Raw genomic sequence first — 125356 nt, forward strand, 5'->3', positions numbered from 1 at the left:
AGTCAGTGTAGTTCTTACCACTTGGCCCTTTGCCTTGAATAAAGTGCTAGATTCCCTATCTGGGGATTCTGCCCTTGGCTGGAAAGATGAGTTGCCCGGATGATCTAATCATTTTTCCTCCCTTTGCCAACCACTGTATGTAATCCATTGTTATCATTATCAAGCAACATGCACTGTCTTTCTCTGGGAATGGCATAGGAAGTCAGAAATGCAAACACAGGGAATACAGCTTTCCCCAATGATGTCAGCTTCTGTTGTAGTTTAAATATTTTTAGAGGATATCCCAGTTAAGCCAGACATCTTGTTTACAATGGGGCAGTATTGCAGAGTGTGAGAGAGAGGACAATGCACTTATAGTACAAGTTACCACCATGCAATCTTGTCAGAGTTTCATGTTACATCTGGTTAACTGGCTGCTTCCAATACGGCCAAACATGACAAGCTTCTCTGCCCTGAATCTACAGACTGAATACCATTTAAAAGGAGGTTTGTATAGGTAGCTAGCTCTTTGGTACATTACCACAGATCTTATGAGAATGAATGCTATTTTTATTCATTAACCTTTTATGTCATAGCAACACTTGATAAAGATGACTATTACCCAAATTTCCTTGTGGATTTTTCTGCCCCTTGTAGCAAATGAGGAAGTGAATGCAGAGGCCTTGCCTTTATATGACAAGTGAATTGGATTATTAGGGAAAATTCTCTGGAAAAACCAGCGAACCAACAAATTAGCAGTAGTGGCTCTAGAATTTCCATAAAGAGACAACTTAAAAGTAGCACCTTTTCTGGTAGGGACAGCCAAAGAATTTGTCTTGAAGGTGAATTTGCATAGCAAGTACACCATCTTTACTTAGATGATATGTTTTTGGGGGGTGACGTGGTGAATGTTGTAGAGAGGCAAGCGATTCCTGATCTCTTGGCAGTACCACTCTGTGTAAACTTAAAAAACCTAGGTAAATAAAGAGCAAGAAAAGATTTTATCTAAATTTACTAAATTCCTGGCTCAGATCTCCCCTAGGTATGAACCTGCCAATGTCGCCATTTAGGTATTCAGGTTAAGCAAAGCCAAGAATAAATCCCCACAGTTCGTTGACCTAAGTATTATTGTTCACATCACGGCCAGTCCCCCTCATATCCATCCTGGTGTAAAGTACGATCCAATACACTTGCCATAGAGCAAGTTGGTGGGTGTAGTTTATTAATTCTGTAAACCCTGTGATGTCTCAGGGATAAGGCCGTTATGCAATCATAGATGACAAAAACCTAGAGAATAATACTTGTCTCGTTTAAATGTGAAAGGAACTCTTACGGATAAATTCAAAAGAAGCCTCCATCTTTAGTTGCTCTGTGAGTTGGTTTCCCTGTGAGAATAGTGCCCTCTGGTGCTTCTTTAATGTTCTAGGCTTCAAACAGGCTGAGGAAGAGAAAACCTTTACAACTTGACCAACCAGAAAGATTTAGGTAATAGGACTGGCTGTCCTTAAAATAGCACTTTTCCATTAAAGACTGTTCTTTTCTGTGCATTAGACCTACCCCCGCCCATTGCTCTAGTATAGCATAAAACTAGGACGGAACGCATTAGTTCACACAGGCAGATAATGCAGGCAGTAGCCAAACAGACAAGATATAAATTTATCGCAGCTCGGCAGCGATGGTTTGCAAATCAAACATTTCTTAAGAGAAAGAAGATAGCAAGCCTTCATTTTTAAGATTTAGTTCATTATTTTTACATCCAATGTAGCTACAGACATAAGTTCACCTTCCATGGAGGCATCTAATTTAGTTTAGTTTAGTTTCCTTTAGTTTAGTTTGGGTTATGGATGGCACAGTTGTTGGCAATTTCTATATATGGAAGAAAAAAGTGCTATTCCCTTCTCATGACAGTTTTTCAGAAATCAGGTGGTTATTTGCTTTAAGGATTTCCTTTTTTTTTTTTTTTTTTTTTTTTTTGCTTGTAGCAAGGAATTCCAAGCTGGTAAAGATGTGGTACAGGTTTTTTTTTCCATAAAGATTTATTACAACAGCTCTTGTAAGCTCCAACTCACCAGAGAGGGATGCTAGTCTGAAATTTTGGTGGTGAAACTAAATACAAAACTATTGCTCCAACCAGTTAAGTCTGCATCTGGTTGCTTCATTCTTTGAAGATCAAGCTGATGAATGAGAGGGGAAAGAAATTAGCTGTTTCGGTTCATGTCATCCAAAATACTCAAATTCGTCCATCTTGCCAAATTGAGTAGTATTTTCCTTAGTTCTCCTCTTCCTCCCTCTTCCCTTTCTCTTCCTTTCTGGGGGACCCCCAGTAGATAATGCAACTGTGTGTAGAATGATTAGGGCTGAGAAATACTGCTTTAAAACAGAGAAGATACACTAGTAGCATTCATGCCTGTAGATGTGTATTATTTGGTTAGAACAGTGCAAGTCCACACTGTGTATTATGGGATGTACCTGTTTTTGCGAGGGAGAGTTTACACTTTTTTGAATTATGCCAACAATTGAAATTCCGGAGATTTTTCCTTAAAAATCCAGATTTGCAGCTTCTCCTGAAATACTTTCCAGAGAAAAAAGATTTTCAGGTATCTGTTAGAAAGGTTCTCCACAAGCCCATTATCTTCCTGCCCCAGGAGGCCTTTGAGTTCACAGCACTGGATTTAGGGGTCATTCTTTTTTTTTTTTTAATTTTTTATTGAAGTACATTGCTTTACAATGTTGTGTTAATTTCTGCTGTACAACAAATGATTCAGTTATACATATATATATATATATACATTCTTTTTAAAAACTCTTTTCCATTACAGTTTCTCACAAGATATTGACTATAGTTCCCTGTGCTATACAGTAGGACTCTGTTTATTCGTTCTACGTATAATGGTTGCATCCGCAAATCCCAAACTCTCAATCCATCTCTCCCCCACCCCCAGGGCCATTCTTCATTGGATGGCTTTCTGTAAATTTTCAGACCCCTGGGGGCTGGTGCTGAACTTCCGAAGGGTCCTATCAAAATACTCCTACTGCTCCTCCCAACCATAATACCAAATTTCATGCTTTCCCTTTGCACTCTTTTTTTCCTAGTAGCCCAGGAAAGAAATGCTCATGGTTCAGAGATGATGCACCTTCAAACGTCTCCACCTACCTCGCCCCATAGTGGCATTCACACCGAGCAATCCGGGTCAGATGTCTGGAGGTGGTTATGCTACAGCTACTCAGAAGAAAGTTGCCAAAGCTCCCACCCAGAACCTCAGATGTCCCACAACAACCTTAAAATTAGAAAAAGCATCCTTTCCTCTAACTAGATGAGGCCCCAGCACTGAGGCTCATATCTTGGAAATTAAAACAGTGTAAATTTCAGCCCTCACCCAACCTGCCACCCAGTTCCCCTTGTGCAGTGAACAAACTGAACAGCTATCCTCAGACGCCCTGGTGCCAGCTAACCTTGTTTATAATGACTCTTCTACAGCATCTTTTTGTTCGGGTTATTATCTTCACTGTCCAGAAGGATGCCAATCCCAGTCCTGTGTCAGCATCTTACTTCTTTAGGCAGGCTGAGCATCATCATCCCTTCCCTGATTGAATATGGTTCTTTCATCCTTCACTTTTTCATCTTAACCATGCCTCCTGGATTGTCTGGGCACTTCAGTTCATTTTGGTCTTTAACTCTTCTGAATTCCTATGGCATTCATGCTTAGTATTGTAGGTCAACTGAGGATGTATTGGTCTCATACATGCTTATGTTGTCTTCTCTGTCAATTTGATATCTCCTCCTGGAGATCCCTCCCTAAATCATTCTCATTCTGATGACCACAGTGTAGGAGCTGAGTAAATATTTCATACTGAAGTGAGCGCATTTCCAAACAAGTGTACAGCTCCAGCACCTAAAAGAGTCTCTGGGGACTTCTGCTTTGGACGTGATGAATTAGTAGGGATTAAGGTTGCCAGGTAAAATCCAAGAAGCCCCATTAAATTTGAATTTCAGATATAATTATACTATAAGTATGGGTTATAATAAAAAGTATTTGTTGTTAGTGTGACATTCAGATTTAAATGAGGGTCTTGCCTTGTTTTGCTAAATCTGGCAAAACTTCCAGGGGTGGATTTACTCTCCTGCCTTAAACAACTTTGAAAAAAACTGAGAAATATGTGAAACAATGGTTTTCAGACATTGGTGAACAGGCAGTGCAAGAGAATGATCCCTGAGAAAAGTGAAGAAATGAGGCAATTTTTATGATTGCCCTAGCTTACTTTTTGGAAAAGGTTTCCAGGCTGCAGCACAGGAAGAGGGAACTCAGAGCCTGGCACCCTCCCTGGAGTTGAGAGCTTGGGGAGGCCAAGTCGGCTAGAATCCTCAGGGCAGAGCACCAGAGTGGAGACTGCAAAAGTCTCCCCATGATTCTTCAGCTGAGTACTGATCACGTAACTGTGTGTGAAGGAACTACCCAAATCTGGGGGAAAACCACTAGAAAGGAGAGTGTGGGACAATTTCTGAAATTCACAGGGCTAGGCATAATTCATATTCCCAACAGCCAGAGCGGAGGAAGCCCATGATACATGATGAAGGCAGAAATTGGCAAACTGGATAAAAAAGCAAGACCCAATTATAGGCTACCCACAAGAAACCAGCTTCAAATATAAATAAATAAGTTACAAGTAAAATAATAGGGAAATGATATGCCATACTAACATGAATCAAAGAAAGCTGAAGTGGCTATATAACTATAAGACAAAGTAGACTTCAGAGCAAAAAACATTATTATGGATAAAGAGGGATTTCATAATGATAAAGGGAGAAATCATCAAGAGGACAAAATAATCCTAAATGTTTATGCACTTAATAGTAGTGCTTCTAAATACATGAAACAAAAAAAGAACAGAACTGGAAGGAGAAATAGACAAATCCAGAATTATAGCTGAAGATGTCAATACTCCTCTGATAATAATAGATTGAATAAATGGGTAGAAAATTAGAAATGATGTAGAAGACCTGAACAATACTATCAACCAACTTGACCTAATTGATCTTGTCAGAACACTCTACTCAACAGTACATTCTAGATATTAACCAAGATAAACCATATTCTATGCTATAAAACAAGATTCAATAAATTTAAAATAATTCAAACATTAAAAAGTATAATCTCTAACCATAATGGAATTAAATTAAAAACACATAACAGAAAGATATCTGGAAAATCTCCACATATTTGGAAACTAAATGACACACTTCTTAAAAAAAATCCATATGTCAAAGAAAGAATCACAAGGAAAATTAGAAAGTATTTTCAACAGAATGAATGAAAATTAAAATACAATATATCAAAATTTGTGGGATGCAGCTAATGCAGTGGTAAAGGGGAAATATATACATGCTTATGTTAGAAAAGAAGAAAGGTGCAATTGATGATCTAAGCATCTACCTTAAGACACACAAAAAAAGCAAATTGAAACCAAAGTAAGCAGTAATAATAAAAGCAAGAGTAGAGATCAATAAAATAACAGAAAAACAGAGAAATCAATGAAACCAAAAGCTTGTTCTCTGAGATGACCAATAAAATTGATAATCTTCTAGTCAGATTGTCTTGGAGAAAAAAAAGACATAAATTACTGATATCAGGACTGAGAGAGGTGACATTACTACAGATTCTACAGATGTTAAAAAGAGCAAAAAGGGAACATGAACAACTTTATGTCTATAAATATAACAACTTTAAAATGGATACATTTTTAATGGAAGTATAGTAGATTTATAGTATTGTGCTAGTTTCAGGTATATAGTAAAGTGATTTGGTTACATATATATGTATATATTTTAATTCTTTTCCATTATAATTTAGTACAAGATCTAAATATATTTCCCTGTGCTATATGGTAAATCCTTGTTGTTTATCTATTTGACATATGGTAGTGTGCATCTGTTAACCCCATACTCCCAGTTTATCCCTCCCCCACCCCTTCCCCTTTGGTAACCATAAATTTGTTTTCTATGTCTGAGTCTGTTTCTGTTTTGTAAATAAATTCATCTGTACTATTTTTTAGATTCCACATGTAAGTGATATTATATTTGTCTTTCTCTGCTTACTTACTTTGCTTAGTATGATAATCTCTAGGTCCATCCATGATGCTGCAAATGGCATTATTTCATTCTTTTTTTATGGCTGAATAGTATCCCATTGTATATATGTACCATGCTTTCTTTTTCCATTCATCTGTCAATGGACATTTAGGTTGTTTCCATGTCTTGGCTATTGTAAGTAGTGTTGCAATGGACATTGGGATGCATGTATCTTTTAGATATAGTTCTCTCCAGGTATATGCCCAAGAGTGGGATTGCTGGATCATATGGTAAGTCTATTTTTAGTTTTTTTAAGGAAGCTCTGTATAGTTTTCCATAGTGGCTGTACCAATTTACATTCCCACCAACAGTGTAGGAATGTTCCATTTTCTCCACACCCAGCATTTATTATTTGTAGACTTTTTAATGATGGCCATTCTGACCTGTGTGAGGTAAAAACCTCATTGTAGTTTTGATTTGTATTTCTCTAAAGTTAGTGATAATGAGCATCTTTTCATGTGCCTGTTGGCCATCTGCAGGTCTTCTTTGGAGAAATGTCTGTTTAGGTCTTCTTCCCCTTTTTTGATTGGGTTGTTTGTTTTTTTGTTATTGAGTTGCGTGAGCTGTTTGTATATTTTGGAAATTAAGCCCTTTTAGGTCACATTGTTTGCAAGTGTTTTCTCCCAGTCTGTAGGTTGTCTTTTAATTTTGTTTACGGTTTCCTTTGGTTTGAAAAGGCTTGTAAGTTTGATTAGGTCCCATTTGTTTATTTTTGCTTTTGTTTCTATTGCCTTGGCAGACTGACCTAAGAAAACATTAGTAAGATTTATATCAGAGAATGTTTTGCCTATGTTCTCTTCTAGTACCTTTATGGTGTCAGTTCTTATATTTAAGTCTTTAGGCCATTTTGAGTATTTTTGTGTATGGTGTGAGGGAGTGTTCTAACTTCATGATTTACATGTGGCTGTCCAGCTTTCCCAACACCACTTGCTGAACAGACTTTTTCTCCATCATATATTCTTGCTTTCTTTGTCAAAGATTAATTGACCATAGGCTGTGGGTTTATTTCTGGGCTCCCTATTCTGTTCCATTCATCTATATGTCTGTTTTTGTGCCAGTACCACACTGCTTTGATTACTGTAGCTTTGTAATATTGTATGACGTCTGGAAGGGTTGTGCCTCCAGCTTTGTTTTTTTTCCTCAGGATTGCTTTGGCAATTCTGGGTCTCTTTTAGTTCTGTATAAATTTTAGGATTATTTGTTTTACTTCTGTGAAAAATGTCATGGGTAATATGATACAGATCGCATTAATGGATGTTTTTTAAATGATACAAACTATCTAAGTTCACCCAAAAAGAAATAGATAACCAGAGTAGACCTATATCTAATAAAGAAATTGAATTTTTAAAAATTTCCTGCTAATAAAACTCCAGGTTGAGATAACTTCATTGATGAGTTCTTGCAAACATTTGAGGAAGAAATAATGCCAATTCTGCAAAATCTCTTCCAGAAAATTGAAGAGGAAGAAACATTCTCAACCCATTCTGAGACCAGCATTACTCTAATAACAAAATCAAGCATAGAGATTACAAGAAAAGAAAGCTGTATACCAGTATCTCTCATGAAAATAGATGCTGAAAATCCCTCTAAGATAATAGCAAATTAAATCCAGCAATATATGCAAAGGAATATATCAATATATCACAACCAAGTGGGGTTTAATCCAGGAATACAAGAGTAGTTTAACATTTGAAAATCAATTTAATCCATCATATTAACAGACTAAACAAGAAAAAACATATGGTAATATTGAGAGCTGGAAAAAAAACATATTTGGCAAATTTCACACTCATTCATGATAAAATTCTCAAAAAAATTCTAGGAATAGTAGTGAACTTTCTTTTTCTTTTTCTTTTCTTTTTTTTCCTTCACTAGTTTGTTTTATTTTTTATATTCCACATGCAAGCAATATCATGTAGTACTTGTCTTTCTCTTATTTTACTAAGTGTAATACCCGCCAAGTTCATCCACGTTATTGCAAACGGCAAAATTTCATTCTTTTTTATGGCTTAGTATAGTATTCCACTGTATAAATATACTACATCTTCTTTATCCATTCATCTGTTGATGGGCACTTAGGTTGCTTCCATATCTTAGTAGTTTTAAATAATAATGCTGCTATGAATATTGGGGTGCATATGTATTTTGAAATTAGTGTTTTTGTTTTCTTCAAATATATACCCAGCAGTGGAATTGCTGGATCACATGGTAATTATATTTTTAGTTTTCTGAGGAAACTCCATACTGTTTTCCATAGTGGCTGCACCTTACATTCCCACCAAAATTACCTTTTCTCCATATCCTCGTCAACATTTTTTTTTTTTTTAAGCTTCATTCCCTTTATATTTTTTATTTTTTTAAGCTCTTTATTGGAATATAATTGCTTTACACTCTTGTACCAGCTTATGAGGTACACCAAAGTGAATCAGCTGTATTTATACACATATCCCCACATCCCCTCCCTCCTGCGTCTCCCCCCCACCCTCCCCGTCCCGGCCCTCTAAGGCATCACCCATCATTGAGTTGATCTCGCTTTGTTATACAGCAACTTCCCACTAGCTATCTATTTTACAGTTGGTAGTATATATGTCTATGCTACTCTCTCACTTAGTCCCAGCTTCCCCTTCACCTCCCGCCCCCCCAATCTTGTGTCCTCCAGTCCATTCTCTGCATCTGCATCCTTATTCTTGTCCTGTCACTGGGTTCATCAGTACCTTTTTTTCTTTTTTTTTTTAAGATTCCGTATATATGAGTTAGCACACAATATTTGTCTTTCTCTTTCTGGCTTACTTCACTCTGCATGACAGACTCTAGGTCTATCCACCTCATTACATGTAGCTCCATTTCATTCCTTTTTATGGCTGAGTAATATTCCATTGTATATGTATGCCACATCTTCTTTATCCATTCATCTGTTGATGGGCATTTAGGTTGCTTCCATGTCCTGGCTATTGTAAATAGTGCTGCGATGAATATTACAATACATGTTTCTTTTTGGATTATGGTTTTCTCTGGGTATATGCCCAGTAGTGGGATTACTGGATCATATGGTAGTTCTATTTGTAGTTTTTTAAGGAACCTCCAAACTGTTTTCCATAGTGGCTGTACCAACTTACATTCCCACCAACAGTGCAGGAAAGTTCCCTTTTCTCCACACCCTCTCCAACATTTGTTGTTTCTAGAAGTTTTGATAATGGTCATTCTGACCAGTGTGAGGTGATACCTCATTGTGGCTTTGACTTGCATTTCTCTAATGATTAGTGATGTTGAGCATCGTTTCATGTGTCTGTTGGCCATCTGTATGTCTTCTTTGGAGAAATGTCTATTCAGGTCTTCTGTCCATTTGTGGGTTGGGTCATTTGCTTTTTTGGTATTAAGCTGCATGAGCTGCTTGTATATTTTGGAGATTAATCCTTTGTTTGTTGCTTCGTTGGCAAGTATTTTCTCCCATTCTTAGGGTTGCCTACTTGTCTTGTTTATGGTTTCTTTTGCTGTGCAAAAGCTTTTCAGTTTCATGAGGTGCCATTTGTTTATTCTTGATTTTATTTCCATGATTCTAGGAGGTGGGTCAAAAAGGATATTGCTTTGATGTATGTCATAGAGTGTTCTGCCTATGTTTTCCTCTAAGAGTTTTATAGTGTCTGGCCTTACATGTAGGTCTTTAATCCATTTGGAGTTTATTTTTGTGTATGGTGTTAGGAAGTGTTCTAATTTCATTCTTTTACATGTAGCTGTCCAATTTTCCCAGCACCACTTATTGAAGAGGCTGTCTTTTTTCCATTGTATATTCGTGCCTCCTTTGTCAAAGATAAGGTGCCCATATGTGCTTGGGTTTACCTGTGAGTTCTCTTTTCTGTTCCATTGATCTTCCTTTCTATTTTTGTGACAGTACCATACTGTCTTGATCACTGTGGACTTGGAGTATAGTTTGAAGTCAGGAAGCCTAATTCCACGAACTCCGTCTTTCCTTCTCAAGATTGCTTTAGCTATTCGAGGTCTTTGTGTTTCCATACAAATCATAAGATTTCTTGCTCTAGTTCTGTGAAAAATGCCATTGGTAATTTGATCGGGATTGCATTGAATCTGTAAATTGCTTTGGGTAGTACAGTCATTTTCACAATGTTGATTCTCCCAATGCAAGAACATGGTATGTCTCTCCATCTGTTTGTATCGTCTTTGATTTCTTTCATCAGTGTCTTATAGTTTTCTGCATACAGGTCTTTTGCCTCCTTAGGAAGGTTTATTCCTAGGCATTTTATTCTCTTTGTTACAACGGTAAATGGGAGAGTTTCCTTAATTTCTCTTTCTGCTTTTTCATTGTTAGTGTATAGGAATGCAAGAGATTTCTGCACATTAATTTTGTATCCTGCTACTTTACTGAATTCATCAATTAGTGCTAGCAGTTTTCTGGTAGAGTCTTTAGGGTTTTCTATGTATAATATCATGTCATCTATGAAGAGTGACAATTTTACTTCTTCTTTTCCAATTTGGATTCCTTTTATTTCCTTTTCTTCTCTGATTGCTGTGGCTAACACTTCCAAAACTATGTTGAATAATAATGGTGAGAGTGGACACCCTTGTCTTGTTCCTGCTCTTAGAGGGAATTCTTTCAGTTTTTCACCATTTAAAATGATGTTGGCTATTGGTTTCTCACATATGGTTTTTATTATGTTGAGGTAATTTCCTTCTATGCCCATTTTCTGGAGAGCTTTTATCATAAATGGATGTTGAATTTTGTCAAAAGCTTTTTCTGCATCTATTGAGATGATCATATGGTTTTTATTCTTCAATTTGTTGTGATGTATCACGTTGATTGATTTGTGTATATTGAAGAATCCTTGCATCCCAGGGATAAACCCCACTTGATCGTGGTGTATGATTTTTTTAATGTGCTGTTGCAGTCTGTTAGCTAGTATTTTGTTGAGGATTTTCGCATCTATATTCATCAGTGATATTGGTCTGTAATGTTCTTTTTTTGTGACATCTTTGCCTGGTTTTGGTATCAGGGTGATGCTGGCCTCATAGAATAAGCTTGGGAGTGTTCCTCCTTCTGCTATATTTTGGAAGAGTTTGAGAAGGATAGGTATTAGCTCTTCTCTAAATGTTTGATAGAATTTGCCTGTAAATCCATCTGGCCCTGGGTTTTTGTTTGTTGGGCGATTTTTAATCACACCCTCAATTTCTGTACTTGTGATTGGTCTGTTCATAGTTTCTATTCTTCCTGAGTCAGTCTTGGAAGATTGTATTTTTCTAAGAATTTATCCATTTCTTCTAGGTTATCCAATTTATTGGCATATAGTTGCTTGTAGTACTCTCTTATGATCTTTTGTATTTCTGCGGTGTCCATTGTTACTTATCCTTTTTCATTTCTAATTCTGTTGATTTGTGTCTTCTCCCTTTTTTTCCTGCTGAGTCTGGCTAATGGTTTATCAATTTTGTTAATCTTCTCAAAGAACCAGCTTTTAGTTTTATTAATTTTTGCTATGGCTTCCTTCCTTTCTTTTTCATTTATTTCTGCTCTGATCTTTATGATTTCTTTCCTTCTGCTCACTTTGGGGTTTCTTTGTTCTTCTTTTTCTAATTGTTTTAGGTGTAAGGTTAGGTTGTTTATTCAATATTTTTCTTGTTTCTTGAGGTAGGACTGTATTGCTATAAACTTCCCTCTTAGAACTGCTTTTGCTGCGTCCCATAGGTTTTGGGTTGTTGTGTTTTCATTATCATTTGTTGCTAGATACGTTTTGATTTCCTTTGATTTCTTTAATGATTTCTTGGTTGTTTAATAGTGAATTGTTTAGCCTCCATATGTTTGTATTTTTTGCAGTTTTTTTCCTGTAATTGATATCTAGTCTCATGGTGTTGTGGTCAGAGAAGATGCTTGATGTGATTTCAGTTTTCTTGAATTTACTGAGGTTTGATTTGTGACTCAAGATGTGATCTATCCTGGAAAATGTTCCATGTGCACTTGAGAAGAAAGTGTAGTATGTCGTTTTTGGATGGACTGTCCTATAAATATCAATTAAGTCAAGATGATCTAATGTGTCATTTAAAGCTTGTGTGTCCTTATTTATTTTTTGTTTGGATGATCTGTCCATTGATGTAAGTGGGGTGTTCAAGTCTCCCACTATTATTGTGTTACTGTCAATTTCCCCTTTTATGGCTGTTAGCATTTGCCTTATGTATTGAGGTGCTCCTATGTTGGGGGCATAAATATTTACCATTGTGATATGTTCTTCTTGGATGGATCCCTTGGTCATTATGTAATGTCCTTCCTTGTCTCTTGTAATAGTCTTTACTTTAAAGTCTAATTTGTCTGATACGAGTATTGCTACTCCAGCTTTCTTTTGACTTCCATTTGCATGGAATATCTTTTTCCATCCCTTTACTTTCAGTCTATATGTATCCCTTGGTCTGAAGGGGGTTTCTTGTAGGCAGAATATAGAAGGGCCTTGTTTTTGTATCCATTCAGCCAATCTGTGCCTTTTGGTTGGAGCATTTAATCCATTTACATTTAAGGTGATTATTGACATGTGTGTTCCTATTACCATTTTCTTAATTGTTTTGGGTTTGTATTTGTAGGTGTTTTCCTTCTCTTGTGTTTCCTGCTTAGACAAATTCCTTTAGCACTTGTTGTAAGGCTGGTTTGATGGTGCTGAATTCTCTTAACTTTTGCTTGTCTGGAAAGCTTTTGATGTCTCCTTCAAATCTCAATGAAATTCTTGCTGGGTAGAGTATTCTTGGCTGTAGGTTTTTCTCTTTCAGGACTTTCAGTATATCCTGCCATTCCCTTCTGGCCTGTAGAGTTTCTGCAGGAAGGTCAGCTGTTATCTTTATGGGTTTTCCCTTATATGTTATTTGTTGCTTTTCTCTTGCTGCTTTTAATATTTTTTCTTTGTGTTTAATTTTCATTAGTTTGATTAATATGTGCCTTGGTGTATTTCTCCTCAGGTTTCTTCTGTATGGGACTCTCTGTGCTTCTTGAACTTGGTTAATTATTTCCTTTCCCATGTTGGGGAAGTTTTCCAGTATAACCTCTTCAAATATTTTCTCAGACCCTTTCTTTTTTTCTTCTTCTTCTGGGATGCCTATGATTCGAATGTTGGTGTGCTTAATGTTGTCACCAAGGTCTCTGAGACTGTCTTCCATTCTTTTTATTCTTTTTTCTTTTTCCTGCTCTGTGGCAGTTATTTCCCCCATTCTATCTTCCAACTCACTTATTCATTCTTCTGCCTCAGTTATTCTGCTGTTTATACCATCTAGAGTATTTTTTAATTGCAGTTATTTTGTTGTCCATTACTGTTTGTTTGCTCTTTAGTTCTTCTGCGTCCTTATTAAGTGTTTCTTGTATTTTCTGTATTTTGTTATTGAGATTTTCTATCATCTTTACTCTCATTACTCTGAATTCTTTTTCAGGCAATTTTCCTATTTCCTCTTCATTTATTTGGTCTTGTGGTTTTATTTCCTGCTCCTTTGCCTGCATGGTATTTCTTTGTTTTCTCATAGTAGTCCAAACTTCAGAGGTTGCTTGTCCCAGCAATAAAGGGGTTTAAAGAAGACTGGCTGAGCCCCAGACTAATGGCAGAGTGTTGAGTCAAACAAATACTAAGTCAAGGAAACACATACGTATAAAAGACACAAAAATACTGAATCCAATAGAACATAAGGCACTAGAAAGGCCTAACAGAAGAACCCCAGTATGCTATCAGACAATCAAAGAGAAAACCAACAGAAAATAAAAACCAAAACAGAACAAAACAAAAACAAAAACAAAAACAAACCAAGACCCCAAAAACACCACATACACACACAAACACAAATCCAGGGAGATATTGAAAGCTAGGATCAAATATAATAAAGAGCAAGAGCACCACCAGACAGACTGAAGATTCTCAGAATGAAATCAGACAATTATACTTAGAACTAAGATAAAGACAAAAACCTAATAATAAGTACCAAAGCAGTGTGTCAACTGGAGAATAAAGCAAGGAAGCAGAGCAGACCGATAATATTGCTTATAAGTGTATTAAGATAAACTATAAAAGGATAGAAGACAGGGCAACAGAAGTGCATAGTGTGACTGGACATATGAAAAGAAAAAGAAAGAAATAGAAATGTATAAAAGATAGAGATGAAAAGAAGGTAGGAGAGATACAGTCAGCACTACAAAAAACAGCTAGAAATAGAAATATATAAAAAGGCTAAAAAATAAAAATAGAATAAAAAATATGTTATGAAACATGTAGATCCCTTAGGACTAAGATTGTAATTAACAACAACAACAACAAAACTAAAACTGACCCCAGAATAGATCAGAACAATAGAATTAATAGTAATATTTCTGTTTCCTTGGGGTCTCAGCTGTAAGTGTCCTTCTACCTGCCTTGGGCTTTTTGTATTATTCTGTGACCAGCAGAGCTTCCTTTATTATTCATCTGTAAGCACTGGTATGTGGAGAGGGAGAGGGTACAATTGTGGCTCCTTCCCCTGGGAGTGAGTGAGCAGTGGTGCCCTGCCTGGTCACAGAGGCTTGGGCAGCTCCGGCCGAGAGTGCGACTCCACCCGCGGCTCCTGCCCCCTGCTGTGACTCCGCCAGGGCGCCCTGCCTGGATCACGGCAGCTCAGTTGGCCATGGTGGTGCCTGTTGCAGAGGGACTCTGGCGGCTCAGGTGTAAACAGAGTGTCTCCAGAGCTGGGCCATCCTGTGGACTTTGGCTCTCAGCTGCAGGCACTCTAGGCCAGCCCAGCCTGGGGGCCTTTATTATCCCTGTGTTGGTTAGCTAGGCCCACAGAGTCCTTCCTTTGTCCCTCGCAGGTGCCGAGAGAGAGGCTACACTCACGGCTCCTCCCCCCTGCTTGTGAGTCAGCAGTATTGAGCTGCCGCTATGGCCATGCAGCTTTCTGTTGTAGGCACTCTCCACTGCAGGTTTCTTCCCTCCTGTCCTCTCAGTCCGTCTCCCCACTGCCAACAATGTTTCTCACCCTGAACCAGTTCTCCAGTTGCCACATTTCAGCTCCCAGACCCCCTGTTCAGCTGTGAATCAACGCCTCAGTCTGGACACGCTGAGCCATGGTGCAGACCCTCCATGTTTCTCACTCTTTCCTGTCTGCCACAGCTCAGCCACTTCACCCTCTTTGAACAGTCCTAAATGCCTCCCTTCTGACCCAGGGAAATTCCCCATTGGAGAAGGGGATTCCCCGTCAGATAAGGGATATTTCCCTGAATTAGGCAATCTCCCCTCTGTTTCAGATCCCCCCACCCTACGGTGTGGGACCCGTCCCTTTCCTTTCTTCTTCTCCTCTTTCTCCTTTTTTTTCCTCTCTGTCCTACCCAGTTATGTCAGGATTTTTGCAGTCCTTTCTGGTGTCCGAGGTCATTTGCTGGTGTTCGGCTGGTTCTCTGTGAAAATTATTGTGTCTTTTGGTGTATTCCTGATGCATCTGTGGAGAGGGATGCATTCCACATCCTTCTACTTCCCTGCCATCTTTCTTCTCAGTAGTGAACTTTCTTAATCTAATAAAGGGTATGTATGAAAAACTAGTTAACATTATACTTAATGAGAGGAAATGTCTTCTTCCTAAAATTAGGAACAAGGCAAGGATGTCCTCTCTCAGCACTCCTGTTCTACCTTGCACTGAAAGCCCTAGTTAGTGTAATAAGGCAAGAAAAAGAAGTAAAAGCCATATAGACAGGAAAGGAATAAATAAAACCGTTTTTATTCACAGATGTGATTGTGTACACAGACAGTCACAAAGAATCTGCAAAATAACTGCTGGAGAACTAATAGGGGAGTTTAGCAAGGTCACAGAATTTGCATTCTGTCAGTGTACTAAAGTTAATTGCAATGAACAGGTAGAAGTTGAAGTTTTTTAAAGACCATTTATAATCACACCCAAAAAAAGAAGCAATTTAACATAAATCTAACAAAAATGTATAGGATTTACATACAAAATACTAATGAAAGAGATCAAAGAAGGCTGAAATAAGTGGAAAGATATACCACACTTTTAAAAATACTCTTTTCGAGAGAAAAAGATGGCAGCGAAGTAGAGAGACGTGGAGTGCATCCCTCTCCACAGATGCATTGGGAATGCACGGAAGGACGCAGTCATTCCCACAGAGAACCAGCTGAACACCAGCAGACGGCCTCAGACACCAGAAAGGGCTGCGGGGAGCCCGACATAGCCGGTAGGGAGGCATCTACGAGGGCTCAAAGAGGGTGAAGCGGCGGAGCTGTGGCAGACGGGAGGGAGTGAGAAACATACGGAGGGTCCGCAGCGCAGCTCAGCGTTCCCGGACCGAGACATCGATCCGCGGCTGAACAGAGGGTCCAGGAGCGGGAGTGTGGGAACCGGAGAGCTGGTTCAGGGTGAGAAACATTGTTGCCGGTAGGGTGACGGACCGAGAGGACAGGAGGGAGGAGGTCCGTGGAGAGGAGTGCCCGTTCCTGAGAGCTGCCCGGCCATGATGGCGGCTGGAGGCTGCAGGCTCCCGGGCGGGGGGGAGGAGCCGTGCGCATAGCCTCTCCCTCTCTTTCGGTGCCTCTGCAACAGGCAGTGGAGAGACACCCTGCCGGCCACCTAAGGCGCTCAGGGATAACAAGCACCCTCAGGCGCTCGGGCGGGGCTAGATTAAAACTCCTTGCAAAACCAGCAGCAGGGAGGCTGCCGAGAGAAAAAAAAAAACAGCATCAAAAAGAAAAAACCCCAAGAGAGGCCCAACTCTAAGACTTTCTGTGTACGCCTGAGCCACCAGCGCCCTCTGCAACAGGCACCTCCAAGCCTGACTGAAACAACAGTGCGCCACTGCTCACTCACTCCCAGGAGAAGGAGCCACTATTGTACCCTCTCCCTCCCCACACACCAAGGCTTACAGACGAACAATAAAGGAACCTCTGCTGGTCACAGAATAACGCAAAAAAAAAAAACCCAAGGCAAGGAGAAGGACACTTACAGCTGAGATGCTAAGGAAACAGAAATAGTAGTATCAATACCTATTGAACTGGTCCATTCTGGGATCAGTTCTGGATTTTTTTTCTTTTTTTCTTTCTCTCTCTCTCTCTCTTTTTTTTTTTTTTTTTTTTTTTTTTTGATTTATTAAATACAATCTTAGCCCTAAGGTATCTACAAGTTTTACAACATAATTTTTTATTCTTTTTTTTTTTGCCTTTTTATATACTTCTATATCTAGCTAAGTTTTTGGTAGTACAGACAAAATATCTTTCATACTTTCCTTTCATCCCTTTCTTTTATACGCTTCTATTCCTTTCTTTTTCTTTGCGTATTTCCAACCACATTACGCTCTTCTGTTCCCCTTTCTTCCAGCCATTTTAAGTGTATTTTATCTTAACATACTTGTAAGCAACACTATCGGTCTGCTCAGACTCCTTGCTCTATTCTCCAGATGATGCACTGCCTTGGTATTAATATTAGGCTTTTGTCGTTATCCTAGTTCTTAGTACAGTTGTCTAATTACATTCTGAGAATCTCCATTCTCTCTGGTGGTACTCCAGCTCATTTCTATATTTGATCCTAGCTTACAAAATCTCCCTGGATTGATGTTTGTATGTGTAGGGTGTTATTTGTTGTTTGTTTGCTTTTGCTTTTGTCTCTGATTTGTTCTGTTTCACTTGTCAATTTCCGCTGGGTTTCTCTTTGAATATCTGATAGCACACTGGGGTTCTGTCAGGTCTTTCTAGAGCCTTATGTCCTAACGGATTCAATAATTGTGTGTCTTATACATGTATGTGTTTCCTAGACTGAATATTCATTTAATCCAATACTTGGACATTAGTCTGAGGCTTGGACAGTCTTCTATAAACACCTCTATCACCAGGACAAGCAACCCCAAAAGCTTGGACAACCATGAGGAAACAAAGAAACCCCTTGCAGGCAAAGGAGCAGGAAAAAAGCCCACAAGACCAAATAAATGAGGAGGAAATAGGAAAAATGCCTGAAAAAGAATTTAGAGTAATGATAGTAAAAATGATACAAAATCTCAATAACAAAATAGAGAAAGTACAAGAAACAGTTCATAAGAACTCAGAAAAACAAACAGCAATGGATAACAAAATAACTGAAATTAAAAATACTCTAGATGCTATAACCAGCAGAATGACTGAGGCAGAAGAACGAATAAGTGAGTTGGAAGATCGAATGGGAGAAATAAACGCCACAGAGCAGGAAAAAGAAAAAAAAAATAAAAAGACTAGAAGACAGCCTCAGAGACCTCAGTGATAACCTTAAACGTACCAACATTCGAATTATAGGCATCCCAGAAGAAGAAGAAAACAAGAAAGGGTCTGTGAAAATATTTGAAGAGGTTCTAGTGGAAAACTTCCCCAACATGGGAAAGGAAATAATTCACCAAGTCCAAGAAGCACAGAGAGTCCCATACAGAATAAACCCAAGGAGAAATACACCAAGACACATATTAATCAAACTAACGACAATTAAACACAAAGAAAAGATATTAAAAGCAACAAGAGAAAAGCAACAAACAACATATAAGGGAAAACCCATCAGGATAACAGCTGACCTTTCTACAGAAACTCTGCAGGCCAGAAGGGAATGGCAGGATATACTGAAAGTCCTGAAAGAGAGAAACCTACAGCCAAGAATACTCTACCCAGCAAGAATCTCATTCAGATTTGAGGGAGACATCAAAAGCTTTCCAGACAAGCAAAAGTTAAGAGAATTCAGCACCACCAAACCAGCCTTACAACAAGTGCTAAAGGAACTTCTCTAAGTAGGAAACACAAGAAAAGGAAAACACCTACAAATACAAACCCAAAACAATGAAGAAAATGGTAATTGGAACACACATGTCAATAATCACTTTAAATGTAAATGGATTAAATGCTCCAACCAAAAGACACAGACTGGCTGAATGGATACAAAAACAAGACCCTTCTATATGCTGCCTACAAGAAACCCACTTCAGACCAAGGGATACATATAGACTGAAAGTGAAGGGATGGAAAAAGATATTCCATGCAAATGGAAGTCAAAAGAAAGCTGGAGTAGCAATACTCATATCAGACAAATTAGACTTGAAAGTAAAGACTATTAAAAGAGACAAGGAAGGGCACTACATAATGATCAAGGGATCCATCCAAGAAGAACATATCACAATGGTAAATATCTATGCCCCCAATATAGGAGCACCTCAATACATAAGGCAAATGCTAACAGCTATAAAAGGGGACATCAACAGGAACACAATAATAGTGGGAGACTTGAACACCCCACTTACATCAATGGACAGCTCATCCAAACAGAAAATAAATAAAGACACACAAGCTTTAAATGACACATTAGACCATCTCGACTTAATTGATATTTATAGGACATTCCATCCAAAAACGACAGACTACACTTTCTTCTCAAGTGCACACAGAACATTTTCCAGGATAGATCACATCTTGGGTCACAAATCAAACCTCAGCAAATTCAAGAAAATTGAAATCATATCAAGCATCTTCTCAGACCACAACGCCATGAGACTAGATATCAATTACAGGAAAAAAACTGCAAAAAATACAAACACATGGAGACTAAACAATTCACTCTTAAACAACCAAGGAATCACTAAAGAAATCAAAGAGGAAATCAAAAAATATCTAGAAACAAATGACAATGAAAACACAACAACCCAAAACCTATGGGACGCAGCAAAAGCAGTTCTAAGAGGGAAGTTTATAGCAATACAGTCCTACCTTAAGAAACAAGAAAATGATCGAATAAACAACCTAACCTTACACCTCAAACAACTAGAGAAAGAAGAACAAAGAAACCCCAAAGTGAGCAGAAGGAAAGAAATCATAAAGATCAGAGCAGAAATAAATGAAAAAGAAAGGAAAGAAACCATAAGAAAAATAAATAAAACTAAAAGCTGGTTCTTTGAGAAGATTAACAAAATTGATAAACCATTAGCCAGACTCATCAAGAAAAAAAGGGAGAAGATGCAAATCAACAGAATTAGAAATGAAAAAGGAGAAGTCACAACGGACACCTCAGAAATACAAAACATCATGAGAGACTACTACAAGCAACTATATGCCAATCAATTGGATAACCTGGAAGAAATGGATACATTCTTAGAAAAATACAATCTTCCAAGACGGAACCAGGAAGAAATAGAAACCATGAACAGAGCAATCACAAGTACAGAAATTGAGGCAGTGATTAAAAATCTCCCAACACACAAAAGCCCAGGACCAGATGGGTTCACAGGCGAATTCTATCAAACATTTCGAGAAGAGTTAACACCTATCCTTCTCAAACTCTTCCAAAATATTGCAGAAGGCGGAGCACTCCCAAACTCATTCTACGAGGCCACCATCACCCTGATACCAAAACCAGGCAAAGATGTCACAAAAAAAGAAAACTACAGACCAATATCACTGATGAATATAGATGCAAAAATCCTCAACAAAATACTAGCTAACAGACTGCAACAGCACATTAAAAAAATCATACACCATGATCAAGTGGGGTTTATCCCTGGGATGCAAGGATTCTTCAATATACGCAAATCAATCAACGTGATACATCATATCAACAAATTGAAGGATAAAAACCATATGATCATTTCAATAGATGCAGAAAAAGCTTTTGACAAAATTCAACATCCATTTATGATAAAAGCTCTCCAGAAAATGGGCATAGAAGGAAATTACCTCAGCATAATAAAAGCCATATATGACAAACCAAAAGCCAACATTGTTCTCAATGGAGAAAAACTGGAAGAATTCCCTCTAAGAACAGGACCAAGACAAGGGTGTCCACTCTCACCACTGTTATTCAACATAGTTTTGGAAGTTTTAGCCACAGCAATCAGAGAAGAAAAAGAAATCAAAGGAATCCAAATTGGAAAAGAAGAAGTAAAATTGTCACTCTTCATAGATGACATGATATTATACATAGAAAACCCTAAAGACTCTACCAGAAAACTGCTAGCACTAATTGATGAGTTTAGTAAAGTAGCAGGATACAAAATTAATGCCCAGAAATCTCTTGCATTCCTATACACTAACAACGGAAGAGCAGAAAGAGAAATTAAGGAAACTCTCCCATTCACCATTGCAACCAAAAGAATAAAATACCTAGGAATAAACCTGCCTAAGGAGGCAAAAGATCTGTATGCAGAAAACTTTAAGACATTGATGAAAGAAATCAAAGACGACACAAACAGATGGAGAGACATACCATGTTCTTGGATTGGAAGAATCAACATCATGAAAATGACTGTACTACCCAAAGCAATTTACAGATTCAATGCAATCCCGATCAAATTACCAATGGCATTTTTCACAGAACTAGAGCAAGAAATCTTACGATATGTATGGAAATGCAAAAGACCCCGAATAGCCAAAGCAATCTTGAGAAGGAAAAATGGAGTTGGTGGAATCAGGCTTCCTGACTTCAAACTATACTACAAGGCCATAGTGATCAAGACAGTATGGTACTGGCACAAAAATAGAAAGGAAGATCAATGGACTCGAATAGAGAACTCAGAAGTAAGCCCAAACACATATGGGCACCTTATCTTTGACAAAGGAGGCACGAGTATACAATGGAAAAAAGACAGCCTCTTCAATAAGTGGTGCTGGGAAAATTGGACAGCAACATGTAAAAGAATGAAATTAGAACACTTCCTAACACCATACACAAAAATAAACTCCAAATGGATTAAAGACCTACATGTAAGGCCAGACACTATAAAACTCCTAGAGGAAAACATAGGCAGAACCCTCTTTGACATCCATCAAAGCAACATCCTTTTGGACCCACCTCCTAGAATCATGGAAATAAAATCAAGAATAAACGAATGGGACCTCATGAAACTTAAAAGCTTTTGCACAGCAAAAGAAACCATAAACAAGACTAAAAGGCAACCCTCAGAATGGGAAAAAATAATTGCCTATGAAACAACGGACAAAGGATTAACCTCCAAAATATACAAGCAGCTCATGCAGCTTCATACCAAAAAAGCAAATAACCCAATCCACAAATGGGCAGAAGACCTAAACAGACATTTCTCCAAAGAAGACATACAGATGGCCAACAAACACATGAAAAGATGCTCAACATCACTAATCATCAGAGAAATGCAAGTCAAAGCCACAATGAAGTATCACCTCACACCAATCAGAATGGCCATCATCACAAAGTCTGGAAACAACAAATGTTGGAGAGGGTGTGGAGAAAAGGGAACTCTCCTGCACTGTTGGTGGGACTGTAAGTTGGTACAGCCACTATGGAAAACAATTTGGAGGTTCCTTAAAAAACTACAAATAGAACTACCATATGATCCAGTAATCCCACTCCTGGGCATATACCCAAAGAAAACCATAATCCCAAAAGAAACTTGTACCATAATGTTTATTGCAGCACTATTTACAATAGCCAGGACATGGAAGCAACCTAAATGCCCATCAACAAATGAATGGATACAGAAGATGTGGCATATATATACAATGGAATATTACTCAGCTCTAAAAAGGGATGAGATGGAGCTATATGTCATGAGGTGGATAGAACTACAATCTGTCATACAGAGTGAAGTAAGTCAGAAAGAGAAGGACAAATATTGTATGCTAACTCACATATACGGAATCTAAAAATGGTACTGATGAACTCAGTGACAAGAACAAGGAAGCAGATACAGAGAATGGGCTGGAGAACTCGAGGTATGGGAGGGGGCGGGGGGTGAAGGGGAAACTGAGAAGAAGCGAGAGAGTAGCACAGACATATATATACTACCAACTGTAAAATAGTCAGTGGGAAGTTGTTGTATAACAAAGGGAGTCCAACTCGAGGATGGAAGATGCCTTAGAGGACTGGGGCAGGGAGGGTGGGGGGGACTCGAGGGGGGTCGTCAAGGAAGGGAGGGAATATGGGGATATGTGTATAAAAACAGTTGATTGAACCTGGTGTACCCCCCCAAAAAAAAATAAATTAAAAAAAAAATACTCTTTTCATTTCCTTCAAAACCACCACAACAAAAACCATATTGGTCATTCATGAAGACTGGGGGGATGGAGGAGGTATGCAACAGAGACAAAAAATAACTTGATATAGATAATTAGACATGGGTCATTAGACCCCACTACTTGAAACTTTCCACTGACCCCCATTTTGAGGCTAGTTTTGTCATGTTTTGTTCTCTCTCCCATAATTTCCCTATCTTCAACTTCCTTTATCTTTCTGTATCTTCCTCTTTCCCTTCCTTTCTTTTTTTCCCTCCTGTCTGCTCCAGTCTCCCAACTTCTATTTATGTCTTTAAGTGGAGTCCTTTAGCTGTTTTGTTCACTTTTTCCTACCACCCCAAACAGCTTAACCAGTCTTTTCCTAAGTAAAGATCATTCTCTCTCCAAAATATTTGAGAGAAAGAGAGAATGAGAGAGAGAAATTGAAAGATAACTTCCTCTTCCCTCTTCAACTTGGTGTTCAGAGAGAATTGATGTACATTAAATCATTATATCAATTTATATAACTATTAATAAATGTATAAATGTGAGATATAATTATAATTATCAAGTGTAGTGAAAACCTTGGTAGGAATTAAGGGACTGAACAAGAAAAGTCATCAGAAAGAGCCCTTCTCAGGACAGACTATGATAATGGAGCCCTTTATTAGCCCTGAGCTGGACACTAAAACACAAAGAAAAATAATATTTAGTCCTGACCCCCTAAATATTCTGTCCAGAGAGAGAAAGAATTGCATATGAAAAATACATAAAATAGAATAGGGTGGTTAAGGGCTAGTTAGCTGGCCACACAAACAGAACTTTTTTTGGAGGCGTCTACAATTCAAATATCCTAGGCCTGCTGTCAAACTTCATTTTCTAATTTGTGGCTCAGCAGAAACAGTCACCTCATATACAGTATAAACAAGATGCTGTAGAAGCACATAATCTGCTACGTGCTTTGGAACTCTATTGGCAATATGTGTACCATCGTGGTACAGCAGGCCCTTTAAAGGCACGGCTAATTGTCCATGTGCTCCATGGAAACGCTGGCGGACCAGGGCATGTGCATCATCTCTGACCAACAGACTGTGTAATGAGACTCTCTATTTTGGAATTTGTGTTTAGATCCTGAAATTCACCTCTTCTGTAGCTGTCTGAGCAATTGCTTCCTTTTGTTATCAGAGCAGATAAGATTTTTAGTAAAGCTGAATGGTTACAAGTGTTGTTTCTGGAGCCAGACAGTCCTGTGTTTGAATCCTAAATCTGCCCCTTACCATCCAGTTAACACTGACAAGTTCCTCTAGCTTCATTAAGCCAGCTCTCCTTGTCTGTCACTTGGAGATAAGAATGATACTTAATCCTGGGCTGTGTGGTGAGGATTAGGTGAATCAGTGTATGTGAAGTTCTCAGCACCTTGCCTGGCATGGAGTTAGGGCTGAAAAAGTGCTATGAGAGGAAAGAAGGCTAATTTGTAAATTGCAATGCTCCTGAGGGGGCAGTAGAGGGAGCACTGTCATTGGGAACTGGACTTGAGAAATCTAACTTAAGATAGGCAGTAAGCCCTTTATACTAGACCTTGCCTCTATTTTGATGGATCTTGAGTGACGTATACACAGATGAGCTGGTAAGACCCACACCACACTCCCTTGTCCCAGGAATCCTGCTGTACTGCTCATTTAACAGCCGTTACCTCGGAATCCAGTGATCTTTCTGTATGTATGGATACATGTTCTGTCAGTCCAGCATCCAGTTTTAACTCCCCCTGCCCCCCACATTTCCTTGGGACACACAAAAGAAAGGAAGCTTGGACAGGAGCAGTAAGGTGCCACTACAAAAAAAAAAAAAAACCAAACAAACAGATGTTTATATGCTTTGTATACGAATTGGAAGACGGTGGAGCCCGTGGCAGGGAGAGTGATACCCCTTTTCTTCCTGTCTCACTGCCTCCAAAATAAGCAGCTCTACTTAGCACAGCGGAAAAAGCAGTCACAAGAATTGACCGAATCCTCTCTGCCTCCAATTTACAGGTGTGAGCCTGCTTACCTCACTTTAACTCTCTTCATCTCATCTCCATTTGGAACTCCGTCTGGACAGCAAGGGGGAGGAGAAGATGGAGGGTTAAGCTAGTGACCTCCAAAGTTTCTTATAACCTAGTTATGTTTATTATTCTATTAACAACAGCTACTGAGCATTTTTCCTTATCTCATTCCTGACATTAGATCTTTGAATCTTCCCAGCAATATTGTATGGGCTATAATATCCCCATTTTTATATAGGGATATGGGCTTGGAGGTTAGGTAACTTATCCAGCTTTGTACTAGTAGAAACTGGCAATATTAGAACTAGAATCTATTTTTCTGAAAGTCTATAATCTGGTATTTCCTTTTTAATATGAGGCAAAAAAATTAGCAGTACAGCTTACAACGAGGGCAATTAGGGGATCATTTGTAGGGGAAATCTCTGAAGGTCTTTGAGTTTGGGAAACTTTATGGGGATTGCACTTTCGAGTATTTTCGTTTGTTTTGCTTTGGACTCTTTTGGGGGGTATTTTTGCTTTTGGGGTTTTTTGGGTTTTGTCTGGTTTCGTTTTGGGGTTTGATTTTTTTGTTTGGTTGGGGTTTTTTTTTGTTTTGTTTTTTGTTTTGTTTTGTTTTGTTTTCCTGGCTCTGAGGCTCTGATGAGGCCAACGCCAGTGTAGGGCCAAGAAATTGGGAACCTAGCTTTTTAGACTTGATTCTAAGAAAGAGAAGCAAAGTGGATATAGAGATATCCTTTCTTAGAAGCCTAGCTTAGTTCATGAAACAGGAAAGGAAACAGAGGTTTAAGCATATGTTTCAACCAAGAAAAAGTGTTCATTTGGGTGGAGATTCTCTCATGATCTCTACCACTGGGTACCTGACTACCAGGAGATGGTGGATGGAGTGGGGCTTCTGCAAGTGTTGTCTAAGAACCCCTGAGGATAGTCCCCGAGGTCTTTTCGGGGGGTCCGCCAGGGTGAAACTATGTTTGTAATAATGCTGTTTTGCCTTTTCACTCTGTTGACACTTGCACTGATGGCACCAGAGCAATGATGGTTAACGTTGGCGCCTTAGCATGAATGAAGGCAGTGGTGCCACATTACCCTCGTGGCCATTGCATGCTTCACCACCACGCACTTCAAATGTTTTCAATGCCAGTTTGAGTTAAAAGAATTTTCAATGACGCAGGAAAACGTATTAATTGTACTAAATCTCAGACCTTGACTGCATGTCTGCTTAATATTCTATGTGATGAAATGGCACGTACACATATTAATATATGACGGTCACTTCAAGGAAAACACTTGTGTGGTTCCCTGTGTTGCCCACACGGTCCTGGCCAGTTTTACTTGAAAGAATGACTGACAAGCTATGGCTATACAGATGTGGGTATGTGGAAGACATTTTCCTGAAAACGAACAAAGTGAGTCTATGGCTTCAAGGGAAACAATTGGCAATATCTGTTGCCAATAACAAAATTGGAGCTTTTAAGCAAAAACTAGAATTTGGGAAAGTTATGTCTGTCATCATGAGTTTAACAGCTTCCTAATACTTAAAATACTTTTGTAATGAGATCAGGGGTGATGTTAACTAATGTGATTTTCTGAGAGTGTATGATGAAGTGTGTCAGCATTTGGAAAAGCTGCATAATTCAGCGAGATGTATGATATTACAAAACTATGAGTGGGTAAGAGTTGAATTCAAAATACAAGGTATACCAATGGATGTTAATGTAACAGTGTATGTAAAGTCTGCTAAGATAGTTTCACATCCCACAATACAATTAACTATTAAGGAACTACTACTTGTTGAGTTTTGACGTGGTATCAAAGAAGAATATCCACATTATCTGAAAAGGCTGTTAAAATGCTCTTCCCTTTTCCAGTTACAAATCTGTGTGAGTCCAGACTTGTCTTCAAATACTTCAACCAAAACAATATTTTGCAATAAATTAAATGTAGAAGCAGATAGAAGAATACAGCTGTCTTCTCTCAAACCAAACATTAAAGAGATTTTTTTAAAAAGTAAATCAATGCCACTCTTCTATTTTTTGTGTGTATTGGAAAATATGCTTGTTTTCCATTTTTAAAATGTTTAGCACATAATGGGTTTATGGCTATAATTTTAAATGAATAGATGTTTTAATTTTTTCTCAGATTTAATTTTGAGTACAATAAATTAAAAAATGAATACAGAATATACAAAAATTCTTTGGGGTTGTCAACAATTTTTAAGAGTATAAAGGTGTCTTGGGACCAAACAGTTTGAGAACTGCTGGGAGCATCCCAAAGTGAGGTCCTTAAAAGGAAGAAGGGAACAAACTCTCTGCTTCCTACAGCAGTCACTCAAGAGTTCAATGTAATGATAAAACCAATGTGACTAATACTAGAAGGCAGGAAGTGAAAAGTATTAAATGAGTGGGCTAGGTCTCCACTGTCCAATATGGTAGCCACTAGCCACATGTGGCTACTATGCTCTTGAAATGTGGCTAGTCCTAACTGAGATATCCTTGAAGTGCCAAATACACACCAGACTTCACAGATTTAGTATGAAATAAGTTTTTAAAATTGAAGTACAGTTTATTTACAGTGTTGTGTTAGTTTCTGCTGTACAGCAAAATGATTCAGTTATACATATATATCCATTTTCTTATTCTTTTCTGTTACGGTTTATTACAGGATATCGAATATATTCCCTGTGCTATACGGTAGGACATTGTTGTTTATCTATGGAATGCTCTTTCTCATTAATAACTTTTTATATTGATTATATGCTGAAATGTTAATATTCTGTATTTTTAATATGGCTACTAGAAACAAACATCTGCGGCTTGCGTTTTGTTTCTCTTGGACTGCACTAGTTTGGACGGGACGTATGATGAGAATTCAGAGCAGGGAAACGTTGCTTGTGGGTTGGGCTCATCAGTGGCCTCACTCAGGAGGAGAGGATTTCAATCAGTAGATAGTTGAAGGGAGCATCAATATTGAAATATGAGAGGTTCATCTAGGGAGCAGAGGAGACTGGTCTTTATCAGATCATAGGCTCTCTTTGGGGGGGGGGGGGAGGTGAAAAATTTCCAGGAGAGGTTAGGACCAGGTTGTACAGAACTTTGAGTGCCTAGAATCTGGAGTGTTTCCTATAGGCAGTGACCGCTTCCCCAGAAGAAAACCAGGCTTTGCCCCGTAGTTCATGGACCAGCCCAAAGGAGACACTTTCTTCAGGTGGGGACAGAGCAGCATAAGCTCCTGGAAACTGCCCAGGGAGCAAGCAGCCAGGACCAGCTCTACCTGACGCGTGAATTTAGAGTGATGACTTTGAATTTAGATGTGTGGCTTTGGGGTCGATTGACTTCTTTTTTGTGAGTGAGGGAGAGGGGTGGTAGATTTACACATGATAATAATGTCCCCTGAAAGAGGGCCCTCCGTGGTGCTGGTCAGGATAATGGTGAAGCCAGGCCTTTGACCTTGGCGGGTGGCTCTAGGCAGCGCATAAGCAGATCGAGCCTACCGCCTTCAGTCTACCTTCCTTTAGTTTTGCCTTTATCTTCCTGAACTTTTGTAGAACTGTTACTGCGCGTCAGGGGGTTAACATCTGGCTCCGAGGGGATGAAAGGAAAAGAGCACTCAGGAGGAAGCTGAACCCACTCCCAGACTCTTATCCAGCCTCCGCAGCTAACTCAGTGCGAAACTCTGGTCACCTCTCTGGGCCTGTCTCTTCAGATGTGAAAGAGGAATCAGAACCACATGAGGTCAAGGCTCCCCCCAGCTCTGTGATTCTGGAACCAGCCCACGTCACAAAGGGAGAAGGGCATCCCCCTGGGCAACCAGGTGTAGGACTACCGGGGAGGGAAGGAGGAGACCGGGCTAGTAAGGGCAGGAGTCCACCTACGACTGGAGCTGGCCCGCACCTTTGGGTGAGGCTGTCCTCCTGGTGAGCAGACCCTGCTGGAATCCGCGCACAGTGGTCTTCCATTTGCTGTTTTCATCCTGGCAACCCACCCCTTTCTGGCTGGCTCTTTCCACGGTGAGTGATCTGTTAGGAGAAAGCTGGGAAGCCAGGAATTTCGCTCCAGGCAAGTAAGTCTGCAGGGCGTCCCAGATGGTCTGGGGAAACCGAAAGAAAACGAGTGTGTGTGGCCCCCAACCCCGCTCCTCCTGACACCCCCGGGCCACAGGCAGTGGCCACAGTGATTGATAGGGTGGAGGAGAGGGCGCCCTGCGAAGCTGCGTCAGCCAGACGGTTTCTGCTCTTTCGCGTTTCTAGAATAGAGAGTGGGTGGGAACGACCCAAGTAAAGTCCCAGAGACTCTAACACTGACGCACAGGAAAGCCTCAAGTGGGAGGAGAAATGCAAATCCCCTGCTGACGATGGCGTCAGCGGCTAGGTCCTGGGGACCGTGAAGCGCGCTGCCAACTTTGGACTTGAGCACCGCCTGGGACGCGGGCTGAGAGCCAGGTAAGGAGGCAGACCACACCTTCGCCTTGCTTCTGCGGAGGAGCGCGGGCCAGGAGATGCTCCTGCCGGACGCTGCGGAGCCTTCGCGGTTCCCTTGCTGTTTTGACAGTGGCTTCACGTTAACCTAGCTGAGGATGGGTAGTTTGAAAAAGAAGCGATCGACTCCATGACTCAAAGGTGCGCTGTGGCGCGGGTCTCTCGGAGAGGCTCGGGCGCTCTGCCCGCGAGAATGTGAGCGGTGGGTGGGACCCTGACCGCGGAGGTGTGTCGGACCCTGACCGCGGAGGTGTGTCCTCGTGAGGTGCCGAGTGGGGGCCCCTCTGCACTTTCTTAGCCAGTTTCTCTCAACTGTAATGTCTGACATAGGATTGCATGTCTCGGCTTCAGATAAAAGCCCGCAGCTGAGGTAGCTAGTGCTTGAAGCTTTGATGAGAGCAGTGATATTTTAGGGCAGGTCGCCTCCTTTGCAAGCTGCGGGTCACAGAACCAAAGCGGCACCATTACCTCCCAGGCGGTGGGACAAAATGACCTATTATAGGGATCTTCTAGGGCCAAGCATTCGAAGAGGCTAGGCATGCACTCAGTTTTCAAAAGAAATGCTCCACAGTTTTCTTGGAATGAGAGTATTAGCACTTAGAGCGAAAGATGTTTTTTAGGTCCTTTAAAGGCACATCTAGAAGCTGCAACAGAAAAGAACGTCCTAAGGCTATAAACCTATATTTTTCCCTTTTCAGCCTTGAGTTCAGCTCTCTGGAGGGTAGACTCAGATCCTAGGAGTGATCTATTTAACTTTAGGATGGGTTCAGTCCACTTAATTCTTAGTTAGAAAACAGATTTTCATCCGAATCATAGCAAGGGTTTAACAACAGTAGCAATTACGATTGTAATGCTATTTTCAGCACCTGTTCTCTTGTCATTAACTAGAATAAATTCATAGAGATAGAGCAGGACAATGGCAGTAGTGACAGGGGGACAAATATGCCAATTTTGGGGTGGAATGTGTATACACCCAGCATCTGGAAAAACAACCATGTCTGGTGTCAGGACCTCAGGTTAATCCGTAGGAGCTGCGTGTCTTGGGCAAGAGTCATTTGGCCTATATGTCCCTCAGATGTTTTTTCATTTTAAAGCTGGGGTAATACTATCCACCTGTGCTATTCACAGCATCAGGAGCACCACTCATTCTTCTCTTAATGAGCACTTACTGAGCACTTACAACACACCTAGGATTTTATTTGTAAATATAAAGTGATAGGGAAGTGAAACATTTCTTTTTCCAGTTGCTTTCTTTTAGCAAAATATTGGCAATAATCTTTTTCTAATACATTTCAATCAGGGAAAAGATGCCCCCCAAATGGTTCCATTTGAAACCTGAGGAATATGTATATGAAATATATGAAATTTATTATCATGATGTTCTGTAGGCAAAAGGAAATCTTAGCTTACCTACAAAATAGGTTGAAATACTATCATGATTGATCACATAAAAGTTTTTTTGGTTTGATCTAGAATTACTGACAAAACAATAAAAAAATTGACTTTGGAAAAAGTAAAAGACTGGAATTTCAAGGAGAGATATCATATTAATTTCCCTGAGTTAAGAAATATGTCTAAAGCTTCTAAATTGGACAGAGTGGGATTATGTTGGGGAAACACATACTTTTGTTTTATGACAGGCTGCCAACTACGTATCAAGTGTGGTTTCTTCTTAAGTATCTTGAGGGTTTAACCACTGACAGATGTACATCAGAGACTAATTAAAAGTGGACTTTAAAAGCTTTGTCCAGCCATAGTGGATCATTACAGAGAGAAATAAAAATGTTTGCTTGTTCAGAGGTATTTTGAACTGAAAAAGTTAGAGCCCGTGGAAGTGTATACATGAAACCCTTCATTAAGGTAAGACTGTATTAGACTACAAGTCTAGGAACATAAGGCTGACTCTAGAAGCTAGATAAATCTGAAATAAAGAAAAAAGGATTGGGCAGTTTTATATATAAGAAGCTTTTATTGGGTGTTCCTCACATATAAAGCCTTAAGAGGGTCTTAGGAGGTATAGTTGAGTATGTTATTTGCCTTCAAGTTGCTCAAAGTCTAACGGTGTAGAGGGAGCAAAGGGTAGGTACGGAGCTTGTTGAGAATACAGATCTGTGTAGACAGATGGGGGGTGGGGATGGGAGGTGAGGGGTGTTGAGGGGGAGTGAAAGCTTTCTAGAGAAAGTGGAACAGGAGTTTCTGTTAGAACAAAAAAGGACATGGCTTGGGGGCAGAGAAAGAATCCTGTTTCCTTCATTAGGGATGACTTACAAAAAAGCTCAGAATTACATTATCTTTGGATTGAAAACATTTTCTCTTTTCTGTTTTCTTTAATTGGGTGACTATAAAAGATGAGAATTTTTTTTCACCAGTTAGTTAATGGACAACTTTGTCTGAAATCCAAGAAAAAATGAAAACATGTACCGTAGTTATTAATTAACATTATTTTAAAACTCCAATTTTTCATCTCTATATAGCATGTCTCAGTGGAATCAAGTCCAACAGTTAGAAATAAAATTTTTGGAGCAAGTTGATCAATTCTATGATGACAACTTTCCTATGGAAATTCGGCATCTGTTGGCCCAGTGGATTGAAAATCAAGACTGGTAGGATCAAACGTTATGCGTTTTCCATAGAGGTTGATGCACAAATGCTTTATGATCTATCCACATGGATTTATTCTATGGTCCACTTTTAACTCAGTTGATACTTTCTTATCAGGTAAAGAACTTTCTTTGAGGATTTGGAAAGCTTCCTTAAGGGAGGAGAATCGTTGTCCTTTCCGGTTTCATCCATTGATTGTAGATGAAAACATAATGGTTCTAGTGCTTTGTTTTTGATAAGCCAAACCCCAGTGATTTTCTAAGTATTAAAAAGCCAAGAAATAAATCTATTGTTTATATCCATTCTCTATCACAGACTCAATGTAAATATTTTTCTTAATATGTTTTACATTTTTTAAAGCTCTATTCACCTTGCACAATTAAAAATTTTTTTTTGCTTTAAATAGTCATCTTAAAATTTTTGTTGTGATAAAATAGACATAACACAAAATTTACCATTTTGACCATTTGTTAGGTATACAGTTTAGTGGCATTAAGTACATTCACATTGTTGTGCATCCATCACCACCATCCAGCTCCAGAACTTGTCCACCTTCCCAAGCTGAAACTGTGTACTCATTAAATAATAACCCCATCATTCTCTCCATCACAGCCCCTGGCAACCACTATTCTGTTTTCTGTCTCTGAATCTGACTAGTCTAGGTGCTTCATATAAGTGTTATCACACAAGATTTGTTATTTTGTGGCTGACATTTTACTTAGCATATTCTTTCAAGGTTCTTTCATGTAGCGTTTATCAGAATTTCCTTCCTTTTTAAGGCTGAATAATAGTCTATTGTATGTATATACTGCATTTTATTTATTCATTCATCCTTCAGTGAACATTTGAGTTGTTTCCACCTTTCAGCTATTGTGAATAAAGATAATACAAATGTTGATGTACAAGTATCTACTCAAGTCCCTGCTTTCAGTTCTTTTGAGTATCTACCCAAAAGTGGAATCATATATAATTTTATGTTTATAATTTGAGGAATCTCCATACCATTTTCAACAATGGCTGTACCATTTTCCATTGCCACCAGCAATACACAAGGGTTCCAGTTTCATATCCTCACCAAAACTTATTTTGTGTTTTTGATAATAGCCATCTTAATAGGTGTGAAGTGGTATCTCATGGTTTGATTTGCATTTCCCTAATGATTAGTGATGTTGAATATACTTTCATGTTTACAGTTTAATTTTTAAAAATCATTAAATGCGGGCTTCCTAGGTGGCGCAGTGGTTAAGAATCCGCCTGCCAATGCAGAGATCATGGGTTCGATCTCCAGCTCCAGGAAGATCCCACATGCCACGGAGCAACTAAGCCCGTGTGCCAAAAAAAAAAAAAAAAAATCATTAAATGCGTATCACTGTGGGATATATTTATCACTTGAAAATGATTATGGTTAAAAAAGAAGTAGACATTTTACTAAGTTGTTTCCTGCTATGTAATAACACTTTTGTTTTTTAGGGAGGCAGCGTCTAACAATGAAACCATGGCAACAATTCTTCTTCAAAACTTGTTAATACAACTGGATGAACAGTTAGGTCGCGTTTCCAAAGAGAAAAATCTGCTTTTAATACACAATCTAAAAAGAATTAGGAAAGTCCTTCAGGTGAGAATGCATTGTACTTTTCTTAAATATTTGGATTTATAAGTTTTAAATTCAGTGAAAAAAATTATGTAGCCTTACCTTATTTCCAAACCAGATTTAAGAGGGAAAAAGCTGAATTCTCTATTTTAAATTTTGGCTTCAATTTTATTTCATTACCCAATATTGTTTTTTTTTTTTTATCATGAACTTTTGAATCTAAAATACACTATGAGTGGGAGGGCATGTGATTTGCATGTGACTGTTTACTACTTATGATCAAATTGAGAACGTGGATCAGGGATTTGAAAGATGCTAGTGTCACAGCTATCCCTCCATCCTCCCTTGCCTTTGTCTCTCATGTAATAATTTAGATTTGGTATTGTTCTCATTCATAGGTGGAGGCATTGTGGTTGTATGGACCCTTCCAGATTTGGTTCAAACTTCAAAAGCATTCTTTGGTGCCCTGTAGCTTCCTATTCCAAAAGTTCACCCAGGCAAAGCCCACCTCTGTGTTCCCATAACACCTGCGACACATCTGTACTATAACATTCAATATATTCTACATTAGTGTTATTTCTATGTTTTTCTTCTTCAAATTGTGGGTTACTTGAGGCAGGGACTTTAGCATTCAGCTTTGAATTCCCGGTGCCTGCCACAAAGCTGCACATATGATAGATGTGTAATAGTCATTGATTAAAGGGATGAATGAATGAAGTTGAGTGAAACAGGGATCTAAAGAATGAAGGGCAGGCTACTATTGACGTAAACACAGAGATGCTAATGAAACAAACTCTAAACATGGACTGCTCTAATATTTACTGAGTGCCTATACAGCATATTAGAGAACAAGCAATATACACGTGCTATTTCTCAGTGAGGCATCTTTAGAATCTCAAACTTATAATTAATGCATTGTTAGAACATTTTTCCTAGACTATAATAGAAATGTGCTTGATGTTACTGACATTTGTGAAAGGGACAGAGATATTCACTTTTTATTGTTGTTTGGATTTCATTGTTTTTTGGGGTTGTCTTTTATTGTCGTTATTGTTTCATTGTTGTTTGGATTTTTTCATTGTTGTTTTATTGTTATCTTTGCCTTTGTAACTCTCTACAAATTTGTAAGACACCAGGCCGGGGATAGGAAATGAACTTGCTGCCAACAAAACAGGATTTTTCACAGTGTAAAGCAAACCATCTCTTCCAGAGATAAGACATTTAATCTTGGCTTTATTAGCTAGTGCTCTAATCGTTAAATCTAAAACAGGGGTTTGGCATACTGCTACCCACAAGTCAAATGTGGTCACTGCCTGTTCTTGTAATGGTCCATGACTAAGAATTTTTAAGTGGTTGAAAAAGAGTAAAAGTAAAATAAGTAAGTTTGTGACATGAAAAATAGAGGAAATTCAAATGTCTGTGTTTTGGTGGAACGTAGCTTAGTGAGTTACATACTGATTCTGGCTGCCTTTGCACTGTAGTGGCACAGTTGAGTAGTTGTGACAGAGACTGTATGGACCCACAGCCTAAAATAAAAGTGTGTATATGTGTATCGTGTATGTGTGTGTATGTGTCTGTATTAAGTATGTTTATCTGGCCATTTATGGGAAAGTTTGCTGACCCTTGGTCTTTGCTAGAGGGACATGGATGGATAAAATGGGTGATGCATTTTGGGGTCTTTGGAAATTATGATTCTCAAAATTTGGCCTTGGGCAAGTCACTTAATTTTTCTAAATTCCTGTATCTTTTCATGTAAATAAGGATGATTATTATTTACCTTTGGGGATTGTAAGAAAGACCAGAGATTTTTATTCTGGCAAAAAAAAAAAAAGACAAAAGACAAAAAAATAGGCTTTCAAAAATGGACCTTGTTGTTGATAGGGAAAGCAGCAGGATCTTCTTAGTGTAAATCAAGTGTGAGTATCCAGCCCATCATTTTTCTGAGTGGGGATGAGATTGTGAGGGAGCCCAAGAACCCGCGGTAATTCCCAGTCACATTTCAGCTCAAGCACAAACCTCTCTGCTTATGTCACAGGCCTCCCAGCATCTTGTCTCTATTGACCTTTTCCAGGAAACTGCCCCAAGCTCCTCAATATTGCTGCCTCAGGAAAGTAGATCTGCTCCTTGTCCTGAGCACATCAGGCTCGCCCTAGAAAGACCCTGAGCCTTTGTCCATGACAGTCTCCTGGCCGGGATAGCTCTGCCATCTCTCTTCCCCCAGTGCAGCTCCCATTCATCCCTAGAGGAGCTGTGCAGGCCCCAGGGCAGCGGGAACGCCTGCACCTGTGCCTCACCCCTTATTCGCATTACTCGTGGAGCTTGGGCTGCAAGATGAGCAGCATCTCATCTCTGCTGGATGTCTCAGCAGGCCACGAGCTCTTTGAAGGTACAACTCTGAGCTCCTTTTGTGACCTTCCTCGTCCCTCTAGTACCCACCATGGTTCTACTACAAACTAGAAACTCCAAAAAGAGTTTGGTTGGTTAGGGATTTTGAATGGACAAAAACACTTACTCTTTCCTTTGATTTATAAATGATACTCATTGGTATTTGTATAAATTCAGACACAGTAGAAAATAGTAGTAAAGAACATCGCCAGTTATATTAAGTCTTTTTGATAAAACAAGATCCCCCTTCCCCCAAAAGGAAAAAAAAAAAAAAAAACCTCCTGCTGAAAGAATATTGACACTGTGCTTACCTGGTTTGAACATTTTCATCCTCTGGGATTTTAAATACAATCCATTTTAACTATTACAGCATAAAAGAGCAAACAATATGGTACCAGGGGAACTAAGCAGGTATAAGGTAAACTTATTTTAGCTCTTCAGAGAGCAACTGAGGTCTCCAATTTCCATATTTTAATATACTATTTATATCCCAGCTACTTCTGATAAGAATTTAGAATGGCTTGTTACAAAACACAAATTAAGCCAAACCACTGAACCGAGAGTCAAAGCAACCTCCGAGGTGGAAGCAGTGAACACTGATGTCCAGATTGCCTTAGTCCCTTTAAGGGAAGGCAGCCTCAGGTCAAGGTCAGGAGCAAGGACTGTATTGGGTTGAATCCTGGCTCTGTGACTTGCTTGCTGTGTGACCCAGGGCAAGATGTTCATACTCTCTCAAGTTTCCTTAGTAGTGTCAGTGGAATCACACCTGTACCTACCCCACAGGGATGTTAGGAGCATTAAAAAAAAAATTGCAAAGCATGTGGTAAGGACTGTGTTGGAGTTACTAAAAATAAATATCTGTCCCAGCTATTTCAAGAATGCTTCACCCTGTTCTTGGGCCTTTTTAAGAAACCAATAGAATTTATTTTTTAAAGCAGTTTTAGGCTTACAGAAAAATTGAACAGATAGTATAGAAAGTTCCCAAATACTCCTTCTCCATCTGCCTCTCCCCAGTTTCTCATATCATTATCTGGCATTGGTTTTTACATTTGTTTCAGTTGATGAACCTATTGTGGTACATTATTGTTAACTTAAAGTCCGAGATTACATTAGGGTCTACTCTCTGTGTTGTGCAATTCTGTAGGTTTTGACAAATGCATGATGTCATGTATCCGCCATATGAGTTTCACTGCCCTGAGAATTTCCTCTGCTCTGCCAGTTCATTCATCCCTCCCTCCCCATCCCCTAACTCCTGGCAACCACTAATCTTTTTACTCTATAGTTATACCTTTTGCAGAATGTCATATAGTTGAAATCATGCAGTATGTAGACTTTTTGATTGTCTCTCCTCACTTAGTTATATGCTTTTAAGTTTCCTCAGTGTCTTTTTGTAGCTTGATAGCTCTTTTTTATCATTGAATGATATTCCTTTTCATGGAGATACTACAGTTTCTTTATCCATGTTAGGGAATTATAAACAAAGCTGATATTAACATTTATGTGTAGGTTTTTGTGTGGGCATGAGTTTTCAACACATTTGGGTTGATACCTCAGAGCCTGATTGCTGAATCTTTGTTCTTGGATCTTCTGTTGAAAATCTTTTTTCCTTATGTATTTTCTTGTCTGTGTCTTAGTCTATTCTGGAGGCTATAGCAAAAATACAATTGATTGGGTGGATTTTAAGTAAAAGACATTATTTTTCACAGTTCTGGATAGGAAGCCCAAGATCAAGGTGCTGGCATATTCAGTGTCTAATTCAGGTTTCTGGTTCATAGATGGCTGTCTTTTCACTGTAACCTCACAGGGACGCTCTCTAGGTTCTCTTTTGAAAGAACACTAACCCCATTCAAGAGGGCTCTGCCCTTATAACCTAATCACTTATCAGAGGCTCTACCCACTAATACCATCACATTAGGGATTTCAGCATATGAAGTGGGGAGACACAAATATTCAGCCTCTAACAACCTTTCTCTTTCTCCCTCAGGATGACTATAAAAAAATTAAAACAGTGCATATTCGCAATTTTAAAAATTGAAGCAATACAAAAATATGCAAAGGAAATATGAAATAATCCAAAATCTGCTTCCTAGATATAACCATATTCATATTTGATGAACATTATTCTTAACATATATACACACACGCACACACGCACGCACGCGTGCACACACACACACACACAGATGGTAGGGCAGGCTGCTGTTGACATTTTATACTCAGTTGCTATCAGCATCTTTGTAGCCTCCTGTGCCCCCACCGCCATCTCCACTCTGCTCTCTCCCCACCTGCAGTAACCACTAATCTAAATTTTGCATTTATCAGTCTCTTCCTTTTTGTTAGTTTACCATACATATTGGCATCCTTAGACGATATAGTAGAGAGGTTTGCAAGTTACCAAATGTCACACAAATGGGATCACATTATATTTATTCTTCACAACTTTTCTTCACCCAGCATAGTTCCTGAGATTCATCCATGTTGTTGTATGTAGCAGTAGTTCATTCATTTTCATTGCTACATAGTATTCTGTTGTGTGACTATGTCGCGGTGTATTTGTTTTACTGTTAATGGGCACTTGGGTTATTTCCAGTATTTCTTTGCTATTTCAGACACTGCTGGTCTGCATATTCTTTTGTGTGCCCCTTGGTGCACATATGCATGCAGTTCTCTGGGCTGTATACCTAGGAGTGAAATACTGAATCATGGAGTATGTATATCTTTAATTGTACTAGATCATGTCAAAATTGTTTTCCAAAATGGCTATGCAAGTTTACACTCTCCCAGTAGAGTAAGAGATCTGGCTCCGTATTCTTGTCCATACTAGAAATGGACATATATTATGTACATATCTGGTGCTGTATATGTCTAATTCCTTCAGTTTAATTTTTTGTTCTTTTTCTAACTTCTTTATTCAGATGCTTACTTTATTCCCAGCCTTTTTCTTTCTTATACATGAATTTAACACTATACATTTTTGAGAGGAACTTTTTATGTACTTTAATATGCAGTGCTCTCATTGTTTACATCTAAATGTTCCATAAGTCCAGTTTTGACTTCTATCTCTAGCTAGCTAAACTTAAAAACTGTCCCACTAAAAATACATAGAAATGCTGGATAAAATGTAACAGACTTTTAAATGCATAAATTTATCACAAATTGAGGTGTTATAGAACCCCAAAATTTTAAACTATAAAACAGACTGTGAATAGGAGTTGACTTGGTGGCTGTCGTATATTCTTAGATTCTAGAAATACAGGTCCCAAGCATGATAAATAAAAAGAAACTGCAGGACACCAGAGAGAAAGAAAAGATCCTAAAAGTAGCAAGAGACACCAGATATATTACCTACATAGAAATGAGAGAGAAACTGAAAGCCAAATTTAAAACAGAATCAAGTGAGAGAAGAGTGGAATAACCTCTTTGCAGAGCTAGAATACAATATCCATCAACTTAGAATTCTATACCCAGCTCAATTATTATACAAAATTTAAAGTTCACTACAAAGATAGGCTCGCAGAAGGAACTACTAAAGGGAATGAGACACAGATGTTAAGCACATATGCTAAAATATCAAAAGTACCACTACAAAAAGTGAAAATAGAGTGCATGAAAGATTGAAAGTGCACAATAAGATATCAGAAAAAATATCCATTATGTGGACAAAAATGAGCAGTTCTAAGACAAACTGTAGTTTTTACAAGGCTGTATCTAAAACATGAAATAACAAAGTGATGAGATCAAAGAGGTAAGCTGGGCTGTCTGGTGCAGAAGATTGTGGGTCTTGGTCAGGACTCAGTCTCGTACTGAGTGTGATGGGAAGCCATTGGGAGGTTTGAGTGGAGGTGTGACATGAACTGATTTCTGCTTTTTAAGCTGACTCTGACTGTTAAATGAATTGTAGTTAGTCAAGAAACAATCAGGGAGACGTGTTAGAAAATTCCACTGATTTTTTAAAACAACATACTGAAGTCAATCCTTTCCCATTACTATGGGTTTATCAACTCTCCTAAACTTCTAGAAGTTTTTGCTTTGTGTATTTGTTGCTATGTTGTGAGGAGCATAAGTACAAGACAATACTGGTGAATTCAACTTTTTTTCCCCCAATTAGGTTAAATTATATATTTATTTATTTATTTAAGCACTTTATTGGAATATAATTGCTTTACACTCTTGTACCAGCTTATGAGGTACACCAAAGTGAATCAGCTGTATGACGAAGTGAGAGAGTAGCATAGACATATATACACCACAAACTGTAAAATAGATAGCTAGTGGGTAGTTGCTGTATAACAAAGGGAGATCAACTCGATGATGGGTGATGCCTTAGAGGGCCAGGACAGGGAGGGTGGGGGGGAGTCATGGGAGGGGGGGATATGGGGATGGTGAATTCAACTTTTAAAAAATCAATATAAAATATCCTCTTTGACCCATTTATTACATTTGCATTTTGAAATTCTATTGTGTGGTTTTTGTTACCATTTGCTAACAGGCAAATGAATCCATCATTTCACTCTCATACCTCGTCTGTCACTTTGTACTGAGTCTTCTGTAAATATCACATAACAAATCTTATCATCTAGTCAACAAATATTTAATGAGTTATTATGTCATCAGTCAAATCTTAAGCACTAGGAATACAATTGGAGGAAGTCATGAAGTTACAGTCTAAAAAACTCACACCTCCTTCATTTTTGTTTTTAACTTATAGGAACTTTTATGGCTGTCCCTCACAAATTAGTGTTAGGGAAGTAAGGAGAAACAGCCAACAGCAAACTTGTCTGATAATAGAAAAAAACCTCCATCTATTAGAAGGCTGACTTCAGGGTTTTGGTGTTAACTCTGTGGTTAGTAATCCCACCACCTATAGAGTATTTTTCACCCACCAGGGTAATGAGTCTATTAGTGAGAGTTTTAGACTCTGTGTGTGAGGGGGCACAGGCAAGTGCAACCCACACCTCACATGTTCTATTCTCTGCACTCTTGTGGCCTCTTTCTCAGAGGTGTTTGGATTTGCTTGAACAAAATACGTGTTGAAGTTGAAAGCTCCTCGAAAGTTGGGCAAACAGTGGTTCCACCTTGTCCAGTCTGTAAAACTCCTATTGTTGGTTCTGAGTATCAGGCAACATGAGATTTTAATGTGACAAGGTGGAGGATAAGAGACACATTTTTGCAGTATGAGGGAGAAAAAAGTTGCTTTAACTGCTGAGCAGCTCTAAATCTGCCAGATCGTATCCTCTAACTCATGCTGCTTTCTCAGTTCACTCCTCTTCCTTCCCCTCTGTACACCACATGCAAGAGAGGCCACCTCAGCCTCCAGCCTGAACAGAGCCTGGTGTAGCCACTCGGTGTTAACTCTGAAGGAGCTGATTGGAGGGTTCAGTCTTTCAGGTCATTTTCTGCACATGGGCGGCAGCCAGTTTGTCATTTTCACGCCACAGTTATTTCCCCAAGTCCTCAGCACACACCCCCAAAATTGGTTTTCCTCTGAGATAATTACTTGATGCCAGTATCACAATGCTCATATCTCAAGGGCTAAGAGACCTGCATGTTGTGCCACCTAAGATGAAATGTGAGTTGGTGATCAAGGTTTTGTTTACTGCATAATGTGGGACAGCCAACAGAGGCGGGTGGTGTACATCACAATCCTTGTCCTGGCACATCACGGTAAACTGAAAATCCAGCGTGATCAACTCAAGGCTCCACCCACCTGAAACTTCATTCATGCATCATTTTGTGCACATTCCTCCAAGACTTCATCTTATCCAAGCCTGCCTAGATTGGTCTCCCTCATATTGTCTTCTCTTATAATTCATTACTTATCTATAATGATTTGTTCTTTCCCTCTTTATGAAATAATTACTTTTTCTATAGTGCACGCTTTTACATTCCAAATGATAGCTTGGATTTCTTTTTTTTATTAATTAAGTAATTAATTAGCTGCATTGGGTCTTCATTGCTGCGAATGGGCTTTCTCTAGTTGTGGCGAGCAGGGGCCCCTCTTTGTTGCGGTACAGTGGCTTCTCTTGTTGTGGAGCACGGGCTCGAGGCATGTGAGCTTCAGTAGTTGTGGCTCGAGGGCTCCATAGTTGCAGCTCATGGGCTCTAGAGCACAGGCTCAGTAATTATGGCGCATGGGCTTGGCTGCTTTGTGGCATATGGGATCTTCCTGGACCAGGGTTCAAACCTGTGTCTCCTGCATTGGCAGGCAGATTCTTAACCACTGCGACACCAGGGAAGTCCCATTAGTTTGGATTTCTTAAAGTAGGCCTTATATAATTTGCTTTGGCATATACTGTGCACCTACTCCACAGACATTTGTTGATTGAATATTGGTTTCATGAATTTTAACAGCAGACTTGTAATGATTGCAGAAAATACAAGGGGAAAAGGACATAAATAAAACTCTGATGTTCCAAAAGTTTGCAATCTAGAATGGAGACCAAAGTGCAAATAAATATGATGCAGTGTGGGAGGCACCACGGTCGGGGGATCTGCAGTCGTGATTGGCAGAGTTGGGAGCATTTGAGCTGGTTCTAAGAGGATGGGTCAGAACTCTCTGAAGAGAAGAAGGGAGGAAAGGGAATCATCTGCAGAGGGGAAAGCAGGAGCAAGAACACAGCAGGAGAACCCCCACCCCTCAGACAAGCTGGGCACCTCAAACATTGAAAGCGGGTTGTATGAGGACTTCGGATGCCATGCTAAGCAGTTCGGACTTCGACAATGGGGAGCCATCAAAGGTTTTTAAGCCAAAGTGTGACATGAGTATAGGGGTTTTTTTTTTAAAAAAAAAAACCTATACAGAGCAAGCTTTCTCTCTAGAAAGACCCATCCCTTATCTGCTGTAGGCAAAAGAATATTGGAGAATTCTCCTAAGGCTGAAAGTTTTTCTTTGCTCATTCTAGCCCCTACTCTCCCTCTCCTTAAATCATCTGAATTTAGAGAACTGAGCCAGAGATTGGATACGTTTCATTTTCCCTAACTCAAAAACTAGCTATGGTGTTCCCAAGGGAAAAAAAAAAAAACCTAAACTAATTCATATGATGAAAAGTCAAGTCCAGCTCTTGGTTTTGGGAAATATGAAGCCCGTGCAGTTTATCCAGGAGCTGTCATGGAAAGTCCAGACACAGGGATGAGGCCGGAATCTGCCGGCCTGACAGACTAACAGAAGATTTAGAGGAATTGCCAACCCCAGAGGCAGCAGCCACCCCCAAGAATAAATTAGATTTCCATAGCCCCTAGTGTGATGACTAACCTTGCCATTGAGAACATGGGTGGAGAAATACGGATGCCAGTTGAGGAAGAGGATATGAAAATGTTCCGAGTCCGAAGCTGACTTTTACTACCCATGGGTTTCATATGCTGGGAGTGTTATGGTGGCAGTGAAGAAAAAGCTGAGCAGATATTCACCTTAAAAGTAGGAGAATGTATAATTCAGTTTTTTAAAAATTAGTTTCTTATTTTAGTTGTTCCTATCTCATGGAGACGAAGATGCATGGGAAAGCTGGCTACGCTGTTCTAAATCCATTGTGACTCGGAAATTTGCAAAATCACTTTTACGGTGTACGTTGTAATTTATCAATGAAAAGTTCATTGTTGGGGAAGAAGCTGGTTTTCTCACCAAGTCAGCAGGTGCCATCTGGGCTTACATTACTGATTTCTCCTGAAATGACCTGGGGAACAAAAGATTTGCTCAGTTGACCCCTATCTCTCACACTACTTCCTTTTAAAAAATGAGAATCCAAAGCCAAGTACTTGGTACTTAGTTGATCACCAGCACTTATTATCATAATCCTCCGATTGGCTTCTTTGGTTGAAAACATAGTGATATTACTCCCAGCTGCTTAGTGGGCTCCTAAGTGCACAGTGCGGTGCTAAAATGGTACAGGTAGCCAAGAACTATTTTTACCAGAAGAACGAGAAGAACCTCCTGTGTGCCTATGGAGTCAAGAACCTGCTTATTTTCTGTCCTTTAATCTGTGATCTCTGCCTCAGTAGAAAGATGTGGAAATGAGAAAATAAGCCATACCATATCAAACTTTTAAAAAACAGCTGCCTTTCCTATTTACCAGGTCTTCATAACTTACTTCATCTCTGTCAGGATTTATTTTGGGAAAAATTAATATCTCATCAGTTCTCTGTAGTTCACTACACCATCAACTCACCATTTCTCCTCCTCTAGACTATTCTGTTTCCTTCTATGAACAATGAAAAGTCTTCCCAGAGAAAGAGTAGAGATAGAGATAGAGAGAGAGAGAGTTAGAGACAGAGACAGAGGCTTCATGGCAACAGTGTGGAGGATAGTGTGGCAGAGGTGAGCTTGGAGGCATGGAGACCTGTTTGGATATTACTGCAGTAGTTCAAGCGATGCTGGGCTAGGCAATGACAAGGATGAAAAGAAATGTGTTGGAGAGAGAACTTGGTAAAAGAATTGTTACACAATGAGTGAACAGATATGAAATGTGTGAGAGAGAAGAGCAAGGAATGAGAGATGATTGAGAGTTTTAGTTTGGGTGATTACATGATGTTGATGCATAATGAAGATTAGGTTCGGGGAAGGAAGTGGGCTAACAAGATGAGTTTGATAACTTCTAAGTGGAGTGTAGTAGAAAGTTAATGGGAAGTAACTGGAACTAATGTGTCTACATAGTCTCCTCTGCAAGGCTGTGAGCTCCTAGGCATATTCATCTTTGCATCCCCAGAGCTTAACACAAGCCCAGCATGTAGTAAGGGCTCAGTGTCTTGTTTAATACATGAAGAGTTTAACTGACATTGAAAATGTGAATGTGGCCTTGTTGCAATGAGTATCCCTAAATAAATGGAGCAAATATAATGTCATTATTGCAAATGCAGTTTAGAGTCCATAAACTCAGTTCACATGATAAGATTGTCTTGCTGAGATCAGCAATTTCTAAGAATGGAGGGAATTGTCTTTGGGAAGAAGTGTTTTTAGAGTATGTGGTACATGTGAGAGAATTCGGACTGGATGGGACCAGAGGCAGCAAAAGCTGAGAAACCTTTCAAAGGAAGGAACACTAAGCATCTGGAAGCCTGGAAAAGGTGTACTAACTCAGGAGAGGAGGAGGGGCTGAAGTGAAAGGGAGCCAGAGACAGTCGTACAGGACTAGCCTTCACCTAGGAAGGGGAAGGTGGTCTTTCTGAACCAATACCAGCTCCTCAGGAGCTAAGTCAAGAGCTCTAACTCTTTGTACTCCGGGAGTGCAAAAGATTTTGAAGTTTCTCAGACAATAAAACACAGGACAATGACACAGTGATTCTTAGGAGGGCCTCTGCCATTCCTTTTCACTACCCATTCCACTTTCATGATACTGAATCTTTCCATCATTGAACATGGTATGTCACTACAGTTATTCTTTTTCTATGTTCTTTGGTGTTATTTTTAAGCCTTCACCATAAGGTTATAGTATATCTTTCCTTAGGTTTATCACTAGATTTTTTTTTTTACATTTTATTAATATTTGAGTGGTACTTTTTATGTACTCTAATTTTTTTTATATATTTTATCAAAGTATAGTTGATTTACAATGCTGTGTTAATTTCCTCTATACAGTGAAGTGATTCAGTTATATATACATATTCTTATTCATATTCTTTTCCATTATGGTTTATCACAGGATATTGTGCTACATAGTAGGAACTTGTTGTTTATCCATCCTGTATACACTAGTTTGCATCTTCTAATCCCAAACTCTGAATCCTTCCCTCTCCCACCTCCCTCCACCTTGGCAACAAGTCTGTTCTCTATGTGTATGAGTCTGTTTCTGTTTTGTAGATAGGTTCATTTGTGTCATATTTTAGATTCTGCATACAAGTGATATCATATGGTATTTGTCTTTCTCTTTCTGACTTACTTCACTTAGTATCATAATCTCTGGGTCCATCCATGCTGCTGCAAATGGCATAATTTCATTCTTTTTATGGCTGAGTAATATTCCAGCGTGTGTGTGTGTGTGTGTGTGTGACATCATCTTTATCCATGCATCTGTTAATGGACCTTTAGGTTGTTTCCATGTCTTGGTTATTGTAAATAGTGCTTCTCTGAACATAGGGGTGCATGTATCTTTTCAAATTATAGTTTTGCCTGGATATATGCCCAGGAATGGGGTTGCTGGATTATATGGTAACTATTTCTAGTTTTTTGAGGAACCTCCAAACTGTTTTCCATAGTGGCTGCATCAGTTTACATTCCCACCAACAGTGTAAGAGGGTTCCCTTTTCTCCACATCTTCTCCAATGTTTATTATTTGTAGACTTTTTAATGATGGCTGTTCTGACTGGTGTGAGGTGTTACCTTATTGTAGTTTTGATTTGCATTTCTCTAATAATTAGCAATGATGACCATCTTTCATGTGCCTATTGGCCACCTGTGTGTGATATCTTTTTTCAACTACATTTTCTATATGATTATTGCTAGTCCATAGAAATACTGATGTTTGAATACAACTTTTCCCGAACTCTCTTATTGATTCTAACTTTGTGTTGACTCTCTTTTTCACTTCCCTAGACAATCATATCATCTGCAAATAAGGAGAGATTTGGTTGTTCCTTTTTGAGATTTATGCTTATTTCTTTCTCATCGTTTAGAAATTTCATTATAATATTGAAGTAGTCATAGCAGGTGAAATGTTTTATTAAGATAATGCTTGCTACAGGTTTATGGTATAAAGGAAATTTTCTTATAATCCCGATTTACAGATATTTTTAGAAATCTTGATGAATGTTACATTTTTTTTTCCTTTCGGCCGCACCACGTGTGGCATGCAGCATCTTAGTTCTCTGACCAGGGGTTGAACCCGCGCCTCTGCGGTGAAAGCGTGGAGCCTTAACCACTGAACCTGCAAGGACCTCCCATGAATATTACATTTTATCAAATGACTTTTCTGCATTTCTTAAGATAATTATATACTTATTTCCTATAATCCATACCTAAGGTGTATCACTGATGTTCTTATATTGCACCATTGTTACATTCCTGAGATAAACTAGTTTTTATATATTGCTGAATGATTTGCTAATATTTTATATAGAATTTTGCATCCATTGCAAATATATCCTTTTCCTTTACAGTTCTTATCTGGTTTTTGTTTTGTTTTGGTTTGTTTTTTCAAATCTTTATTGGAGTATCATTGCTTTACAATGTTGTGTTAGTTTCTGCTGTACAACAAAGTGGATCAGCTATATTTATACATATATCCCCATATCCCCTCCCTCTTGAGCCTCCCTCCCACCCTCCCTAACCCACCCCTCTAGGTCGTCACCAAGCATCAAGTTGAGCTCCCTGTGCTATGCAGCAGCTTCCCACTAGCCGTCCATTTTACATTCAGTAGCGTATATATGTCAATGCTACTCTCTCACTTCATCCCAGCTTCCCTTTCCCTTACTATGTCCTCAAGTCCGTACTCTACGTCTGTGTCTTTACTTATCTGGTTTTAATATCAGTTTTATACTAACCTTATAAAATGAGTTGGAAATGTTACCTCTTCTTTTATTCTTCAAAGCGGAGATTACGTGATGGGATACAAAGCCACAATCTAGGGGTTTAATATATTTAATGTGTACAATATGATGATTAGATATACATGTGCATAATGAAAGGATTACTGCAGTCAAGCTAATTAATAGTATCTCACTTAGTTATCACTTTTGTGTGTGACAAGAGCACCTGAAATCTGCTCTCAGCGTATTTCCATCGTTCAGTGCAATATTATTAACTGTAGTCATCATGTTGTATGTTAGATCTCTAGACTTATTCATCCTACATACCTGCAACTTTGTGCCCTTTGACCCACATCTTCCCACTCTTCCCCCATCCCCAAGCTTCTGGTAATCACCAGAAACATCCACACGCTTAGGTCTTTAATTTCTCTCCGCAATATTTTACAATGTTCTTCTGTAGGTCTTTCATATCTTACGCATGCAGCACACTCTACCAAGTCTTCTAGAACTGGGCGTCTAGTTTCCAGTTTGCACTCCATTACATCTTTCCAAGCACCATGAAATGCAAGACCTCACATCTAACTGTGGTTTGTCATGTTGAAGTGCTACAATTATCATCTTAAATTGCTGTACTGGTATCTAACAGTACTTATTCTCCCCCACCCCACCCCTCTTCTCATCTACAAGCAAGAAGTCAAAGGGCAAAGAAGGATCACCCAGGGTGTCCCACCCTTTGGTTTTTAAAACCACAGCTGAACCACTTCAATCTGTTTCCTGTTATTTAAAATCTCTAGGGAAGGGTATTGCATGAACAGACTTTGCAGCCTTCCAATACCAACATGGTCATCAGAAAATGCCTTCTTTTGTCACTCTGCTGTAAATGAAACCCATTTTCCCATTTTTCACTTGTCAGTGAATGAAAGAACTTATCAGTGAATGGAAGAACATCTGGTTCTTATTTTTTAAAAATAGTTTTCCATGAATTGGAAAACAGAAACTATATTTTGGGGGCTATTAATTTCCCATGTCTTTAACTCTTTTTAGCTCTACAGATAGGTCCTAATCTCCAACCTTGCTCATCAATTAAACATGCACTTGTTGGTAATCTGCTCTATAGGAGGCCTTTTAAGAAGCATATGAACGCTTTAGTTTCACGTCTCCTCTCAGAGGCAGCCACCTTTCATGAGTTAGTAAACCTCAAACAACACGAATCCAGAGACTTATACGTGGTTTATCTCTAAGTTCCTGTCGGTTTTATCTTTTTGCTAATGTAGTTCAATATCAAAACTATGGATTTCTAAAGAACTTTATTTCTTATTACAAAGGTGATACACATCTAATAATGAAAGTTTAGAAAACATAGAAAAGTAAAATGGATAAAAACCGTCTGTAATCCCAACTTTAACTGATAACCACTGTTAACATTATAGTATTATAAAATAGTATATTATAGTATATTTCCTGCCAATATTTCTAGTCAAATATATCTTTTATTTTAAAAATTGATACTGTTTTATATCCATCCTAAGCTTAACACAGTCAAATAATCAACCAACCAACCATGGAATGACATTCCATGCCATTAAATACTCTTTTTCAGCATCATTTGTATTCACCTATTAATTGGACATTTGTTTTTTCCTATTTTTCACCAATATAAACAAGTGAAGTACACATACTTATTGTTAAAATTTCATTCATATTTATGATTATTCTGTTAGAATGGTGAGTTTTAATTCTATGCATCAAAATTGCTTGTAAAGTTCTTTTTAATATAGCTACCCACTAATGACATGAGTGTAAACTGATATTAATGAGAATAACACTAGTTACTATACTAAACTATCAGACAATAGGATTTTATTTATCATGCACATGATGGTTTCATATTATTTACTGTGTAGATAAATGGGTGACTTTCCTTTTTGTTGCAATTCAGGGGTCCAAGTTTCTTCCACAGTGTGGCTTGGCTATTCCAAAGGGATGTCTTTGGAGATAGAAAGGAGCTAGAGAAAGAGAAAGAGCATGAAGTCATAGCCACATCTAAGATTCCTTGGTCTAGAAATGACACACTATATCTGCATTCCATTAGCAAGAACTAGTTCCATGCCCTCCACACCATGCAAGGACTGCTAGTCAGTATCATCTCTGGATGGGCTGCCACTTCCCACTTCTAAGGACTTACTGCATCCTATCAGAGATGAAGCAGGAATTTGGGGGGAAAGGTAGGTATGTCTGCACATTTGGTAAAACCATTTTGGAAAACAGTTTGTCAATATCAAAGTTTAGTGTGACTCGAATTCCATTTCTGGATATTTATCATACAGAAATTCTCAACACAGGTAAAAAGAAGGATATCCATACAGTGATGCTCATTGTTTGTTATTTGTAAATAACAGAATGTGAAAATGATCTCAAATGTCCATCTTTAAATGATCTCAATGCTTAAAAAATTGAATTATTTACATCCATAAATGGCTATTCAAATATTAGATCTGAATATATTGAAATAGAATAATGACTATAATATATGTTATGGAGTGAAAAAATGCAGAACAACATGTTCTGTGTGATTACCCTCCAGGTGTGAGGAGATGAAGTGGAGGATGGAGTTCTCATCAATTTTTAACTTTTCTATTACCTGAAATTAAAAAAAAAAAAAGAAGAAGAAGAAGCCCAAATTACATCAGTATTTTCAAAACCCAGATTCCCAGACCTTGACCCAAATCTGCAGAATCAGAATCTCCAGGGAGTGGGGCCCAAAAATCTGTAGTTCATAAAAGCTTCACAAGGGATTCTGATAAATTGCCAAGGTTGAGATCACAGCCTTAGGATAAATTTCTAAAAGTGGAATTACTATGTCAAAGGGTATGAAAAATGTCAAGGCTCTTATAAGAATTGCCAAATTGTCCTTTACTAATGTACCAATTCACATTCCCACCAGCAGTAGGTAAAATCTCATTCCATCATCAACACTGAGTGGTGCAAAGTGTTTTAATCTTTGCCAGTTTGATAAATGAAAAATGGTATATCTAATTTATTTCAACAGAAGCGCTAGTTTGTTGCATTTTGTTCTCTTTCGGAGACCTTCTGTCCCATCTATCTTCCTCTTGAATTGTGTAGATAGATTCATCACCCTAAGTTAGTTTCATTATAAAAATCGCTTGCGGAACTCGCTAAAAATGTAGATTTCCAGCCCCCACTTCCAATTCTGATTGAGCAGGTTGCAGATGTGGCTTAGGAGTACGAACAGGAGGGGTAGGATTCAGAGAGTTTACAAAGCAGAGATGCATGCCAGGCAGAAGCAAGAGAAGGAAAAATGAGCAATGGTGGGTTTAGTTCATGGGTATTTCATATCCCTAGAATAGATGCTTTGCTCGTGACTTGTCATGCGCTCTCCCAGAACCCAGCTCCCCTTTCCTCCCACCATTCATTAAGTTCCAGCCCAAGACCTCTCTCCATGTCATTCAAATCCTCATTGATTTCTCCCTCCTCTGCACTCCCCCAAGCCCTTAGTGTCCAAACAATTCATCCTGAAAATCACATGCTGCAATTACTTTAGATAGATGAGAATCGACTTACAGTAATAAAGATATAGTCTAATGAAAGTTGTAGAAGTATTATTTCAGGACAAGAAGAAATGCCTCAGGATAGCCTGGAAAATAATCCTGCAATAAATTACTTTTGTGTTGACACTAAATTAGAAGCCATGGCAACTCTATAGAAGGTGAAAATTGAAGTCAGGCAGCCTTAAAGATTTAGAAACAAGTACTTTTCTGTCAAAACAAAATAAAGGTCACTCTTTAGAATATCTTCCAAACTGGCAAAAATTAAAACCCTTGATACCACTCTGGGCTGACTGCAGACTGAGCAACCCAGATGATTCTTATGATCAGACAGGTTTGGGAAAGAGTACCTCTCAGTCCATGTTCTCGACATTGTCCGCTTATTAGAGTCATCAGAAACACATTTAAAAATTAGCCAGGCTCAGCCCCACCACAGAGATTCTGTTTCAATTGGGATTTTTTAAAACCTCTTTAGGTGATTATAGTGTGGAGCCAAGATTGAGACTCTGCTCAAAGCAATGCAAAAAAAATCATGTGTAGATCGCACATACAATGTGTTTTATTATTTTCTGCCAGTTTAAGTGGAGGGGATAAGTGAATTGCTTTTCTGGTGGAGATGCTGGATTCCCAAGGATTTATTTACTCTCTCCCTCAAATCCATTGTCATTTGTGAGAAGTGTGAGTAAGTTTACTTTTATTCATTCATTCATTCATCCAACAAGTGTGCATTAAGGAGGTTCTCTGTCAGGAGCACTGCTTATGTTGGGGATATTGACTTCATCGTGTGTATAATCTACCAGAGCAGATGGAAATCTAAGTAATTGCAAGTAATTATACTGGAGCTGAATCTGTGGGGTAGGCTTTAGTGATGTTCTGCTTTAGCCAAGAAAGTTAACCATTATGAACCATACCCAAAATATGCCACCTTTGTCTTAATTGAATGTATTATGTTTAAGAAAAGTTTTTTTTAATTCTTTTAGATTATTTCTTCTAATTTATTGTAAATCTACAGTTATTTTATTAGAAAATAATTTTCTATGCTAATCAGAGGTATTTCTTTCTAACCTGAAATAACATTTCTCAACTTTCATTAGGCTATTTTTTTATATTATGACTAAGCTAATTCTCCTTTACCTGAACTTTAGATTGCAAAGTAAATTGTACACCAACAAGACCAGCTGATGAGGGCATGAGTCCAGGTTGGAATGTAGTGGCCAGTAGGATCCTGTAGAGAAGGGGGTTACCAGATCCTAGGTCTAAACACATTGTGTTGTCAAACTGTTTCCCTCTTGTTGACATCAGTGGACAAAGGGTACATGTGATGTTTGTCTCATGTTGGGAATGGAAACAGTGGAAGGAGCCATCGAGATTTCCATCTGTCAGTCATGGCCGTTAGCCAAAGTATGTCATGTTATAAGCAGAGTACATTCCAAGCAAATGCAGTTTTTGACAACCCAACATCATTCAAAGTTTTTCTCATGATCGTGAGGTTCATTTGAATCGTAAGTTCAATGACCATAGGTTCATTAACCCCATCTGACTAATCCCTTACTCCTTCAAGAATCAAGCACTACTACATAACGGACACAATCTTATCTGGACTTTTCATGTAGCCCTGCTTGAAAAGGCAACAGAGGACCCAGTATGGAGACTCAGAGTACGTTTTTGGACCCCCAAGAGTTGATGTATATTGATTACTATATTACTGGTATAACGTGCATAAGATGATAACCAATTTATTAAGGAGTTCTTCACTGTGCATTGGTAGGAAGTCATTATTTTCAAGGACAAAGGTTATGTACCAGCCTGGACCCCCAAATACTTAAATGTAGCCTAAGATCCTCATTGGAAACATGGGGCTGTAAACTATTGCAATAGTGGGAGCATCATTCTGTCCAACTGTGCACAGATCAATAAGGACCCTAATGAGACACAATAAAAACGGTGCACAGGCTTTTGAGGAGTCTGATAAAGTAGCATTAAGCACAAGACCAATGCAGATATTTTCAAAACAGTAGAGCTTTCAAGGTCTTGAAGTATGGTTGACAGGCTGTGTCCCACACAGATACACCAGACTGGGGGACAACTGGGGGCCCCCCCTTATGAAGCCGTGTGTCAGGGTGTGAGACTGCCTGGGCTGCTTTATTGCAAGTCACATTAAGTTGTCCTAGGGACCAACAGCTGCTTTGATTTTCTTTGTGGTTTGTTTTTTCTTTTAACTTTTTTTTTTTTTTGGGCCACGCCATGTGACTTGCTGGATCTTAGTTCCTCCACCAGCGATCGAGCCCAGGCCCACAGTAGTGAAAACGCTGAGTCCTCATGCTTTGCTTTTCTTTAATTTCCTATCTGCCTATGAGCCCTGACCCTTCCTCAGCCGAGACACACCCAGTTTCTTGTCCTCTTGGGTTGGCATTGTTTATGAACCTGTCCGACATCATGAGGCAAGACGTGACCACCAGCTAGAAGGGAGAGCTCAGGGTACACACGGCTACTTCAGGAGCAGTTGAGGTGTATTATTTTTGAGGTCAGGACTTACCAGCCCGTCCAACTTCAGACCTATATATGCTTAACTAAAAAATTATGGAGCTGGGAGAATGGTATAGCTCTTTTTGCTTCAATGAGGCTGTGTGGGTGAGAAGGCTGTGTTCAAATACTTCTAAAAAAATGATACAAATGGACTCATTTACAAAACAGAAACAGATTCACAGATTTAGAGAATGAATTTAAGATTGGGGGAGAGTATAGATAGTTTGGGATTGACATGTACACACTGCTGTATTTAAAATAAAATGCCTAACCATTAAAACAAAATTCTTATAAGCACAGATGAAAGCACATAAGTAAAAGGAAGACCCCTCCTTGTGCTTAGTTTGGACCAAAGTCTAGAATTCAAACTAGCCTTTAAAAAATATACCATTTCCATCATCCTGCTTGAAGTCACGAAGAAAAACTAAAGGACACAATACAGATTAAATCCAACTTCTGCTTCAGAGCACAGATCAAATCATACTGTCTCATTGAGTTGATCTCTAACCCTGAAGAAGAATTATTTTCTTCTCTGGGCTTTGAACGATAACTTTGTTCACATTACTAATAAAGCAAACATGTCATGGCTGTTTACATATCTATGTTTTCTATTAGATCGTGAGGTTTTGAAAGCAAACAGTCAAGCATCACTTTGACAAATGGGCTTTTAGTAAACTGGTTTTTGACGAATTGATCTGAAGGTAGAATTATATTTCATTCAACTTTCCCCATTACTCAGCACAATCTCTGGCACATAGCAATTCTATAAGTGTTGGTGGAATTGAAAAACAGATAATTTTTTTCTCTTTATAAAAGTAATGCACTTCCATGCTTGTTAAAAAAAATGTGGGATATAGAGGGAAATAACAAATTTATCTTTTGAGCACACAAACCAACATACATCAACATCAGTTCTGAGAACAAAAAAATAACTATAGCAGTGATGACCACCCAGAAACCAAGGCATATGAAATGTTGCCATTGAAAGTGGGAATATACCTTACTCTGACCCAACAAAACATTGGTTGGCTGCTTAATTGAATTGGAAGCAGATCTCCGTCCTCTTCCATTTTCATATTTGCTGTCTCCCCCTCCAAAGGAATCCTCTAATCTTTCCCCTTCAAGGGACGTGATCCATAGCACCGACCCTATGGCAGGTGAGATATTTTAGTAGGAGAACCCCAGTGCTTTGACTGAGATGAAGGTGACGTCACATGTGATAAATTTGTGTCATGACAGCGTTCTCACTAGAACTGATTTCATAGTTCTAATAAATGCTCAGCTGAAAAATATACAGAGGATGGAAAACACGAATTATGCAACTGAGAGTTGTGACTTCCTGTTGAGCTTTATGGAGGAGGTGAGAATAGAGCAGTAAGAGAGAAACTATTCTTAAATGCTTCTTTTTCTACATATTGTTTCTGCTTTTGCTTTTCCCACTATCTATACTATACACAGAGAATACTACATTATCTGTTTATTACACTATATGTATAAGCATCCTAGAAAAATAACATTTTAGATATGGAAGTGACCTTAGAAATAATAAGTATGTTTCCAGCAAATAACCAGCAGTTTTTCTGGGGTTTGTTGTTGTTGTTGCTGTTGTTTTATTTTTGGAGAAAGGATATGCAGTCTCGTGACTTTGATAAAACTTCAGGCTATAAATTATTTTTTAAGTTTTATGTCTTGTTCACCTTTAAAAATGCTATTAGCAGCTTAGTATTACATACAACAGCACTTAAGGCTTAAGGGTTTTCATTAATTTCATTGATAATTATTTCCTTGTGTCTATCGCAATTCAGTTGCTTAAACTATGTGTAAAAAGCTATCTACGTTGTAAAACAATTGTGGCCCAGACTAAATTCTAACAGCAGCTTCCTGTATATCACACCTTTGCTCAGACCACAGCTTTCTTAAGAAACAGTTTTAAACATCGGATTTGCTCAGCCATAAACTCTAGGGGAACCTCCTGTCTGTGGTAGTTTTGAGCAGAAGAGAGAGATGTAAAACACACGTAAGAAAACTTTTTCTCTATATAAATCACTTTCTCTATTTTAAAAACCTATAGCGTTCACACAACATTCTCTGCTGCTCTTGGGGAGGACTTTCTCTGTGAAAAAAGCTGCTTTTAAAAAACTAAAAATTTACACAGATTTTCATTATATTGTTTTCTGTAATTACTTTTCCTTGATACTATTTCCCTAGTCCTTTTACTGAAACTCCCATTTGAAGCACTCTCTAAATTTTATCTTCAACCTATTTAATCCCTCTTTCAAATAACAAAAGATGGTAAAAGGTGGCGCTGGTAACACCTAGCTGCCTTCCTATGTCTCCCTGAGAGGCCAGGAGTTTCTTAGAGTGTCTTAAATCACTTCAGCCTTGTTCAAGTTTGGCTACCTTGTGTGAGTTTCTGAGCATTATTTATATTAAACGTTTTTGTCATATCAAATTCAACACTCTCCCTTAACTAAATAAATTTTTAAACATTTATTTATTTATTTATTTATTTATTGGCTGCATTGGGTCTTTGACGCTGCACATGGGCTTTCTCTAGTTGCAGCAAGCAGGGGCTACCCATCATTGTGGTGCACAGGCTCCTCGTTGCAGTGGCTTCTCTTGTTGCGGAGCATGGGCTCTAGGCACATAGGCTTCAGTAGTTGCAGAACACAGGCTCAGTAGTTGTGGCGCATGGGCTTAGTTGCTCCACCGCATGTGGAATCTTCCTGGAGCAGGGCTCGAACCCGTGTCCCCTGCATTGGCAGGCAGATTCTTAACCACTGCGCCACCTAGGAAGTACCAAATTAATAAATATTGAGTAAGAGTTTGTCTCACACATCTCAAGCCCTATGTATCCATGCGCCTGCCATAGCTGTCAAGGTTAAAGGAACAACTACAATATAGGCACTAAGAGTGAAGGTCAGATTCAAAGAAGGGAACGATGGAGGAGGTGATGCTTGTTTGGTGTGGTTTTCTCAGCACCCAGATCAGTACCTGGCAAGATTAGCTGTTTAATACAAATTTGTGGAATGAATGAATGAATGAGTGGTGTCAGTAATGTCTGCAAGCACTGACTGAATCTTCATAAACAGAGGTGTGAACAGGTGTTACAGGTGGACAAAACTATGTATGCAAAGGCACAGAGGTAGGAAAGCAGTGTGCGGAGACATAGGAACCTGGACCCAGCGATTTGTGGGCACCCGCGACTCATGCACTTGCATCATGGGAAGATGGGTCAGGGCAGTGGGGAGCTGTGGGGATGCCCTTCACGTGAGGGAGCACCGTGAACTGGCAGTGGGGTGCAGGGCAGAAAGTCCTTTTCCTTAATATTGGGTTGGCCAAAAAGTTCATTTGGGTTTTTTCTGTAACATCTTATGGAAAAACCCAAACGAACTTTTTGGCCAACCCAATATTTGCTCTCCAAATATATATATATAGACATAGGACTACAAATTATCTGTTTAATCTGAGTCACAGAATACTTACTAGCTACTTTTGAGAAATGACCTTGAATTTTCTTCCTGTGGTTTGTCCAAAGAGCCCTAGACCTGAAGTCAGAGTGTCTCTGTTCCACTCATTAGCTGGATGACTTACCCTCCTTCTGCTTCAGTTTTCTTGTCTGCAGAACGGGGGTAATATTAGGACTTGCCTCACATAGCTGTGAAAACTGTGATGTTTGGGGAAGTAATAACAGTAATAACAAAAGATTCATTTTTCATAGATTGATTCATTGCTTCTTTTGGGTTCATCACTCTCCTATATTATACACCGGCTGTGCCACAATATCTGCTTATATGAAATATGTAAATGTATACACATATCCACACGTATGCACGCATCTGCATGAATACATCTACGAATAATGGTGCATGCTTAATACACTCTGATATCTAATTTCATTAGCTCACTTCATCCTCACAACAGCTCTGTGAGGCAGCTCCTATTATTCCCTCCATTTTACAGGTGAGAGAACCAAGGCTTAGAAAAGTCACACAGCTAAGAGGTGAGAGAACTAAGATACAATCTCAGTTTTTCTGAATCTAGAGCCTGTGCCCAAAGTATTATACACATGTAGGTACTTTCTCCACTTTTGTCTTTATATTTCTCTGAAAAAAAATATAGCTTATGATAATTTTAACAATTTATTGATATATAATGACATACAATAAACACATATTTAAAGTGTACAATTTGACACAAGTATCCAGCCATGAAACTATTACCAAAAGCAAGATAGTGAACATACCTATCACCCCTAAAAGCTTCCTTGGGTCCTCCCTTCTATGCCTTCCTGCCCCGGGTCCCTTCCACAGGCAACCACTGATCTCCTTTTGCTTACTAAAGATTAATTTGAATTTTCTAGAGTTTTTATGTAAATAGAACCACACCTTGTACTGTCCTTTTCACTGGCATCTTTAACTCAGCATAATTATTTTGAGTTTATTCCTTTTTGTTGCTGAGTAGTATTCCGTTGTATGGATGTATTGTAACAAGTTTGTTTCTGATCATTTTTAATAATTCCCTGTACTCTGGAATATACAGGAAGTATAAAAGCAAATCAGATTCTTAAACTTGGCCATATTCTATTCCTTAATTTATATTTCTTTTAATACTTAGTAACATCTTTCCCTGAAATATTAAGTAGATGTCTAAATTGAAAAAATGTGAGGTATAGGGAGTTAAGAGAGGAGAGAGCAGAGGGCGGATAAGATTTGTCTCCCAGATGTTATATCACTCTGGTCTTTTAAAACCATAAGTTAATTTTGAAATTTTACCCTTGCAGGCATGTATATAAAATCTATACTTTTGTATTCTACATATAAAGTTCTACATTTGAAATATTATGTTTACAATTAAATTAATCCAATATGGTGCTATAAACTGCAGAAATGCACTCTGTGATACAGTGCTTCAATTTTATCCGTTGAAATTCACACATCTTTTCTTTGGCGATATAGTTGTAAGTGGCCAATAAATCTTGCCACTTTAGATCCACTTATACCACAAAAGAACACTTTAAAGAAAGACAAATGATTCTTTTTTCAGAATTGCAGATTAAAATCAATATGACCCCTGGCTCCAGGTGGTATAGTAGGAAGACCCATGGATCTCAGGCTGGGATCTGGCTTCCCTTCTCCTCGGTTTCCCTGTTTGTAAAACAAGAACAATAGCTCTCTTGAAGGGCTGCACTGGGCTTTAAGAAAGAAGCCATTTGAGAGCCTACCGTACATGGAAGATATTTAAAAATGGTATTTCCTCTCCTCGCCCTTCCCCAGTCCTTTTTCCTAGAGATTTCTTTAGGCTCCCAGGGAACATAAGGACTCCTTTTATCTTTCCTGTTTTAGCACTTTTCATATACTTTCTTCCCAACACCTATCACAGAGGCAGGCACATAGCTAGTGCTGGAATATTTGTTGAATAAAGGCCTGAAGGGGACCTTTTCATCCTAGCACTGGGCATCAAACCAAATCCATGGTTGTGCAGACTGAGGAATGGGAGCGGTTGTTCTGTGGCCTTGTTCCCATGAAAGGCACGAAGCAGTGTCTCTCTGGGGGACTGAGGTCATTGTGTGGTTGGCATTTGCTGCAGAGCCTTGTAGATGTTGCTGTCAGTTGTTGGATCTCGGGTGGGAGGTGACAGCTCAGGTTGGAAACCAGGGGTTTGCAAATTGTGGTCTTTCTTTGTGAATGGGGCCCCCTGGGAAATGTAACAGCTTATCGAGGGCCATTTAGCATAGCTTGACTGTTGGCACACCCTCAAAGCCAGTGATTAATAAACCAAGTACCTTGCCATTGTGCGAAGTCCGATTATTAGTTTCCAGGGAGTCTATCAAGAGACGCTTGTGAGACTTTAAATGCTTAGAAACTTGACCATGTTGAGTGAGAAAGAGAAAATGGCAAAATTGTTGCCAACATCAATAGGCTTGCTTAGAGGATGTTTCTGGGTCTGCAGTTAGGCCTTTTTCCACCAGTGGTTTGTTCTGTGTGTGCTGCGCCTTGATCCTCTGTACTCGCTCCTGCTCCAAAAAAGAAAGCCAAAGTCGAACCCCAAGTGACCACATAAAACCAACAGTGCAGTTGTTTTGAGGGATGGAGTGGGACATGGAAAATAACAGGACTGAGAAATAAAATGTTCTCAAAACGCTTTAAAAACCACTGGAATAAGAGAAATTCAATGCAACGTAAAACTTAAAGAAAAATGGCTAACCTGTGGAACCTTCTCCTTCCACCATTATAGAAAGAAATCTGGAGGGACAGGATAATTTGGTCTGAAATTCAGGTCGGCCTCTAACAAGGTCAGTGACCCCAAGGAAGCCACTTCAGTTTGAGAATGTTCATTTCCCCCATCTGTGAACTAGTGATTCATGGCATCTGTCTTACCAAACTACTTGGGAGAGGACTAAATGAGATCAAAGTGAGGACAGACACGCTGAACACAGGACTTAGCACATAGTGTTGAATAGATCTTTGTTGCAGGAATGCCTGAGGGAGGTCTCCTCCTCTTAGCTGTGCAAATGGGAAACATCATTCTGGCTTCCCTTCTAATCTTTAAAGATTTTTCATCACATTTGTTATGTTTCTCTGAAAAGCTGAATTTTCATCAGAACTAACAGAATTTCCTTTCTGCCTCTGTTCTGTATCTGTAAAATGGGGATGAATCCACCTACCTCTCAAGGTCTATATGAGAACCACAGGAAAGCAGCAAAAGTGCTTACTGCACACTCAATGCGCCACTGCTCAACAAGCATCTACAAACACAGCTTTTCTCAGGAGCAGAAACACACTGCTGGTTTCTGATACTTGTCAGTATGTGAACCATTCAGAGAGGTGGAGAGTTTTTGATAAATAGGAAAGTAAATAAAGCTAATATTTTGCAATTTTCCATAAGAAACCAAGAGGTTTCTGTTTTTGCCAAATGGAAAAAGATTTGTCACACATGCAGTTTTATTTTTCGGGTAGTTTAGTAGACATGGAAAATTCAATTAAGAAAAGCTATTTTGTTAGTGAATCTATCAAATTTCTAAGGGTATGTACCCAGAGTTTTAGAATTTTAGGGGAGTTTCCATTAGTGAATGGTGCTTGTTTTGGCTGTGACCTTTTGGCTGGTTTAAACCTGCTAGGTCCAACCACAGAATCATGGTCCCAGAGCACAAACTTGTTTTCTCCTTTTAACCTGTTCATCACCCCTGTTTTGCTGATCCTGACCAAAAGGTTTCCTTTTCTAAGTAAGAAAAATTCATCTGCTTAGCTTCTTATAACTTGCATGCGTAAACTGAAGTGAAATAAGCAATATTTCATCTGTCCCTTTTCTTCTTCCCCCACCGCCTCCTCCTCTTCATTTCATGTTTGACTTATTTTGTCCTGAACACACCAAAATCAGTTTCTGAATCTGTTTCTCAAAGCATCACTGTATGTAAGTGGAAAAGTATCTGTTTCCAAAAGAATATTCATCTAGAACAATACTTTAACTATCATTGCATTTATATATAAGTAAGTTCCCTGTTTTTTCTGTTATATCTCCATAAGTTAAACAATGGATAATGTCTTTATTTCATCCTTGGTATGCTTCATAAATTCCATCATAGTTTCCAGAGATTGTAGAAACTACCTCTCTTTGTAAAATATGTGCACTGATCAAGTAAGAAACGTTCTATACAATTATATTCCAATAAAGAGTGAAAAAAAAAAAAAGTTCTGTAAACATTGGGGCGCTTCAGCCTATAGAAAATTTGGGACTTCCCCACATAATAAGTACTTGATGGAAAACTAGAGCTACCATTGAGATTGTCTTTCTGTGACTAGACATTAAAACAGCAGGAAGAGGTGATAATAATCCAGATTGAAACAATGAAAAACAAAGGATTGTACCTTGAATATTTCCACTTAGCCTGGGTAAACTGAAGCCATACACACTGACCTTTAAAAAAAAACATCAACACTGAAAAGTGGAAACACTTTAAAAATAATAACATAATGTTTTTAAGTGCTCGTGCATTCATGAATCAGACTACTTGGGTTGACTCCTGGTTCTGAGTTACTAGCTATGTGACCTTTGACATGTTACGTAATCCCTCTGCACCTTACTATCCTTATCTTCCCTATTGCATGGGGACAGTAGTAGTGCTATGCCCATTATCATAGGGCTGTTATGGACTACATGATGTAATTCATGTAAAGAGCTTAGCACGGTGCCTGGCACTCAAAAAGCCCTCAATACATGTTATTTTATAAATATTATCGTATGTAGAACTGAGTATAAATGACATGTTTCTTTAAAACTGGTAACAGGCAGGACAATTACAAAGAAGAAATAAGGATGATTTGGGGAATTTCAGCTCATAAACATGCTTGCAGTACATACCGAGGTCATCACACTAGGTTTGACCTTGGGGATAAAAGGATGACTGTCACTCCATAGATTTCACAGAACTAGAAGGCTAATCTCTGAAACTTTTTTTTTTTTTTTTGGCACATGGGCTTAGTTGCTCCGTGGCATGTGGGATCTTCCTGGAGCTAGGATCGAACCCGTGACCTCTGCATTGGCAGGCAGATTCTTAACCACTGCACCACCTAGGAAGCCCTCTGAAACTTTTAAGTGCTTTTCATCTTACTGAGCTCCCTGGACACTGCATTAAAAAGCAAACAAATGAACAAAAACCCTGTATTTATTCTGCGCAATCACAAGTTTCTGCTGATGATGTTAAGTGTATAGAGGTACTTGAATTCAGCAGATATGCTGATGAGCAGATCAGTATCAAATCCATTAGCACTTGACTGACATTGTAGGTGTATCACCAAGCACTAAACAAGTCATCTCTTCAGATGGCAACATCCTTGTGCAGTTTGCTTTACAATATCTTCCCCACCTAGAGGATTCCAGGGATGCTGTCTCATAAAAATGAGGTTTCTCCACATACTGTAATATTCCTAATGGGATCTGGCCTAATTCTAAAGCTGGACGTAGGCACACTGTCGCAGGGATGCAGTCTTGCTTTGCCTCTGAAGGATGTATGTTTGCTTTTCCTAAAATGATTTGTTGACTCATGCACATTTTATTTTTCAGAAAGCTTCTTAAATTGGACTCATTTTAATTTTTTTCCTGTGCAGCCACTAAACTATGAAACTTAAACAGAATTAGGCATGTGTTTTAATTTGTTTCCTGCTCTGCCAAGTTGGAAAAGTTCCCAGTACGGAGTGATTTATTTGCCAGCAAAGCCACAAAAGCACAAATGAGACCCCAAGGGTTACAAGTTCTTTTGTAATGTCTATGTTCTAATGGATGGCTAATTATTTTTGGCTTGAGACCCATTAATAACAAAACAAACATTAGGAGAGCTGGAATTCTAACACTGTTTAATCCAACTCTTAATGTTACTGATGATTCAATTGAGGCCATAATGACCTGACCAAAATTCCTCAGTAACAGAAAAGCTGCTCAGGGATCTTCCTCCCACTCATTCTCCTGCAGTCCTCACAGCAAACCCCAGGAACACCCACAGCCTTAGACTATCGTAAGCCTCTATGCTGATGCCAACACTATCCCACTCCAGAAGTTAGGGGTTAGCTAGTTTCTTTTTTCCTTCTGTTTTTTTAAAATAAATAAATTTATTTGTTTATTTATTTATTTATTTATTTATTGGCTGTGTTGGGTCTTTGCTGCTGCTCATGGGCTTTCTCTAGTTGCGGAGAGGGGGGACTACTCTGCATTGCGGTGCTCGGGCTTCTCGTTGCCGTGGCTTCTCTTGTTGCGGAGCATGGGCTCTAGGCACGCGGGCTTCAGTCGTTGTGGCTCACAGGCTGTAGAGCACAGGCTCAGTAGCTGTGGCGCACAGGCTTAGTTGCTCCGTAGCATGTGGGATTATCCTGGACCAGGGCTAGAACCCATGTCCCCTGCATTAGCAGGTGAATTCTTAACCACTGCGCCACCAGGGAAGCCCAGGGGTTAGCTATTTTCTGTTTTCTGTTCATATGTATTAGCATGGATGGCAAATACTATATTTAGAAATCAGGAACAACCTAAACTACGGAACTAGTTCCATAACTGTGGCCTAGCCAGATAATTCAGTGGCACACATTTATTTAGCATCATGTTTTTGAAGACTGTTTAATGACATGGAAAAATTATCCTAATGTGTTATTTACTAAGCGAAAACTATGGGATACAAACTTTCATCTCAGTTTATATCATATCATGTATGTATTAGGAAAAAAATTTTAAAACCTGGACGTAAATTACATAAAAATGTTACTGATGCTTATCTTCAGTGGGTAAAATTAGTGATGATTTTAATTTTTTATGTATAATTTCTTGTGTTTTACATATTTTATACAGTGGACATGGATTATATTTATAATCTGAAAGACAAAGCTTGTTATTTTAAACAATCCAGTGTAATCATAAAAATCAACTGGAAGAGAAGTGTAGGGACCATCCCCTTTTTATTTATTTTATTTTATTTTTTATTTTTTATAAGAGATATTTATTTTATTTATTTTTAAATATTTATTTATTTACTTATTTATTTGTTGGCTGTGTTGGGTCTTCGTTGCTGTGTGCGGGCTTTCTCTAGTTGCCGCAAGTGGGGGCTGCTCTTTGCTGCAGTGAGTGGCTTTCTCATTGCGGTGGCTTCTCTTGTTGTGGAGCATGGACTCTATGCACACGAGCTTCAGTAGCTGTGGCTCAGTAGTCCTGGTGCATGGGCTTAGTTGCTTCGCGGCACATGGGATCTTCCCAGACCAGGGATCAAACCCATGTCCCCTGCATTGGCAGATGGATTCTTAACCACTGCACCACCAGGGAAGACCCCATCCCCTTTTTAAAATAAGATGTTGCATGAATATGATGCACTGATGTAAGTGCCATGAACTCATTACTTTCACTTGGCTAGGACAACGTAAAGACTGTGGCTTTTATTTTGAAATGAGAAACCACTGAAGAGTTTTAGATTTTAACAAGATCACTATGGCTGCCATGCTTAGCCAGGCTGAACAAGGATAGTCGTGGGAGAGGTGGTAAGAAGATTTGGATTTCAGCTAGTTATCCATCACCGTGTTAGGTTTTGAAAACTTTTCCCACCACCTATCACTTATTACATGGGGATTTAACTATGTATTATATATATATTTTGTCAGTAGAACTTGTGATGAACTGAAAAAATATTGGGTATAGCAGATCTTCTCCATGAAAACACCAAGTCTGATTTTTCCTTTCCTTCTCAAACACCTGCTTCTAAACCAACAGTTACTCTGTCTCTATGGAGGCAGGTAAGATGGGCCTTTGGGACTTCTCTGCCCAACCAGCAGAAGGACCAAGTCTTAGTCTGGGAGGCATCCAGCACCAGCCAAGGCCCATCTTTAATAAAGTTTTCACCAGTCAGCAGCAAAACAAGAAAATTTGCAAAGTCAAATTTATTCCTTTTAAAGGATTTTTTAAAAATTCTCTAATACTGTGTATCCTTTCCAGTCATTTGGGATAGGAATGTTTTGTTTTTTTGAAATGATGATGATATGCATGGCAACGTTTGTGGAGTTTTCCTTATATACTTATTTAAGCAGAATAAAAGGTTGGCAGCTTTATATCAGTCACCAAAACTTCTACTATGTTCTGGTCCATGAAATCCTCACATCTGGAAAAGACAGCATTAGTCTGTATGGCAAAATCTTCATCACATGTGCCTATTGTGAATGTCTTTTTTTTTTTTTTGGTAACTGAATGAGAAATGACCACTAATTCTAAAACTGTGTATCCACAATCTATTTTTATCCTTTCCCAGAAAATAAATGTTAGTTGGAACTAAACATGGGAAAAACATAATTCATTGGTTTAATTCCTTCATCGTTAAAGCTTTGTTTAGTTAGAACAGAGTGAGTTTTTCTTTGATTATATAAGTAATGCATATTAATTGTAGGAAATTTGGAAAAGAAAGGCAAAAAGAAGATAATTATCTATAATGCTACCATCCAGATCTCAACCACAGTTGATACTTTATATTTCTTCTTACCTTTTGAAATGTATTACAGGTGGATGCATGCATTTTTTCACAAAATGGAGATTATATGGTTGTTTCTTTAGTATATTACATCAAAAGCTATCACAGAGGCTCTGATATCTAGAAAACTTAGCAATTCATTACTCATAGTCTCAAACTTTGTTTGCTCATCAGAAATGTGCAAATGAAATTACATTTGAAAGGCTGGGGTGATGAAAAACACAGGCAAACTAGGGAAAAACTATGGCTTCCTCACTGTCTGAGAAACTTCCTTCATGTTAAAATAGAGATTAATAGACATTAAAGACATATTAGCACCTCAATGAGACTAATACGGTAAAAATAGTGACAACCATTTTTTTAAAATCTAATTATGCTTCAGCTTGAAATAAAACCAACCTTATGAGTAAGAGAAATAGGGCTTTCTATTTTTGCTATAAGGAAATCTGATAGGAGATTAAATTTTACCATATCCGTAAAGATGTCTTTTTCAGTCTACCATAGTGCCTGGAAATCATGACTTTGAGTTTGGTAAAAAGGCTTCAAGTTTACAATTGTATATGAAAATCTCTGCAAGCTTTTAGATAAAATACATAAGAGGGGAAAAAAGACAAATACATACAACAGTAAAACCTAAAATGACTGGACAATTAAATACCAGAACATGAGTGAAATCTATACCAGTGTGAGATGAATATATAAAACTAAATCAGGAAAGTCAACCCTACATTCATCCATTAAAACACTGCCTAAAAATACATGCCTGGGACTTATGAAAAAATCCTCATAACAAGAGGCTGGCAACCTCAAATTGGTGTATTAAAAAAAAAACAGCATATTTCTGAAAATTACCTAATCCACAATATGAAGCATTTTTCAGGAAACCATGTGAATAAAATAGGAACAGAAATCTAAAAGAGCCAAATAGGTTTAAATGAAAATTTCAAACAGATAATATGAAAAGAGGTAGATGATAACTAAGCTAGGAAGGGATTCTAAGAGGGAAAAAGAGAAACAGTAGAATTAAATCCATGCTGGACACAGGAATTGATACTGTGGAAAATAAATAGGTAATGTGGGAGGTACACTTGACACACCCAATGTAGTGAAGTGAAGGGAAATGGAATATGAAAATCAGAGACAGAAGGGCCAATACACATATAATTGGTGAAGAGAACAGAACAAATGGAACAAAAATAACAATTGAAAATATATTCTAGAAGAAGACTTTCTTGGAATGACAAAGAAACCATTTAGATATAGAAAGTATGCTAAATTCTTATTTTGACATGGGAATTTCAAAAGCTTAACTTTTACTCCAGATACTTAAAATGAAGCTTCAATAGTAGTATCATACACTTGTGATTGGTGCAAGTGAAAATGATGGGATTAGAAGTGGTGCAACTGGGAATTGTACATCATCCACAGCCCATTCTATCAATGCTGCAGTACATAGAGGAGTATGTAGTGAATGTGAGGTTATCCACCAGGTGGTTGTGATGAAAACTAGGTTGTGAACCATTGGGTGCAAAAGTACTTTTGATAAATTCAATGATAATTCCTATGAACATGTAAAACTGTATTTATACCTTCCAAAATAGTGGAGAAGATGACAGAAAAGAAGTATGGACTATATAGTGAAAAACAGGCAAAGGAAATAGAAAGTGACAAAGTAAAACCAAACATATTAAATACGGCGGTGAATACAAGTGGATTGAGCTCTCTTCTTTTAAAAATAAGAAGATTCTCACTTAGAATCAAAACAGAAAATTCAATGACATGCTATTTACAAATAACCCCTAAAATGAGGTATAAGAAGAGTTAAAAGTAAAAGTTTGGGCAAAGATAATATCAGGCAAATGCAGATTTAAAAAAAAGTATGGTCACTATATATTGTTATAATAACAATAAAAAAATAGAAATGAGATATAATAGCTAACATTTATTTAGTTTTCAGGACATGTAACATCTCATTTAATCCTCATGGTGGTTGTGAGGTTGTTAGACAACGTCAAATTCCAGTTCAAAATTCCAGTTCAAAAGCAATAATCAGGACAGATATTGTATTATTGTCAGAGACAATTTCAAATGAAAATATAACTTTCACAGGTCAATATGTACCAAATAGTACTGAATCAAAATATAAAGTAAAAATTATAAACACAAGAAGAAATCAGAGATCAAGTAGTACTAGGATACTTTAATAAACTTTTCTTAGTTTCTGACATATCAAGTAGGCAAAACCATAAATGAACAAGATCTAAATACTGTAATTTAATGAGCTTAGTTTAATCAAGAATATATAATATCACAGCATTTTAATGGTGAAAAATTATAAATAATCTAAATGCCAATAGTGGAGAATTTAGTCAATAAATCAGACTAGGGCTAAAATAACCATTCAACAGCTATTAAAAATATTGTAGATATTTTAATGACGTAATTTAATTATCAATTAAATGGAAAAGCTGATATGTAATAATATACAAAGTGTGCTCTAAATTTTTTTAAATGTCTGTAAATATACGTACATTTGCACATGGAAGAAATAAACTAAATGGGCACATTAAATGTTAACATCAATTATCTCCAGATCTTGTGATTACTGGTGTCTTTTATTAGTGATTTTCGCATTTAAAAATTTCTCTTCGAAGGATATTTTTTCTTCTGCAATCTAAGCAAAACAGAATTGACCTTTGTTTAATGCTTGACTCTGATCTTATGAACATCCCACTTGATTCTCACAACATAAGGGAGAAAGGCAGGGTACAGATTTTATAGGGGAGGAAATCAAAGCTCAGAGAGATAAAGTGGCTTTCTTTTTTTAATGTCATAGTTAATGGCAGGGCTGGGGTAAAACCCTGACTCTGACCTCAAATCCTGAGGACTTTCCAGTGCAATCTGTGTAAACTATGTCTCCACAAAGGCCTGGTTCAGCATGGCAAGTGGTCCAGGCCCTCATGTAATAAAATATGTATAAACCTGTATAGCTTAATAGGATTTTTCATCCAAGATGACAGGAGAAAGAGGCAACTACATCTCATTATTAGCTCTATATGAGCAAGGTGTATGGGAGCGAGAGGAATACATTTTGAAGGAAGCTGACGGTACCAATAGTCCTGGAAGCCAGAACTGGTCATCTTAAAAGGCTCAGGCACCTGAGGAACGAATTTCACCTGGTTAACATCTTTTCTAGTGTGGCTTTGAGAGAAAATGTCCCTTTAAATATAAACATGTTAGTGTGACTTGCGTTTTAAGCCTAAAGACCACCTTGAAGTGTCACTCTGGGTATCTGTAAGCCAACATTAAAATTCCCAGTTTTAGAACTGGCGCTGAGACCCAGCCCCATGGTCACAGTTGAGTAATAGGTCATTTGGGCACTCACTTTCCATTATTCATAAGCTATTAGCAACCGTTCAGTTTCCATTTCTCTCAGTAGCTGAATGGCATTAATACCTCCACTACAATTCAAATAGGTTTCAGATTTTTGTTCAATGGAAAATGTACAGGGACAGTTTGAGGGTTGCTTTGTAAATGTCAACGATCTTCAGAGAATGGTTTTATTTCTTCCGATTGGAATGATTTTTCCACTTCTAGATTTAGGAGTTCTAATTTTCTAATTTTTGCACAATATGTAAACTAATAAAAAAGTTAAATAATGGACCCTTTTGATATGATGAAACTAGCTTTCTAATTTTCCCCCAGTTGCTTAAATAACACCAATCTTTGTAAAAATTCAAACAATAATGAAAAGTCTAAGAAGAAACTAAAAATCCCCTAAAATTCTACCAAAATAAAATAACCACCATTATCATTCTGGTCACTACGTTTTCATGTTTGTTGCTGCACACTCACGTATAATTTACCATAAATTAGATATAATACATTCTGCTTTTTTATTACAAACTTTTTTTCCTTTCTTTTTTCCTTACTTCCATCCACACCATCACCCCCAAAGACATCAGTGTTAAAGATCAATGGGCACTCTTCCATACCTATACCTGATTTCTAAATACAAGGGAAATGTATAATTTATCCCCTCGTATATTGTATGTGTTTTCATGGACTTTTGTAAATGAGAAGTTTTGTTACTCATTTGTCTGCTTTCCAAACTTTACATCACAGATGTCTCCAGATTTTAATGGTGGCAAATGGTCCATGGAGTGGATATGCCATAATTTATTGAGCCATTCCCATTAGTGGAGCAAGCACTTCACCTCCTATTTTTCTCTACCACAGTGTTGTAACAAACAACCTTGTGCATTTGTTTGTATGGGCTAGTGCTCTTATTTTTATGGGATAGATTTTTAGAAATGGACTTACTAGTCAAAGGTATAAATATTTTAAATTTTATTAGATATCATCAAGATTGCTTTCCAAAGAGATTATAAAATTCACGTTTCCATCAGCAAAGTGTATGAAGACCCCCTTTCCCATAACTCCATTAATAGTAGGTATTTTCATTCCTTTTCATTTTTGCCTGCCTGATTGTTAGGAAATACTATCTTTCTACTTTGCTTTTCTCTGACTACATGTAAGGCTGGGCATCGTTTTTCACATTTATTAGTTACTTGGATGTGCTCTTTTGTCAATTTCCCATTCATTTTCTTCTATTTCTTCAATTTTGAAGGGTTCTTTATACATCAAAATGTTATTTTAAAAATATGTTTCATGGTAAATATCTTTCACATGAGTTACTAATATTTACCTCAATCTATCATATGTCTTTTGGCTTTATGACATCTTTTTCCATACAAAAAAATCTTCAAATGTAGTGAAAAATCCATCTTTTTGCATAGTTTCGGGGAGTCTAGCCTTGGTTAGAAGTCTCCCAACTCTTAAATTATACACGTTTTCCCGAATTTTATTCTAAATTTCTTTAAAAATTGTCTTTAACCTACATAGAATTCTTTATATAGAGATCTAACTTTTTCTTCTGGGTTGATAGACAATTACACCAGCAAGATTGTTTAAATAATCATTTTTTCCCCAACTGAACTGAAATGCCATCTTTTTGTATGTTAATTTTCTCATGTAATAATTCTCTACTACTTTCTGTTATTCTCTGCTAGTCTACTTATATGTCAAACCTTTGATTATAATGTAAGTTATACAGTATATTTGTACCTTATAAATAAATATACCACACTTTGTAGTATATTTCAGTATCTTATCTGACAAGTCCTCCTCCCCTCAACTTGGAGACAATGACCTGGTGGTTAGTTGGTTGAAAGGACACACTCTGGAGTCAAACTGAATCCTGACTTCAAGTTGCTTCACATCTCTCTATCTCAATGTACCTACCTGTAAAATCAGGATGATAGTATTGATCACAGTTGTTGTGAAGATTAAATGAAATAAAACAGAACACTTAGAAAATTCCCTATATATTTTAAGCACTGAAACATTAGTTAGCTTTTGTAATTTTCTTAACTGTTGTGCAATATTTCTTTCATATGAACTTTATTACCTCAAGTCCTCCAAAAGCAACTCTTGGAAGTCTAACTTCAGTTGCATTAAATATATGTATTCATTTTGGGACAACTGACATTTTTAGCATAAAGTCCAATGTCCTAAAATTCTATTTATTCTATGTTGTATTTTTAATTTATGCCATCTCAGATCTTGTTTAAAGTCTTCAGTGTATTACCCTAGTTTATTTGATGTAAAACATGTGCTTTTCTTGTTAAATTTATTCCTAAGTTTTAAAAAAATATTTTTCTTACTATTTTGGGTGCAACACTACCCCCTTTTTTAGTTTGAGATGATTATTGCCAGTGTAGAAGAAAGTGTCATCTTGTTTATTCATTCTAGAATTTTTTATTAGTTGCTTGCTTTTTCTAGATATACACTTATATCCTCAACAAGAGAGATGTGTGTATACCTTCTTCATCAATATTTACATTTAGTATTCCATTTTCTTGTATTACAATGATGATGTACCCATGTCATCATGAAAGCAAGGGCAAAAGGGTGACTGAAGGATCCCACTAGACATAAGCAAAGGACATCAATTCTTTTACTATCAGTAAAGGATGTGTCTTCCCACACAGAGAGCAGGAGACTCAGACCATCATCCCACTGTTCACATCTCCCCAAGGCAGCCTCACTACCAGGGATGGTGGTCAGCTAGGGTGAGGATCCCAGCAGGCCTTTCAGAAGCAAAGTTGCCATCTCTAGGAGTATTTCATGCCTTGCTGTCCTCTTCCAACTAATCTCAAGACTCTAGTTTTACGTCTTCCTGGCTCCTAGGGTTAGGTGACTAATAAAAACTCCAAAAGGATTTAAAGACAGCATCTTTACCAAATCTGAGATCGAATAATACGCTTCTTATATTTTGTCTCAGGAAGGATTTATTATAATTTTTTCATCTTCTCATTTGATTATTCAGCAAGCATTTATGAGGTTCCTATAACGTGACAGCTACTTCAAGATTCATCTTGAAGAAGACCAGTTCCTGATTTGGAAAGATGCTGAGTATAGATGGGGAATAAGACATAGAAATAAATAATGGAAGTGCTATGTGATAAGTTTTATACTGCAAATTGGTATCGAGAAGTGTGCAGGATCTGGAATTTTACCCTCCTCTCAGACTAACAAATGAGCTTGTTATTGTTTCATGGGTGCCAGATAAAATATGAGACTTCCAGATCAGTGACAAAGACTTATGATTCACAGCAAAAGTAGCATTCAGAGCCTCATACCCATTTGCATTGGTTTCCCACGTCGCCCAGGTCCTATGGGGGTGACACGGTTCCTACAGGGGGCCCATCATGGTTGTCAGCACACTCAGTGGGTTGTGTAACAGGAGAGGAACATTGAACTTGAGGAATTCACTGCTTTTATAGGTAGAGGAAGCAAGCCTGCTCTTTAGCTGGGGGGAGACGTTACCTCATCACTTAAGGTTGCTTTCTGCAAATGCAACCCTGAAAAATGAGACAGGTGATAGTGGTCAGGGCCTTGTATTCTTGGCATACCAGCAAGATCACACAGGGACACTCAGGACCCATGGCAGATTGCCTCACAAATAGCAAGTGTAACTGCCAGAGGTTATTGAGACCTAGGTCATCTCAGGAAAAGTGATTTAATAATTTTGTAATCAAACACATGGTAATTTTCAGTTGGTTTATTTAACCACTGCAACTATCTTGAGGTTCCATAAAGAATGGTTAATCCCTGAACAGATTTATCACAGGAAATATTATAAAGATAATTTCCAGGGAAAATAAAATTAAATGCAGCTGTGGCTGAAGGGGTGCAGTTAAAAAGAAGGAATGTGTTTTTTAAAAGGCAGTAGTGATTTGGAAAGGTCACAGTTTGTGGAGTGAGATACACCTGGTTTTTGAAGAGCGCCTTCGCCTTAGCTTCTGAGTTCTATGACTTTTCACAAGTGACAGGAGCTCTGGGCTTCCTAACGTGCTTGCAGGCTATTGTCAGCTTTCATAAGGCACCTGCATATGATAGTTATTCAGTAAATGGCAGGTTTCATCACTGTTATGTTCCAACATATAAATGAAAAGGAGAGCTCGTTAGCATCTACCTGGTTGTCTTCCTGTCATTTTGAAGTAAGCAATTCATTCATCTCTTAATTACAAGACTCTGAGTTCTCCGAGAGCACTGAATTTTAGTCATCATGATCTAACTAGGTTCTGACTCTCCTTTTTTCTCTTTTCACCCGAATAACAAATTTTCAAAGCCAACATTCACCTTTTACAAAAACCTCTGCATAAATAAAGCAAAGAGAGAGATCTGGTGTGGAGTATATATGTGTAATTTATCCCCACTTACTTCGTTTTAATCATATAAGTAATGCATGCTTAATTATTTTTTAAAATTCCAACAATACCAAAGACTTGAGGTAAAAGTGGAAATATCCAGCCACCCAATCCCATTTCCCCAAGGATGCTCATTATTGAGAGTTTGTCACATTCCTTCCCAGGCCTTTTTCTTTGCATAGGAAATGTAGTATTGATTATCTGCTTCCAAAGAGGTTATGAATTATGCTCAGGTGGGAGCACTCTGTTATCATTTCTAATCGCTAACTTGTGTGAGTTGATTTTGTATTCAAAGCAGCTTTTAAGGTATTTGTGCACGTGTGCAAGTTAATCCTAAAGAAATGCTGGGAAAGCCCCTACTCGTTAATGTTTTGAAAACCCCCAATTCATAGTCTTCCTTTTCCTGGAGTTTCTTTTGTATTCATGTAAATATATTTCCCAGAACACAGCTGGGTCTTCACTGGCTTTTTAATCAGTTTTCTTCCTTTCTGTGAAACTAATAGGAAGATTTTTATCTTGTTTTTATTCATTTACCATTTGAGCTTTAAACTCTCCTAACACCCCATGAGACAACATAGAAAGCTCCTATTTTTAGAGCACTTTACAAGTTACAAAGCTCTTTCTCAATTGTCTGGCACGCTCCTCGCGGTGACTATGAGGAATGACCAGTATTATTATCTCAACTGACTAAGGGGCAGTTAGAGTAATAAAGGTTAGGAAGTGACTTGCCTAAGGTCACACAGCTCGTAATAGCCACAAACTCAGGTTTCCCTGACTTTGTATAGAGAACTCTCCAGCTGCTTCACCGAGCAATTGTCTAGGATGAGTTAAACCTCAACAGGCACAGAAAACGATGCTGGAAATAGACTCAGAATTTACAGAGAACATACCTGGTGCCTTTAAGAAGTATTTTCTTTTAATTTAAAAAATAAACCAAGACAAACTGCTTATACCTGCAGTTAATTTTCAGTTTGTTTTAAGGTGGATGTGTTATTATTAGCATAAATAGAAATGGGGCATTAATTATTTGTATCCATGGAGAATCTATACCTCTCTTCTCTTTTATCAAGAAAATCTTTGTGGTGATGAGAGACTTTAAAGTTGAGCAAGAGAGGCAGGCAACTCTAGTCATTTGAATTTGTTCATTCCTGGCAAAGGGAATGGCACAAGGATATGTGAGAACTGTGACTTCAGAATGACAGTTTAAAAAAAATAGGCTGAATTGTTTTAGAGCTGTCTTCGGTCTACAGAATAATTGAGTGGAAAGTACAGAGAGTTCCCATATACTCCCTTAGCCTCTCCCCTCCACCCCCGCCACAGAGTTTCCCCTGTTATTAACATCTTGCATTTTTAGTGTGGTACATTTGTTACAACTGATGAACCAATAAAACATTATTATTAAAGTTCATAGTTTGCATTAGGGTTCATTATTTGTTTTGCACAGTTCTTTGAGTTCCAACAAATGCCTAATGTCATGTATCCACCGTGACAGTATCATACAGAATAGTTTCACTGCCCTGAAAATCCACTGTGCTCCACCTATTCATTCCTCCATCCCTCCCTGCAGACCTCTGGCAGCCACTCATCTTTTTACAGTCTCCATAGTTTTGCCTTATAGTATTCACGTAGCAATATGTTTTCAAGTTTCCTCCATGTCTTTACGTAGCTAGACAGCGCATTTCTTTTTATCACTGAATAATATTCCATTATAGAATATTGTACCACAATTTATCCATTCACCCATTCAAGGACATCCTGGTTGCTTCCAAGTTTTGATAATTATGAATAAGGTTGCTATAAACATGTGTATGCTGATTTTTATGTGGACATAAGCTTTTAATTCATTTGAGTAAATACCTGGGAGTATGATTGCTGGATTGTATGACAGGAGTATTTCTAGCTTTGTAAGAAGCTGCCATACTGTCTTCTGAAGTGGCTGTACCATTTGATAGTTCCTGTTGCACCATATCCTCACCAGCATTTGGTGTGGTCAGTGTTTTGAATTTTAACTTAACAGATGTGGAGGGGTACCTCATTGTTGTTTTAATTATCATGAAAGAAAATTTCTTTTTAAATCTATTAGACTAACCATTCTACATCTAAATCAGCCTTTAGACAACTGGGTTAGCTCTTCTTCAATTTAGTAGTTTTTTTTTTTTCACTGTAGAAATATCCTTATGATTCTAGTGAGGAATCTTAGGAAGAAGCTGTTAAGAAAAATTGTGTGCTCAAAACAAAGAGAAGGAAATAATAATAAGCTGAAGCTGAAAGCGTGTTGTCATGGCCAGTGTGTTTGACACTCGTAAGTAGCAAGGATAAACATAATTTAAGAGCAGTGTTTGGGATGATAAAAGGGGAGAGAGTGAGCTGGCAGCCAGAAGTGTGCAGTAGATTGCAGGTTGCCAATAAAAACGTGAACGAAAACATTTTACTGTGTAATTGGAGACAACTGCTTCATATCTCAGAGATACCATAAAAGGAGAAATATCAACATTTGAGTGTAGTATGGTTGCAGGTAGTTTAAGAAAAATGAGAAGTTAAAAATTTCTCAAATTGAGGTTAAGAGGAGAGCTGGAATAGAAGAGGCAGGGTTGCCCTGGCCATATCATTTTAGTTCAATCAGGTGGATTTAAAAATGCCAGCATCTGCATCTTTTTGCTTTAGGGCTAATAACGATAAGAGCTGATGTAAAAATACTCCAGTTCCCAAAGACCTTGGGTAGAGATCTCTAAGGCACATGTTCTGCCCTGTTCCCAGGGTTCCCAGCCCATCATAGCCAATGTCTGGATAGCACACCCTTTACTAGATGTCTTCTTTTCCTCATCTCACTTACCCACTCCCATAACTGTGTTTTTTGGGGGATGAACTCCCAGTTAAACTTCTTGCCCTGGAATCTTTGTCTCGGGGTTAGCTTCTAGAGAAATCCAGGCTCAGAAAGTTGTTGGTTACAGATTTCTTCAGCATCCTACATCCCCTTTGGTTACTGTTGCCTCCCTCTTTCAAGGCTCTCCTGAAATTTCTCCTTTTATTTGCCCTGGGACCCATTACTCTCAACCTGCAGGTGCCAGGTCACTGCCACCAGAGAACACGTCTGATAAGTCCTTCACAATGCATTAAATTAATTAAATGTAGTGTTAACTCTCCCTCATATCTTTGCATTTTAAAGGGGATCCTGGGGGAAGAAACTCAAAAGAGTGAAAGTCTAGCTGTGAAATCTCAGATTTCGTGAAAGGAGGAGATTATTTTGAGCAGCCTTATCACTTCCTTTACCTCTGACTCTGGTACTCCTTTGGACCATCTGGGGGAAAAGAGCAGATGAACTTATCATTCCTTAGTGACAAGTAAAATTTAGAAATTAGATGGAAGGCAGTGGAAGAATAATTTGAAGGAAAGCCAAGGAATTTAGCATAAAGCAGCAAAAATAATAAAATAGCACACTTGTTGATTCTAAGATACGTTTTTTCTGCATTTTAACATCTATGAAATCAAAATGCATCTTATAATCAATAGCATCTCTAAATTGCTGTTGTCAGGTAGCAATTTGCCATTGCCATTCCAGTGATGTAAAACTGGGTCATAGCTATTTATGTTGTTGTCACTTCAATTGAATTATGTGCACTGTTGGTACAACACATTGAATTTAATTGCTGTTTAAGTGTCATCAATATAATGCTGTGATTTAGGATTGAAACAATTATTTTTCAGCATGCATGATGGGACAGGAACAAATCAGCAGAACATAAATTTGATATTTGTTAAGCAAGTTAATTGTCACTGGATGGGTGGTCCTAAACTCCATATTTTCTTAAAAAGCAACAATAAAGTGCTTTACAGGATGTAAGAAAGGAAGGAAGATGCCCACTCGTAGAAGCTGTATTGTATTTTATTACTGAGACTCATGCAAAAGGATTGCCTATCATACACACAGCAGCAGTGGCAGGAGAAATCGGGGAATTCCTCACAATAGATGAATAAAGTCTCAGCACAACAGCAGGCTGGAGTAAATGAATCATACACTGCACAGGATTATCATTAAGATGTTCAATAGCCATTTATCAGAAACTTCCTGCTGATTTTGAACAGAATGCACTTAACTTCCAGCATGATGCTACTGAGGAAAAGTTAAAATATGTGTTTAATCAAATAGGTAATGCTGGGACGAGGGGGTGGTTTTCTTTGACAAGACTTAAAACTACACTGTCAATGCAAAAGGATTTTTTTTAATTTTATTTTTAAATTAGACTACACTACAAATTAGTTGCTTTACAATGTTGTGTCAGTTTCTGCTGTATAGCAAAATGAATCAGTTATATGTACATATATATCCACGCTTTTTTAGATTTCCTTCCCATTTAGGTCACCACAGCTCATTGAGTAGAGTTCCCTGTGCTAAAGAGTAGGTTCTCATTAGTTATCTATTTTGTACATAGTAGTGTATATATTTCAATTCCAATCTCCCAATTCATCCCACCCTCCCCTTCCCCCCTTGGTAACCATAAGTTTGTTTTCTACATCTGTGACTCTATTTCTGCTTTGCAAATAAGTTCATCTGTACTACTTTTCTAGATTCTACATATAAGCGATATTGTACAATATTTGTTTTTCTCTTTCTGACTTACTTCACTCTGTGTGACAGTCCCTAGGTCTGTCCACATCTCTGCAAATGACATTATTTTGTTCCTTTTTATGGCTGAGTAATATTCTACTGTATATATGTACCACATCTTCTTTATCCATCCTTCTATTGATGGACGCTTAGGTTGCTTCCATGTCTTGGCTATTGTAAATAGTGCTGCAATGACCGTTGGGGTGCATGCATCCTTTTGAATTACGGTTTTCTTCAGATATATGCCTAGGAGTGGGATTGCTGGATCATATGGTAGCTCTATTTTTAGTTTTTTAAGGAACCTCCATACTGTTCCCCATAGTGGCTGTACCAACTTACATTCCTACCAACAGTATAGGAGGGTTCCCCAAAAGGGTCTTTAAAAGGAACCAGAGTATGAGTTTGGATTATGAAAAGCAGTATTATCACTGTAATCTTATGCCTAACTGCCAACTACTAAAGCTACCACCATAGTTTAAACTGTAAACAATGTCTATGAATAAGAACTTCTTCAAAGATGTTATTAGGAGTGAACCAAAAGGATACAAATGATGGTTGAGCTGATCGAGTATTGGTTAGACATTTTCTGGAACAGACATCTAGGGACCTGCTATATAGTTTAGTTGTCAGTGACTTTATGTACATGTATCTGAAAAGTTGCCTGATAATTTCATCTAAAAGTAGAGTGGTTGTTAATCATGATGGCATGACTAGGCCACTATATCCCGCCAATGCTTCGGTCACCAAATGTTTTCAGGACCATTTGCAGAGGAATGTGAGTGAGTCCTGTTTCTTGTCTGAAAACTTTCTGTTCAAAACTTCTGGTAAGACCAAGAATGTGCCAGAATCAAAACTCACAGAATGGAGACAATAGTGGTGCACATTTTAAAGAAATGCTGCATCATTGACTTTCTTGATGGCCCAGAGGACATTATTTTATGGAAAAAAAACGTGAATGCCATGAATCTAATTTGAAAAGAGATTCAGAAAAGTTGAATTGTAAATATGCAAAGAAGTTTTATGAATACATAGCCAGTTTATTTCATGTATACCCTTTTATATATGTACGATGTCAATATGTGATATTAAATATCTATATGTTTAAATAAATCGAGTTCTTTCAATATGATAAAATAAAAATTCTAAGTGATAATAAGCATTATGTCATAGTTTATATTTTTGTTTCAAGGCAAAAAGAATTCTTAAAGATAAAGCTCAGTTCATAGTCATGAAAGATTTGACTCATTAGTAATATATAACAAGTCTAAATGTGTATGAAAGAACCACAAGAAGAAAAATTCACAAATTAGATTTTAACATGCTTCTTTCAATATCTGATAAAATTAACGAGGCAGAAAAAAATCAGAATACAGAAATTTGAACAAAACAATTAACAAAATTGGGTTAATGAACTTGTATAAGACATTTGCACCCAACAGCTACAGAATTCACATTTTTTATAAGCTCACATGGAACCCTTACAAAAAGTCCATATACTGGGCCACAAAGCAAGTCTCAATAAATTTTAAGTGATTGAAGTCATTCAGAACATCTGTTCTGATCAGAGTTTTAAAATCTGTAACAATCAATAAAAAGGATTAACCAATACATTTCTAAATAAATCATAGTATGAAGGTGAAATTCTGGTGGAAATTAGATAAATGAAGAGGGAAAAAGTGTTATCATACTCATACAAGATATGATTTGTATTTGCAGAAAATCCAAAAGAATCTACGGATAAATTTTTAGATTTGGCAAGAGATATTACAAGTACATTATTAGAATTATTAGGAGTTTAGCAAATTGCTGGATTCAGAGTCAATGTGTAAAAGTCAAATATATTTCTACATACCAGTGAAAACAATTAGGAAAGAAAGATACTATCCATTATGAAAAATACCAACTACGTAGAAATAAACCTAACAAAAAGTGTATAAGATCTCTGTGGAAAGTTATAATGCTTAATAGAGAGGCATTAAAGAAGAGCTAAATAAATAGGACACAATTACAAAGACGCCAAGTATCTAAGATGTAGTGCCATTCAAATTCTCAACATGGTTGTGTGTGTGTGTGTGTGTGTGTGTAGCTTGATGAGGTGATTCTAAAATGTATGTGAAAATGCAAAGAAAAGCTATTCTGCTTGACATCAAAAAACTCATTATACAACTCGAGTAATGAAGACAGTCTGCTGATAAAGCAGACAGAACTGTAGATGGAACGGGGTCAGAAGCAAACCCATCCATACAGGGGCACTTAATGTACGACAGTTGGCCCAGCAGAGCAGTGGTGAAAGAACAGAATGTTCAATAAATATTGTTGGGACCGATACTCACATAGAAAAGAGTGAAAGGGACCTCTCATTATCAATAAGCTCCAAGTGAATTACAATTAAGGGCAACACTCTAAAGGCTTAAAATATATAAACAGGAAAAAACCTCCATGACTGTAGATTAGGGAAAGATTTCTTAAGTCATAAAAAGCACTTACCATAAACAGAAGAATTAATAAATTTGACTGCACTAAAATTAAAAGCTTCTACTTATTGACACTGAGATAGTGAAAAGGCAGTCATAGAGTAGAAGATATTTACAATACCCACACATAAGAGAAACAGATGAACGCTAGAAAAAGGGCAATTTCCCTTCCTTCCTCCCTCCCTTCCTCCTACCAACACACACTTAGGGGTGGGTTTTCTTTTGTTTTTTTTGTTATTGTTGCTGCTTTTTCTTTGGCTCGGGCTGGGGGGATGGGGGTGGGGGGGGTGGGGGGTTGGTGTCCATGGTCCATGTACATGGTAACTACTGAAAGATGCACATAACTGCATCTTCAATATGAAAATTTAAAATGCAATTTGAGACTCACAGACATAGAAAACAAACTTATGGTTACCAAGAGGGAAAGGCAGGGAGAGAAGGATAAAATAGAAATTTGGAATTAACATATACACACTACTATATACAAAATAGATAAACAACAAGGACCTACTGTATAGTACAGGGAACGATATTCAATATTTCATAATAACCTATAATGGAAAATGATTATATATATATATCACTTTTCTGTACCCCTGAAACTAACACAACATTGTAATCAACTATACTTCAATAAAAAACAAAAATTAAGTTAAAAAAACCTGATCATTAAAAAAAGTGCTACTTTGGTTTTGAATCTGTAGCGGTCAATTTTCCACAAGATGTTTTCGTCTCATACATTTAAGTGAGACTAAGTTAGGAAAAATGCAAAAGAAGGTGGAAAGATAGCCTGGATAAAACAATGGTGATTCTTTGCTGTTAACAAAAGAGAAAAAATGAATAATTTAAACTTGCAAGACAAGGGGGAAACTGAATCTGAAAGGGAAGGTAAAAGAAGTTCAAGTATGAGAGAAAAATGAAAATGTGTAGACAAGGAGCTGAGAAATGTTGATAATCAACAATGAAGAACTCCTATAACAGTGAGAAAAAATAAATAGTGGTGATTCTTGGAATCTTAGAGGAACGCCTGATCTTGGACGGGAAAAGCTTTCAACTTTACATAAACAATGGAGCCTCCAAATTAGTCCTGGGAGAAACCCTTTATTTTTATCTTAAAAATATTTTTATTTAAAAAAATAAGGGCAAAATGAGCAAGCATAGCTTTTCTTGGAGAGTTAAATGGAAGGTATATGGGGAAAAAAATCAATAGATGGGAAAATTTAAAAACAAGAACAAATGCAAACTAGGGAGAATCTGAAATTGTCAGCATGCACAAATCAGAAATTTGGTATCCCCGCTTAATGAATAGGATAATTTTGATTTCTTTACCTTGAGAGTTTCTGTCAATTCATTTTTGTTTTTTTTCTTTTGGAGTTTTCTGATTTAAAGGGGGGAAAGCTTTTGAAAGCTAGAGAATATGGAAAAGCAGGAAACGAGATACTTGGTGTTTAATTTTACAAATAGAAATGCTAATTAGAATGTATCAGCTAATAAAATTGTTGCAATGGTCAAAGCCATAAAAATGTTAACAACCAATAACCTCATTTCTTTCCAAGAAAGACTCTTTGGTTTACTAGTCTGTATAATCGACTTCTGATTATTCATTTTCCACTTTTTTCTGCTATTGATCTTTTGGCCATTTCATGGATAATGAGCACCTCCTTCAGACAGGAGGGCAGAGGGAAACTAAATAAATGCATTTGTCTACATTTACCGTGCTTCCTGTTAATCCTGCCATGAAGGGGTCTAGTGACAAAGAAATTTAACACTACTGACTAAAATGATGGTGTTTTCAAATTAGTCCTGTAAACCAAGAAAACCTATAGGTGCTGGCAGGTAAAGTTGCTACAGCAACTATGGGTAGTACATGTTCCCTGAAGGGGTTACAATATTTCAACTTACACAACATACTTTATGGCTGAATGAGACCCACAGGCTGCCACTTTACAATATCTGCACCATTAGCATTGGTAATAAAAATGCTTAGATGTCATAAAAATATTGTTGCTAAAATGGGTGTGATAGAGTTTCACTGCAGGATACGGATGCAGTTATGAGCTAGTTGACATGAAGAGCACCAAACAGGGACCAACCAGGAAGCACAGAGTTAACAAACAAACAGCTGGGACCACTCTCGTTCATAAATTTACAAAGAAGTAACTCTTGTAAAATTTATCCTAGGCCCGAAGTAAACTGATCCTCCTGACTGTGTGTTCAGGGCCTTTCCTGCAGAGGTGCTCAAGAACTCTTTTTAATTTAAGAACAACTTTCAACATGACAGAGCAATAAGCTACATAGGAGTCTACATTCACAATATAAGTTTCTGTGGTTTTATAATAGATAGTTAAAATAAATCCCAAATACTTTCACACATTTATTAGGAGATTATTTTTGATTTGCAAATAGTGATGTATATATTTAAGATTCTATGTTGTTTTTATTCACTTTTTTTTCAGGGAAAATTTCACGGAAATCCCATGCATGTGGCTGTGGTTATTTCAAACTGTTTAAGGGAAGAGAGGAGAATATTGGCTGCAGCCAACATGCCTGTTCAGGTAATATTTTCCCCAGTTGTAATTTTGTTAATCATTTGGAACTCAATTTTTCTGAAACAAATTCTTATCTTCTTTCCAACCATCTTCTTCTACATATGTTAATGGTCCCATCATCCTTCCAGTCACTTGGAATCAAGGGCTTGGGGTCATCTTTGAATAGTTCCTTTTCTCTGCCTCCTTTTTGAGATAACTACCAAGTCTTTCCAGAGTTTGTTTCTGGAATCCTATTTATACATTCTTCTCTGTTTTCACGGCTCACAGTCTAGTCCATGGTCTTATGGTATGAATTGAGGAAAACAGTAACTACCTCCTGGCTGAGTTCCTAACTACCATTTAGGCTCTGTTTCTCTCAGCATGTATTCTCAGGGATTGATCTTGCTCAAAACTCTTCAGTAGTTTCCGACTTCCTACCCTACAAGTCCACATTACTGCATGAGCAGGAATTTTGTCTTACAGAAGCTCCATAAATATTTGCTTGTTGCTTGTTTCAGTGTGCTTTGCCCTGCCATATTTTGGATTATATTTTATCCCACTATGCTGAATGAATTCAGAGCCCCCATCAAAGATAAACAGAGGAATATGAAGTCCTTGGGAATATTTTTTCAGTTAATCCTTTTAAAAAGGAAAAAGCATGTAAATAATCAACTTTCCATATGTCACACTCCATAAGTTAGTAAATCACACTCTTTATTTTTGAAGATCCAAGAAAAGTATCTTTTTTCAACTATTAAAAATTCTCAAATTAGTTGCTATCAGGTTATGGTTGTTTCTAGAGAAGTATTAAGTTTTAACAGCTTATTCTTATTTTTTAGATGTTGAAGAAGAATGGTATCACCTTTAATTTAAAATCTAAAGTTAGTAAGTTTCTAAAGTAAACGTAGTTTGATTCAGTGCTTTTTGGGTGAAAATTGAGATGCTATAACTAATATATGATATTCTTGTATATATTCTCAGCTGTCCTTTTTTTAGGCCTCTTATCTCTAGTCATTTTGTCTGTGTGTGTTGTTGTTGTTGTTGTTGTTATTGTTGTTCTCTTCACGTGTCAGGTGAAAGCCAAGTTAGAAACATTTATTTGAATAGATGCTCATCAAAATCATTCCACAGATAATCTGCTAGTGCTACATACTACCACAAAAGAAATGCTAGTTTGTAAATTTCAAAGCAGTAGACAAATATGTGGAGATATATACACACACACACACACATAATGGGGGCAAAATGAGAGAGATTGAATTTTGCAAAGGCTTTACCCATCTGAAGAATGTAATGTAGTTGAAAGAACACTTGACTGACAGTCAAGGACCTGTGTTCCATTTGAGGTTCTGCCACTGATTTACTATAGATCTTAGTCTAGTCACCATCCTTTCTAACCATACCTCCCCATCCAAGTGTAATGTGAAGCGTTGACTGACATTCTAACTCTCAACTCTAGATATCTACATAAACATATCTAAGGAACATACTCTGTCAGATTATTAGAGTGGCCAAGAAATGGGGCTTGGCATAGCTGGTTAACCTTTCTATTTAACCAGGCTAACATTTTCACATATTCTTTACCAAACTCCCTTTGTTGCAATGTAAAAATAAATCTCATCCTGGCAGATTCAACATCCCTAATTCTGAATTTAAGCTCAACTTAATGTAGTTTCATTTTTAAATTATACAGATTTATTTTATAGAATTTCAAAAGCAATATGGATCTGTTAGAGAAAATTAGGGGAAAAATTTTTCACCATAAAACCATCTCTAATTTCACTGTTCAAAGATAACTCTTGATAATATTTTGGTATGTGTGTTCTTCCAATCACATGTACTTGAGTTTACATCTATATATGTATCCAGATATTTATAAATAAATAAATATATATACACACACATACATAAGCAACAGAGATCACAAACATATGGTATCTTACAATTTGCTCTTTCTTTTTTTTTTTAACTTTTTATTTTTTTATTTTTTTACAATAAACTGCATATATTTAGAGTGTACAATTTGGTATCCCAGTCTCCCAATTCGTTCCCCCCCCAACCCTCCCCGCTTTCCCCACTTGGTGTCCATATGTTTGTTCTCTACATCTGGGTCTCTATTTCTGCCTTACAATTTGCTCTATTTCTTAACACTTTAACACTACTTGCATGTCATTAAATATTTTTCTACAGCACGGTTTTTAATGGCTGTAGAGTATTTCATATAATACTGATCCAAACCTCAGTTCAAGGTATATTACGTATACTACATTCATCATAAATCTGTTTTATCAACATCATTGAAATTTCAAGACATTGTTTTTCCAGGGACCTCTGGAGAAATCCTTACAAAGTTCTTCAGTTTCGGAAAGACAGAGGAATGTGGAGCACAAAGTGGCTGCCATTAAAAATAGCGTGCAGGTGAGTGATCGCCTGTAGATAGAAGGGAAGGCTAGCCGCTGTCCCCATACTAGGCACCTTTCTCTTCTGTGCCCAAAGTTAGTGCGTACAGAAATCACAGGGAAATTTGTTATAAATCTCTCTCACATACTATGTTCATATGAGAAAAGATTTCTTTGGGGAAAGCTTTTAACTTCAATTTACTGGAGATTGGGGTTTCCACACCAGACTCCATCATTGAGAAACCGTGTGGCCTCAGGCAATTAAGCTACTTTACATCTCTAAACTCTGCTTCTTCATCTGTGAAAGTGAGGATAACCACTATAACAGGATTGTTGTGAGAACTACACGAGATAATACTGTATGAAAAGCCTTTAACTCAGATCTTGACATCATTATATCTGAGCAGAAAAACATCACCGGGTTTGGAGAAGAGTAAAAGTAAAACTCTCAAAGACAGAAATGAACAGGAGATCCAGGGAGGCACAGATATTTTTTTTCTGAGAGGTAGAGAGGAAAAAAATTTAGACTGAATTGTCATAAACTATATCTTTTGAAAATGGAGACTTTAAGAAAAAAGATATTTGGTACATTAATACAGAGTTGTATGGAGCTAAAATGGAAAAAAGTATTCATAGTCTCAGATAAAAAAGATATTAGTAGCATCATTTGGAATTAACTGAGAAATGAGGAGCAAGATGCTGAAATATGCAAACACTCAGGAAGAGAAAATGGAAGAGCAACTTCAGTCTGGTTCTTCCAGTACTACTCAACATTCATGGGAATTAGCTCTTTAGAAATATAGATTCTATATAGTTAGTCTGCGATATTGCTGGAGATTGGAAGCACCAAACAATGCATTTTGAAATACTGGTGATGGATGATGTTGCATTGACATGCTTAATTGTAACAACAGAGTATGTTTTCTTTTGTAAAAGATGACAGAACAAGACACCAAATATTTAGAAGATCTGCAAGATGAATTTGACTACAGGTATAAAACAATTCAGACAATGGGTAAGTTTTTGTTTTGTCTGTAATTCTACATAGGGACATAAAGGCAACATGACTAGCGTTTCTTCTTTCCTGACAGAATTGATAAATGTATCCCTTTCTTTGAAGAGATGGTGCAGGAGAAGAGAATCTATTTTGCTTCCTTCTTTTCTCTCCATATAAATATATATATATTTTTTTTACCAACCATTCAAAGTAAATTATAAAGCCCATGAGAAATCACCGCTATTTCAGGATGCATCTCCAGAAAGTAAAAACATTCTCTTATAGAACCAAAATACCATTATCACAACTAAGAAAAGTAATAATAATTGTCTAATATAATCAGGATATTACTAATATTATCTCTAGGTGAGTTTTTTAATATAATTTTAAAAAATTAAAAGTAGAAATGTGATTCACTGTAGGAAATTTGGAAAGTAGAAAAACATGTTAAAAACTTAAAAATCACACAAAATTCTGCTATCTAGATATAAACACTGTCATAATGTTATTATATTTTTTTCCAGCCTTTTTCCTTCACATTCAAATACATACATATTTATCTACAAGAAATTGAAATTATCTTGTACATAGTTTTTGTATGGCATTTTAAGCTAAAGTTTTATTTTACATATTTCCTCATATAAAAATCTTCAAAAATATAATTTCAGTAATTGTATAAATATCAAAATGTAAGGACACTGCAATTTATTTGACTATTTCTTTGTGATTAAATATTGCGGTTGTTTACAATTAGATGTTTTTTTGTTTGTTTATAACTTTACTTATTTATTTATTGGCTGCTTTGGGTCTTCGTTGCTGTGCACGGACTTTCTCTAGTTATGGTGAGCGGGGGCTACTCTTCGTTGCTGTGCAAGGGCTTCTCATTGTGGTGACTTCTCTTGTTGTGGAGCACGGGCTCTAGGAGCACGGGCTTAGTAGTTGTGGTACACGGGCTCAGTAGTTGTGGCTCGCAGGCTCTAGAGCTTAGGCTCACTAATTGTGGCTCACAGGCTTAGTGGCTCCGCGGCATGTGGGATCTTCCTGGATCAGGGATTGAACACTTGTCCCCTGCACTGGCGGGCAGATTCTTAACCACTGCACCACCAGGGAGGTCCCAGCAACTAGATGTTTTTTTAAGAAATGTAAGGAAAGAATGAGAATATTTATCAGATCTAAGATTTACAAGTAATAATAGATTGGTCAAAGTGTGTTGTAATTAGTGGGACAATTAGAGAAATTCTTATTTAGGTCTAAGTTAGTTAATAGGATTGTACCAGTGTTAATCTACTGGCTTTGACCATCGTACTATGCTTATATAAGACATTAGAGGAAGCTGGATGAAGGATGTATGGGAACTCTGAACTATTTTTGTAACACTTTGTAATTCTAAAATTATTTAAAAAAAATTTTAAAAAACGTATTAGATATAAATTCTTTTTACAGGTGATTTACATAATCATCCTTAACTATTGAAATGTTAGCTTAAAATTTATCTGGAAGGAAGTAGTATGGATGACTATGATTAATTGCTTTTTAACTTTCTATCTAAGATTTAAAAGAGAGGATATTAGTTTGTCCTGGCATAGGTGAGATGTGACATGTTCTCCTGGCACCTTCAGGATGTCTTGACTCTCATGAAATGTTATTAAATATGTTCATAATTGTTTGTGTGTACAATTTTTTTTTCCTTTGGAAGAAATGGCACAAACACAGGTTTCATCAGGTTGTCAAAGGGGCCCATGATCCTAAAATGGTTTAGAACAACTGCACATTTTTTTAAACAAAATTCACATTTTATGTAGGTTGAAATAAACTATACAAAATTGACTTTCTTCACCAAAAATAACAACAATATTTCCTGTATTATCCCTAGATAAACCACAAAACATTTTTGTAGGTTTTCTAGGTTTTGCTTATAAATCAAGATAAGGCAGTAGATACAGTCATGGAAGAAGACAGAAGAAAACAGACAAATCAACAACTGCACATTTAATCAAGCGTTACAGTTCATTGAAAGCAGCCTCACCCTAAATTTCATATGTGAACTATGAATTTTATGAATTAGAACATAACAAAATACATTTAAGCAAAATTATTTTGAACTTAATATATTACAATTACTTTAGTATCTTACAGTGCTTCATAAGCATTATGAAAAATAAAAATAATTCTTTTATCACTTAGCATACATTTTGTTGGTTTTAAGTGGAAGGAAATGTTTTAAGTAAAATGAAAGAAACAAGTTATATCCTTGCTGGTGAAGACTGGAAAGTATTAGCTAGTGAAGTTTTGAGCTGATAAAATGCTGTATAAGCAGGGTTTTGCTACATGTGGGATCTAAGAATTAGTGAATTTCTGAGTTAATATAACCATAAATGACTTCTTGGAGATCCGTGCTGTTTTGTAGAGGAATTTGCCACAACGTTGTTCAGGGGCCCTTTTCCACAATAACACAATTCATATCAGCATTCCAAACCTTCCTTTATCATAGATATGAGCGGTTGGTATATACTTACTATATACCAATAAAATTTCAAGTTCAAATTAAATAATATGATGTTTATTGCACATCTTTCATTTAAGAGGATAAATCATTTTGGGTTTTGTCCAGTCAGAGACTTTTCTTAATTTCAACTCTTTCCTACTTCTAGTTTTACTGTGAGGCACGCCTGTTTTGCAGAGAAAAAGAGAAAGCAAAGGGTGTAGTCTTTCTTAGTTCATGAGACTGTGTAATATAAAACCGCAACTCTTCCAGGAGATTGAGTAAAGGCATCTGGAGGGGTCAAATATGATTTAATCATGGGCACAAAGAAAGACCCCTTTCCTTTCTTACACATGCCAACCAACCAAGGTCATTATCAATGTAGAGGTGATCTAATAAAGAATCCATTATAAAAACTTTTATATCTCTCTCTCCCTGCCCCCAAAAGGAACATTATGTGAAGAATGGTGTTCTCTCAAGGTTTGTAAGAGAGAGAGCTAGTCTCTGGCATGCTTGGATGTAATCCTTCCTGGCAATATGAGCAGTCAGGGATTTACTTCCAAGCTTGTCACTGATGGCCTCATTTAGGCTCTTGCTTCATGGGATCTTAGGATGGCAGGTTACAGCCGGCTTGGCTTTCAGGACAGAGTTTTGCCATGGAGAGGACTCTTAAATCTGATCTCTTTTCCTTCACAGACCAGGGTGACAAGAACAGCGCCCTAATGAATCAGGAAGTTTTGACTCTGCAGGAAATGCTGAACAGCCTGGACTTCAAAAGAAAGGCTAGTGAAGAACTTTAATTTGGACTTTTGCCTATTTTTTCCCTTTTCTGCATCTACTCCTACTGAAATTAAGCTCTTTGATTTTATCAGTTCCATTTATGCTGAATGAATAAAAGGCAATGTTTCTAGGAAGAGTATCATTATTGTTTGCCATGTTTCTCTACCTAAGTTTACAAAGCAGAACCTCTCTAGAGTCTATTTATCCTGCTTATGTGGTTCATGTACTGTAGCTACCATTAATTTCAAGGTGAACATTTTACCCAGTTTTATATTTGCCATTATTTCAGACATGACTGTTTTAGTTGCTGTACTTAATATGCTGGGATGGGTTTTACTGCACATGTATAATTAAAATATTACTTGATGACTACTAAAATTTTATTGCAGAAATAAGTGTCCCAGTTTCTATTCTGAAAAATGACATTGTGCTAAATAATTTTGTAGATTTCAGGATAGTCCATTGAGGCCTGAACATATTCAATCTAACCTCTTCCCAAGGAGAAGAAGAATATTTTTCTGGCTCAATAAAATATTTTAAAAGAGGGGAAATATCTCTATTTCAATTCTACCCTCTCCTTGAAAATAGACACAATTGAAATTTAACCAGTCACTGAAATCAATAGTTCATTTCTAAAAGTTTGGCTTCATTTTTTTGTGTGCAGGAATTTGTATAAGCACAAATAAATGTAAAATTTATTTTCACCCTAAATTAATTATAAACTTAAACAGTTATATATCAGATTTTAAACATGTAGATATTTAACCCAAGATAAACTTGATGCTTTTATGCACAATAAATCTATGCTATACATTTTATGCATGCCATCTTATTCTACTTTGAATAAGATTTTGGGGAGAAGGGGAACCTTAGAAACAATTCAGTCCATTCACTTGACTGTATAGATAAGAAGATCAAGTCCCAGCAAAGTTAATAGCTTATTCAGATTTATATAGCTTGTGGCAAAGCCCAGGTAGAAATTCACATCTTCTAATCCCTAGACCTTTGAAAGTTATACTCTCTCACTATGCTTTCCAAAATCCAGATTAAGTGGTTATAAAAACTAACACAGAAAGGCCCAAATTTTAGTCAGTACATTTAAAAATAAATGCATAAATACATTCATAAGAATATAATTTCAATTTATAAATGGCTTTTTAAGAAGCAGATATGTGGCTTTTATGACTACAGGATTCACTATTGTCACAGGAGTTACAAATTCAACATGTTTATACTAACTGATATGAGAATATTATGAGACATTATGAGAATAACTGTGGTCATGCTTTTTTCTTCGTGACCTTATTGAATTTCAGTAATTTAAATATTTGAAAAGGCAGTGCTATGGCAAATGGAAGGTAGTATTTGGTAAAATATTTGCTCAAAATTTTAACCAAGGCTTTATCTCCGAGGTCAGGCAAATTATTTTATGGGTTGAATTATGAGTAACTTTGGTTGGGTGTCATAAAAGTCTTCTCAGCAGTCACTTTTGTTTTTAGGAAGCCCTCAGTAAGATGACACAGATCGTGAATGAGACGGACTTGTTAATGAACAGCATGCTGGTGGAGGAACTACAAGACTGGAAGAGGCGGCAGCAAATCGCCTGCATTGGGGGTCCTCTCCACAATGGGCTCGACCAGCTTCAGAACTGGTAAATGAATTGAATTTAGCTTCTAGTGAAAACCACAGGAAGTACATAACTTCAGCGTTGCTCAGCCAGAGAATGCAGGCCTCGACCCGAACATCAATTCATTTGGCTTATTGATAGCTTATTAGCAGCTGGAACTCTACAGTTGGAAACAGATGTGATTGTCCAAGTATTAATTTCCATTCCTTTGGGTAGAAAAATAAAGCATCTATAGAAATCTATAGAATGCGTAAGAGTTGCTTATTTTCTCATATAATATATCAATCTGAAAAGACTCAAATGAATTTTTTCAAATCAGCAATAAATACACTTTCTTGAATGGCATGAGGAACACTGGCTTCAAACGCTATATCTCATTTTTTACATGTGTATCTTAAGATGTCAGAGTTAAACATTAGTTTTGTGTTTTCAATTTTTAAATACAAAAATAAATCAACAAATCACTTTGCTGATTTATTTTTTTGTATTTAAACGAAAAAGCTCAAATAGCTGATAGAACATGGCATCCCCTACCTGTGTACACATGCACACATGCAGTCAGGTACACATATTATCTTTTGTATTAAAAAAAAAGTGTTTTTAGGTTTTCCCCTTCATCAAGGCAAAAGAAAACTATCCGAGTGAAAGAACAATTAGAAAATACAATGAAAAAGAAGGAAATTTTTCTGTTGAAGTCTAAAATTGCTTTCCAAGGGTACAATCCAATACGATGAAAATATGTAGCAACTGGGCACACTTGCACTAAAAGGTCTGCACTGCCAGGCCTACTTCTGAAGAAAAGTAATTGGGCTCATTTTAAAATGTGTTGATTTTCCTCAGGGAGATACTTTGATTCCCTAACCTCACGGTACTCTGTTGTTGTGAAAACAAGATAAACAACAAAAGGAGCAAGAGAGAGCATGGCAGGTGAGGGTGCTCATGCCAAGTTCAGTGTGGGGTTGGCAGTTCTTTCTGCAGTGTTATGTGCGGAGTAAACTGTCAGAGGAAAGAGTGCTGTCAGGGCACGTGGACTTAGGACGTCTGATGAGACCTCTGCCTCCTCTTAGTTAGGGGCTTCTTCTGTGGGCCTTTCAACCTCCCTCTTTCCCAGACTTCCAGCCCAAGCTGCCACCTCCATTTCTAAGGCGAGATCCAAGGTAAATCTTTAAGCAGATAGCTTTCTCCAGAAGGATCCACTGATACTTTTTTGGCTAATACTTAGGACTTATAAAAAATATATATGGGGGGGTCATATTGGTTTTTTTTTTCTTCAGTATTCTTACACATAACATTCTTCATATCATGTATTTTTAAAAGTTTTAAATTTGCTCTCTTTGCCCTTTAGTAAGTGAGCATTTTACCCAGTTTTTAAAATATGTGCTTAACAGACTTTTTAAAAAGGATAATTAAAAGGGATTTGGTTCCAGATGTTGACAAAATTTTCTAAATGATTTCTTGTCTATAACTGAAGGTAAGAAGTTTAAAACATTGAAAACGGTTATCTATCGTGCATTTTAGAGAAAAGCTGGGTTAGGAGAATAAATATTTTAAAAAAATCTATCACTAACCTTTAATGAAACTAAGTGACTAATTTAATTAATTTAATAATTATTTAGTAATATTTGCTAAACATGGTTAATAGTTAAAATGGTGGATCGTTAAGTGGAAAAACTACCTGCATTTTTCATTTGCTGTCCAATAGCTTTACACTGTTGGCAGAAAGTTTGTTCCAACTCAGAAGGCAGTTGGAGAAATTAGAGGAGCAGTCTACCAAAATGACATATGAAGGGGATCCCATCCCACTGCAAAGAGCGCATCTGCTAGAAAGAGTCACCTTCTTGATCTACAACCTTTTTAAGAAGTAAGTCAACACTTTGCTCTGCACCTGAAACTAAAACAACATTGGACATCAACTATACTTCAGTTAAAAAAAAAAAAAGGAGTAAGTCAAGTGTCATCCACTTAGAAGGCTTCTGGCAGCCTCAGTTGTGTGGAGCTGGGAGGACACCCTGGCTGGTGTTCAGGTGGAGTGGGAGGGAAGTGTTAAACTGAGCCTCAGGGTGCAGTGAGTAAAGCTCCAGAGAGTTCCAGAAACATTTCCACTCCTCGCTGTTTATTTACCAACACTTCTCCCATCACCTAACTCAGTTTTTCATGAGCCATCACATCACCCACCCCAAGTTCATTTTTCATATTTTAGAAGGGAACATTTCAAGGATTTTTTCTCAAGTACATAACCAAGAAGTAAAAGGTGGAGAACGCCCTTCATGTATATTTATAAGCTTATCTAAAGAAAAGAAATACTAGTATGTACAAGAAATCCTAATATCAAGCTCAAAAATGGCATGGAATTAACTTTCTACTGATGTTTAGTATGATAAAAATAGACTGGGGCTTTTATTCTTGACCCAAGTGTGACAATTAAGAATTATTTACTATTGTTACTTAGGGACAATCTTTAGGCATTTCCCATCTCCTGGTAATTGTTTATGAGAAGTGTTGGAAAGATTGGAGCTTAACGAGGGTTTGAATGTCTTCTAAGTGCAGAAAATTTGGATTTTATAAGAGGACAGCATCCTGTTACTCTGTGGTTTTCAGCTTGTCAATATTTTCAGTGTTTTCAAATGACATGCTTTACTTCCTTTGAACCCAGCTCATTTGTGGTTGAACGACAGCCATGCATGCCAACCCACCCTCAGAGGCCGATGGTGCTTAAAACTCTCATTCAGTTTACCGTAAAGCTAAGGTAGGCAGAATATATTCTCTCATTTCGTACTTATGATGCCACAGCCACTGTGTGATTAAGGCTAGTTTCTATCCTCGTACCTTTCATTCAGCTCTTCTTTACTAATACCTCCTGTATGCCCATCACCCAGCCGTGGTAAATATCCACAGAAATGTTGAGGTGAGAGTCCTGCTTGTAAAGGGGAGAACAGTGAAGATGAGGATGTGAGAGTTATCAGCGTGAAAGTAGGAAATCACAATATCAGACAACAGAGGATTAATTGCTCAAAAGGTTGACTTGAGAGAAGACTGGGGAGCCTGGAGAATGCCGTGTGGTCACTGTAAGGAAGGACCTTGAGGGAAGAGAAAGGGTGAGGGAGAGGGAGACTATAGAAATAAGGACTTCCTGGGTCTCTTTCATAAGCATGGGGAGCAGGGAGAGAGAGAATTGACAGATTATGGTGGGGTTAGAATCCTATCCAGGATATTCTAACCAGGAGGTATGAGTGGCACATTCTTCACCTGTGATCACCCAGCAATTAGCTTATTGGATTTCTGTGAAAACTCTCAACACCACGATTTTCAGTACATCTTTATTATGTACCTGATTTAAAGAGAAATTATTATGTTGTTGCTGCTTTATCTGTGTATCTGATCCTTTTCATTTGCATGAGCAAACTAAAACATACAGCTTTCCCTAATGACACTTTTAAAATAATGAGTTTGACTTCAAACTTTCAGAGATTTCCATCATGCCTCAATCTCCAAGTCCCAAAGCTTTAAATTTCTAATCACTAAGTCACCTCTGGAAAGCTGAAATTCCAGACAAGTACAAGAGGTGGTGATGCCGTGATGGACAGTGACTTAGGATCCCATGATAGCATCCCTGATCACAGATCACTATTGGAACTCCATTTTTATTTTAGTTTAGTTTAATTTTATTGAGATATAATCGACATACAACACTGTGTAAGTTTAAGCATAATTACTTGACATACATAAATTGCAAAATGATTGCTATAAGTTTAGTTAATATCCAACACCTCAAAATCTCGTTTTTAAAAGGAAGGCATTTGTCTTTCATTTGCATTTCAGAAACCCTACTTGAAATTCTTAATCATTTGCTTTGTGTGAATTTGCACCAAGACTTTAAGAAACAAAAACAAAAATAAAATGGTGCCACAATAATAGACTTGCAAAATTTTTTCTTTTATTTATACATTTAACCCAAATTTGGGCTTTAGCCAAAATATAATGCTATTTTTCTGACCTACCCAATGTATTATCCAACACGCATCAACTGAAGCAATATGGAAACACTTTCCAAATGTGTTATATCAAGTGGCTGATGCCAATTTTAGTAATATGGCAAAGTAAAGAGGAATTGGACATTTTTAAAACACACTAACATATGACTGGAGGTAATATGAGTTTGATTTATATGTATTTTCCATAAATATATTTAAATCTTTAAATATAAAAAGGCTTTTAACTGTTAAAATTTTTATCTTTAATTCTTTGTCTTTCCAGACTACTAATAAAATTACCAGAACTAAACTATCAGGTAAAGGTGAAAGCATCAATTGACAAGTAAGTTTCTAATTTCATTTTGAAAGATGAAAATGTAAGACTTTTAAAAAGAATTTCCTTATTTTATAGAATAATTTTAAACCTTTAAATTTACTTCTCTAACATTACATATCAGTGTACTTCAAATATGTGACTTTGAAGTTCAAACATTTAACAGAACTCCAGTAAAGACATACTTTAAAAATTTTACTGTAAAGACTTGAAATGAAATTTTATATACTATCCTCTAAAGTATCATAGAACATTTTTATTAGATCTATTAAATAACTCATTTTAAAGAGTCTTCTTGGTTTTACAGGAATGTTTCAACTCTAAGGTAAGATATTTACTTTAGAATTTTTGGCTGTTCTCATAAATATATTTTACCTGAGACCATGTAAATAGCTAAGATTTTTTCTCTAGCAATCGAAGATTTGTGCTTTGTGGAACTCATGTCAAAGCCATGTCCATCGAAGAATCCTCCAATGGGAGTCTCTCTGTAGAATTTCGACATTTGGTGAGTTTAGCAGTAAGATTACACAAGCTTTTTTTCTCCTCCAAATCAGACTCATTTAAGGCTAATAGGCCTTATAATTTAATGTGTTTTGTTCTTTAGTGTTTCTTATATGAATTAAGGGCCATATTGAGAAATAAAACATGCCCGCATTGAAGAATTTTAAATGGTAACAAGAACACTGAAGCTTAACTCCGAAGGTCTGAGTTCTTAAGAATGGTGATGTTGTATCTAAAAATATAATTGGTGAAAATATTTTGATAATAATGACAGAGATAATCTGTCTTAAATTGGATAGGCATTCTTGGTTTCATTTTTTGAATCTCCCCAAATGAGATCCAGTAATGACATGTCTGGCTAAAGCCTCTTTCATTTTAGGAGGATTAGCTTGGGGAAATGCTCCTGGTTGTGAGTTGCACGCAGTTTGCCTTGGCATTTCTAGAAAGCTTCTGACCCAGCCTCATCCTGTCACTTCTTGTTTTTACCACTTCCTCTTAACCTAGAGTTCTCTTCCTGCTTTCTTTCTAATTCTTTGCATAGTTCTTAGATTCCCAAAGACCCTACTGCTTGTGGTGCCAAAAACATCACTCCTCTGGCTTATTAGCATTTAAGAGGTGCCTCATTCAGGAGGTACCTCACCTGAATGTTGGGGCACCACTGAAGCAGCCTCAAAAGGTCTACTTTCTTTAAGGTAAAATTTATATTAACAGATATCTGCATGCATAAATTTATGCTGGTTTTCATTTTTTATTTTTGTTTTTGTTTAGTCTTCAGCATTGAAGGGTACATTTCTTTTTAACTGAATCCCTCCGTATGAGACTGCTAAATCAATAAAATGTAATGAGAAGTGATGACGTATACACGCTTATAACTAGCACTCTTTTTGCTTCAGTTCAATCCCTATCCTCAAGGAACTTTCAATAATCGTCAATGTTTGCTAATAAGTAAAGCAGTGAGGCACTTAATTTAGAGATATCTGTCTCCCAAAAGAGTCACCTGGATAAGGAAGGACAAGGAACATACGAAAACGTGGTTGGACTTCTATTCCAGCAAGGATATTATATGAAATAACAAAATCTTAATTTTCATGGTGCTTTTCTAGTTGCAAAGCATTTTCACATATATTATCTTTTACATTATACCTTTAATCACTTTTTAATATGAAAGTAAATATAGAAAATCAGAGGAGCAAAATTAAAAAAATTACAAACCACCTATGATCTCAATACCTTAACATAACGCTATTGAAATCCTTATTTTTACGTTTTCATTCATATATATATGAATATATATGTATATTCTTTTTTCAAGTGGGATAAGATTGTACACACTAATTTGTTTTCTGCCCTTTTTCCCCGTTAACTAATCTACATCTTGAACATTTTTGCATCCCCTGCTCTCTTGGCATTTAGCTCACCGGGCCGTGTGACGCACAGCCCCATTGTCTATTTCCCCAGGTCTATGTGTTAGACTTGATTTTGTGGGCGTTGAGAATCATCATGGCTTAGCTCAGATGATACTTTTCAGGTACAAAGGAGTGCTGAATAGATTCTAAAACATCCCAGCATGGTTTCCTCTTTCCAAAATGTGGCTGAAAAACACAACCTTATGCCGGCTTGCTCCCTTATCTCAAGGAAAGTTTCGAAAGTGGCATCCCATGAAATGAAACAGGAAGCTCCTTTCTGTTAAATCTGGGCAGCTATGTCAGGTTTCAGTAAGTTGGAAGACATCTCGGTTACTGTTCTAGAAGCCAAACTGTGGCTGAGAAATCCCCTGTAACAGGTACCAACCAGCTTGATATTTAGCTGATAATGCTTCCCCATCTAAACACTGTTGTTTTCTTTTATGAAGCAACCAAAGGAAATGAAGTCTAGCGCTGGGAACAAAGGAAATGAGGTAGGAAATGTTTTCTCCAAAGGAATCTTTCTAGGAAATAATCCTATAATGTCTTATTTTTACAAAGCTCTTAAACTGCCCTTTTTATTTTTATATAAAGTCTAATTCATGTTTCTCTAATTATACATGTAAAGCTTGATAATTGCAGATAGTATAAGAAATTTTGTTTAAAAAAGAAGAAAATAGAGATTTCATATAACACTCTCCTAAGAAAATGACTCTTAATGTTTTGGTTCACATCATTCTAGACTTTTATCTCTATCTCTATATATATGACTTTAAAAGTATATACACACATTGTTTCATAACCTGCTTTTTTATCACATAGCAATGTGAGGTGAACAGCTTTCCATAAATTTAAATTCTCTTGGAGAACATGATTTAAAGTAGTTGCATTATATTGCTATAATTTCTTTAGTCGGTCCATTATTGTAAAATACCTTAAAATCACTCATTTTTCACTGATAAGAGGTAAGTCTTGAGCATCATGGCACAGTATGTGAAAATCACAAGTGAGAAACAGTTCTATTACTTTATGGTATCAGTTACCTCGCTCTTATATCTAAGGTTGGCATATCACTGGATGAATTGATTAAAACAACAAAGTGATGCAGCCCAAATGAGTTTGAGTCAATAGAGTGTTCAAATCCTGGATTGGAAGTGGCTTTGGGAATCATCTATTTAGTTGACCTAGATACTAGGGCATATGTCTATGCTCTACAAATTTGGAATTAGAAAACCTGGGTTTGAATCCATTCTGACAATGACCAAAAATGTGATGCTTGGCAGATGGAGAAATATTGCACTTTTTTCCTCTCAGAGATCAGAGCAGTAATGCCCAGTGCTCCCTGCTCAGAGAAATTGCATATGTAAGACCACCTACATGATGTAGTTAAAAGCAATGAGGCTTATTTCTGGTATGGTTGGTATGGATCCAGTCTCCTGGCTTTATAGTCACAGCTCCTATGAGAAATCCCTTTGAATTATTTGGAAGAAAAAAAGCACTTTATAAATCCAGCATTCAACTGCAATCAATCTAGCCCACCGCACAAAACCACAAAGATCCATCACAGCAGGTTTCATGCTCTACATTTTCCCTTCCAAGAATTCTTCATTCCCTTAATCGTGTCTTAAAGATCTTTTGCCAAATATCACAGCCCCACCAAGGATATGCTAAGCTTTCCTCCCAGGGTAGAACCATGCTTGGTTTAGGGCAAAGCGTCAAACAGGTTTCTCAGCCCAGATATCACAGGAGCAAAGCTTTTGAGTTTAAGGATATCGTAGTAAACCAAACAAGTAGGAGTTATTCTTCCCAGCTTATAGAAATCCATAAAGGTTTTCCAAACTTCCTAATTAAAACATTAGCACATTGTAAATAAATGCCCATTTCATGAATCTCCCTGGAATTTTGGCCAGAGTTGCAAACAGTATTTCACGCAGTGACCTTCCTGAATAGTATTTCCTAAGTCTAAATAGACTAAGCAGAATGCTTCTAAACTCTTCTTAAGTAAAACAGATCAAATGGGAGTAAATGTAAATAGCTGAATGCTTCAGTACCTTGTCATCTTTGTGAATCTAAAATCAAAATCTTTACTTGGATTTCTCTAGAGACAGAAATCTGTGTAAATCATCTTCTACTACAGAAAAACAATGTCTCATTAACACTGCCACCTTACCTCATTTTGAATTTATTTCCTCTTATTTTCTGATTAATAAGAAAATCATACATTTATATCAGAATGATTTTATTTCTTCCCTTTTTCCCCCCTCCGAGTTTGCTGGAGCTGAATAATTTTATTCTAAGCTATTCTTTGAGCTCCCCCTGTTGACAGAATTTTACTATGACTCCTAGGTAGATTTAATACAAACCATAGACTTGAATGCTATTTTATGTGTTACAGGAACGATTGAAAGGTCACACGATATATGAACGGGACTCAGAAAGATGAGCCTGGAATCAGGGTCTTGGCCAGGCAATAGGAGTGACGAGAGGAAAATCAGAAAGGAGTGGGCAAGGTCTGATGATAAAATGGGATGCATACAGTCACGGGGCCAGGAGTTGCAGTAACCAAAATTTAGGGAGAACAGGAAGCTAGGATGTTATAAGCTCATTTTCTAGTTTCAAACAGTAGCTGTTCCTTATCGCTTATCTGTGAGCACCTGCAGCAGGAGTTCACAGCCTAAGAACTTATTTGACAAATCCTCATGTGGCATTTACTATATATCAGGCACTAAGAACTTCACTGGCATTGACTGATGTAACTCTTGTGACAGTGCTATGAAGTAGATACCTTTAATGTCATACTTAGTGTTGGCTGGGGAAACTGAGGCACAGAGCAGTCGGGCTAAGATTCAAACCGTAGCAATCTGGCTTCCGTGTCCATGCTTTTGGCCGCTTTGCTATGCTGCCTCTGGAATCACAAAACCTTCCCTGGGAGAGTCCTCAGTGGTTGGCATTCCTCTTTGACCCCTCCCCCTCTTTATCTCATGCCACCCCACCCCACTTGCTGGGATTCCTGTAAGAAAGATCTTTGCAGGTTTGCAAGTAGCATCTCATCCTTTCCTCTCTGTCCCAGCTGCTGCTGCTGTTGTCCTCACTTTACCCACCTGCTCAGAAACCATGTAGTTACCTCGCACCAGAATCTTTATGAAGTTTAGGTGGAATTTAAAATAATGCTTCCTGAGAAAATGTTGACTGCTCCCTTATCTTCTGTGTACGTCAGTGCGGTAGTGGAAATAGCCCTGCCAATGACTCTGCCGCTTAGAAAGCTGACCTTGCACTAGCCACTCTTCCTCACTAACTCCCAATTTCCTTAACTATAAAACAGTTACATAGCCTGCACTTCATAGGGTTGTTGTAAGGTCCAAAGAAGATGGTGTGTGTGTGAGTCGGTTGCAGGGTGCTGTGCAGACGTCTGCCACAGGCTTCCTGATCAGCCCTCCAGGCTGCTCCCTCTGTAAAGAGCAGGGGGGGAAATGACTCTAAAGGTGGTACCTAGCTTAGGATAAACCACTAATCCTTATCCTTCCTCCTCTGTCCACCTGCCAGGTGCTCTGCTGGAAACATTCCCTTTCAAGGGCCACTGAGCATGTTCCTCTTCTGACTCCGGCTCCATGAAACCTCAGACCACCACATATATACATGCCCCTTTTATAGGACTGAATGTTTACCTACTGCTTGCCCCGCCTCCCCAATTTTGGGTCCCTCAGTTCTGCTTTCGTGGTTGTGAGAACTTAGATTGAATACTCATTAAATGATTGAGAACATGACAGTTTCCCCAAGATTGCCAATCCAAACCTCCTTAGAACGGCAGCACCTTGTGGCTGTTTGACTCTGAGATTATCCAGGAAAAAGTGACCTGTCAGGATGTACAGGAGCTCCTGGCAGTAGCATTGGGTGCAGGGGGAAAGTTGCACTAGACCCATGCTCTGCCCGGAGGACCAGGGAGACCAGTGGAGCCACCTCCTTGGTTGGGGGTTAGTGAAGGGTGGAGCTCTGGGTTCCCCAACCCTGTTTCAATCAGTCGGCTCTATTTTAAGTATTTTACAGATTGGGAGCCAGGTAGGAAATTTCCTTCTAAGAATATGTTCCAGGGTTAAAAAAGATTTGAAAACCATTGGACTAGACAATCTCTGAAGCTCCTCTGACTGAGATTCTATAATCCTCAGAGGTGCAGGATCATTTTTTCAAGATACATTTAATTTTGAGAATTTGCCTTGGAATGAGGGATTTGTAGACATGCTCTCACAATTTGCGATGACTGCCTCTTTCTCCCACCTTTGCTCTTTCCCGGGAAGAGTCGTGGTGGAGATACAATTACATAGCCTGGCAAGTGGAAAAACTTGGTGAAATCTTCAGTCTGTTCCAATAAAATCAACATTCCCAGGAAGCAACCTTTCCCAGAGGTCCTTAGAGCCAGCTAGAGAGTGATTGTTGAAATGCAGAAACTGTTTGAGCAGGGAGGCTGGAATTGCAGTCTCTCGAGTTTGCTGTCAGTAGGCTTTAACCGATAAATGACGGTTTTAGCCACAGACTGAGGTGTTAGGTAATTTTGTTTATGTGGTGGAAAGTCATGAAGCACAAAGAAGCCATTAGTAAAGCCTGGGTGGCTTGAGTTTCATTTAACAAAATAGCCAAACAGATGTTCTTTCCAAGTTCAGTGTTCTCAAGCACAGATCTACCACTTACACTCCAAGCAGCTCAAGCATTTTCACAGGACGTTGATTTCCTTCTGAACTAATTTAAGTAGTTGCAATGCTTTTTTTTTTTTTTTTAAGACAAACGTTGGTACAAGAATAACACTAAAAATGTCAACTCTTTCTGCAACACTCTCCATACAGTCCCCTTATTTTGTGGGCTGAGAATTCATTTCCTATGATTCTGTGATTAAGGTCTGTCTCTCATGTAACGGTACCATTATTCCCCTCTTATCATTGTTTCTCAGCATCTAGGCCAGTGTCTAGCACATGATAAGGACTCAACAAATACTCATTAAGCAAATGGATTATTGCAACTGTTTTCTATTCCACATAGTTTTCCATGTGCAACATTATCATAGATTATGGCTTTTTGAGAGATGAGCAAGATCAACAACAAGGTCCTACTGTATAGCATAGGGAACGATATTCAATATCTTGTAATAAATCATAATGGAAAAGGATATATATACACACACACATGTATATGTAACTGAATCACTTTGCTGTGTACCAGAAACTAATGCAACATGGTAAATTAACTATACTTCAATTTTAAAAATACTAAAAAAAAAAAAAAAAAGCAAGAAATTTAGAAGAAAATTATCCTTATCCCAGTCATATTTTCTTAACAGAGGTTGTTTTTCAAGTCAAAATCCAAAAGCCAAAACCATTTGTTAACATATTCTAGGTTTCCAGGGTGTGTTATTAGGCACTGAGCAGAGGTAACAAAAAAGAATATGGTGACATCTATACCTCCCTTTCATTAGGTTGTATTTTTTTCCAGGTCAGGTTTTTCAGCCAGTTTTCCAGTTTCTTAGCAGATTATCCAGTGGGTACTTTTCTTTAGAAGTATAATATAGTCAATCCAGTTATAATATCAATGTCATATAACATAAATATCATAAATATGGATATTTTAAATCTATAATCATCTCAGATGATTAAAATAGTTTTTAATACAGACATTAATGGTACATCTTATCTATAATATTTTCCCAATCTGTAAGGAATGAACCCTGGGAATGTGAGATTGAACAGTGTCTCTGGCTTGGACTGCACTGATAAAATAACAGAGACTATGATTGATGGCCATGCAAGCTTTGAAAATGAATGCTACTCCCTTCTGTCAGGGCTGCTCTTCTCCCGTCACGTGTATTGTACCTCAGCTTCCTTGCTGGATTTCGTTCTAAATGTGTCTCACAGTTGCATCAGGGGTTTTAAGTAAACATTACAAATTAGTTTGAATCACTGAGAAAACCTCTCACCATCCACATTACAGATCAATAAAGTAATATTTAAAGTACAAAGTCTTCTTCCAAAGTTAATGGACAGTGCTGTGTGTCATTGCTCTGTCTGTGGAGTCCCGGTTTCTCACACGTTTAAAGACTCTTGTCATTTGGACAGTGGGCATACAAGTGCCATAACCCAAAGATCTGAGGGAATTATCCACAATGAATTATATTATTACATATAGATGTACATATATATGTATATACACACCTAATCATATAAATTAAACTACAGATGCTAGAATGGGGGAGGGATAAGAAGTCAAAAGTCTCCCTTTGGCTGTCCTCCAGCTGTAACCCTCCCTACAGAGAAAGATGTCTGTGCAGTCAAGGCTGTGTGCTCACCTAGAGCCCAGGGATGCAGAATTCCCAGCCTCAAAGACCTCAAGTCCACTTCCAGGGCTTGTGCAGGCCTCTTCCCCAGGTCTACTCTTTCAAGCACAGATGACACCATCAATGCAAACGTTTCTAGGCACAAGGAGAGGCCTAGGGGCAACACCAGTCAAGTAAGCCCCTCACAGAGGTGGAAGAGAGGGGGATTGGCAATGGTCCAGGATGGTCACCCTCTCCCTGGGCCAGCATGTTTCAGCGGGACTTTGAAACAATTTGACTTTTTTTTTTTTTTTTTTTTGGCACACTGGCTTAGTCGCTCTGCGGCATGTGGGATCTTCCTGGAGCTGGGATCGAACCTGTGACCTCTGCGTTGGCAGGCAGATTCTTAACCACTGCGCCACCTAGGAAGCCCACTCAGCGGGACTTTGAGAAGTTAAAACCTGGCCAGTTAGGTCATGTGAAAGCTTATCTGTCAAGGCAGGAGGCTAGACCATATTTTAAGTTTGTTAACTTGATTTATAACGGCTAAATATTTAGACATATGGTATGTGGTCTCCATCTGTGCGCTTGCCTCAGGTCTCTCAAATGTTCTGTTCAAATGCACAAGCACAGGCTTGGATCCTGTCCACCACTGAGCTCAGCGAGAATGTGAGTGGCACCCGTTAGTGAACGTGGATTTGTGGATTCTTCACTTGTCTCAGTGTTTTGAGTACTATAAACACCTCCTCCCCATAGGGCAGTGAGATTTGCTGTTGTTTCAAAAAATGTGGTTTTTGTTCCACCTGGGCCTAAATACAGCCAACTACTTCATGTCATGCTCAATTAAAGGAGGGGCAGTTTGTTTATTCCAACATGTGAGGGGGTGTTGGGAGAAGGGGCTGGCTGTTTGGTGGGTTGGAAGTAATTTTTAGGGGTGGTCTAGGGGAATTTGCAAGAGGAATTTTCAGCAACGTAACTTTCTACTAACCTAGTAGTAGATTCTTACTACCAAGAAGCAATCTCACCGAGTCAATCTACCTGCGTCCAGGAAGTGTAAGGTACCACAATGATCTAGCCCAAGGGAGAGAAGAGGTTTTTTTTTTATTGTTAACTTTTTTTTAAGCTCTTTATTGGAATATAAGTGCTTTACACTCTTGTACCAGCTTATGAGGTACATCAAAGTGAATCAGCTGTATTTATACACATATCCCCATAACCCCTCCCTCCCGCGACTGCCTCCCGCTCTCCGTGTCCCGGCCCGAGAGAGGAGTTTTTAATTTTCTATTTCCTTCTCAGTAACAAGCTCTGTTTTAACATCCCTCATTATCAATAAAGTCTTCCTCATGTGGTTGTTATTCATTTCATCATGTTAGAACCATTTTTATTTTTTTGAAATTTAATACAAATAGATTCCAGCTTGTTATTAACTGTATTCAATAGTAGATCTCCCTTTCTCCCAGAGCTGACTCTGCCACCCCCAACCCCACCCTGACTTTTCTAATCTAGATAATTCCACTTCTGTTCACATGTTCCCACAAGGGCTAATTTTTCAAATTACTTAAGCTTTCTATGCCATCTCCAATTTTTTCACATCCCTTTTGAGACTAAACATAATGGGGATACATCACATTGAGAATAATTGCCTCATAAATTCCACCCAGGGTTCTTGCTAAAATGCAGAATCTGGTTCAGTAGGCCTGGGATGAGGCCAGAGATCCTGTTTTTCTAACAAGCTTTCAGATGATGGCAGTACTGCTAGTCCTGGGCACATAGCAAGTTGCTGTCAGATTTCACCCTGGAAAAACAGCAATTTCTGTCCCACTCCAAACCCACTCCCCAGAGGTGATCATTTTTTGAGCTACAAATATCATGCTAATATCATACTAATATTTCTTGATTTTTAAAAATTTTGTACACTCAACTCCTGAATTATTTCTATAAAAGATTAAGCTACGGCGCTCTCTTTAATTTTTAATTTTATATTTGAGTATAGTTGATTAACAATGTTGTGTTAGCTTCAGGTGCACAGCAGAGTGATTCAGCCATGCATGTACATGTATTCATTCTTTTTCAAATTCTTTTCCCATTTAGGTTGTTAAAAAGTATTGAGCAGGGTTCCCTGTGCTGTACAGTAGTTCCTTGACGGTTCTCCATTTTAAATTAAGCGATGGCGCTTTTATACCAGCTCTTCATGCATGTGAATTTCACCCATCTTCACAATATTATCATATAACATATTTTGGTTAGTGAATATATTCAATGCTTACATTACTATGATTATACAAAAATTGTTCATAGCTGAACCATGTAACATAATATGATTGTATTTCCATTCTTGCATTATTTTTAGTTTTCCCTGGATTTATTAGTTGCCTCAGATTTTTTATTGAATCCGTTTATTTTATGTACATGTAACTAATGTAGCCCCAAACTTTCCTTCAGAACTTGAAAACTCCTTAAAATACCGTCAAACATGTCCCTCTGAATATCTGTCTTTTTCATTGTTTTTGGCAACATCCCTCTGGGAACCCTCCATCTCTTGCTCCAATCTGGGCTGAGTGCCCTCTGATCCTGCTGCACAATCATTTTTTGTTTTTTTGTTTAACTTCCTCTCACCATCATCCTGAGGAGCACATCTCCTGCTTTACTAGGAACTGAGATATTATTCTCCAAAGTCTTTGTATCAACTCCCATCAGAATGTATGAGAGTTACCATTGGGTCATGCCTTTGATATTTCCTCCACTCCATTTTCTCTGTTCTCTTTCTGGAACTTCTGTTTGTTGTTGGAGTTTGTTGGTTATTTGTTATCTTTTCTATCCTATTTTTTTATTTCTTTGGGTTTTTTTTTTTGTTCTTTTTCGGTTTTGGTTTTGTGTTTTTGGTTTTACTTTCTGGGACATTTCCTCCACCCTACTTTTAGCGCTTCTATTGTTTTGTCTATTTTTCTTATATTTTTAATTGTTCATCATTCTTTCCTGAATGTTCCTTTTGGTAGTATACTATTCTTTTTTCACTGATGTAACATATTGGTTACATCTGTGAGGATATAACATCTGAAGAGTCTTTTAAACATCTTTAAGAACTTTTTAATGAACAAAACAAATATATATATGTATATATACAAGTATATACTAAAGTATATAGAGAAATACCATGAACCTTCACTTTTACATCACCCAACTTCAACAATAACGAACATTTTGCCTATCTTGGTTAATCTGTTTTCCCCCTAAACTCACACACATTTTTTCTAGAGTACTTAAATTCGAGGTAATATAACATCTTACTCACTGATATTTTGGTAGATATCTCTTATCTAGAAGATAAAAAATTTTAAAAACCTAACCACAATACAATTTTCACACAAAACCCAAAAATAACAATTTCTTAAAATGTTTCCTTAGTAAAACTCCATCATTTGTTCAAATTTCTCCACTGTCTCAAAAAGATCTTTTTACAGTTTGTGCAAATAAGTATCCAAGCAGTGTTCACCTATCACAGTGATTGATTTGCCCCTTTCCTATGCCATTTATTTGTCGAGTTAATGTATAAGACTGAGCCTGATTTTTTTTTATTATAGTTTTTTTAAACTCTTCATTTGCTTTTTGCATTACCTCTATTTTTCTGTGTTCTTGGTTGTTGATTTTTGTATCTGCATTTCATGTGAGAGGCTTTGTCAAATGTTGGGTGACCACTGGCTTACTGTTAAAGAGCACTAAAAAAGGAAGTTCTGTGTGCATCCTGGGGATTTAGACTTAAGGGCGATTATTAGGACCTGGCTGTCTCACTGGGGGACCCTAAAGGCAGTATCTGTAAGTCATTTCTCCCTTGGTCTGGTTACCTCCCAGATATCTTTCCCAGAGATGTCAAGCAGAGACAGGGGCATGGGCTTCCCCTAGATTTTATAGGATCTTCCCACACAGCACCTCTCCCTGCCCTCAGCTTGGCCTTGGATCCAAAATGCAGAGAGCCTCTCTAGTTCCTCTGATTCATCTGCTCCAAAGACTAAATTTCCTGTCTCCCACCAGGGTCAGGGAAGGTCGGGGACCTCATTGCATGGGCTGGGGCTAACTCCTCCTCCTGTTCAGCCCTCACTCTGGCTTCAGGGGGCTCAATGCTTCCAACCCCTGGTTCTGAGACACACTACCCCTTATTGCCACCCTTACTCCACACTCCCTTACCTCTCATTTCGAGACCTAGATTACAGTTTTATTTTATTGGAAAGTAAAGCAAACCCTAGCTATTACTTTACTAAATTTTCTGGAAGGAGCTAAGGAAAGTACACGTTTTCCACCTACCATGTTTAACTGGAAGGAAATCTTGCTTTAAAAAAAAAAACACAAATCCATTATGACACTGACTTGTTTCTGTTATAGCTACACACATCTGGCTTGCTTTTATTTATGGTTGGTAAGTCAAAAGGACTAATTTCCAAAATTAAAAATAAGAAACAGGGGCTTCCTAGGTGATGCAGTGGTTAAGAATCCGCCTGCTAATGCAGAGGGAAAGGGTTCGATCCCTGCTCCAGGAAAATCCCACATGCTGCAAAGCAACTAAGCCCATGTGCCAAATTAAAAACAAACGAACAAACAAACAAAAAAAAACAGTTTGTCTGAATTCAACTGATGAAAATAAGCTGGAATTGTAAAAGTTAGAAATCATGTTATTTTGGAGACTTAAAATCGTTCTGTTTGGGGAAATGAAGATTTCTCAAACTCTATAAATTTTAAATAACTTTTTAAGTGATGAGTGAATGTTTCATAATAAGAGGTGTTTGAGGGTATTTACTTTAAGAATTTATTAATATGTATAAATGCACACTTACTAATAGATAACAGATATGCATTTATAAGATAACAATTTCTTTCTTTCCCCCTCAGGGCTGTCACATGGTGACTGAAGAGCTTCATTCCATAACTTTTGAGACACAGATCTGCCTCTATGGCCTGACCATAGATTTGGAGGTAGGTATTTCAAGAAATATCTACTATTTATTAATAACATTTTCAGGAATTGGTCAGCATTTGAAGATGAAAGCTCAGTATTTTCTAGGTTTTAATACACTCCTTTTGCATTATTTTTGTTTTAATGTAGAAAATCAGTATGTCAAATATTCACTAGTCAACATATATTATTCTGGTTAAATATAAATGATAAAATCTCACAGTCATTATGATTCAATACATATTGAATAATTTGTTGGCCACATTGTATGTTTGTTTGTTTGTTTTCCGGGATTCCCTGAGTCAAGGATACTCAGAGGAAAGCCTAAAGAGAAATACGTGTAGTTGAACCATGTCATGTATGATATATTTTCAAAATTTTAACTTGTACAGAAAAATCCCTCAGAAGAAAGGTGTTTATAGTGTAATGAGCAAAGACCAATGATAGGAACATTCACAGTACATTGTTTTGATCCTTTTATAGCAGTAGTATTGAACTCAGAGAAAGAATAAGGAAACTGGGGACGAGGTTGAACATGATTGACGATGAGCTCCTTGAAGGCAGGACATTATACCTTTATCCCTCCATTACCAGTGCCTAGCACAATGCCTAGCACATAAGAGATGCTCAATATTTGTTGAAGAAATGAATGAGTGCATGACTGAGCAAACACAATTTCACACACTTGAACATGGTCCTATTTGTGGGACATATTGTTTCAGAGTTCTGCCTTTGGTCTTTTATCTTAATGAATATAGACACGTTTATAACACTGTCCATAGATTCTTTCCTTACCGCTTTTCCTTAAATGTCTATTTCCATGAGCTATGAAGCTCCTCAAGTGAGTATTTCACTGTCTACAAGCAACCTAACCTCTGTTTGTGGGAAGGGACTAATGGAGGTTGATTAGTTTCCCAAACTAGTCTGTGAAGCCTGTTTATTCCATAAGGTTGAAAACTTCAGCACAATAGTACTGAGTGCCATGACAACAGATGAGGCAGCTCTATCTCCCATAATGCTTTGTATTCCAAAATCATTTACCTCTCCAACTTCTACAGTTAAAACTCCCATATCTGATACTGACATTAATTAGATGTTAGATTTGAATATATTAAACCATTCCAGAGATACATTTTAAATTAGATTCTTTAATGTAACTTATTAAGAGGAAAGTTGCTAAGTTGATACAAGCTCTAATTAGTTACATTTTAGGCATTACATGATTTGAGAAAGTAAAACTATCTACACAATGTCAGGGAAGGTATTGGAGCTGACCAAGCACTCTGAAAGGATTCCTATTTTTATAGCTCCTTTCCTCTGTATACTTTGACTCATATGCTCAGAAGTTTCCAGTGCCTTCATGAGTCATTTTAGTGACCAAGACAGTGTAGACACCAGGATTGGAGGAGTGGGGTTGGCTTGAGATGGCCCTTTAGCGGAGAGGGTCAAGTGTAAAATCAGTGTAAGGTGCTACTACCTGTAATAACTGTGTTTTTGTTGTTGTTGTTGTTTTGTTTTTATTTTTTAACTAGACCTGCTCATTACCTGTGGTGATGATTTCCAATGTCAGTCAGTTACCTAATGCTTGGGCATCCATCATTTGGTACAATGTGTCAACCAATGATTCCCAGGTAGAGTCTCTATTCCTGTTTCTCCTCCCTTAATTCTGTTTGATTTGTTTTATTGTCAACAAAACCCATCTGTCCCAAAAAATGTGTGTGTGTGTGTGTGTGTGTGTGTGTGTGCGCGCGCGCGCGCAGATACAAATTTTGGCATGTCTTTACGGGTTTGTTTTCTTTTAGAGTGTACAATTTGGTATTTTTTTTTCTTATTAGTAATGTATATATGGCAATCTCAATCTCCCAATTCATTCCCCCCCAGCCCTCCCCACTTTCCCCACTTGGTGTCCATATGTTTGTTCTCTACATCTGTGTCTCTATTACTGCCTTGCAAACCGGTTGATTTGTATTTATGGGTTCTTTATTCCAAAATTCCAATATATTCAGTTGTATGATTCCCCCCATTATGTCATATTTAAAGTAATGTGTTCTGATGTACTTGGACCCTGAGAGAGTTCTGGCTAGCAGAAGTGACAGATAGGTATTCTTTATTCCTTTTTCTTTCTTTTTCTTTGCTTTTTTTTTTTTTTTTTTTTTTTCATTTTGAAAAGGTATTCTTTATTTCTGAGAGTCTGGTCAGCTCCCAACTATGTGCATCACAGAGATTTCTAGGGACATCCTGTCGCTCTGTTACCTGGGCACTGGGGAGACTCTTTTCTCCAGAATTTGATGCCTGACTGCTGCGTTTACCTCCTCAACTACTTCTGGCCACACCCTATCCAGACAGGCTCTTCCACAGAGGTAGAGAATTGGTTTCAAATAAGTGACTAGAGTATACATCAGTCTCACCTAACGGCACTGTACAAATTTTTGAGTTGATTACAGATTGAATCCATTCTAGGCTCAAATTTGGTTTTAATGCCATCTGGTGGTTATTTAAGATAATGGATGAAAAATTGGCCTCAAGCTTCAAACCAAGCAGAGAATAGAAGCTCTTCTTAAAAGACCACCAAGGAAGGGTGTGGCCAAAAAGATGAGTCAGCATTTCCCCTAGTTTCCGCTTACAAAACCCCAGTGTGTTGTCCTGGAAACCACCAAGGTCTAGAGAATATAGGTCAGATGTAAATAACTATTTCTCCTTGATTCAAAGCAAACGTTCCTTCCAAAGGGAAGAATTCTTTTACCTCAGGTCCTAACGATGGGAATAGTCATGATAAGTCAGCTCCAAGTGTTCCTTCCATTTTGTTTAATGTGCTTAATAAGGAAACAGCATGGAAAATGACTCAGCTCTGTTCCTTCTCATCCCCTGGTGCCCTGGCACCTGAGGGAGGAAGGCTGCACAAAGTGCCCTGTGTCTTGCTTCCTCTCAGCGTGCAGTGAGAACAGAACTCACTAGAAAAGTTATCTGGTCTGTAAAGCCAAGAACAGCCAACACTTCTGAGATTTAATGTCATTTCCCATTAGGAGGTACACGTTGGAGCTTTTCATCCAATTCCAGGACATAGGAGGGAAGGTTTTCTCTGTTCTCCAGCCTCAGAGTGCAGTGCTGCCACCCTTAGCTTTCTTCAGCATCCTTCTTCTAAAAGAAAGCCACCACAGTGGGAATGTCCTGAAATCATATAGTGCTGATGGTTGCACACCATTTTGAATGTACTAAAAGGCACCTAATTTTACATTTTAAGTAGTTTAAATGGTTATTTTATAGCTTGTGAATTTCACTTCAATTAAAAAAAAAAGATAAAGTGTAAAAAAAAAAAGAAAGCCACCAAAGTTGCCACACTAACCATCTCAGATTCTGCTCCAGTCCTGGATGAAGAATCTGGAGATGTATTTCACATACAGCTCCTAACTCATAAATGCACAGCCTACTTGCAGAACTCAGTGTAACAAGTAACTCTGCTTTCTCTTCTTAACTCTATTCTGCTTCAAAACCTAAGCTCCTAGACTTTGATTATATTCTATGCTTTTTGATCATTTGTCCAGACATAATCCTCAGGTTCAAGGAAAACTGCCCCTCTAGAAATTCCTCTCTCCATTCCTTCCCTTCCAATCTCTCACTCCTTGTTGGATGCTGTGTCCTCTTTGATTCCCATCTTCTGAAGTCTCTTGAGTTGGTTCCTTTTCTTGCTGCCCAGCTTAGTTAATGTTCACCAAAGGCCTCATCCCCAGACTGCAACGGATTTCTTAATCCTCCCCGCTTCCCTTCTTAAAACATCTTTCTTGGCTTTCACACCTCTGCTTTCCAGTAATCTGAGGTAAGGTCTTCTGTTTCACCATTGTTGACCCAGTTTCTGGTACAAACAATCTTATTTCCAGTTGATCATACAAAAGATTCTCTTGTCTAGGGCAAAATAAGAAAAGACTACTATCCTATCCATAAAACAGGAGTCCCAGGTTAATTATGATTCATATTATAGGGTCCCCTTCCTTAGCCTGGGACTTAACCGTTTTTGTGCTTTGGGATGCTTTGTCTGGTCAAAGTATAACTTGTACCAATCCATGATAAACCGATTAAATAACCTGATATAGGTTTTGTTTAAGATTAATATTATTTCAGAGGAGAGTGTTTTTCTAATTTGTTGAACAGTGTTCAGTACTTGTATGAGTTGATTGATAGGCTATAGTCCAGGGAAAGTTAAAGAGCTGCCCAGTGATTCCTTCAAGGATAAGATAGAGCCGTATATTACATTAGACTCAAAGAACAAGGGACTGTTTAGGAAAAGGCAAAATCAGTCTTAATTAAAAAGCACAACAGAGATGAGACAATAGCTCTGTATTGCCAACTTAGGCTCGCCTAAAGAGTTTAAATCAGGAATCCTATATATTGAACTACAGTGTGTTCAGTGTAATGAATACATATAATCATCACTACGACTCTGTTTCAGAACTTGGTTTTCTTTAACAATCCTCCATCTGCCACTTTGAGTCAGCTCCTGGAAGTGATGAGTTGGCAGTTTTCATCATATGTTGGCCGTGGCCTGAACTCCGATCAACTCAATATGCTGGCCGAGAAGCTTACAGGTAAGAGCTGGTAGATGTGGAGGACTTGCCCTTGTTTTTAGTGCTCAAGAGTTTTAAAGAATGAGGGTGATATTACTATCAATAATAGTAATGATCATCACAATTTATTGAGCGCTACTGTATTGCCGGGCATAGGGCTAAATGCTATACTCTCTTTCTCACAAAAGTTCCTTCAGGCAGAATATTGAGGATAACTCATTATTCTATCCAGTTTATACATGGGGATACTTAAGTTCCGATGTTAAGTGACTTGCCATGGCTAGTACGTAGCAGAGCCAAGATGCAGGCTGGGGCTGTGCCGTTCTAAAGCCCCTTCCTTTCCACTCCACACTCCAGCCTCCACGGTATTCTTGTGCCCTTTACACTGAATGTACTGTGAAGCCTTAATGGTGCCTTGATCTTTCATATTAATATTGTAAGGGTCATTAACCAACTAGAAAACAGCTGATCCCAGGATCAGGAAATTTATTAGAAATTTAAAGCTATCCAGGTAATACTTAATTCTTCATATCAAGAAAATTTCAGTTTTGACTGATATTTCTAAAGTTTGCCAAACAGTCACTGGTATTCCATGTAGTGACTACAGTGTAAGCTTTTTCTAAAAGAATTTTTAAAGATATGTATATTTTGACAAGTATGGGGTGAACACATTTAGCACCAAGAAAAGAGTAAAAATTGAACTTGTATATATTTCTAGTTAAAGTAGAGTCAAAGATGAATTTGAGCAGCAGTAGTGGAATCGTGTGTGACTTGGTTAAATCTGACTAACAAGTGATGCTGGGTTGCCCTTGTACCTACTACCTGATCAATTGGTGTTTAAATAAATTGGGAATATTACAAAATTTACTTAATGTAAATACCCTTTTTGATCCCTATTTAATTCATAAACCACAATAGTAGGCATTCAATAAATATTTGTTAATGAGTGAATAAAGCTTTTAAATATGTAGTACAAATAGCAGCCCTATCCTTTCAGACTTTCAAATTTTTCTCATAATTTCCTTAAATTTTAGATAGAAACTCTTTTTTCATTGCTCTGGATCGAAACAGTCAGTGGTTCCTTATTGTCAAATGGATCTCTAGTTCATTCTTTTCATTATAATATTGAAGACTTCTGGCAATCCGGCTTTCACAAATGTATTTTATAACGTTTATTTACCAACATTAGGCTGCTCGTACTGTCTCCTATATAAGCTGTGTTCATATCCACTACGCCCCCTTCTACATCATTCTTGCTCCTGGAGTGGCCTCTTCCTTCTCCTCGGACAGTTCATAGCCTGTCTGTTCATGCGGGTCTGGTTCTAGACACCCACCCACTTCCTAAGGCTATCTTTTTTTTCTTTTTTTTTTTCCTTTGAGAACTTTTATTGAGATACAATTGATATATAATAAACTGCATATATTTAAAGTGTACAATTTGATTTTTTTTTCTTATGAGTAATGTATATACGGCAATCCCAATCTCCCAATGCATTCCCCGCAACCCTCACCCCCACCCCCGACCACCACTTTCCCCGCTTGGTGTCCGTATGTTTGTTCTCTACATCGGTGTCTCTGTTTCTGCCTAAGGCTATCTTTAGCTCCTCCATTGAAAAGAATTCTTTCCTAGATAAAACATTTCATGATGTCTTTTATTTTTACTGTTTCTGGCATTAAATACACTGTACACCCATAGCAGGTGCTTAGGAAATGCTTGGCGGGGGAAGCTAAGTTGAGCACCAAATTGAAGAGTCTAATTGTTTAATAAAAGTCTCATTCTCTTCTTTCATTTTAGTCCAGTCTAGCTACAATGATGGTCATCTCACCTGGGCCAAGTTCTGCAAGGTACAAACAGGGGAGGGGTAGCATCATTGAGACTTTTTTTTTAGTGTTCCTTTTTAAGCCTCCATATCATAATTAGGGATTTTGAGGATTTCCTGGATAAGGTTATTTTAAAAAGAAACTAAACTGTTTTCTCACTTAAAGAAAATATTTCATTGAAAAAAGGAACTTGAATTATCATACCAACATTATTGAAATAATCATTGTCCTAACATGTTTGTTTATTCCAATAGGAACACTTACCTGGTAAATCATTTACTTTTTGGACATGGCTTGAAGCAATATTAGACCTAATTAAGAAACACATTCTTCCCCTTTGGATTGATGGGTGAGTTAGTTACCGGCTATATTTTCCATATGAATTCATTAGGTTCTTATTTTTGTGCTGTCAGTTTTTTTCTTATGCTGTCAGTGTTTTTAAAAATTAAAGTATACTTGATTTACAATATCATGTTAGTTTCAGGTATACAGCATAGTGATTCAGTTATACATATATACGTGTGTGTGTGTGTGTGTATATATATATATACACATATATATATATATTCCTTTCTAGATTCTTTGACCTTAACAGGTTATTAAAAAGCATTGAGTGTAGTTCCCTGTGCTACACAGTAGGTCCTTGTTGGTTGTCTATTTTATATACAGTAGTGTGTACATGTTCCTCCCAACATAAATCCTAATTTATCCCTCCCCTTACCTCTCTTTCCCTTTAGTAACCATGTTTGTTTTCTATGTCTGTGAGTCTGTTTCTGTTTTGTAAATAAATTCATTTGTATTATGTTTTAGATTTCCACATATGTGATGTCATATAATATTTGTCTCTTTTTGTCTGACTTCCTTCACTTAGGAAGTGATAATCTCTAGGTCCATCCATGTTGTTGCAAATGGCAATATTTTATTCTTTTTTATGGCTAAGATTCCACTGTATATATTATATATACTACATCTTCTTAAGTCAACTGTCTGTTGATGGACACTTAGGTTGCTTCCATATCTTGACTATTGCAAATAGTGCTGCTATGAATATTAATAGTAAATGCTGGAGAGGACGTGGAGAAACGGGAACCCTTGTATACTGTTGGTGGGAACGTAAATTGGTGCAGCCACAATGAAGAACAGTATGGAGGCTTCTTAAAAAGATAAAAATAGAGCTACCATATGATCCAGCAATCCCACTCCTGGGCATATATCCAAAAAAGACAAAAACTCTAATTTGAAAAGATACATGCAACCCAGTGTTCCTAGCTGCGTTATTTATAGTAGTCTCGTTTTCTTTTCTTTCCTTTTTGAGCATATTTAGTGTGATAATGTGGAAAATAGTTGCAGTTTCTTACATTCTTCATAGAGTATTAATATTTAATCTGTTTAGAGTATTTCAGGCACTATTGACTTTTGATTATATCAAAACAAATTCAGGTCTGTTCTTTGTGAATGCAATAAATACAAATGCAATAAATTATAGTCTTTGATCTGATAAAACTATGCCATATTCTATTTTTAGGTATATCATGGGCTTTGTCAGCAAAGAGAAGGAACGATTCTTGCTAAAGGATAAAATGCCTGGAACCTTTTTGTTAAGATTCAGTGAAAGTCACCTTGGAGGAATAACTTTCACCTGGGTGGACCATTCTGAAAATGGTACATACTTACTATTATTTATTCAAGTGAAATTAGTATTGAGTTTGGTTATTGGTCTTTCCATCTTCAGAAGTGTGTTCCCTCTTGTTCTGTTTTTCACGTGTTCAGTGGGTTTGAATATTAGTTGTTACAGTTTTTCTGGAAGAGGGTAGCCTATGTGGGCGTGCTCTATCATGTGGCAGTCTGTACTGTCCACATGTAGAGAAGGGTTGGCATTGGTTTATAACCAGGACATGAAGATCATGTGGGCAGGAAGAAAGGTCATAAAGAATGCCTGCAGGAGCCTGAATATTCCGTCTGTTTTCTCTTTTTCCAGGAGAAGTGAGATTCCACTCTGTAGAACCCTACAACAAAGGCCGGCTGTCCGCTCTGCCATTTGCTGACATCCTCCGAGACTACAAGGTTATTATGGCTGAAAACATTCCCGAAAACCCTCTGAAGTACCTCTATCCTGATATTCCCAAAGACAAAGCCTTCAGTAAACACTATAGCTCCCAGCCATGCGAAGGTGAGGTTCTTACCGTTTGCTTTTCTTCTAATATTTTGGAAAATAACCTCAGATTGGAAGAAAGTAAACGAAGTTCCTCTCTTTATGTTTACTCTGATTGTTAAGATCTAAGAGGCATGTGGGGGTCAAAGTCTTAGAAATGAAGTGGTGTGTCTGCAGTTCCTGAAAAGGAGCAGCTGGGGCTATCCAGCTAGCAGAGCCGTTAGTGATCGCTGGCTACAGCCAGACTTCACCACGGCCATGGGAGCCTCTCGGCCACGGGCAGAGTTTCACTCTTCTCGTTTCTAAACAGGAGTGGCTCCAATTCACCTCTGTGCCTGGGGAGAGGAAAAGAAAGAAGAAGTAATGATTAGAAAGCCATTAAAAGTTAGGCAAGGCTGTTTTTTACAAAAGAAGCTCAGGGTTGATAAGCTTTATATTTTTTACTTACTGTAGCCTCGCAACACAGAGAGTATTGTTCATTTGCCAGGAAGGGGGTAAAGGGGTCTGTGCTTCACCCCCACCTCCCAGCCTATCAATAACACGTCTTGACATGCCTGCCTTTTCTGATTGTATGCTAAGGGCCTGAAATGATATCTGGCCAAAACAGGCATTTGATAAATATTTGTTGAATACATGAACATTCATGAAATAGCTATATGATTGTAATATAAGTTCATTATACTGTTTCTTTAAATGGAAGTGTATACAATCCATTAAAATAGTCATCTGTAGCAACTGAATATATGAGCACCATGGTGTGGAACATGGTACAGTTGTCACTCACAGGAGGTGGCTTGCTGCCACCTCCTTCATCCCTCTCTGAAACAAACAAAAGACACAACCACAAAAACCTGTGGCTTTTAAGTGTTTCTGCATCTGATTGAATGAAATAACATGTGTCAATGCAGCAAATTACAGTTGGCCCTTACAATTGGATCAAGCACAAGTTCAGTGTAATATACCAGACAAATTTGGGGGTGGTTTCACGATGAGGTTTGCACATTACTGTTGTTATAGAGCAGTAGTACTTTTAGTAGCACTGAGGTCTGTGCTTCAGAACTTTGTGTAATTATAAGATTATGATTGGTGTCAGTTTTAATGAGAAGAATTGTGTTACTGTAAATCCCCAATCCACGAATAAATCTGTCCTTATACTTAAATGAAACATGGAAGACAGGTAATATAGTTGACTCCCAATTTTTCTCACACATTTTAGAGCATTACTATGTAAAGTCAGATTAGGCTTGCCAAGAGATTTGTTTCTCTCTTCTTGCACATTTTACGCTCATCTGAGATGCTGTTTCATCTATTCAACTAAAAGATTTTGTGAATCACTAGACAACTGTATTATCTCTTCTTTTTAGTATTCCTTAGACTTTTTTTCTAATTTTATCAGTAATAATGACAGTTTTCCCTAACATGCCTTTCTTTTCCAGTTTCAAGACCAACAGAAAGGGGAGACAAAGGTTATGTCCCTTCTGTTTTTATCCCCATCTCAACAATGTAAGTAATCTTAGTCACAAGTAAAATTATTATTATTGAACTTATCAAAAAGAAAAGCTGGAAATTTAAGAGCAGAGCAGGGTACATATAACTGAGAATAAAGCATTTTAATGCTCAATGTCCCATTACATTTAGCACATAAAGCTAGTTTTCAGCATGCACTGCAGCCCACCATGAAGGAATACTAAAGTTGCCCCCTATTTTTTAAGCCCTTTATTGGAATATAATTGCTTTACACTGCTGTGCCAGTTTTTTTCTGTACACCAAAGTGAATCAGCTGTATTTATACATATATCCCCGTATGCCCTCCCTCCCGCAACTCCCTTCCATAAAGTTGCCCTTTTATATGCCTTATATTCCATAGCAGGCTGAATGCTCTGATTTCTTTCTTTCTTTCTTTTATAAATTTATTTATTTTTATTTATTGGCTGCGTTGGGTCTTTGTTGCTGCCCACGGGCTTTCTCTAGTTGCAGCGAGCAGGGGCTTCTCATTGCAGTGGCTTCTGTTGTTGCGGAGCACGGGCTCTAGGCGCATGGACTTCAGTAGTTGTGGCACATGGGCTCAGTAGTTGTGGCTTGTGGGCTCTGGAGCGCAGGCTCAGTAGTTGTGGCACATGGGCTTAGTTGCTCCGCGGCATGTGGGATCTTCCCGGCCCAGGGATTGAACCCGTGTTTCCTACATTGGCAGGCGGATTCTTAACCACTGCGCCACAGGTAAGTTCCTGAATGCTCTGATTTCGAATGATGAATTAGGTATCTCAGTGTTACAAACAGATGAAGCCCTAGAAATGAGTTCTGTTGCGGAGGTGGAAATGTCCCCCTCTACCCCTTCCAATTCTTGTGGCTGGACTAATAATAAAATTGACACAAGGTAGATTAACAGGATAAAAGGAACAAATTTGAATTTGTGTGCACAGAAGTCTCATAGAAATGGGACTAAAGAAGTGACTGAAGCAGGCAGCTTTTATACTTTTTAGGCAAAAAAAAAAAAATCAATAAATTTGTGAGGAATTGACAAGACAAAGATACTTGGCCTTTGGGTGCTTAAGTAGTGAAGAATCTAAACAGAATTTGGGGCTGGTGTATTAAATTTAAGATATAACACGGTTCATTTGTACAGGCTTCTCAGCCCCAAATGAATCCCCTATCTCTGGTAAGAAGGATGTTCGTCTACGTCCAGATGCAGGGAGGGCATCTCTCATGGGAGAGATTTATTTCCTGCTTTCAGGGAAGCAAAGAGGAGGCTCAGAGTGGAGGGTCAGCGTATCCCTCCTGCACTGGTTCTTTCTTAAGTAAGTTGAGTCATTTAATTCAAAATAGTCAAGATACCATTGAAGCAAATTTCGGGGTGGCCTGCCCTGAGCCCTCCCAGTTCCTAACACAGAAGTCACCACAAGCTGTCATTTTTAATCCTTCTCCATATTTACCCTGTTATCTCTTTAAGCCGCAGTGATTCGACAGAGCCACATTCTCCATCAGACCTTCTCCCCATGTCGCCAAGTGTGTACGCAGTGCTGAGAGAAAACCTGAGTCCCACAACAATTGAAACTGCAGTATGTCCCTTTCTTTCCATTGCTGTCAAGGGCATTTCTAAGAAAGCAGATGTGGTGTGTGATTCAATGTGGGGGAAGATCTGCCTGGGCAGTGAGAAAGCACATTTGTTGGAACACAGCCATGAGCGTAATACAAGGGATATCTGTGGTCCTGCATGTTGCGGATATTATGGGCATTGAAAGCAGACACCTATGCTGACTTGAACTGCTTTACAGTCTTTCCACCAAAAGCCACCCCAGGGCAAAATATCCCTGTACCCCGCCACTCAAGTATACTTCATCCCTGCTTCCATCATCAGCCACACCAGTCCCCACCACTCTCCCCACTTTAGCAGACAACACTTATCGGTCATTATATGTAAGTCTAATTTTTTATTTATTTTAGCAGTCCAAATTCCAGTTTTTTCTTGATTGTCACTTGCCTTATTGGTCCCATCATGGGAGCTTCTTCAAGTCATATATGACCAACAATCAATAACAGCATGATTGTACTCTTTTGAGAACTGAGTCATAATCTTATATGCTACTACGTGCTTTAGGAGGCATTCTATCTAGTATTATTCCCCAATATCGTCAAGGAGTTCAAAACCACAGTTATATGAGAACACACGTATCAACACATCAGAATAACAGAATCTTGGAGGGACCCTGAGCCCCAAGAGATTTGTGTCTGGCTATACATCAAGTGGTTTTTAGTCCTTCTCTTGAAGATTTCCAGGGATGGAAAAACTTATTCCAAAGTTAATTGTCCTTAAATCATTTATTTATAAGAGAACTTTTGCTACATTTTACACCCATTTCTTCATCACATTTTTGTGGGATGAATAGGCTTTCTTAAAATAGTTTTTATTTATTTAAAAGGTGCCTTTTATTTTAGATTGATCAACCTCAGTTACTTTTGCAAGTACTCTACTTAGTTAATTGGTAGAAAGATTATGAAGTAAAGTATATATTTAGTAGAAAAGAGAATGTTTATCTAAGAAATGGTGACTTATTTGCAAAACAATAGTTTGCTCAAAGGTCATTTTCATTTTTCAATTTTAGATGAAGTCTCCCTATTCTGCTGAATGACAGGATAAACTCTTTACACTCAACAGAAGGAAGTAAATGAAGAAGTTTAAAGACTGAACTTTGCCAACAATCACATCTTATTTCTTCAGCTTTGTATATATTAGTTTCCAGGAAATGGTTAAGTCTGAAGCTTTCCTCTTACTGGTATGACACTCCCAAATGGGAATGTCATGATTGAAATGCTAAAAACCAAAGCTTCAGATAAACTTGCAAGATGAAACACTTTAAGAAACCAGTGTTTAAGAAACCAGACTCATTTGTATGTATTTGTTTCATTTCTCATTTTGTTTCTCTTGTTACTAATGCTTTTGGCTCCAGAAGGTTTGTGTTAAGATTTCACAATAGGTCAAAAATAACAAAGTCACATGTACATTATTCAAAAACCACCAGGAAGGCCTGATCGAAAAGCCAAATAAGGTAATGTCCTGACTTCTAGCGAGGAAGAGTCATCACACCGGATACGAGATGGAAGTAATGACGGGACATTAACAGCAGTAATTCACGTGGTATCCCAGGGTGACTTAGGAAGCCTCTTGGTTGCTATGTCAACATTGTCCCAACTTCGGGATTCAAAGCTTCTGGTACCATGGCCAGGGACACCTCTCCCATTAGAGGAGGGATCTAGAGACATTCCTGGTGGTATCTCAGGAAAATCACACTGAAAACAGATGCATGGGTTAACATCTCATAAGATGAAGACTGGGAGGAAAATAACACTGGCCTTGGGTGAGCGATTTGATCCCTGGGTTGCGTGTTCTTCAGCTCTAGAAGAGGTTAGGCTGGGTGGGCTATGGTCCTTTCCAGCTCTGACAGTCTCTGGTCCCATGAATCCAACCTGAGCCTGGGGAAAGGAATTTAGGATAAGTTCCATCCCTGGTGATGCAGGAGGGGAGATAATTTACTGAAGTGTAATGCGTGTATACAGGCTGCAGGTCTACTTTGATCCTTCCCTTGCCCAGACTGGATGCTCAGCAGTACCACTGCCCAGCTGCTGCCCTTAATGATAGTGTGGGATCTCCCAGTGCCCATGCTCTGGGGAGCTCTCCATTCTTCAGTCCTAGAGAAGCTGCTGAGCCAGGTGAGGAAGTCATGATACGGAGGCACCTGCCACGACCAGCCATAGAAGTCCTGAGACTGGTGTCCAAGGTGAGCCCTGATCGCAGAGTCAGAGATGGCAGGCCCCTGTAGGGGGCTCCTCACTAACTTTTTTCACCCATTTCCCATCTTCCAGGCAGGTCAAACAAGGAGAAGCTAATGTTTGATGGAAAAGATTTCAAAGAAAAAAAAAAGCTTTTAATGTAACCTGCCTCCCCCCTTAGAGAGAGTCCATCCTGTCCACCCCATCCTTTACACCCACTCACATGATCCTAGATTGTTCCTATGGGACAGACTCTAAACCTGTCCCAACGCCAATCTCCTTACTCCTTTGCAAGCTCTTGACAATATTTTTTTGGGTGAAGTGTCTGTTTGATGTAGGACCACGGGCTAACTCAAGGTGCATTTTCCCAGTCTCTATTTCTCTTGGCAAGCCCAGTTTTCTGAAATTCAAACATATCAATTGGCAGAAGTGGAGGAAATAATTTTAAACTTGGTTTACAGTTAGTATATATTTTGATGGATATTTAGAACTATAAAATGACCACTATAGTTTTATCTTTAAGGAGGTAATTTCCTACTAGGAAATACTCATAAACAATTGGATTTAGACACCAAAAAATGTTGCAGAAGCTTTTTATTCCCTGGAAAACATTAAAAGTATGATGGACTCTTACTTATTTCAGAAGAATTTTGAAAAGCTTGTAAATATACAGCCTGGCAGAAGAATGTCAAGGTTTCATATGTGATCACTGCCATCTTTGTTATTTTGAAGTAGGCAGTACAAGGACATTTGTAGTTTGTTCCCTATAATAGAGGCAGAGGCCTCAGAACAAGAGTCCAATAGTAACTATTTTTTATTTAGATTCAGAAAATTAAATCAAATTCTTGATCGCAGGGGTAAAGAGTTATTTCCAAGGGTGTGAGTCTTGCATTCCAGAAACCATCTTTGTAGGGGTAATGGGATTTCTTCAGGAGATTCCTGGGAATACCTGTTTAGATCAGGATAAGGTGTGCTGCACCAAATCCTACCACAGAATATTTTTTTCTGCCAACTAGTCGCAAATAAGCAGCATTTAATAAAGCAAAATGTAAAAATATTTTCAAAATATTAATCACCTTTTCAGTTCTCCCCTAACCATCCAAGACCAATCACAGATGTCCATTTTGCTAATTCCTTTTCAAACTCTTTTTAATGTAAAGACTCACTTTGACCAACTGTATTGAATATCAATGTCTTTATCTGGAATGAATGGTGAAAGAAGGCAGCTGCCAGTGGATTTCCCCAAAGTAGTAAGGTAACAAGGAAGGCTCCCCAAAGAACCATAAAGAAGGAGGCTACTTCTGGCAAAGCCGAGGGAGTTTTCCGTACCTCACGTGGCTCGGGAGGCCCATGTACTCCCTGCAGTAGCAGGAATAGAACTAGGGGGCAAAGCATTCTAGTGCTGTGCTCCGACAGCAGATAACTGTAGTCCAGACTGAGCAAACTGGCCTCCGGGTGCACACACTCCAATTTCTAACAGGTTATTTTTCCTTTTTTCAAATTGACTGAACATTGATTTGATGGATTGCATTTCTAAAAGTCTGGCTTGTTGAAGCATAATTTACACATAATAAAATCCATCCTTTTTCAACAAACCCATACAGTTGTATAACCACTACTGTAAGACCTAGAACCTTTCCACCAGAGCCCTCACAAAGAGGACACAATAAAAACATGATGAAGGACATTCCCCACAATATCCTTAGAGTAAATACAACAAACAATTCCATGTGGTCTCTTATGCAGACGGAGGGCTCTATTTGAAATAAATCAGATCATTTTCCTCCCTGCTTAAAATCTTTAAAGGGCTCATGGTGCTCTGAACTGGCAGTTCTTAGCTGGGATATATAAATAGAATTCTGGAGGGTCATGAGTTTGAATGCCAAAAGTCAAAGCTTTCTTTTCACAAATTTTTAGGAATAAAAGTAAACCATAAACCATACCACATTTTTGTCACACTACAGTTGTGACACTTACCTCAAAATACTGCTTATGCTAAGCACAATTTTGAAATTGCATTCATCAGACCCACTGCTAGATCTTACTTAATGCCGCTAATAAAGAAGCACGTATATTACTCTATCACAAATTCAGTTTTACTATGTTGATCCCTGTATTTCAACGTAATTGGTTTCCTATTGAATCTTATGCATTTTATTTTATTCAACAAAAAACATTAATCTCTGGAAGAGTTCATAGGTTTCATCAATCTGCCAAAGGGGTCCATGACACAAAAAATAGTTAAGAATCCCAGCTCTGGATAAAGACTCTAATTCTCAACAGATCTTTCCAAAGTCATATATTATTTAGTCTCTTCTTAGTCTTTAACTCATTTCTCAACACTTCTCCCCAACAATAGCTTCTCATTCTCCAAAATATACACAAGACTGAACTACTTTCAGTTTCTTTGATGGCCCATGCTCGCTCACGCCTCCCTCTGCTGTATCCTCTCAGGTCTCCAACCCCAACCCACCTACCCTCTCACCTCAATAACATTCACACATCCTTCAAGCTGTGGAAAGCCTTCCTGCCCAACGCACAACACACACACACACACATGCTTGCACATGTGTAGGGCTCAGGCTGCATCATGCCTCCCCCATATCCTCTACATCACCCAGCACCATTCTTATCACCTTGGTTGCAAATGCGTTATCATCTGTCTTCATTAGACTCTAAGCAAGCTCTGTATATACAGGGACCAGGAAGCCCTTGTTCACAGTTTTATCCCTAAAATCTAGCACT

At 37.9% G+C, this 125356-nt stretch overlaps 1 protein-coding gene across 1 annotated transcript; it reads left to right on the forward strand.

Annotated features, from left to right (window-relative positions):
• The first annotated feature begins 29661 nt into the window (after positions 1–29661).
• Positions 29662–121555, forward strand: STAT4 (signal transducer and activator of transcription 4). The gene is made up of 24 exons (XM_057746478.1): positions 29662–29726; positions 32060–32188; positions 33657–33801; positions 83009–83107; positions 85406–85498; positions 86416–86494; positions 89655–89740; positions 91238–91389; positions 93068–93226; positions 94019–94111; positions 95620–95679; positions 95978–95995; positions 96082–96175; positions 98024–98068; positions 108751–108834; positions 110347–110445; positions 113259–113394; positions 115169–115218; positions 115449–115543; positions 116720–116856; positions 117173–117364; positions 118783–118849; positions 120294–120402; positions 121447–121555. Exons 1-24 carry the CDS (start codon positions 29716–29718, stop codon positions 121471–121473), a joined length of 2259 nt encoding a protein of 752 aa, XP_057602461.1. The 5' UTR covers positions 29662–29715; the 3' UTR covers positions 121474–121555.
• The last annotated feature ends 3801 nt before the right edge of the window (positions 121556–125356 follow it).

Source organism: Hippopotamus amphibius, chromosome 8 (assembly GCF_030028045.1).
Source record: "Hippopotamus amphibius kiboko isolate mHipAmp2 chromosome 8, mHipAmp2.hap2, whole genome shotgun sequence".
NCBI lineage: Eukaryota > Metazoa > Chordata > Mammalia > Artiodactyla > Hippopotamidae > Hippopotamus > Hippopotamus amphibius.

Coding starts and splice junctions, on each gene's coding strand:
- STAT4 (XM_057746478.1), top strand. Junction 83,108..85,405: donor CAGCCAACATGCCTGTTCAG/GTAATATTTTCC, acceptor TTGTTTTTCCAG/GGACCTCTGGAGAAATCCTT. Junction 86,495..89,654: donor TAAAACAATTCAGACAATGG/GTAAGTTTTTGT, acceptor TTTCCTTCACAG/ACCAGGGTGACAAGAACAGC.